The 132,139-nt window shown below is 42.4% G+C and overlaps 2 protein-coding genes across 3 annotated transcripts; both read right to left on the bottom strand.

Moving 5' to 3' along the window:
- Positions 1 to 4,020: 4,020 nt before the first annotated feature.
- Positions 4,021 to 22,631, bottom strand: slc35a3a (solute carrier family 35 member A3a). Its single transcript, XM_015971521.3, has 8 exons — positions 22,404 to 22,631; positions 22,103 to 22,298; positions 21,739 to 21,893; positions 21,528 to 21,650; positions 5,510 to 5,684; positions 4,658 to 4,776; positions 4,376 to 4,509; positions 4,021 to 4,300 (listed from the first exon to the last, which is right to left on the bottom strand). Exons 2-8 carry the CDS (start codon positions 22,290 to 22,292, stop codon positions 4,210 to 4,212), a joined length of 987 nt encoding a protein of 328 aa, XP_015827007.1. The 5' UTR covers positions 22,293 to 22,298; positions 22,404 to 22,631; the 3' UTR covers positions 4,021 to 4,209.
- Positions 22,632 to 30,839: 8,208 nt separating this feature from the next.
- notch2 (notch receptor 2) lies at positions 30,840 to 116,899 on the bottom strand. Of its 2 annotated transcripts, none has more exons than XM_015971519.3 (35): positions 116,603 to 116,899; positions 72,185 to 72,266; positions 54,438 to 54,712; positions 53,454 to 53,661; positions 52,136 to 52,269; positions 50,484 to 50,606; positions 49,628 to 49,861; positions 48,273 to 48,428; positions 48,012 to 48,197; positions 47,595 to 47,708; positions 47,373 to 47,486; positions 47,041 to 47,274; positions 45,119 to 45,229; positions 44,837 to 45,029; positions 43,203 to 43,348; positions 42,856 to 42,969; positions 42,596 to 42,715; positions 42,360 to 42,512; positions 41,945 to 42,173; positions 41,505 to 41,706; positions 40,924 to 41,077; positions 40,657 to 40,841; positions 40,420 to 40,552; positions 39,873 to 40,124; positions 39,546 to 39,658; positions 36,326 to 36,903; positions 35,872 to 36,213; positions 35,604 to 35,746; positions 35,042 to 35,243; positions 34,837 to 34,924; positions 34,608 to 34,761; positions 34,210 to 34,523; positions 33,960 to 34,107; positions 33,439 to 33,536; positions 30,840 to 32,282 (listed from the first exon to the last, which is right to left on the bottom strand). In XM_015971519.3, exons 1-35 carry the CDS (start codon positions 116,673 to 116,675, stop codon positions 30,843 to 30,845), a joined length of 7,545 nt encoding a protein of 2,514 aa, XP_015827005.3. In that variant the 5' UTR covers positions 116,676 to 116,899; the 3' UTR covers positions 30,840 to 30,842. The 2 variants fall into 2 exon arrangements, with proteins under 2 accessions (XP_015827005.3, XP_015827004.3); XM_015971518.3 differs by having other exon boundaries at positions 35,042 to 35,246.
- Positions 116,900 to 132,139: the final 15,240 nt, after the last annotated feature.

Consider the following 132,139-nt stretch of genomic DNA (forward strand, 5'->3'; position numbering starts at 1 on the left):
AGGTTTCAGCCTTCATGATGCTCTGTGGTGCATTAGGAAGTGCTGTTCAGAGGAAAAGGAAGGGTCATTTTAACTGGACGACGCGAGTGCAGGTGTTTGTGTTGACTTGTGCGTGTTTTCTTACAGGGAGCTCCGAGGTTGGCTCCACACTCGCTGCTGTGTCACACCAGACTGCCTCTCTACAACCACAGATGATCACAGCCATTCACGACTGATTGTTTTCACACATGCAAGCAACTTTTGCTTCATTCATTTTATTTCCCACACACAGTCGCTTACACAGTTCCTCTTATTTTGCCTTTTTGAGGATAGAGGTGACAGTTCATGGCCCACTGCAGCCGCTTGGTCTCATTAAATCTGACCTAAGCAGATCTGTAGGTGAAGAAGAAGCCTCAGCGGACAGTTTTACATAAAACAGCAGTATCTACACAAGAGGAGCAAGGGTAGGCGGTTCACTCAGATTACACAAAGCTCATTAGTATTTTTAGTATGAGAATGTCACAAATTGTGAGCAAAGTAAATATAAATGTATTGCGGTGATTTTGAAGAGTTTTTCATGCCAAGAAAACAAACCTGATGTTCTAAATTATTGTTTTAATTTTATATTTCACCAGCAATGTGTTTCAGCGAAGCAGGTCAGAGGATTATTCATTCGTTGTAGCTTCTGATTTTCACCTACAGCGGGGTTTCCTTTTGTGTGTTGATGTGGCACACAGCTGCTCTCAGATCAGCACTTTGATGTGCCAGTCAGGCCAGTTTAACATCTAGCTTAAATCGGAGCCATCTTTTGTTCTGATCCAATAAAAGCATTCAGCTGCAAATGTCGCTTCAGAATTTGCATCATTCGGGTTAAAATTTAGTTTTAAACTCACAGGTTGGTCCGTGTCCGGTGAGATGAAGCCTCTCGCGTCATCATCCATGCTGGTTTTTGTTCCAGGAGTTGAAAATGTGATTGGATCCTCTTAACTTGGAAGGATGCAGGATTTGCGAACAGAAATACATGTTTATCTGTTCCCTTGCAAAAGAGACGTTTCCCGTGCCGCATCGTCGAATATCTAAAAGGTTTCAGCATTTTAATGTGGTTCTGCAGCCTTTGTATGCAGAGAAACATCTGGATGCTGTAAATCTCTCAGAGATGCAGTTGATAGGATGAAATCTCACATTTATGCTGAGAATGTGCTCCACACCTTTGCTCTCAGAGTTTGGAGAGCCTTGTTTGAAGGGTCGAGCTTGCTTTTCGGGTCCCTGACCTGAAGATAAACAACCGTTGCCTTGAGATGTTAAACCAGCTACCCTTCATCTAAAACTTTTACATTTGCAGCATTTTGTTGCTTTATTTAAAAAAAAAACATACCAGGGAAACATCTTGAAATTAGGAATGAATTTCTCCAAAAACTCTGTTGATTTAGTGTTATTTTCTATTTGAATGTGGGGGTTTTGAAATGTTGTGGATTTGGTCACAGATATTTTTATGAAGGAATATTGATTCCAGCTTTAACACTTGCATCTATTTTAAGAGAACAACACGTAGAAATGCAGATATGTTAATGTAGCACAAAGAACACATCCTATGAGTATTATTGTTATTAGCCTGGCAGGACGCTAATGACGAAGCTACTTAAAACAGAATTGTCCCGCATAAAATAAATATTAACTGGTCATCTACTGCATGTTTGTTTATTACTACAGGTAACAAAATTAATTGTTTGGGTGCCTTTACTGACAAAATCTGGTTTATAAAGGCCGGAAGTTTGGCTGAAACAAAAAATGTGACTCAGGATGAAAAACCCTTTAAGGACAAACATCATCCTTTAATTTAAACGAGTAAAAATAAAAACTTAAGAGAAAAATGTTGTCAGTTCAAAGGTTGTTTTGTTTCTGAACTTCTGAGGGTTAAGATGACTGTTACATCGTTTTTATCATTACTGTTCCCATGCTGATTTTTGTTCCTGGTGCAAAACCAAACAGGCCTTCATACCTCATTTACAGCAGCAAAAACGGAACCGGCGTGTGACGAAACGCACAACGGATCAGGAAGTAAAGGGTTATCTGACAACCTCGACACAGGAGCAGCCAGTCTGACGACTTCAACTCTGACAATCAAAAATAAATTTAAAAAAGCAGCAAAGGTGACAGAAGTAAGTTATTTATTGAACGTATTGGTCAGATTATTGTGGCTTTTATATTAAAAAAAAGAAGTGGAAACTTGTTTTTCTCCTGATAAAAATAAATGAAAGTACTTGATCATGAGGTGGAGTCTAGTGTGTGTGTGTGTGTGTATACTTGTCTATACATCAAAGTGAGGACCAATGACTAGCTTTTTACCTGCAAACTGAGGACATTAGTACCAAAGTGAGGACATTTTTGCTGGTCATCACTTTTAGGTTAGGCTTAGGCACAATCCAGTCACTAAAATGAATGGTAGTCAAGGACAGTCCTCACAATGAATGCTAGATGAGAAGGTGTGTGTGTGTGTGTACTTGTCTATACATCAAAGTGAGGACCAATGACTAGCTTTTTACCTGCAAACTGAGGACATTAGTACCAAAGTGAGGACATTTTTGCTGGTCCTCACTTTTAGGTTAGGCTTAGGCACAATCCAGTCACTACAATGAATGGTAGTCAAGGACAGTCCTCACAATGAATGCTAGATGAGAAGGTGTGTGTGTGTGTGTGTGTGTGAGTGCGCGCGTGTACCTGAAGTGTCTTTAACAGTGACGGATGTGCCTGTGGACTCCAGGTGGTTCTACATTCATAACTCTACTTGACTTGAGTCCAACTCACAGATGATTTTAAAAAGTAAGAACAGCGTGTTGTTTAAACGTGAAACTCGGCCATTACGGCCCTTTTTCCTCACACCTTTGCATGGACTGTTTCCAAAGTCATTAAAACAAATGGAAAACATACCCGAGTGTACATTTATTCACCATGTGTGGTCGGTTTGGCTGTGATCAGATTATCATTTATAAGCAATATCATCAACCTCCACCTAAAATAACCCACAATCAAAATATTAACAACAGATCTGAATCTTTTCTGTTTATTGAACGTAGCTTAGTTTTAGCTCCGCTCTTAAATTTCTACCCGGTTCCTAACCAGCTCACCTTTATTTCATCAAGACACAAAACTCCAACTAAACGTCTTTTAATGTTTGTTCCTACAATAATACATTCCATTCTGAAAATTAAAGTTAATGCGTGTCATTTATGACAGAAAACAACAGAGTAGCCACACATTCATTCCTTCTAAGTTAAACATAGTTTCTCTTAGAAAAGATTCACAAGTTAAACTTCAAAATAAAAGCAAAAATTGTACCCGCTTTATACCAAAAGTAGATTTCTAAACAATTTCAACATAAAAACGTACATACACAAGCTCACCACCTGCAGGTCTGATTGTTTTGCCACAAAGTCAACAGAAAAAACAGGATGTCGCCGTCAGCCTAATTACTACAGTAGGAAGGTCAGATATTCATCTGGATTTTAAATGGTGGCTATATTTAGGTATAGATTTCCTTTAAATAAATAATAAAAATAAAAACAAAACTGGTTGTTTCTTCATCAGTTTCACCAAAGCAGATAAACATTTCTTCCCAAATTGCAGTCAGATATCGGAGTTTGTTGTTCTGACTGGAGTGGAACAATGTTTTGTCCCACCATAAATCCCAGATTTAGAAAACAGCACAAGCTCTGGTCAGAAACCACCAAAGGGTTAAGGTTTGCTCCGGATTTTGTCTCCCAGGCAGAGACACACTTCCTATTTTAAGTTGTCAAAGCTTGTGGAGTTCAAATTAGCTGTCAACTTTGGAATAAATAACAAGAGACGAGCCTAAACCCTAAAATGTGCCACCAGAGGTCAAAAACAGGAGCAATAACCACCGTGGAGTCAAAGTGCAACTGGTGTGGCAGTCAAACTGGTTCTTGTGAACAGAACCGCTCCTGCTCTTCAGGCGTGGCAGACAGAATTACCTCGGCAACAATAACGAGAGGATATCAAACACGAACGTGTTTTCTTTTCAAACTGCTTCTCCGTCTCAACCCAGGCACTTCGGTGTGGGATCCACCGCCGTGTTGTGCTTCCCCTCTGCTCCTCTTTCATCTCATCCCATTAAGTGATGGAGGCATTTCGCCTTCCTTACAGTCTCCCTGCCCTTCTTCCTTTGCATCTTAAGGCTTTGGCGTGACCCCCCGCTGCTGCTGCAGTTTTAGGCTATGCCCTGCTGGGGTTGGGCGGCTGCTTGCCTTCGTAGCCGTACAGGAAAGTGGCCACGATGACCAATATGGCACCGAGGAAAAACACGCTGTGTGCGGGAAGAAAATCTCAATAAGCTCCAGAAATTACGTTTCAGAAATAAAATAAGGGCTGTTCCTTTTACCTCGTAGGATCAAAGTCCTGCAGCCAGAAGTAGGAAATAAGAGTGGACAGGATGATGGACAGCGACGTAGCGAAGCCCTTCAGGATGTTGTCTGCATACTTGATGACCGCTGCTATGACCAGACCACCCAGCGCCTGGAGAAACAACAAACACGCAGACACAGATGGACAAAGGCATGACCTGAGGGGGCCAACAGAGAGCCTTTTGCACAGACACTGAACCTGTTCCCCTCAGAGGCTCCATGAGCTGTGACCGCACTGATGGAGGAACGCTAAGAGTTACCTGCAGGGCGACGACGGTCCAGGTTACGCCGTTGTACCCTTGAAACATCCCCGACTCCCTCACTCGCTCTCCGTTGTAGGCCAGCATCCCGAAGAGGCCGAACACCAGACCGAACAGCCCTGAACGAACACACACACACACACACACCAGAGTTCAGATGAAAGAACAATAAACCACCGTTCCTTCTTACTGTTGTCCCCGTTTTCACTTTCAGTTTTCTGAGATGTCAGGTTTTCCATTTCTGATGGTGTTTTCTACATTTCTTTCTTGTCAAAGTCACTGCCGTGTTTTTGTTTTGTTTCTCAGAGCTGTTGAAGCGTTTTAGAGAACGCATCTTCCTTCCTGTGTTTTGAGCTGTCCATTCTTGTGTTTTCTGCCGTGTTTTTCCCCTTTAGATGTTTTCTGTCCAAACTCGCCAAGTTTTGCGCTTTCGAGCCGAAAGTGCTGAGAGGTTGATAAAAACCTAAAATGTTTACATATTTGGCCTTTAAAACTGCTAAAAATACTAAATCCATGTCATTCTGCTCTGAGCTCTCTGCAGATCCTGCAGGTGAAGAAGCGCGATGCTCACGGGGGACCGAACACGTGTCTCACCCATGCCTCACACGTTCCAGGATAAAAATAAAACCTGACAGAAGCATTCATCTCAACTGAAAATATATTGGGGTAGAAAATAGTAATCCAGCTGCTTTAGGGTGAGAGAAGAAAACACACAGGCTCGTTTTTGGTAAGTGAAGAGCGTCGGCGTACGTCATTTTCTCCTGCAGCTGAAAGGAGGAACGGTATGGATAGGATCAAGCGAAACTCGGACAATAATCACCGGATGACGTCGATCTAGACACAGACACTGACCAAGCTGGATGTTCCGGACCCAGACGCTCTGTTTGCTCTCCTTCAGGATCTTCTCAAAGTAAACTCCTGCAAACCCGCTGGAGCAGCAGGCGACCAGAACCGCGGCGACCCCGACAAACTGGGAGCCTGAAGAGTGGGCCTCCTTCTCAGAGGTGGCAGCAGACTCAGAGGGCCACTGCGAGCACAAACACAAAAACAACAAGATCTTTACAACTTTCTCACACACGTGTGGGAGGTACATTTTCAAGTTGTTCGAGAAATTATTGACATTATCCCTGTGATTAAAAAAAGCGTCTGTGGTCTTTTGACAAACTCTGGATCAAATGTAGTTTTCCTCAGGGAGCTAAACAAAAGCCGAAACGATCAAGACTAGAAAAAGACCTTAAAAGAATAACCTGCGACCTGCAAAAGAGAGGATGCTGTTACAGTTTTTTTTCCGATTGCTAAAACTCAAAAAGCAAAAATGAGGCACAATTTTCACAACCTCTACTTCCGTTCCCAATCGCTCGACTCAATTTATCACTTCCTTATCATATTAGAACTCTGATTTTCCTCCTTTACACTCTGATGTCAATTTCACATGACCTTGCTGTCAAAACAGCACACAATTTTTAGGTTTACACACACTTCTCACATCAATTCTCAAAGTTTCAATCAACAACACACAAACATTCAAATCTCTAAACTTTCGGGTCTGGCGAGCAGTTTGCAATCAGGGACTGCAGCATAAAAGGAGGCTTGATGCTCTGTTTAGTTTGATGAATAATGGAGAACAGAGACAACAGACAACAGAGAAGGAGAGAGGTACGTATGGGAGGAGGAGAAAGAGGAGGAGGAAGGGGAAGGGGAGGAGGACAACAACAAGGAGACGCAAGGGAACAAAGAAGGAGAATCCAAATCTCCAATGAGATTTGTGCCACTGTATTGGACCATGTGCTCAACCATGGGTTGACCATGAGGGATGCTGGCCAGAGGGTCCAGCCAAACCTCAATCGTTTCAGTGTCGACCATGTTTCGTCTCAAAATGTGTGTGACGTCTAATGTTCGTCTATGAGAGAAGTGGGCATTGTAATAGATTCAGTGTGTTCCATTTCTCTAATTGTGTTTTCAGTTTTGCTCTTCAGTGTTCTTTCCATGCTTGGTGTTCTTTCCATGCTTGGTAGTGTTCAGCCAAAAGCTACTTGTGTTTATTCAATGAATGGTGTGTGTGTGTCATGTGAAAATGTGGCTGTGTCTACCAAATTTTGGGAACATGTTACGAGATTTGATGGCAGAGGTGTTTTGCAAAGGGATGCCAGGGTTTAGCCATTTATGCGTGATGTTTGGGGTTTTGTGTGTGCAGTTTTGAAAAACGTGTTGTAGCAAACGAAAAAAACTGTAATTAATTATTGAGGGAAAAAGATTTGTTTTTATTAATTAAATTTTTTTTTTACAAAAACACACATTTTACATCATTTAAAGAGACAATTTGCAACATTTTCATATTTTTAAATCATTTTCTTGAGCCTGAATGCGCTAAAACACAGGAGTCAAACTCAGGCCCTCGGGCCAAATTTGGCCCGCGAGATCAAACATCAAACCTATATTAAAACTGGCTGATTTTGCCGCAAAGACTACAAATCCCACAGTGCTTTGCGGCGTTAGCGCATCTGTCAAAGCACCCCCTTCTTTCTGTTTACATTCATTAGCATCCACGCTGTTTTTCGGCATCTGCAGCGTTACCTCCTGTCTTGCACAAACTGAAAACACTCCTCTTACTCAGCGCTGACTTTCCTCAGCAATTTGCCAACTTTGAAGCCCAGAAAAGGATTTCAACCACTCAGTAATCTGTTCTTGTCATGAGTCGGGGTGAGTACTCCCGTCGCACATTCCACCTTTGAGTTGTTTTTCAGGAGAGGGAGGCGCCCAGCTGCTTCTGGTTAGCAATCAACGGCACTGGCTTCTTAAGGAGTTGGAGAACACACCTCAACGCGGGATGATTACTACTACTCGGTATATTCCAGCCGTCTAGTGTTGCAGTGACTTTGTACCTCTTGTGTTTTTGGCTTATTATTCGCTGTGGATTTTTGTGTATACATCTTCTTCAGGATTTTTTTGGAACATCTCTGGAGTAGAGCCTTCTCAGGATTCAGTGACTCATCAGGAAACTCACCTTTGCCACATAACAGTCTGGACTCAGCTTCCCGTGTTCTCCATCTCTCCAGTCGCCCCACTCCTCTGCTTCCCACAAGCTCCCTCTCCTGGATTTACTCACCTTGACTCACCCAACTCTTGACCGGCCCCTCCCGATTTTTCCTCATCTCCTTCGCCCAGTAAGTCTTATCTCTGCACCTCCTCAGTTAAGACTTACTTCTCAGGACTCACCTTATTTTGCTCTCCCCCTCCTCAGACGCTGAGTACGGACTTTACTCATCCACTGGAAGCTCCAGTGCGCTTTTGGTTCCTGTCTACTAATAAATACCTTTTTTTGATCTTTATTTGTGAGTGTGTTGATTCTGCATGTCCTGGGTTAAACTCCTTCCCCAGATCATGTCAGAATCATCCCGCCAACCCGCTAACCCAGCAGACTCAACCCTCTCAGATCTTCTTCAGAGAGTGTCTCAACAGGAGCAGACATTACCACTGCTTATGGATCAGCTCAACGCTGCCCACAATCGTTACCAGCAGTTGGAGGCCCTAGTCCGGCAGATCCATGAGCGGGTTACGCAGCCGCTGCCACAGACTACAAGGTCGGAACCTCAAGCAGCCGCTCCTGTTGCTTCCGGACCGGGAGTTCCTGTCCCCACAGAGACTTCTCATTTTCGTCCAGCCATTTCTCCTCCCTCACAGACATTCAGCGGTGAGTTCGAAGAATGCCACAGCTTCCTGCTCCAGTGCCGGCTTGCGTTCGAACGCTCACCTGGAGCCTTTCCCACGGACTCAAGTAAGATTTCTTACGTTATTGGACTGCTACGTGGAAGAGCCCTACGGTGGGCGGAAGCTAAGAGCCATTGTGCTGCCTTTTTAGCAGGACCTTTTGATGAGTTTTTAGCGGACTTTACATTAACTTTTGGACAGACCGAGTCCGTTTCAGATATAGGAAAGAGACTCTGGAACCTGTCGCAGGGCCGACGATCGGTTGCAGACATGTCGGTAGAGTTCCGAACCCTGGCAGCTAGGACTTCGTGGAACGAGGAGGCGTTGATGGCTGCATTCACGGAGGCCCTCAGTGTTCGTGTACGGGATCAGCTGGCGCTGTGCCCCGAACCTCAGTCTCTCGAGGGGCTCATTCGCCTGGCCATCTCCATTGATAAACGTCACCAGGAGCTACGGCGCCCCGCCAGCAGTGCCCGTCCAGCTCCTATTCCTGACCGAAACCTGGGTGGTCTTCGCTCCTTTTCCGAGACCCCCACAGCTGATGAACCTATGCAGATGGGTCGCACTCGCCTTACCCCAGAGGAACGGGAACATCGTTTGAGGTCAGGTCTCTGTTTATATTGCGGGCAGACCGGACACTTTGCCAGAGCCTGTCCTGCTCTGGGAAAAGGGAGAGCCCATCAGTAAAGCCGGGGCTACTGGTGGGCGGAAATTCAGACTCTTTTAGCTCCCGTTGTTCAATTCCATGCACTGTGTGTTTTAATTCTGAACAATTTCAGTTAGAGGCTCTGGTGGACTCTGGTTGTGAGCAATCTATGTTGGATGTCGGTTTGGTAAAGAGGTGGAAAATACCTACCACCCGTTTGTCTTCTCCTCTCACGGTTTCGTCTCTGGATGATCGCAGTTTGTCCACCATCACTCACCAGACCATCCCACTGCAGATAAAGGTGTCAGGTAACCACACAGAACTTCTGGCATTTTTTGTATTTCCCTCTCCCCAGTCTCCAGTGGTTCTTGGCCATTCCTGGTTGAAACACCACAATCCCCAGCTGAACTGGAGAACCAGTCAGATTGAAGGATGGAGTCCTGAGTGTTCTCTAGCCTGCCTTCGCTCAGCTGCACCAACTCTCCAAAATTCCACAACCTCTCCTTCTGAGAAGATTGACCTCTCCAACGTTCCTCCGGCCTACCATGACCTCCGACAGGTATTCAGTAAGGACCGTGCTTCTTCTCTTCCCCCACACAGACCTTTTGATTGCTGCATTGAGTTGTTACCCGGAGCCCCACTTCCCTCCAGTCGACTATATCACCTTTCCAAACCTGAGAGGGAGAGCATGGAGAAATACATCCAGGAGTCTCTAGCAACCGGTCTTATCAGGCCGTCCACCTCACCATTGGGGGCAGGGTTCTTCTTTGTTCCAAAGAAGGAGGGGACTCTAAGGCCCTGTATTGATTACAGGGAATTGAACCAAATAACAGTAAAGAACAAATATCCTCTGCCTCTGTTAACCTCCACTTTTGAACCCATTCAGGACGCCACCATTTTTAGCCGCCTGGATCTCAGAAATGCGTACCACTTGGTACGAATCAGACAGGGTGATGAGTGGAAGACGGCATTTAAGACTCCGTTAGGACATTTTGAGTATCTGGTAATGCCTTTCGGCCTAACAAATGCTCCAGCTGTGTTTCAGTCTCTGGTGAACTCTGTTTTAGGAGATATGTTGAATAAGTACGTGACTGTCTACTTGGATGACATTTTGATTTTTTCAAAGACTCTGGAACAACACGTCTTGCATGTGCGTTCTGTGTTGCAACGACTCCTGGAGAATCGGCTTTATGTGAAGGCCGAGAAATGTGTTTTTCATGTCTCTACTGTTAAGTTTTTAGGATTTGTGATCGAAAGTGGAAGACTGAGGGCTGACCCTGAGAAGGTCCAGGTGGTCACAGAGTGGCCTACCCCCTCGTCACGTAAACAGCTTCAGAGATTCCTGGGTTTTGCCAATTTCTACAGAAGATTCATCAGAAATTTCAGTCAGACTGCCATACCTTTAACCAACCTCACATCCACTAACCGCCCTTTTGTTTGGTCCACAGAGGCTGAAGCAGCCTTTCAGAAGCTGAAAAAACTATTCACAAATGCTCCAGTGCTCCATCGCCCAGACCCCCAACTCCAGTTTACACTCGAGGTGGATGCCTCAGACACCGGAGTCGGCGCCGTGTTGTCACAGGTATCACCGCTCGACCATCGCCTTCACCCTTGTGCTTTTTTTTCTCGCCGTCTCACCCCAACAGAGAGCCGATATGACGTGGGTGACAGAGAGCTCTTGGCGGTGAAACTCGCCATTGAGGAGTGGAGGCACTGGCTCGAGGGAGCTGAGATTCCCTTCATCATCTGGACTGATCACAAGAATTTGGTCTACCTCAGAGAGGCCAAGAGACTAAACCCACGACAATACAGGTGGTCCCTTTTCTTCTCTCGTTTCAACTTTCAGATTTCATACCGACCCGGATCCAAGAACGTAAAACCGGATGCTCTCTCGAGACAATATGCTTCTGACCAGGAGACTGAGCTCTCCACCATCCTACCCCCGGCGTGTGTTGTGGGAGGTGTGACGTGGGAGATACGTGACCAGGTACTGGAGGCACAGAGAACTGACCCTGATCCAGGTAAGGGACCTCCAGACAGGCTCTGGGTTCCGCAGGCTGTGAGAAGCAAGGTCATTCACTGGGCTCATACTGGCAAATTTTCACTTCACCCCGGAGTAGGACGTACTATTGCACTCATCAGACGCACATTCTGGTGGCCGGCCATGTACCGAGATGTCAAGGATTATGTTTCAGGTTGCCACATCTGTGCTCAGCAGAAGGGTGATCACCGTGCACCTGCTGGACTGTTGAACCCTCTGCCGACCCCCTCTCGACCATGGTCTCATGTGGCTCTGGATTTTGTGTGTGGTTTACCGAATTCTCAGGGATTTAACACCATACTCACCATTGTGGACAGATTCTCCAAAGCATGCCATCTCATTCCTTTGAAAACTCTTCCATCTTCTACTGTTACAGCCAAACTGCTCATCAGACATGTTTTCCGGTTGCATGGTATCCCGGAGGAAATCTTGTCCGATCGTGGTCCCCAGTTCATATCCAGAGTCTGGAGGGAGTTTGCAGAGGCTCTGGGGGCCCGAGTCGCCCTTACCTCTGGACACCATCCCCAGACCAATGGTCAAGGTGAGCGTATGAACCAAGAACTCGGTGCTATGTTACGCTGTGTATGTTCTGCTCACCCGTCATCATGGAGTTCGCACCTCCCCTGGATCGAATACGCCCACAATTCTCACGTCTCTACGGCAACAGGTCAGTCACCTTTTGAATCCTCCTTGGGTTATCAACCTTCCCTGTTCCCTCCACAGTCTCCAGCCCTCACCACGGTTCCACAGTTTCTCCGGGGGGCCAAACGGGCCTGGGCCTCCACCCGGGCGGCTTTGGACAGGACGGCGGCCTCCAACAAACGGCTTGCTGATCGCAGGCGGCGGCCTGCCCCGTCCTACGCTCCTGGTCAGGAGGTTTGGCTCTCCTCCAAGGATATCCCCCTGAAGGCGTCCAGCCGCAAACTGTCGCCCAGGTTTCTGGGTCCTTTCAGGATTCTGGACATCCCCACGCCCTCTACTGTCCGGCTGGCCCTGCCTCCCTCTCTCAGGGTTCACCCTGTGTTCCACGTGTCCTTGGTGAAGCCGGTGACCACGAGCCGTCTCTGCCCTACGCCTGCTCCTCCCCCGCCTGCACGGTTCTACAAGGGGGGTCTGGTTTATTCTGTTCGCAGGATTCTGGACTCCCGACCCCGTGGCAGGGGCATCCAGTACCTCGTTGACTGGGAGGGGTACGGCCCGGAGGAGCGTTCCTGGGTTCCACGCTCCTTTATTGAAGATCCGTCCCTCATCCGGGACTTTGAGGTGGCATCTGCCAGGACGCCGGGAGGCGTCCGTTGAGGGGGGGGTACTGTCATGAGTCGGGGTGAGTACTCCCGTCGCACATTCCACCTTTGAGTTGTTTTTCAGGAGAGGGAGGCGCCCAGCTGCTTCTGGTTAGCAATCAACGGCACTGGCTTCTTAAGGAGTTGGAGAACACACCTCAACGCGGGATGATTACTACTACTCGGTATATTCCAGCCGTCTAGTGTTGCAGTGACTTTGTACCTCTTGTGTTTTTGGCTTATTATTCGCTGTGGATTTTTGTGTATACATCTTCTTCAGGATTTTTTTGGAACATCTCTGGAGTAGAGCCTTCTCAGGATTCAGTGACTCATCAGGAAACTCACCTTTGCCACATAACAGTCTGGACTCAGCTTCCCGTGTTCTCCATCTCTCCAGTCGCCCCACTCCTCTGCTTCCCACAAGCTCCCTCTCCTGGATTTACTCACCTTGACTCACCCAACTCTCGACCGGCCCCTCCCGATTTTTCCTCATCTCCTTCGCCCAGTAAGTCTTATCTCTGCACCTCCTCAGTTAAGACTTACTTCTCAGGACTCACCTTATTTTGCTCTCCCCCTCCTCAGACGCTGAGTACGGACTTTACTCATCCACTGGAAGCTCCAGTGCGCTTTTGGTTCCTGTCTACTAATAAATACCTTTTTTTGATCTTTATTTGTGAGTGTGTTGATTCTGCATGTCCTGGGTTAAACTCCTTCCCCAGATCATGTCAGTTCTTGGCCGACATAGAAAGCGCACTGACCAATTTCCCGACCAAGATGATTGAACTCCAGTTTAGCAACACGCTCAAGTCAGTATGAGTCTGTAGCTGCTGCAGCTTTTAGCTCTACTCCCCGACACACTGACCAAACTGTGTGGTTGAACTGCTCAGATGCTCTCCATGTTCAGCAGCACCAACCTATGTGAGCAACTGTTGCCTGTGATGAAGATGAACAGAACATAGGCGGTCCAGTGATGAACTCCTTCCTCAACTCACAACCCACACGGATGCAGGTGTCTGGTTTGAACAGGTGAGCATCCCGGTAAATCAGAGTGGAGCAAACTGAGCTTGAATGATTGTGGTTTTTGTGCACTTTTTCTGCTCCAAAGCATGAATGTAAATAAGTGAGTTTGTGCATTTTCATTCAAGAGAATTATTGTTTTTTTTTTTGTTGGCCAGTTTAAAAAGATTTAACCTACTTTAAAACAGAAACCAGAAATACTACAGATAGATGAATAGAATAAAAAATAGAATGGAAAATCCCTTTATTGTCCCTCAGTGGAGAAGCTTGGTGTCACAACAGCAATAACATTAATTGAAAGAAAGAAAGAAAGAAAGAAAGAAAGAAAGAAAGAATAAAGAGTAAACAACCAGAAAACAGAAACACTTAAAAGAATCAAAATATTCAAAAGAAATGCTGTATATAGGTATACAAAATTTAAAGAATAAAAATATTTTTTTAAATGAGACATGATAAGGAACAAATTGATGCGTGCTTTATTTAAAATTGAGTTGCTCGTGTGTACTTTGGTTATTCCACATTCAGTCTTACTGCAAAAATAAGTTTATTTCCAAATGAAAAGGTTCAACCATACATATCTGTAGATTAAGGAAAATGTGCACATTTGCCATCACTTTTTCAAAAAATATTGAGTTTGGCCCGCGACTTCGTCCCAGTTTTCCATTTCGACCCAGTGTGAGTTTGACACCCCTGAAAACAACCCTTCACAGAGGAAAGGTCACCCAGCCCCTATCGTCACCTGTGGCCAGAAAACGCCCTTTACAACTTCAGAGAGGCGGGCTGCTCTGTAGGAACACTGAGCTGACACACCTGGCGCTGCAGTCTGCCTCCAGCACATTTCCTGCATGTTTTAGCTCATGAGCTGATTTGTTTAATTTAGTGATGAAGCACTCCTGTAGACACTAATGAAAGCTGGAGAAACGTTTCAGCTGTTAGGGGTTAAAAAGACAAATGCACAGCGAGGGGATAAACTTTGCTTTTGGTTCTATAAGTGAACACTAGGGGGTGCTAAAAGCAAGCCAAAACTGCCCAGTTCCCATTCAATGACTGCATCCTGGACAGATTAGTCTGTAGACAGAAACGCATCATCACATGCAGCATGAGACTTCTGGCAGGTTTCATATCAAGTGTAATGATGGGAAAAAACTAAATATCTCTCTTTTTTAACTCTACAACATTTGAAGCGTGCATCCTCCACCAACGCAGCTGACCAGAAATCAAAATAATGAGTGCCAATATTCTGAGAAAAGAAATATGTAAAACAGGCAAACACTGTCAAAACAAGCAGTCTGGATGGCTGGGATCAAGCTGAAGTATCACATAAATCACTGCTGGGTGAGGCCCAAACTCTCCACTCAGGTCCTGGAATTTATTACACTGGGAGTGTGAAATTCAGACTTATGCATCTTCGTAGATATGCTGACGTTGTGAAAAAGGCTGCAGAGTGCCGTGTGCTGTGGTAAGCTGGAAAAAAGGATGTTAACGCAAAAAATAAAACCGCAGCAGTGGGTGTGCAGAGTGAGGAATGTGCTGCAGCTAAAGCATTTTCTATTTTTGATCAAATAAGGATTGTTTTTACATGAACTTTTATTTAGATTGTTTCATTTGGTGAATAAAGAGGCTAATAGCACACATTCCTGATTAAAAGGCAGAAACCTCATAAAGAGTGAAAACACGAGTCTTATTTGTGTCGGAGCTTCATCTTCTCCAAACTGAAGTTCTGTATGTGTCTTTAAACTTAAGGTGAACTTAGTAACTTAAGGTGTTGGTACTCTCTTTATTGTACTAACGTTGCCTTCACTCTAGAAGAAAATACTCAGATTTTTGTCATGTTTGAACATATCTTTTTTTCTTATTGGGCAAATGAATACAAGTCATTAAAAATAGGTTTTACCAGCTGAGGGCATGTGCTGAGCTCAAGGTGATCTTCACCTTTTGTGTTGCCATGTAGGTCTCTACTGCCTTTGTAAACACACCAAACATGAAAAAACCTGTCCAGATGCTTTCTGTCAGTGTTTGGTTTTTGGAATGATGTGCCTAAAACAAGCTGTTTCAAAAAGTCCCCGTTTGTGATGTCACACACGAGGAAATGAGCACAGAACCACCTTTCATGTGCAAGCTGCTGCTGGAGGAGAAGTGACTCTACTCAGAGCTCCTCTTGAATATTAGAGCTTCTCAGCTTATAGCAGCCAATCAGAGGATGGCAGTGTGGTCAGCAGTAGCTTGTTGTCTTAAAGTGACAGAGCCCTAAAACAGCTCGTTATTAAAAGTACTGAAATGTCAGGATTAAAACAGCTGAAATCGTTTTCTGTAAGAGGGATTTTGCACAACTTCATGAAAATGTTGTGTATTGACAATAGAAATATTATAAATTAAGATAAAAAGTCATAATATGTCTTCTTCAAGATTCCAGTATTTTAGAATTCAAAGGTGGAATATGAAACAGGAACACCAAAGTGACATCTAGTGTGTGAAGGTTGTAGTTGCTTAAATAGAACAAAGATTTCAGTTGTTGGGATACCAAGTTTGCTATCCATTCATCCATTTTTGGCCGTTTATCCGGGGTCGGGTCGTGGGCGCAGTAGCCTAAGCAGAGAGGCCCAGACTTCCCTCTCCCCAACCCAGTTGGACGTGCCCGGAAAACCTCACCAGGGAGGCATCATAATCAGATGCCCGAGCCACCTCAACTGGCTCCTCTCGATGTGGAGGAGCAGCGGGTCTACTCCGAGCCCCTCCCGAATGACCGAGCTTCTCACCCTATCTCTAAGGGACAGCCCAGCCACTCTTCGGAGAAAACTCATTTTGGCCGCTTGTATCCGTGATCTCGTTCTTTCGGTCACTACCCAAAGCTCATGATCATAGGTGAGGGTAGGAACGTAGCTTGGCCGGTAAACTGAGAGCTTTGCCTTCTGGCTAAGCTCTCTCTTCACCATGACCGATCGGTATAACGCCCACATCACTGCAGACGCAGCACCACTCCACCAATCAATCTCAAGCTCCATCTTTCCCTCACTAGTGAACAAGATCCTGAGATACTTAAACTCCTCCACTTGAGGCAGGACCTCATCCCTGACCCGGAGAAGGCATTCTACCCTTTACCAACTCAAGACCATGGTCTTGGATTTAGAGGAGCTGATTCTCATCCCAGCTGCTTCACACTCAGCTTCAAACTGCTCCAGTGAAGCTGGAAATCACATTCCGATGAAGCCAACAGGACCACATCATCTGCAAAAAGCAGAGACTCGATCCTCAGGCCACCAAAACAGATCCCCTCAACACCTTGTCTGTGCCTACAAGTCGTGTCCATAAAAGTTATGAACAGAATCGGTGACAAAGGGCAGCCTTGGCGGAGTCCAACTCTCACTGGGAACGAGCTCGACTTACTGCCGGTGATGGACCAAGCTCTGACACCGCTCACACAGGGACCTAACCGTAATGTTTTCTTTGAGTGAATCTGTTGTAGGCTTCGCCTAAACTCACTCTGGTTTCAGATCTTTTATGGTTGCTCCTCTTCTGGGCTCAGAAGCAGCTGCTTGACTAGCTGAGGCTGCCATTTTCCACAGGACCAGCCTCATTGTGCCAAGCGGACTGTTTGACAATAGGGCTGCAGCAAACGATTATTTGGATCATCGATGAATCGGAAGGGGTCTCGACTCGATTAATCGGATTAAACTGGAACATTAAAAAACTTCTAGGGAAACCTTTTTTCTCTCCTTCCTTTGCTTTAACAACAGACCATGATTAGAAAACGGTTCAGTAGCGTGCAAAACAACATGCTATCCCCTAAATATATACATAATTAAACTTTGCTCAGTAAAATTGTATGTATTTCATTAACATGTTCAGTAGTAAGCTACTGGAAATGCTGACATTTAATTTCTATTGCAAAAAATGTAATGGTGACATATTGATTATGTACACTTTGGCAATATTCCAGTTTAAATTATGTTCACAGATGGATGCGTTAGTGAATTACATGCTACAGTGGCTTGCTAAAATCCTGCTGTGGTGTTTAGCCGAGCAGACTCGAACCTGACAGCGGTTCTGCTCCATAGCGCTGCAGTCAGCCAAGAATAAACAGGATGGTGAGGACTTTTCTTCCACTTGTGGAGTTTAGATGTTCTTAGTTTCACAACCATCATGTTTTTTCGGAACCCTACTTAGATAGTGAGCCTGCTACCTGCTAGCATTAGCTCATCTGCCCGTTGTTGCACTTTTGATCCCAAACCATTTCTGCCTTTGTTGGTTTCCGTTTTGTTCCTCGTCAAAACACCGTCTTTCTCTCTCGTTCTGATCTGCCTCGGTCTGCTCTGTTGCCTCCTACACACGAGCTGCGCGCATTCACTGTTAAATAAAGGTTGTGCAACACGAAAAAAAGTTGCACAACACACCGAATCGATGACGAAATGCGTTGCCAATGCATTTTTTCATCGATTTTTATCGAATCGTTGTTGCAGCCCTATTTCACAACCTGCAATGGTGCCCTCTATTGGCTGGCAGATGGAAACATAAACCCAGCGTTGTGCTGTCAAATAAATATCTGATGTTTTTTATTAAAATATAGCTTTTAAAGGAAATGCTTTACCTTCATTCTGCATACCTCTAAATTAACTTTTAAATTAATTAAATGGTTCCATATTCAACCTTTAATTCAAGAGTGTGTAGTGATTTATAAACAACCTACACAGGTTAGACCCATTTTCCCTCCAGACCTTGTAACTCAGCAAAAACTTGAGGGCTGATAGCGATGCTCTGTCCTGCCAATGCTGGTGCAGTCTCACTCATATTTCTTTTGTACGTTCTTGCTTTGTCCCGCCATTTGGAACGATTACACCAAAAACATGCACGTCCTAGGAACCACCTTTGTTTCAATTTAAGATGCCGGGACGAAAGCATCACACCAACAAGCCTACAGCTGAAAACATCGATGTGGACCAAGACGGCACAGAACATAATGGAAAGAACACAGAGAGCACTACTCAACGAAAGGATAAGAAACGTCACAACCAAACAGAAGCAAGTGGAAAACGAACTGGAAAGAAGACACCTGGACCTAAAAAGGAATTACAAACTTGATGATAAAATGGAGGAACAAATTAAAGGACACATGATGGAAAAACAGGTAAAAGAGTTCACAAAAGTAAAAGAAAGACACATAAAGAAGTTAAACAAACTCATCAACAAGAAAAACAAAAGAAAAAAAACAAGATAACACCACACAAAGCTCATGGGTATGTAACATTTCACAATACAAACTAACAGAAGCAGAAGACAGCATATTAAAAAAGGTTTAAACTTTGCAGCAACACCAAAGAAAATACCATATGATGAATTTATCGTAGCAACAGAACTAGCATGTCAACAGATCACAGATGAGGGAAAGAAAGCAGAGCTTAGAAATAAAGTAGTTGGGATATTAAAGAACAGCAAAATTCAACACAGCAATGTTACAGAAGAAGAACAATCAGCCATGACAGCTTTATCCAAAAATAATAATAATAATAATGCATTGAACTTATATAGCGCTTTTCAAGACACCCAAAGACACTTCCACACACTCTCACATTCACACACTGCTAGTGATGGTAAGCTACTTGTAGCCACAGCCGCCCTGGGGAGGTCTGACAGAGGTGAGGCTGCCATTTGGCGCCGTCGGCCCCTCTGACCACCACTAACACAGGCAAGTTGGGTGAAGTGTCTTGCCCAAGGACACAACAGCAGGATACCCCTGGCGGGAGCTGGAATCGAACCCATGACCCTCCAATCATGAGGCAACCCGCTCTACCACCTGAGCTACTGCTGCCCCAATGAACAGATACTTTTCTACCGGCAGACAAAGGAAGAACCACAGTAGTTATGGACAAAGAAAAATATAAACAACAGATGAAACAGATGCTAGGGGACAAAAATACAAACAAAATACTTAAAGAAGACCCAACAGAAAACATTAAGAAAAACATGAAAAATTACTGAAGCCACTACAAGAAAAAGGCAACATAACAGAAAAAATGTACAAACACTGGATTCCTACGGCAAACATAACACCAAGAATATATGGAATGCCAAAAATACATAAACAAAACACCCCACTTAGACCAGTAGTATATAGCATAGGTACACCAACATACAACATGGCAAGAGATATTAGCAAAATCATCAGTCCGGTATTAGGTAACACAGATCAACACTGCAAAAATAGCATAGAACTGGCAAAAGAACTACAAAAGATTACAATAGAAGACAACGACATACTCATCTCACATGACGTCACATCCCTGTTGACAAAAACACCAACCCAAAAAACCATAGACATAGTAGCTAACAGAATCAGACAGGACAAGACTTTACACAAAAGAGCAAACCTCACAGCAGATGACATAGCACAGCTGATAGGACTGGTAGCTAACTCCACTTACTTCACATACGACAACACTATATACAAACAACTGGAAGGCTTCGCCATGGGTAACCCGTTATCAGCCACCCTGTGCGAGTTTTTCATGGAAGACCTAGAGCAAAAAGTCATAGCCACTGCCCCCCCCAAACTGCAAAATAAAACTATGGAAACGCTACGTAGACGACCTACTGGAAATCATACCAAAAGGACAAACAGAAATACTAACACAACACTTGAATAACATTGACGACACAGGCAGCATAAAGTTCACATATAAGTCAGAAACAGAAGGCGTATAGCATTTATGGACATGAAAATAACCAGGCAGACCGACGGGACCCTAAACATAAACACATACAGGAAACCAACACACACAGACCAATATCTATTATGGACATCAGAACACCCCACCATACACAAAATGTCAGTAATCAGAACATTATATCACCGAGCAAACATAATAACAGAAGAAAGAGACCGTAAACAAGAGGACAAACACATACAACACGCTTTAAAGACCTGCGGATACCCGACATGGGCAATAAACAAAGGAAAACAACAAACAACAACAGAAAGACAAGAACAACCTAAGCAAAGAACCAGAAACCCAGAAAGACAAGAACCAACACCAGTGATAACCTTACCATACATCAGAGGCATAACAGAAAAAATAAGAGCAACAATGAAAAAACACAACATAAACACACCAACAAAACCATACACAACAGTTAGAAACAGACTAGTACACCCAAAAGACAAGATACCAGCTGGACTTAAATGTGGAATCGTTTACGAAATCCCATGCTAATTCTTTAATAAAACATACATAGGAGAAACCGGACGCCAACTCAGCACACAAACAATAGAACATAGAAAGGAGTATAAGAAGGAAACAAGTCGAAGACACACAAGAGCAGCAAAACAAGAAGCAGAAAGCACAATAAAGAAGTCAGCCGTAACAGATCACTGCACAAGAGAAAACTATATAATGGACTGGGACAACACAAGGATCATAAACACCGAACAACAGAAATACAAAAGATGGATAAAGGAAGCCATAGAGATAAGGAGACGTGGATGTGGGACCATGAACAGAGACAATGGGGTTTAAACATTGGATCGAGCGTGGGACTGCATCATCGGAGAGGGGAGAGCGGGCAGCAGAGGGCGACAACAGTTGGCAATCTGTTAGATTGAAATATACTAAAACATAAACTGGACCTGATCAGACTTGACTGAACACATTAAAGAACAAATTGTGGAGCCAAAAACAAGTTTCCTTGCTCTGAGTAAATCTGGGGTTCGTTAAACCTCCTCCCTTCAAGTTTTTTATGAGTACCAACATTTATAAGAACAAAGAAAACTGACATATGTTAATATAAAATACAGATGCATGAATAGTGAACATAACCTTCATAGAACCTGTTAATATTGTTCTCTTTGACGTGCTTCTACAGAGTTTCTAACTCCGACTGGACCAGAGAAAAGCAGTCTGATGAACTTTCACCCACATGTGCTTTTTGCCAAAGAAAACAAAGTCAGAGTTCAATTTGATGATCAGGTAAGCAGGAAAATATTGTGTGTGGTTCTTTTAGAAGCCTTTTACCACTAAATATTATAGAGAACATTTTTAAAGCAAAAGGAAACATACTGCAGGTTCTGTTGAGTTTTCACCTACAGATGAATGTTTAAACTCTTGCATTTTGGAAGAACTGGTGCATGTTTGTTTAAGGTTTCTCATTTCCATAAGCCGTCGCCGTAGGAGAAACTGATCCTACCTGAACAAGGGTCACTCCGGCCATTAGGATCAACAAGGAGAGCCACTGGTAAACGCCCAGTCTGCGGCCCAGCATGGAAACCGAGAACAGAGCCGTGGTCAGGATCTTCAACTGGTAGGTCACCTTACGGATACAAAGTGGGACTACTTAAATCGTGAAACAAACATGTGATATTCAGAGTGAAGCACATCAAAGTGGATCTCAGCTGAACCTGGTAGGTGGCTGCATCCAGGTTGGAGAGAGCGACGTACAGCAGGTTGTTCTGCAGCGTGTAGATCCCCGAGGGGATGGCCAGCTTCAGCGTGTCTATGGGTTTGTGGAGGATTTCCTGTCGCAGGACGCTGTTCAGAGCTCGCATACTGTAGTCTGGACAAAGAAAACAGAATTTACTTTGAGTTTAAGTTTGAGTGGAAAACGGGCAGAAGAACAGAATCATGTAGAAAACATTTTAATAGCTTCAATCAAGCCTTTTAAGCATTATTTTCTATTTGAAGTGGCTACATGAAGTACTATGATAAACACAGTTGATTAGTTTTATAACAGTCTCATAATACTTGTCCCATCACTGCACTCACTGTGCTCCTTGAAGACGAGCAGAACACAGGCGATGATCTTCATGACTTCGGCCACCACCACGGCTGAAGACGCCAGGTAGCGCGGGCCATCGGCCTGCAGGGTTCGGGAGTACCGCATGGTGAGCACCAGGGAGGTGGTCTGGAACACCAGCACGCCCAGGGACAGGTACTTCAACCGGGATGAGGCCATGGCTCGCTGGGGAAACAAAGTAAAGACATTCAGTCCAGATTCACGAGCACTGTTTGTTTTAGGGTTTTAAAAGATGATAAAGAGGTAAAACTCTGACAGGTGAATTCTCACATTTTCTTGGATCAAGATCGCTCCGAAAAAACTTCACAGGGACGTCTCTGCTTTAGGGAAATTCCTCGGTGTAAGTTGTTCTTCTGGTCGCTTCACAGAGACCGGACAGAGAGAGACAGACGAGGACTCCTCTCAGCTGTCAAAACAGCAACCCTCAAACTCCGTCCGTCCGCTGTTTAGACCACATTATCACTTCCGGCTTCCCGCAGCAACAGTCGAGACGCTTCCATTCATTAAATTTTAACTTTCCGACGAAAGACAAAAGTAAACACATAAAAACGATCCACCTGGTTAGTATATCATAGTTGCAGCAAAGGTAAATTTCTGTAGGACTTCCGTGTTCGTTAATTTTCTTCTTCTGTTGAATAAGTGGTAGCTAAAAGTCACTGAGAGGCGCTTCCTCGCCACCTAGAGGACAGGGTGACGCGTTCAAAAACGGTGCTTTTTGAAGTGTTTTGTTCTTATAAATGAAAGAAACGGCATTTCGGTCATTTTTTCTTTGAGAACCAATACAATTCTGAGACTGCTGAAACCTGGAATAATGATTTAATATCAATAGCTTTGTCTTGATAATATGATTTGTAAATTGTGAAACGTCCGCAAAGATGAATGGCCGCCGACTTTAGCAAAACTATGAGTGAGATTTATTCTCTTTTGGGGAGAGGGAGTAAAAACCGGGTATGTAGCGAGAATGCAGAAGAACATTAGGTCTGCCACTGGTACATTTTGGCGCACACGCAGTGAATTTTCTAATTTCTTCGTGTTTCATGTGTGTGTGTGTGTGTGTGTGTGTGTGTGTGTGTGTGTGTGTGTGTGTGTACGTTATTATACTGTGAACAAGAAATTTCTCCCACTGTTAACAGTCATTCTGAAAGTGTCCCAAATTAATATCCAAAAGTTTTATATTATACATATAATAAATTTATCATAGTTGAATAATAATCTCCAAAATTATACATTCAAACAAATAACTATAAACATTGGGGGGAAAGCATATTTGTTCTATGTGGATTCATTTGTCTAGTAAAGGAAATAGAATGGCAAGAGCTAACGTCTTACAAATTTTTATGAATCACTTTCTCGACATCTCCTCCTTATCGTGGTGGAGGAGTTTGAGTGCCCTAATGATCCTAGGAGCTATGTTGTCTGGGGCACTTTGTGCCCCTGGTAGGGTCTCCCATGACAAATTGGTCTTAGGTGAAGGGTGAGAGACAAAGAACGGTTCAGAGGATCTTTCATGAATATGCAATCAAAGAGTCGGAGTACCCGGCCAGGAGGGTTACCGGGGTCCCACCCTGGAGCCATGCCTGGGGTTGGGGCCCGTGAGCGAGCACCTGGTGGCCGGGCTATCGCCCATGGGGCCCAGCCCGAACCAGATACATGGGCTCATCCAACTGTGGACCCACCACCCGCAGGAGGAACATGAAGGGTGTGGATCGGGTGGCAGACCGAGGCGGGAGCCTTGGAGGTCTGATCCCCGGACAATGAAACTGGTTTTTGGGACATGAAACGTCACCTCGCTGGTGGGGAAGGAGCAGGAGCTTGTGGCAGAGGTTGAGCGGTACCGGCTAGATTTAGTCGGACTCACCTCGACACATAGCATTGGCTCTGGAACCCAAGTCCTTGAGAGGGATTGGACACTCTCCTTTGCTGGAGTTGCTCCGGGTGAGAGGCGGAGGGCTGGGGTTGGCTTTTTGTTAGCCCCAAGACTCTCTGCCTGTGTGTTGGGGTTTACCCCGGGTGACGAGAGGGTAGCTTTCCTGTGCCTTCGGGTCGGGGAACGGGTCCTGACTGTTGTTTGAGCTTATGGGCCAAATATGAGTTCAGGGTATCCACCCTTTTTGGAGTCCCTGGGATGACTGCTAGATAGAGCTCAATCAGGGGACTCCATTGTCCTGCTGGAGGACTTCAATGCTCACGTGGGCAATAACAGCATGACCTGGAGGGGTGTGATTGGGAGGAACGGCCCACCTGATCTGAACTCGAGTGGTGTTTCGTTATTGGACTTCTGTGCAAGCCGCAGTTTGGCCATAACGAACACCATGTTCAAACATAAGGATGCCCATTGGTACACTTGGTACCAGGGCAGCCTAGGTCACAGGTCGATGATAGACTTTGTAGTCGTATCATCTGACCTGCGGCCGTATGTTTTGGACACCCGAGTGAAGAGACGAGCGGAGCTGTCAACTGATCACCATCTGGTAGTGAGTTGGACCAGATGGCAGGGGAAGATGCCGCGTAGACCTGGCAGACCCAAACGCATAGTGAGGGTCTGCTGGGAACGCCTGGCAGAAGAACCTGTCAAGACGGTCTTCAACTCCCACCTCCGGCAGAGCTTTGACCGCGTCCCCAAGAGCGGTGGGGGACATTGACTCTGAGTGGGCCTTGTTCCACTCTGCGATTGTTGTGGCGGCTGTTGCTAGCTGTGGTCCCAAGGTGGCCGGTGCCAGTCGTGGTGGCAACCCCCGTACCCGCTGGTGGACACCAGAGGTTCGGGGAGCCGTCAGGCTGAAGAAGGGGGCCTACAGGGCATGGCTGGTCTGTGGGTCTCCGGAGGCAGCAGACAGGTACCGGATGGCCAAGCGGGGTGCAGCAGTGGCAGTTGCCGAGGCAAAATCTCGGGCATGGGAGGAGTTTGGTGAGGCCACGGAGAAAGACTATCGATCGGCTCCAAAGAGGTTCTGGCAAACTGTCCGGCGCCTCAGGAGAGGAAGGCAGCAACTCGCTCACACTGTTTACAGTGGGGATGGGGAGCTGCTGACGTCAACTGGGGCTATAGTCAGACGGTGGAAGGAATACTTTGAGGAGCTCCTCAATCCCACCTACGTGCATTCCGAGGAGGAACCAGAGCCGGGAGACCTGGGGATGGACTGTCCAATCTCTGGGGCAGAAGTTGCTGAGGTAGTCAAACAACTACACAGCGGCGGAGCACCGGGGGCGGATGAGATTCGTCCTGGGTATCTCAAGGCTATGGGTGTTGTAGGGCTGTCGTGGTTGACACGTCTCTGCAACATTGCATGGTCATCGGGGGCAGTTCCTGTGGAGTGACAGACCGGGGTGGTGGTCCCCATCTTTAAGAAGGGTGACCTGAGGGTGTGTTCCAACTATAGGGGGATCACACTCCTCAGCCTCCCTGGAAAGGTCTACTCCAAGGTACTGGAGAGGAGGGTCCGATCGATAGTTGAATCTCAGATTGAGGAGGAGCAATGTGGTTTTCGTCCTGGCAGTGGAACTGTGGACCAGCTCTATACCCTTGCAAGGGTGATGGAGGGGGCATGGGAGTATGCCCAACCAATCCACAATGTGTTATGTGGATTTGGAGAAAGCTTATGACCGTGTCCCCAGGGGCACCCTGTGGGGGACGCTCCAGGAGTATGGGGTGGGTGGCTTTCTGTTAAGGGACATTCAGTCCCTTTACCAGAGGAGCGCGAGTTTGGTCCGCATAGCCGGTAGTAAGTCGGACCTGTTCCCGGTGAGGGTTGGACTCCGCCAGGGCTGCCCTTTGTCACCGGTTCTGTTCATTACCTTTATAGACAGAATTTCTAGGCGCAGCCGTGGTGTGGAGTGTGTCGAGTTTGGTGGCAGGAGAATCTCGTCTCTGCTTTTTGCGGATGATGTGGTCCTCCTAGCTTCATCCAGCTTTGACCTTCAGCTCTTGCTGGGTAGATTCGCGGCCAAGTGGGAAGTGGCTGGGATGAGGATCAGCACCTCCAAATCTGAGACCATGGTTCTAAATCGGAAAAGGGTGGCTTGCCATCTCCGGGTCGGGAGAGAGGTCCTACCTCAAGTGGAGGAGTTTAAGTATCTCGGAGTCTTGTTCACGAGTGAGGGTAGGAGGGATCGGGCGATCGACAGGCAGATTGGTTCAGCGTCTGCAGTGATGTGGACGCTGAGCCGATCTGTCGTGGTGAAGAGGGAGCTGAGCCAGAAAGCCAGGCTCTCGATTTACCGGTCGATCTACGTCACAATCCTCACCTGTGGTCATGAGCTTTGGGTAATGACCGAAAGAACAAGATCACGGATACAAGCGGCCGAAAAGAGTTTCCTCCGTAGGGTGGCCGGGCTCAGCGTTAGAGATAGGGTGAGGAGCTCGGACATTTGGGAGGGACTCTGAGTAGAACCGCTGCTCCTCCGGATCGAAATGAGTCAGCTGAGGTGGTTTGGGCATCTGGTCAGGATTTCTCCTGGACGCCTCCCTGGGGCGGTGTTTCGGGCATGTGCTGCCGGCAGGAGGCCCCCAGGTCGACCCAGGACACGCTGGAGAGGTTACTTCTCCAATCTGGTCCGGGAACCCCTTGGGGTCCTGCCGGAGGAGCTGGTGGAGGTAGCCGGGGAGAGGACAGTCTGGAGCTTCCTAGTTGGGATGCTGCCCCCGTGACCCGGACCCGGAAAAGCAGAGGAAGACGACGACGATGACGACTTTCTCGACATGTGTGAAAGTAGTTGGTAAATCGTCATTGTTCTGAGAATATTCAAATGTTTTTAGCAACTAAGGGGTTAATTTTTACAAATGACTAAACTGCTTCTTACACTATCCACTTTTTATCATAAAACATTAACAGTAGCTACCGATCTTCAGTAAACCTGGACAGACTGAATCAGCTGTTGAAATGCGCGTTGGTAGGAAAATTCAACAAGAAAGCACGGATAGTCAGAACACTGGCCCTGCACACAATCATGTTTAAGTTTAGGTGTTTCTCCCAAGGATTCTCTGCACTCGAGTATCATCCTGTGGGATGTTTCACAAAACATTGGCAAAATATAGCCTGGATTTATTTAGTACTACTGGTTTATCATCCTTTGAATTTCACAAAATTATATGTACATAGCAAAACATTTCAAACACTTTACACATAGTAAACATTCATTTAATTTTGCGCTTTAAAGGGGCATTATGGAAGTTTGACAGCCAAAACATGTATAGAAATAAATTTCTTCTTCATACATTCTCCTGCAATGTCCTGGTCCTATAGAATGAGCCCTGGCATTTTTACTGTGATTGCCTGTTTTTCTGTAAAATCACAGAAAAAGAGAACTGCTCGGGTCGAGCAGGCTGCTTCATGCGCGTTCACGCTCAGGCATAGCCCGTAGCATTTGCTATCAGTAGCTTTAGTCTGTGTCGCTGTTCCCAACGCCTAGTGACAAAGCTAGCTACATTTCTGAGGACCCTTAGCTACTTTCTGTAGAACTTTCTTCTAGAAATTTCTTGCAAATTAGCAACAAAATAGCCATTTTTGCTCCGAACCGTTCTTTGAACGTTGTTTCAACTGTCATCAAGGATAAAAATGTTACAGATACAAAAGACGTCATTGGTGTTTTAGCTCACCTAGTAAGACGTCGGACTCTCGTGTAGGAGACCCGGGTTCGATTCTGTTTGTCATCATAGTTTATTTAATTTCTTTTTTACATGAATGGTATAATTTTTACAGTAAGATGCCCAAATTTTTATTTGAGACTCGCCGAACGGCATTGAATTCACAGATAAAAAAGATGTGGGTTCAACTTTTCACTTTGTTGGCTGTGCTGAAGAGAAAGGTACAGAACCAAATTATTTAATTAATTAGCTGCACGTTCTCCTGACCTCTGTCCTCTAGGCCACACACACACACAGGACTGTCTCAGCTGTTATTCTCATTAAGGAGTGTGCACGTACAGCATGCGCGCCTCATGTACGAGCCTACTGTTGACGCTGCCGTTACACTTTTGGCCTGAGGAGGCAATCGTGAGCATAAAAATTCAAAACTCCGTAAAGTCCCTTTAATGTAATATTTTTAAAATCCTCTCTCTCTCTCTCTCTCTCTCTCTCTCTATATATATATATATATATGTGTGTGTGTGTGTGTATGTTTAATTTCACCAGTAAACATAAACATCAGGGTCAGAAGAGGGTGTATAAATGTTGGTGAGTGTATAAATTAGCTTTCTGAATCTGAGTACTTGGGATTGGTCACAACCAGTTGTTTTGGAGCTATGAAAACTTTTGGAGTCTTTTCAAAAAAATAAAGTTAATTATGTTTTCTTTTATCATGCTTTATGCTTTCTTTATATTTAAAGATTTTACCATTTATGCTGAACAGTTGCTGTATTGTTTAAGTCTCATGAGGAGACTTTAAGAATGCTGAGCCTTGGTCCTGACCTAATGTGACCCAAGGACATCTGCTCACTTGGACAACTGCTGACTCGTGCAACTGTCTATTGCACATCGTGTGATTAGACACTGATTAGAAAAACTGAATGCTCTTAAGTGTGAAACTTGTAACAATTACTAAAAACAGAGCTGTGATTTCCCCCATCCTTCAGTGTCAGCTCTCAGGCATGTACCTAGGGACCCGCCCAGCTTGTAATAAAAGGACACACTTGGATTTCAAAGGCAGAATGGTTTTGGAGGTAGAGTGGAGACTGTGCTGGTCGGACCTTATTTCCATTCTCCTCGAGCATAAAACAGAATTCTGACTTTTGTGTCTCTTTTATGTTGTTTAAGACGTCTTAGGGGTTTAAACCTGACAAAAGTGTACAGCAAGGAGCAGCTCAAGCAAGAAAGACTAATTGTAGTAGTACTTACATGTTTAAAATAAGCAGTGAGGGGTTGTACACTATTAACTGCTGCACTCTGCATAAGTGAAACCACCACTCAATAAAGAGGATGTACATCAACAAGTCTAAGAAGATTTGGCTTTTATTTTAGTAAACGCATTTGGTTGATCACTGTTTTTTAACAACTCATGTAATCGGTCTTAGCTCTACCGTATGCATACATTGAAACAACTACTTCATATTGTATGAATATAACAGGTTAACATAGGAAAGAGTGATAAACATACAAAAATACATTTATGTACAGATCATAGACACAGCGGCAGTGAAAAACAAGGTCATACATAAACATTTGCTTTGTTCTCACAGACTTGATTATTCAACAACATTTTGGTTGGAGCAGGAAGTGTGCCGTGTGTCTGACTTTTGATTAATTATCAAAGCTTTGCCAAAAACAAGCGTTCTAGGCCAACACGACACAATTTGGTCTTACAGATCTAAACAGTTTGTGATTGTGTTTAACCATGCTTAAGATCAGCTTTGAGACAAAAATTAACTGAAATAATCTTTTTGCTCTTTAAGTAAAGCTAGTGAATATTTTTGGAAGACAACAGTTTAGAGAAGAGGCAGTTGTTAAAAATACCAACATTCAAAAATCATTCAGGAAGTCCAGGAAAGTATTTACACAAAAAAATAAGACATTTAAGAACGGCAAATGAAACAAGCAGAATATGCTATAGGTGTGTGTACATTACATCTTAGAAACAAGGACGTTTTTGGATTAATCCCACTGCTTATAAAGAATAGTGGTACTGCACTTAGAGAAGCACCCTCACACTCTGGTTTGGTTTGTTCCTGTAAAAACTATCATAAACTGCAACAATGATGAGGATATAACACCTAGGTTTTTAAGAGAGAAGACAGACAACAACAAACTAAAACACACTGAAAATGTTTACAGCATGGTGGTCATTTTCTTCTTTGTCTTTCAATACCTCCTGTATAAAACAACCGCTAGCATAATACAGACAATACATGGATAATAAAAAAGAACAATTGGATAGTTTTTCTATGAGAAAAAAATTAAAGAACGTAAAGTGAATGGTATCAAAAACGTTTACCAGGGGTGTGCATAATTTTTTTTAATCATGTTCTCTATAGGCATCAGGTACTCACCCCTTAAACAAACCCCACCCCCAAGACTGAACAATACGATTACCACAAATTATGGAAGTGCATGTGTGTGTGTGTGTGTGTGTGTGCACGTGTGTGGGACGCAATGTGAGATTATGGGATCTGCAGCAGTGGTGGTAGTTCCCCTGTGGAACAAGCGGCGTACATCGGGCACAAGCTTGTTATGCGATCCATGCTGTCGCTTAAGGAAACACACGTAGATGGTAAAGCTCATACCACACACACACTTGTGCACCACTCACGTGCACACCTGTTTATTACACTGAAGAATGTGCCAAGAAAGCATGAAAGCAACGTTGGTGTTCTGCAGTCCCGTCTTGATGTGATAACAGACGGACTTGTTACCCTGATGCAGCCGAGCTTCCTCTGGCTGACACATTCTTGATGATCCCTAAATGACCACAGGACCAGGATGTGATGCACCTGGTTGGGGAGCAGCGGTTACGTGGACAGTTTGGTACCAAACAAACAGCAAAGTCGTGGCCACAGAGATCTAAGGCAGCATGAGTGTGGTTAAATGGAAACGTTTTTAGAGCTTGTAACAGCTACCTCCAAGCTTCAGCTGAGTTTTTGTTTTTTCAACGGAGAAAAAAAAAATTAAAAAAGAAGTGGCTTATTATTATCACAAGTCAATGACGGAAAGAACTGTGAAAAGAGCTGATTGTTTTCATATGAATCTTTGAGTCAGTGTGTTTCTGCTCTTTGGAAGCTTCATGCAAACACCTGCGTGTTTCCCAGCTGAGGCTGCTGAGTTGGCTGCTGCATCTGCTGGGACTGCGGCTGCATCTGTGCCTGCTCAGGAATGTGTGTGCGTTGTGATGATGGCAGTGCATGGTGGGTGTTCCCCAGTGGGGTGGGGCTGGTGGTGACATCCGACCAGTCCGAGGTGGAGTGTGGCGAAGAAGACGACCAAGGATCTGGGGATTCGGGTGAAGGTGTGAGATAGGGATGCTCACTTTGTGGCTGGGCAGAGTGGGCTGGAGTACCTTCTGAGCCAGTGGTGTAACTGTGCTGGGAAGGGGGTGTGGGGTATTTGTCCACAGGACTCTGCATTGGTGGATAAGGCTGCAGCGGCCGAGACTGGCCCTCCATCCCTCCATGACTGACGTGGCTGACCGTATGGGGGCCCTGCAGAGTGTGGGAGGGCCCATGTGCCATGCTCAACTGATCTGGCATCTGGTAAACCATATTCTGGTTGCAGTGCAGGTTCCCCGGTCCCTGCTGGGAGTGACCCAGAGCCTGGCTCTGCCCCTGGGCTTGTGTGACTTGTACCTGACCCGCCTGAGTCGGCTTCAGCATGGCCCGGCCCGCTCCAGGGGTCATCATCTGGAAAGTGACGATGGGTGGCAGCTGCTCCCTGCTCATGGTGACATTCATTGAAGTCAGCATCGAGCTCTGGCTGAGGTGCTGGGTCATGCCAGGGTGCAGCCCCCTCATCTGGGTGGGGATGCTGTACATGTGGCCATTGTAGCTACGTTTGGGTACACCCACCCAGCCCTGCTGCTGCCCTAGCATGTGGCTGACAGGGGGCAGCATCCTGCTAGTGGGGCTGCTCAGGAGAGGAGGGGAGTTTGCTGTGGTAGAGACAGCACCAGAAACATCACCTGTGTATGAGTGAGGTGATTCCAGGGAGTCAACAGGTGACATGGTGACAGAGGTCTCTGGAAGCCCTCCTGCTGCTTTTACACCATTGGCTCCCCCTCCTCCTATACCTCCTCCAGTTCCTCCACCAACTGCAGCCCCCAAAGCTGACCCTTCTCCACCAGGAGGCTTCTTTCTTCTCTTTGCCTTCATGTCTTTAGGCTCCTTAGCTCCTCCTCCAACACCTCCAACCTTTGCCCCTCCCCCGCTCCTTCTGCTCTTCTTGCCTTGAGGTCCGGGACGCATACCGATGAAGCCCGCTCCGTTTGCTCCACACATAACAGAAGAGTTTCCTCCTCCACCCATGTGGTTCGGCCCATTGTGTGGACTGTGAACCAGATTGTACTGGTCCAGAAGACGGACTATGTCATGATGCATGCGTTCTTGAGCAATGTCACGAGGAAGTCGATCCAGGTGATCAGTGATATCTCTGTTTGAGTAGTGGTCAAGAAGAACCTGAGCCCCTTCGAAGCTGCCTTCCCGCGCTGCAAGAAACAATGGCGTCTCCTCCTGAAGGAAACAGAAGACCAGCCTGTTACCACGGGCGATGCTCTACGGCAAGTTTACCTACAGGATTTCTACATGTGCTTTTATTAAGTTGACCAGCTGAGTTGTACTAAAACTATAATGAACCAGACTTACTGCTCCTACATGGCCGTAATCTTACAATAAAACTGATAAATCAGCTCAAAACTCTAGTTTGACGCGACAGGGACTAAAACAGAAGAAGAGGTTTGGGTCGTTATCTGTCTTTATGAGTGTGTGAGTGTGTGTGTGTGTGTGTGTGTGTGTGTGTGTGTGTGTGTGTGTGTGTGTGTGTGTGTGAAAAAGAACACAAGTATTGAGTTTGTACAGCAACAGTTTGTTACAGAAAAATAATCAAACTATTTGGTCTTTATTTCATTTAAAGATGTGTAACACTTGTTTAATCAATACATTTTGCAGTAGTCTCTAGTTGGAATGAATGCCTTGTGTGTCGTATTTGGAGGGAGGGGGGCTCACAGATGTGCCTGTTTCAAGAACTACAAGTCAGCTGGAGGAGCAAGTAGCTTCAGACGGCAGGTTTTGACTCATATTTCCTGATATATGAACATCCCGCCTCTGATTGGCTAACATCAACGCAGCTCTAGCACTGACTTGCAACATGGATGTTTTATCTCCACAAATAACACAAGGTTGAAGGAGTTCTGCTGTTTGGTAAAGTTGTTATGCTAACTGTTAGCTTCTACTAGCCAAGACGTTCGCTGCTGTTTCTTAGACGCTAACACAACAACAGCCTTCCCTGTCGAGAGTAAAGATGAATGAGTCCATGAATGCTAAGTGACAGTAGATCCTAGAGTTTCATCATCTATTTTCTATCAGAAACTAATGCAGGAGATGGTGTAGACCATTTTCATGTTCAAGTTGCATGAAAATCTCAAGAGTGACTGATTATAATCAGAAATATTTATTAGAAAAGTGTTTTCAGTGACCCACACCTTCAATAAAATACATTTCCCAATGCTCTACAACTTGTTTCTTTTATTTGTGTAGCTGCCTTAAGTTTTTACCTGACAAATTTTAATATTCATTATTGTATTGTGGTTGCAGGTAGTGGAAAGTGTATAATCTGCACACAGTGTAAAAACAATACTTAAAATCGTATAAATGAAACAAAATAATAGACCTTATTGTTCTGCATGTCTCGATTGGCACCGTTCTTCAGAAGAACCAGCGTAGCCTCTACGTTATTGACTGCAGCGGCCCAGTGCAGAGCGGATTTACCTGAAACGGTGAGAAAAGACAAATCTATGCTTCAGCCACAAACCTTCCCTTAAAAATAGAAAATATGTCTAACGTTACTGCCTACAAAGTCTACTTTCTCTGCCACTTCTTTTTAAGACGGAGCGACTCACTTCCAGGTAATCTCACTAAACCGAGTACGCGCTGGGATTCATCTGTCAGTCATAAACCAAAAAAGTGCTTTTCTCACCGTGATCATCCATCCGCACACTTCAATCTGCGATGTAGGAGTTTATTGGTCAAGCTTTCGGTCAGAGGCCTTCATCAGGAACATGAAGGCCTCTGACCGAAAGCTTGACCAATAAACTCCTACATCGCAGATTGAAGTGTGCGGATTCTTATTTTGTTTATTCCACTTTTTGATCCAGCACCTTTCCCAGACGAGCGGTGACTCCTTCTACTCACCGTGATCATCAACAGCATTGATGTCGGCATGGCAGTGGATAAGCTCTTCTACCATCCCCTCCACAGCCAGCCGGGCTGCCAGGATTAGTGGCGTTGTGCCGTCATTCATCCTGGCATCCAGCTCTGTTGCACGATTTCGGATCAGAATCTAGAAGGATGAGATATTAGATGAATGATATTACAAGAATACTTGTAATATAGTATTTTGTACAATATTATACCCTCTTCTGAGTATGAAACAGTCTTTTACCTGAAAGACTCCCTGTGCATCAGCTGCGACCGCTGCGTGCAACGGAGTCCTGCCCATGTTGTCGTGAGCATTGGGGTCAGCTCCAGCATCCAGAAGTCTCTTAGCAGCATCAGCGCGAGCATAGCGGGCCGCCAGGTGGAGAGCCGTTTCTCCCGTACGATCGGTCTGAGCCATCAGATTAGCACCCTGAGTGATCAGATCTGAAATCACACTCGGCCCGGGTTCATCTCCGCTCTCCTCCTCCTCTTCAGGCAGGCTGCAGTCTGGGCCTCCACCGTTACGCAGAGACGCCAGCATCAACGGGGTAAAGCCATCTGAAGGAGCGAAAATTCATCAATGCAAAATAATAAATAATATTACTAGGTATGTAAACGTTTAAATGAGTGTTTTCTCCTTACCAGGTCCCTTGACATTAACGTCCAGACAGTCGGCATCCAGGTCAGCCTGTGGAGGAGTGAGAGTGATGTCTGCAGCTTTGCGATGCTGCAGGGTCCACTCTCTTAGATCAACACCTCCATCCAGTGGGATGGACAGAAGAGGTTTGTCTTCGGTCTACAAAAAGATGGGGATAAATTTATAGTAGAGGAAATCTTTATTTGACACAAATATCTTTGATGATAAACTCACTCTTGGTTTTTTGAATGGGGTTTCATCTTCATGCCATCCCTGGCTCTGACCTCCATCAACTAAACTTCCATCCTGGCTCTTGAAATTCCTGACACGAGAACAATGCAAAAGTTCTCAGAATAAGAAATTTTCATGATATAAAAGGTGAGTTTTATTGCACTTGTTTGAATATAGTGTGATTTGTTAGCTACTGGTCTGTACTCACTTCATGTCAAAGTCATCTTGTCCAACAGGCTCTCTCCTCTTGTCATTTTTTTGGGGCAAGAAGCCATCAGGCAGCCATAAGAAAGCGTGTTTGTGCTTCTTCTTGGCTGCCAGCATCCCCACCACCAGAATAAGCAGAACGATAACCACAGCAACTCCAATCAAGTATGGGCAGATCACACAAGGCTCTTCTTTCACTCCAGCTGCTTGATTAAAACAAGACATCAGTCATCCAGATCAGGGTAATCCTAAGTACTTAACTTTTTTAGTTATTAAATACATCCCACCCCTTCCTTAATTTAAATACTCGTGAAAAGGACAAGTCAGAATATAGGCTGCTTTAATTTTTAACCCTCCCACTGTCCTAATGGTTGTGACCCCATGAGGAAAGTTGACCATTGAGCAGGGTTGATGGTTTATCCCTTGGGTCCATGTGGCAGGGGTGAGGAGTGAGCACCACCTCACCCCTGCCACGTGGACCTCAAGGGATAAACCATCAACCCTGCTCAATGGTCAACTTTCCTCACGGGGTTAAGAGTTTGAAGTGTAAAATGACTACTCACTTGCGACAGATATAAGAGGGTACGGCAGCTCAGCTTTAATGTGTTCTGCTGCTATGAAGGATGCAGCAACAGAAGTGTTGGGGAAACAATGAGATGAGGCCTTCAAACATTCTCGATTATCGATTTCCAGATGCACCTCAGAGCTAGGGTCACAAATGGGAACAGAAAACTCTACTTTAATAGATGAATTGGCCTGATACTCCCAATGTCTGACATGTGGGACCCACAAACCATGATAACAATACATGTCTTTTAGGTCTACTCTTACCCAATAACCTCTCTGTCCGCTTCCCGCTTGCTTCTGCTCCTCTGTCCTTGATATCTCTGCTCGTCCTCCACTCCATAGTAAGGGAACACCATCGGTTCCTTGTTGCTGTTCAGCATCACCTGAACATTGGTATGCAGCAGAGCTCCCAGGAAGCGCAAGAAACCATTTAGGTCTCCAAGCAGCTCCTCAGGCTGCAGTCGAACCACGATGATCAGCGTGCCACCTGCCAAGCTGCTCGGGTCATTAGGGGAACAGTCCAGGCCATCCCACCCACAAGCCTCTGTGTAGCAGCTCCGGTCACAGATGCCGTTATGAAAGTGGTCCTTGCAGTACTTGTCATACCTTACCAAACACACAGCACATAAAAATGGTGATTTTTAATTGTGTTGATTCATTGTGGTACTTTGTCAGTGCTGTTACAGTATTATACAGACTTTGTAGCAGTGTGACATACTTGCAGGGGCTGATCTGCCTATCCCGGCATTCAAAGCCGTCAAAGAGGCAGCCGGGGTTGTCACACTCCTTATCACATTGTCCATTCTCAAAGAGATCCCAGCAGGACACTGCAGTGGTGGTGCAGTTCATCCAAGGCTGTCGCCAGTTGAGAGAGCAGTCTCCTTCATCCCACTGGCATTCATGATTGTTGCACAGTGCATCACACACTTTATCCCCTGATAGGTTCGCACACTGCACATAGGGGCAGGTAGGAGTGGGTATTGCCGTAGGAGTGGGTTTTGCCGTAGTAGGGGGTTTTGCCGCGGGAATTTTAATTTCACAGTATGGGCCATAGAAGTTTTCGGGACAGCGGCAGCTGTGCTGGAATGGGTTGGATGGGTTTTTGAAACAGATTCCTCCATTTTGGCATGGCACAGAGCACCTCTGATGAGTCTCACAGCGTGGCCCGCTGAAGCCTGGCTTGCACTGGCAGTACAGGGGACCGGTGTTTGGCTTCACACAGTGCCCACCATTCTGGCATCGTAGTTCAGCACAGTTGTAGCCTTCTACCTCACTACAGCTGAATCCAGTAAAGCCCTGTAAAATATGACAACATCCTTTAGTCATTTAAAAGGTTTTGCTATTTTTACAGAGTTTGTGTGAACCTGCAGGTTTTCAAACAAACTAGTTACCAAAGAGCACATCTATTAAGTCCCACAAATCTGATTCTACTGTACCTGAGCCAAGGAGAAGCCCTCTAAAGCAAGCATGAAAATACAGAGGTAACAAGATGTTAATGGGAGAGAAAACAAGCATTTAGTGAGAAAAAAAGCTACCAGTGACAGGACAGCATTTTGCATCTTCAGCAAAACACGTTTTTTTATTCGATTGGATTTCTTTTTCTCAAACAGCATATAAAAACAACAAATCAACATGAAAAGAAAATCACAAAAAGGCTTATTAAATCTTATTTTCCATCACCTGTGGGTTCAGTGCATCCAGTTAATATTAATTATAAAATTATAAATAACAGGTCACTACAGTCTGGGCTTAGAAAGTGTTTCTAACAAACGCTTATTGGCTGCAGCTCACATTTTCCTTGTACACGGACAGGAAAAATCCTCTCATCAGCAGCAGGTGATCATTAGTGTGCCATGAGTTAACACTGGCCCGAAAAAAACAAAAAGACAGCTAAAAACACCGACCAGACCGGCCCACCGAGAATTTCCCCAGTCAGGTACTATTACGCCCGCCGTCCCCATTAGACAGGAGCTACACATCACGTTAACTCACACCAGAGCTAGGCTCCATGGCCGCTTATTAGTACGACTTCTATAAAGTTTTCTTAAATAAACACACAACTTGGATCAGTGGCTCATGTTTAAAACCATCAACTCGAACCGTGCGCCAGCGTGTCGGGGGTTTTACTCATTTTATGCTCGTACTCGTCAAAAATGCTTTATCCATACCGGCTCAACTCTAATTAGAACTACATCATTTACGGCTACATGTGTACTAACCTCACTAAAATCAAGGCATTGCAATAAATAAATTACAAAACCATGAAAATATTCATTTAGCACTGACATAACAACAATGCACAATATGAATTAAAACTCTAAATCAAATGTTTCACTTGACCCCACTAAAGTACATAAAAAATGATAAATTATGAATAAAAATTATAATCACAAACGTACTGGCTTATAATAAAAAGATCTGCTGAGGACTGTAAAATTAACTCTTTAAGCACCAAAGTTGCAATAATGTGTTTAACGAGCTACAGCAGCAAAGTTACTATTTTACACCAGAAGATAGTGGAGATGTGTAACTTCAATCTGAGCAACACTTTTGGGTTTTCTATTGACATTTTCAAAGTTTGAAAACTCATCATCATCAGTGTGTGAAAAGGTGAATGAATGTAGTGTAACGTGCTTTGGATTCCTCTGACTCAGACAGGAGTAGGGTTGTCACGGTGTGAAAATTTAACCTCACGGTTATTGTGACCAAAATTACCACGGTTTTCGGTATTATCGCGGTATTTTTTTTAAACGTGCTACATTTTCACACAATTAAATAAACCCTGTATGTCAGGAAATATTGTCCTCAGTTTGTGTCTAGATTTTGCCTAAAATGTGTTATTTTGTAATTATGTTGTTTATTTGTTTACATTTTTTCCCTTTAGTCTTTAAAATACCAATATTTGCCCATAACTTCTTATTTTATGTCTGTTTGATGTCATCATTTAAAAATATTAGATCAGATGATACTCAGTACTCTAGTAGCCTTCTAATCAGATACTTTTTTTTACCCTTACTTGAGTAATAAACCCTGTATCAGGAAAATATTGTCCTCAGTTTGTGTCCTTCCAGTGAGCTTTGCAGATTTGGGAAAATGTCATAAATTCATAATTATTCTCGGAAAGAGACCAACTCTTATCTGCCTCTGGGAGCCCCGTAATGCATAGCGTCATTCCAACATGGGGGTGTCCGCGACACGGTTCATATGCAGGTAGCGGCGCTGCGGCTGCTTTATATAGCGACTCGTTGCATTCTCCCTCAACCCAAATCCTCGGATCACGCATTTTAGCTAAAACGCTAACGTTAGCTTGCCTTGCGTTGATCGTAGACTTGTGGGTGATGGTCATGCAGATGTGTCATGAGATTTGAAGCGTTGCTCAGAGACACTTTTTCTGCACGTGCTGCAAACAGGATAGCCGTCTTCTATCAACTGTCCCTCAGCATTCTTCAAATATCCAAAAGATGCCCGTACTTCCCACTTTGTCTTCTTTGAGGGATAAAAAATGTCCTGAGCGCTGCCGTCTCCTCCTTTGGCCATTATTTCAGCTTTAGCTTCAAGAAAGTTTTGGTTGTAAACAACAAAGTGCGCATGTGACGCCGGCAACTTCATTCAGCAGGTGATACGGTGGCTGGTAAGGGTCACCGCGCCTACACCGCAGCCACGGTAATCCACCGAGATAATATATATTTTTTTAAAACAAGACGGTTATTATTATTGTCAACTTTTTTACCGGGGTTTACCGCTACACCGGTTACCGTGACAACCCTAGACAGGAACTATGCAAGTGCAGGTCTTTGATCCTTTTAAATTTTGTTTGGTTCAAGGTAAAAGGTGCCTTGTTTAAATAAAAAAATACTGTTTCCTGCAGTGTTTATTTTGTCCAAAATAAAAAATGCTATTTGATGCTTAAAAACAGCTGACAAAAAGAGAGAACTCACAGGAGGACAGAAACAGGTGTAGCCATGCATTGAGCTGGAGTTCATAGAGCAGACTCCTCCATTACGACACGGCTTCGACACACACAGGTCCACCATGGATTCACAGTGACGACCTAACATAACAAGGGGAAACAGAAACATACCAGAGATTAAATTGTATACGAAAACACAAATGGCCAGTTTAAATTCAGAAAAAATTCAAATAAAATAAAAACAATATACTGAAACGTTTTAGAAAAGACGGCTAGCATTCCACTTCTATTTCTTAGAAATATCAAAACCTCTTCCTTGTGAATTTGGCACCTTTGAGCTGATAAATATGCGTACCTGTGAATCCGAGGCGACAGTGGCACCGATAATTATTGTCCAGCTCAATGCAGTCGAGGCTGCCGAGAGAACTGCAGGGACCAGACAGACATTCGTTCAGATCTCCCTCACAGTGTTCTCCAACGAATCCTGCAGGACAGGAGCACGTGTAACCGCCCACGCCATCGATACACTGCCCTCCGTTACGACAACGTGGCTCAGAAGAACCGGCGCTGGGGGCACAGTCATCATCATTCATCTCACACTGGACTCCTACAAGAAGGTGAACACGTAAAGTTCATTAGATATATATCACAGGAGGTGAGGGACTTTGTTCAATAGAGCAGTTGATGCACTCTTCATCTTCAGCTGCGTTAACAAGAATGTTAGATATCATGTGTTAAATTTTTATCACATAAAACAAAACCTTGAAGCAGCAAACCCAAATTAAGGAGGACGTTAGTGTTCCACTGTAACATCTAACTTGTCTTTCTTGGCCAAAGAAGAAACAAGAAAAAATAAAACAAAAACTCTACATCAGGTTTCAGACTCAGTGATGCAGACTTACCATGTGTTCCAGGTGGGCAGATGCAGGTGAAGTGGTTGATGAGGTTGATGCATGTTCCTCTGTTGAGGCACGGCCTAGAGTGGCATTCATCCACATCGTACTCACAGTTCACCCCTTGGAAACCAGGTTTACACTGAAGCAAGTAAACAAAATCGAGTTTTTATCTAAAAATAAAACACCTAAATATTCACTCATGACCCTACTTTCAGAAACACAGAAACGAGGGAATAAACTTACTATACACTCATATGTGCCCTGATAATCCTTGCAGGTTGCTCCATTACGACATGGGTTGGACTGGCACTCGTCCACCATCTCTTCACAGTAGCTGCCAGTGTAACCTGGCTGGCACTCACACTTATGTGAATTCCCTACGCTCACGCATCGCCCTGCATTCTTACACACATTTTTCACTTCCAAGCCTGAATTGAAACAAGGCATGTCAAATTTAAGAAGGAAAACAGACTTTTGCAGTCAAAGCACTCAAATCAAACATTCTCTCACCGCTTCTGGCAGCAAAGTCCTCACAGGACATGTTAGGGACATCACAGTAAAGGCCTGCCCATCCTATCTGGCAATGGCAGGTCCAGGATGTAGCTATCTGAGAGCAGGAACCATCATTTTTACACTTTATTTGGCTGCACAGGTCCACGTAGTTCTGCAAACAAAGATATTATGTGTTGGGTTAAAACATTATGCAGATGTTTTGCAAATGTAGGCATTTTTTATCTTTCATTAACAAACAAGCTCACACTGCTGGACCTGCTACAAAAGATTTGCCAATTGTCCAGCCAGATTAATATAAAAGCAAAAATGTAACATGACTCTAAAAAAAAGAATTTCTGTAAGTGAATGTATCCCCAAATCTAATAAAGTGACCAGTCAACAACCATTAATATAGCACTCCATTCATTCTCAACCCCCTTCTAGTGTTACATGGTTGTATTTAAATAATGTGTGCAGAATAATCATTTGTCACGCCAGTCATCAAAGTCGAAACCCAGCACTACCAGATGATCAAATAACTGTCACACCTAAGAACCTATTAAAGAAGCTACCAATTAACAGTAACAAGAATTGTTTACCTGACAGTTCTGCCCATTGAACCCAACAGGACAGGAGCAGCGGTAAGTACCCAGGCCGTCTGTGCAGGTGCCTCCATTCTTACAGGGCTGAGAGTCACATTCGTTATGCTCGTACTCACAAAAATGACCATAAAAACCATCACGGCAACGACAGAAGAAGGTGTTAATGCCATCAATGCAAGTCCCGTTATTGAGACATGACCTGGAAAGAAACAAGACAAGAAAGAAGTGAGTTTTTTTGCTAAAAATTATTCATTCAACTTTAGAAGCTCACTTTGAACGCATGATTCCCCGCAACTCACACATTATAAAAAAAACTTTTGTCATTAAAATCCTGCTCTCTCCATCACACAGTCATGTCTGTTGCAGGAATAATCATTATGCGGGACAAAATAAATGGTGTAGGACAACACAGGTCATGTGCTGACTCAGCGGCTCACCTCTCAGTACATTCCCGGATGTTGTTCTCACACTGGATCCCATTGAATCCTGGTCGGCACCTACAAACAAAGCTGTTGACGTAGTCATGGCAGGTGCCCCCATTCCTGCAGGGCTGGCTGGCGCACTCATCCACCTCGATCCCACAGCGCTCTCCTTCAAAACCCGCCCGACAGTCGCAGGAGAAATTGGCTACGTTGTCCACACATAAGCCTCCATTCAGGCATGGATCTAAGGAGGGCAGATAAAGAGAAAAAATTGCTTCATGTCATATTCTATGTTTTTATTTTTGTTTACCCATGCACTTGTGAAAATTAATTTTCTTTCCATCTTGTGCATTAATATGTAGAACAAGGTGGAAGTAACAATAACGTACGAAAAAAAGAAAATCAGATAACCAACTAGGATAAAACTCACTTGGTGAGCAGTCGTCTATGTCCGTCTGACAGTTGTGTCCACTGTATCCAAGCTGACATTTACATATGTAGCTTCCTTGAGTGTTCTTGCAGTGACCGCCATTTTTGCAAGGAGTCCTCACGCATTCATTTACATCCTCGTTGCAGCGTGCACCTTTGTGAACGAATATTTCTGTTAGTAAAGAATAAATCAATCTGAACTACAAAAAACATCAAGTACACCTCCCACACACATACCCTGCCATCCAGGTGGGCATTTGCAGGTGTAAGAGGTGTAATCTGGAGATGGAAGACAAACTCCTCCTCTCTCGCATGGATGAGAAGCACAGGGATCTTGTTCTACCTCGCAGTGTTTACCTATTTTGACATTTTATTTTACATCATTAATAAAATTGTACAATGTATAAACAACTCTTTAATGCACTGACAAGCTGGTGTTGTGATAAAGCCTGTCACGAGCTGCTATGATGCAGTGGTGATGACGTAATCTCACCAACCTGTAAATGGTGAACTACACTGGCATGTGTAGCTATTGATCCCGTCTTTACAAACACCGTGGTTCTGACAGGGTCCAGATGCACATTCATCAATGTTCTTTTCACAGTTGACACCTTTTGAGAGAGAGATGATGAGTTGTGACATACAAATCTATTGTTAAGGGGAGTGTTTTCTGTCTCCAGATGATTAACAACCACTTCAAAAACAAAATATAAGACTCACCTAAAATCTCATTAGCAAATGACTGAACTGTCTACTGGAAGCATGGATACTCCGTTCATACACGACACTGAACCGTAACACGCTTGTTTAAAGTAAGCTCCTGAGATTATAGTGCAGGTTTTACCTCTGAACCCTGGTTTGCACTGACAGGTGTAGCCGTTGTATCGGTCCAGACAGCCGCCACCATTTAGGCACGGATTTGGCTGGCACTCGTCTTTTTCTTGGTCACAGTGAGGTCCCACCCAACCAGCATCACACACGCATTGGTACCTTCATAGAAATAGCGTCAGAAGACAATCAAATTTTTATTATTAAAGGTGGGTTCTGCACATAAACAATTATTTTGATTAAGTATGTGAAAGATGTAACTGAATCTACAGTTTAATACTCAAAAACACAAAATTTGTAAATTAATGCATGTTTAAAGTAGGGATGCACAGAAACTGATACCAGCATCGGTACTGGCCTGACACTGTGCAAGTTTCTTTGCACTTGTACTCTTAAAAACTCCTTTGATACTACACAACCACAACTGATCACATGGGTCTGCCGCGGTGGACGTTACAGAAATTCTGTACGGACAGCAACAGTCGTAAATGAGATATATATTTGCCAGTTTAGCCCGGCTTTTACTAACTCAAGCCCAGTTCACTTGTCAGAAGATGTACCACACCTCGGTGGGGCTCATAGGGAGCAGTATTTACAGTTTAGTGTTAGCTAGCTTATGAACGTTAACTTATCTTCAAATCTGATCAAGTTGCTGACTTGGCTAGAATTGCCCCGGTGGATTTATAACATTATGTGATAAACGGCGTTCATTTAACACTGGACCTGATTTAAAAAGCCTAAAAAGTGCCGGTGTTGTGTCACTGGCTGGGTCACCGGGTTCAGCTGCTACTCACACCAGGGTAGAGGGGAGACAGATATTTTATTACATTGAAGCTCATCGTGCTCAGTAATAACAGTTTACACAAATTAATCTTACCTGGTAAAAGTGTTTGCTGCAAATTCACAAATACTTTGAGGGCTGCTAGTTCGTTTGATTGACAGCTGCTGTCCGCCCTTGTCTGTTAGTGCAACCAACTGCAACTACAATCTTTGGCTAAACTAACAACATAAAAGCGATATAAAGATACAGACCAGCTTGTTTTTTTGACCAGCTTAATGGATGTAAACACTTCTTTTCAGGTCCATCATAACAAAAGAGGCGTTCCCATGAGTAGCGTGACATAACGTACAGAGGGTCAAATGGGAAACTATCCCAGCCGAGTAAACTGCATAAATCCAAGCCACATAAAATACAAGAACCAGATTAAGGCTGGGCCATTGTGGGCTTGAGGACATTTTAAAATGAACTGGTAAAGACCCAGATGGACTTTGTTTATGTGGGTGTGCTGAAACTGTGATGAATGTGCTTCAGTCGTGTGTAAGACATTCCTCTGAGAGCGATTCTGCTAGCTCTATAAAAGCTCTATAAGAGGGAAGTTCGATAAAAACATAATATACTAAAAAAGTGAGCATTTTTTCCACAAGTTTCCTATGAAAATTAAACAATTTCTATTTATTTGCAAGGATTTTAATGACATTTATAAGTATTGGCACATACTTAAAAGAAAGTATCTGAAAAGTACGTATATCTGTTATGGGTGAATCCCTATACCCGAATGACCCTTTCATAGTAAGGTGGCCTTTGTCAGTCCAATTGTACTAAATACGAACAAACAGAACATATTACACATCTTAGAGAAGTTAGTTTACCCATGTTGTTGTTCAATACATTTTCCACGCACACAAGGCTGAGAAACACAGTGATCGATCCCAGATAGGCAAAATGGGCCGTGGGTGCTGGGTGGGCACAGACAATGGAACCCATTCACCTTGTCGACGCAGGTCCCTCCACTCATGCACGGGTTGGAGGAACACTCGTTGATCTCAACATCACATCTGTCTCCTGTTAAAAGTGATTTGAAAGATAATGAGTATCAGAATCATTTGGTTTCATTATTGCTGATTGTACTGAAGAATTGTGCAAAAACATACCTGTATATCCAGGGGTACACACACATTTGTATTCATTGATGCCATCTTGGCATTCTCCGTACTCACAGGGGTTGCTGGCACAGTCATTCTCATTAACCTCACAGTTCACACCTGAAGAGAGTAAATATACGGTCAGAGAGGAACAAACGTAGGGTTATCTTGTTACGTTTGCAGAATTTTGAAAAGAACAACAAAAATAAACTTGATTTTGATCCTCTGAAACAAAGAGTTGCATTACAGACAGAACCTGTAATCGACTGAAAATGTAACTAATTACCACCAGGGGGAGTGGCAGTCCAGGTAAAAAGTAGGCAGCAAGAAGTTACAAATTGGAACAAAACTTGGGGGAGACCTTCAACTCCACACAGGAATGCCACGTCAGTGATCAACATAGGGACTATTATTAAAGATGAATTGTGCGAGAGGACAGAACGACCTAACTTGAGGCTTAAAAAATAAGAACATTACAGACTCCAGAACCAGGCCAGATGATGGTACAAAACACACTGAACTGAGAAGAAGAAGAAGAACAAGAAAATATCATTTCTATAACGCCTCTCAAGATAAAAATCACGAGGCGCTTCACAAAAACAAAAACAAAAAATATAAAAATTGTAAAAATATAAAAAAGCATTTCGAAAATGTTTAAAAATATATTTAAAATGAGCAAGAATAAGCAATTGCGATTTAAAAGAAAAAATGTTAAGAAAGAGAGAGAGTGAACAGGAAAGAGGGAAATCCCTGAGGAAGGTGGAATAGGTGGGGAGAGCAGAATAAAGAGAGAGTGGTGAAGAAGGTCATACAAAAGCCAGCCTGAACAAGTGAGTCTTCAGCTGCTTTTTGAAGGAGTCCACTGGGTCCACTGATCTCAGGCTCAGGGGGAGAGAGGTCCAGAGTCTGGGGGCCACAGCAGCAGATGATCTGTCACCTTTGGTCTTTAGCCTGGTGCTGCACAACCAGTAGGCTTTGGTCACTGGACCTCAGGGACTTGCTGGGGGTGTAGGGACTAAGAAGATCACCAATGTAAGATGGTGCTTGTCCGTGTAAGGCCCTATAGACCAGAACCAGGATCTTGAAATGAACCCTGAAGTTGACTGGCAGCCAGTGAAGCTGGAGCAGAAGTGGAGTGATGTGGGTGTGTTTGGAGGACTTGGTCAGAAGCCGAGCACAGGCATTCTGAACCACCTGTAGACGGTTCAGGGAGGTTCTGCTCAGACACGTGAAAAGAGAGTTGCAGTAGTCTAAGCTTGAGGAGATGAAGGTGTGGATAACTGTCTCAAGTTCAGAGCGAGACAGAATGGGACTGAGCTCAATAATAATAACGGAGCTCAATAATCCCACCCGAATCATGGGGAGGCACCACTCACACCACAGGCTTGTAACTACTACACACATATAGAGAACTCTAGACCTTCAAATACCTTAAAAATTCCACGGGAAGCTCTAAAAATCCTATTTATTTGTATTTTTGCAAGATACAGAAAAGAGCAGACACCGGTTGCGGTTAACTGGTTAATTTTTAGAGATGCTGTGATTTTTCTTTTTTTTCCACAGTGAATCTATAAACCACACTCATACTTAAGATAAAGTAAAGGGAAAAAGCAAATAGGAGCCACAACCAAAGCAGTCCTGTATCAGTTTTGCGTCAGGAAAATCAGAGACTGCTTTATCTGTTCTGGTGATTTCTTTTATTTGTTCAACAGTGACCATGACACTGTCACCTGAGTTATTGACGTTTCAAGGTTTCACCTTATATACTATCATAAGTTCATTATTTTACAAAACAAACAAAAAAAAGATGAAGAAATTAATCACTGGTGCCACAATTAATGAAGGACTAATGTTCTTTAAAGGATTAGTAAGGATCATTATTTCATAAGCAAAAGCTTTATGGTAACTTTTTTAACGCATGGAGCACTTACCCGATGTTCCTGGTTGACAGTTGCACTGGTAAGCATTAACCCGATCAACACAGCGACCTCTGTTCTGACAGGGATTGCTGAGGCACTCTTGAACCGGAAGATTACAGATGGAGCCAGTGTATCCAGGGCTGCACTCACAGGAGAAGGTGGCAATGCCATCCTTACACACGCCATGATGGCATGGCGGGGGATTGCAGTCATTGATGTTCTCCTCACAAAGCAGACCAGTAAAACCTAGTGGAGGAGGAGGAGGAACTTGTCGTTAAAGTAAAGTAAAGTAAAGTACAAGTTGTGTTTTACATCAAACTAAACATGATGTGATCTCCCTTCACCTTCAGCGCATTCGCAGTCATATCCGTTGGGTCGGTCGATACACTTGGCTCCATTTAAGCAGGGTGTGCTGGAACATTCATCTATGTCTATTTGGCACATTTCACCGCTGAAACCTGAGGATATTCCACAGAGCAACATGCTGAATACAGTAATCTACCAATCAGACCCATTTAAAAAGATGTCTCATACCAATTATTTAAAATCAGTTGAGATGTATTTACCTGCTGGGCACTCGCAAACAAACCGGCTGACTTGATCAACACAATTACCCTGATTCAGACAGGGGGAGCTCATACACTCGTTCACTTCTATCTCACAGTGAGTTCCTTCAAATCCTATAAGAACATGGAGAGAGAAACACGGTCAAGTCTGTGTGTATTCAACTCTCAATGAACTAAACAAAAGACTATTGTATAAACCTGCTTCAGGCACCAAACACATGATATAAGCTTTCAACACTCATAATATTTCTGATAAGATTGAAGAATTGTTATTAAAATAAATCAGAGGATAGTCTAATTTTGGCAGATTCATGTCGCCTGAAGGATTCTTAAGTAAAAATAAAAGTGGTTGTGTCTGGAAAAGAAACGCACGCACACACACTCACACAAAAAGACCATTTTTAGATGTGTTCTTACCAGGCATGCAAATACAGGTGTACTCTCCAATGCGATCCAGACATGTGCCATCGTTCTGACAGGGGTTTGAACCACATTCAAAGACATCTTGTTCACATCGAGGCCCAGTGTAACCCCTGACACAGTTACATGTGAAAGACCCGTCGGTGTTCACACAGGTACCGCTGTGCTCGCAGGGGTTAGACCCTGAGTATAAAGACGGGAAAAGATTAATAAAAAAAGAGGAGCAGCAGATCAATAATATTTAGGACTGTAGCTCACCCATGTTGCACTCATTTCTGTCAATGTTGCAAGTGCTGCCTATGTATCCAGGTGGACAGTTACAGTTGAACATCCCAGTGACGGGGTTGGTGTCACAATGTGAGCCCTCTCTACAGGGGTTACTGATACAGGCGTCATCCCTGTGACACAGCAAACCTGAGAAAACGCCGCAGTAAATAAATCAGTAGAAGGTTTCAGCGAATAAAATAATTATGAATAAGCAATCACAACAAAACGAATGCTATCGATTTAACTCCTGCTTGAGCTCTCTCAGAGAACATCTAGAGCAAGATGACGCATACAAACTTAATGCAAATTTGCAAGGATTATCTTTCAGGTGAGGTCTGATCCAAATCTAAACCTAATCAAATGTTTGAAAACACTAATTAATGTGTTCTTACTCCATATATCTATATCAGGCAAGCATGTTTAAGAAAAAAAAAACATTTGAAAAAGATCAGTTTTCAGGTGATCTAGTAGAGCAAACACATTTTTGTTTCACTTCTGTTACAAAACTTAAAGCCATACTACGCAACTTTTTCATATTTTTAAATCATTTTCTTGAGCCAGCATGTGCTGAAATGACCCTTTACAGCAGGGGTACTCAATTCTGCGCCAGGAGGGCTGGTATCCAGCACGTTTTAGTGGTTCCTCTGCTTCAACACACTTGATTCAGTGGCTGAATATAGAGGTCGGCCGATATCATTTTTAAAACAGATATCTACAAAATAAAAAAAATATATATATATATATATTTATATCAGGCACCTGTGTGGCCAACTGCCACCACTACTAGACTGAAGAAAGGACCCCAATACAGTTTTTTTTTAAATGTTTTGAGTTTGTCTTATATTTGAAGTTCAATAATTATTAAGAGTTTGATTGACTTATGGAGTTTATATTGCACAAAGTGAGTGTTCAGTTGTCTTTCACAATCAATGTGCTGCTAAAACACGTGTGTGTGTGTGTGTGTGTGTGTGTGTGTGTGTGTGTGTGTGTGTGTGTGTGTGTATATATATATATATCAGCCTAATAATCAGCTTTAGATATCGGCCATCTGTAACTAAATTCTTTTAAAAAAAATCGGTATCTGCATCAGCCTTAAAAGAAACCATATTGGTTGGCCTCTAGTTGAATGACCTGCGTAGCAGCTCATCAGGCTCTGCAGAAGCCTGTTAATTACCTACCAACTGAAATCAGGAGTGTTGAAACAGAGTTAAAAACTACCAAGTGTGCCTTTAAAGTAGTTAAACTTCAAAGAACATTTTTTTTTCTTTTCATTTGGTTCTAGTTATTCTTGACCTGCAGTTAGTCTCAAACCTTTTGAGTGTTTTTGGTTTCTCGTTAGACCCCACCTGTTTTTCCGGGGGGACAGTGGCAAATAAATGATGCCACGCGATCGATGCAAGTAGAGCCTGCGCTGCACGCGGCAGTGGCACAGTCATCGATGTTTTGAGAGCAGTCAGGTCCACTCCAACCATTAACACACACACAGACATAGCTGCCAACCAGGTTGCTACATGTGCCGCCATTCTGGCAAGTATTTGGCTGCAGCCGGCACTCGTCCACATCCTCTGTGCAGTGCTGACCTGTGGAAAAGAAACAAAAAAAAATGAAGATGAAGAGTTAACGCTCCAAGTACTAAGTAACATCAGTTTAGGTAACCAAAGTACAGGTAAAAAATTAATAATAAAACCGATCCCACTTTCAAACAGATTTCTCTTAGCAATAACTGAAAATGGGAAATTCAAGTATTCATATTTTAGTACCTGCCCAGTTTTAAAAATGTGTTTTTTTCATCACATTAGGTTAATTTGCACTAGTTGAACTGGTGTGTATAAACAGAATTCAATAAAGCTAATTCGTGTGTGTTTGCTTGGTAAACACAAGCAGAGACACGCCTCGTGTGGCGGATGAACTTCAAAGGCTTGGAGGAAAAGAATAAAAATCACAAGAGTATCAGAACATTACACACAGTAGAACCACACACGAGATAAATGTGTCTATTTACACAATATTTAGTATAACCAGAAATCTAAAATAAAATAAATATGTGAAATTCCTCAGTTTTTATTTATTTTTTCAAATGCAGTAGTAACATGTTGTAAATTACCTCCATTCAAAGATTAACACTGGATAATTTATAAACTGTATCAGGGTTAAATAAGTGTAAAAAAGATGATTATAAAATCACACAAAAACACCACTAACCGGTCCACTCTGGAGGACACTGACAGTTGTAGGTATTGACCCCATCAATACAGGTTCCCCCATTGGCACAATGATGATTAGGACAGTCATCAATGTTGTTCTCGCAGTTTGTTCCATTAAAACCTGGTGTAAACAAAACAGATAACTTTCATTATGCTCTGTCCTAGGGCTGCTCAATTAATCGAATTTTAATCACGATTATGATCTGAGTTTTGAACGATTATAAAAAAACAAAACAAGCCGATTATTTGCTCCTCTCACTTGCGCTGCCCTGAGTTGCAAATGAAGCGCTCCTCCACAGTGTTGCCAACTTGGCGACTTTGACGCTATTTCTAACAGCTTCTCAGACCCTCTTCTTGATTTTTTAAATCTTAAAAGTACCTAGTGAACACCTCAGAAACATCTCTGGTAACCCTTAGCTACTTTCTGGTTAACTGTTGTTGACATTTCCTGCAGGTTAGCTAAACACTCTGCCTGCGCTCCGGACCGTTCTTCACAACATTAGGAAAGGGAATGATGTAGTGATGTGTCAGTCGCTTAAGACAGCTCTCAGAGCTGGCTCCCTGTTGGACTAACCAGAGTGAGTGACACACACCGTACCTGCGGACTCCTGAGCCACTAAAAACGGCTAAATGTGCACGTGCAGCGTGCTAAACTACGGAAACACACGTGCAGCGTGCTAAACTACGGAAACACACGTGCAGCTTGCCCCGATTGCTGTAAGCCCGGGTTGGGGGGTGGGGGGTGCAGCTGTGGTTGGGACAATTATTACATTAACTGATGGACTTGTAAATAAATAGTTTATAGATAAGGTAGAAATAAGTTCCTCACAGTGATAAATAATAACTAATCTCTCTGAGGACACGGCGCTAGTGCATGCTCCTACAGCACCTTGGCACGACTAAATAAATGTTATGCAACATTTTGTGAACATCAATTTATTTCCATTCATTTGTTATAAATGCCACTGTATAATTCTTGCTGTCAGTATTTGCAAGATATTGGTATTTGGGTCTGTACTGGTTAGACTTAAATGAGTTAAACCAAGGTCTATAGCCTTTGGGTCATAGATTATGAGCTATAAGTGTATTGGTCTTTTTATACTGGTAATCAGGAGTTATTTTAGTGATCATTTTGTTTCTTATTTATTTTTGTCCTGATTGTGCCCTGAGCAATTTTATGACTGAATAAAAACAAATAAAATCAACATAAATAGAAAAATCGTCCTAAATAATCGAGATCTCAATTTCAGTCATAATAATCGTGATTATTATTTTTTGCCATAATCGAGCAGCCCTACTCTGTCCTAATTGTATCATTTCTGATAATCCAACTAGAGAAGATGAATAATGATGAAGTACAGCAGGATGTCCAGGTGTAATATACAGTTTGTATTTTTTTGTGTCCACATGTAGCAAACGACAACACTGCCAGCAGCTTTAAACTGTTTGTACTTGAAACAACATATTGCAACATTTCTAAACTTCAGAAACTACTTTCACGTTAGCATAAATACCAGCAACAGTATTACTATCTTTGTTATTTTGTTTTTGTTCCTCCACCTGTGTCTACGTCTATCTGTTATTTTACTGCAGATGTTTTGTGGGGTGTAAAAACTACAGCAGGGTACTTGTTGAATTTCATCATCCTACCTTGAAGGCAGTGGCACGAGTAGGTGGTTTCAGAGGTCTGGTGGCAGGTGCCTCCGTTTAGACATGGAGAAGGTGAGCAAGGGATGTATGAGCTTTCACACTGTAAGCCAGTAAACCCGGGTTTACAGATACACCTGCAGAAGTAGCAGAGATCATTTCATTAAATGTTTTAGAAACTATGTATTTAAAGGAGTCACCAGTTACTACCATGGATATCTACATTATATTATAGTCTTTTAGGCCATAACAATTATTTGAATTGGAAAAATAAATTATAAAGTGCTTTTCTGACCCTTTCTTGTAAAGGACATGTTTTCTCGCGAGAGCACACGTGATATTTCGGCTGTGCCGTGTGCGTCATTTGGAATCGTAGGATGTCCAAGGAATATCCTTTTCTCTCTTGCTCTGATTGGCTAGAAGGGCTCTATTACAATTGATTATTTGATTTAGCAGCAAAACGGTGTCTTCCCTTGCTAAGTGCACTGATCTCCTGCCACCACCACCAACAGTAAGCTGTTTTGTAAAGAAACTGTAAACTTAACAATATAATAATCAGCGGCGTGAAAGACTGAAACTTCCTTGGACGTACTCCAATTCCAAATGATGCATCCCGTCACGGTTGAACTATAGTTCCAAAATGAAAGTTGAACCAACGTCTTTCGGCGCGTCTCATTTGGACATTTAAAAATAAAAATTTGGGCGTCTTATTACTGTAAAAAAAATCATTATTATAAAATAAAAACTCCAAACAACAATCTGGTATCTCTGGATTGAACCCAGGTCCTCTGCGTGTAAGTCAGGTGTCTTACTAGTTGAGCTATACCTTTGACACATTTTAAACTAAAAATATTTTTATCAACAAAAATGGTGTTAAGTCCCAGCAAACATTTCAATGCTTAATGACAGCTGAAATTATGTTAGTCTAATAAAAGTTTGATATTTTAAAATACAAACTATTACTACTACATTTTCATTGACAACTAGTTCCAAAATAAAAGCTGAAATAACGTCTTTTCTGGAAGCGGAGCAGTGCGGGCTATATCGGCGTTGCTCTGCGCTGTCCATATATGGTACTGTACATCCTGCCTTTGTGACGACAGCAAGGCCAAAATTCAAGATCTCGTTTTGGAGTGCGCATGCTCGTGGGCTGGTTGGGAAAGCCAAGAGTTAAAAAATGATCCAATGTTAATCAAGTCAGGTCATTCTTCATTAGGAAGCCACTATATACACACTTTATTCAAGTGGAAAAGTGAAACTTTCAGGTGATGACTCCTTTAAAGTTGCAGCATTGTTCACATTTGCTCACTGTTAAACTCACCTGTAGAAGCCTGGGGTGTTGACACATACACCTTCATTCTGGCATGGAGAGGGTGTGTCTGCACATTCATCTGTGTCATTAAGGCAGCGGGGACCTTTGTAGCCAGGAGGACAGGAACAGGTGTAGCTGCCACCAGGCTGTGAACTACACCTTCCTCCGTTGGCACAAGGACTGGAGAGACAACTGTCCTCGTGCTCACAGCGTTGACCTGGAAATACACAGGACAAAGAATGAAACAAAAAGCTTCAGCAGTTCCAAGTAGATTTCAAAAAAGAGAATCTGTGAATGAAAAGGACTTTGATGCTTGCAGAGAACTAGCATGCAACATGAAAAATAATTTCCATATTATGTTACTGGGTTTGTCCTTTATTATTTTTTTTTATATTATGCTCTACACTGCTGCAGGAGTATGGCAGGCCACTGTTGCATGTATTCACAAACGTGTCCAATCTAACTTGGATTATTGCTAACCCGTACATAATAGATACGTCACCATTGCATATTTGGCAGTAGAAATTAAATGTTATTAGCATTTCCAGTAGCTTACTACTGAATGTGTTAATGAAATACATAAAGTTTGACTGATCACAGTTAAGTTATGGATATATTTAGGTGATAGCATGTTGTCTGCATGCTACTATTTTCTAATCATGTTTTGTTGTTAAAGGAAGGAAAGAAAAATGTTTCCATAGCAGTTTGTAAATGTTCCCGTTTAATCTGATTAATCCAGTTCAGACCCCATCCGATTCAACGATGATCTAAAAATCGTTTGTTGCAGTCCTATTACTCGTGATGAAAATACTAACAGAAGAGATATAAGAACATTTGTTAAGGGTTGCATGTTGTAGAGATGAAATAGCTAATAGGAATTCAGTGCAAGCAATCAGAGAAAGACCTTGTGAATAAAAGTGTGCATTTGAGAAGAGTCAAATACATCAGGCATTTCAAATGATAATTCTAAATCAATATTGAACACCATCTCACCTGTCCATCCTTTGGTGCACTCACACCTGTACTTATCAAGGGACAGCAAGGTGCAGACACCTCTGTTGGCACAGGGGTTGTTTGGGTAGCACGTGGAGTTCTGAGGAGTTTGGCAATGTTGTCCAGTGTAGCCGAGAGGACAGGTGCAGGTGGCACTACCAGGTACAGGGACACCAGCTGACATGGACACAGAGCAGTTCCCCCCATTTAGGCAGTAGCCAGGCTGACATGGGTCCTTATGTTGGCAGTATTCTCCTAGAAAGCCTGCAGCGCATCTAAAAACGGAAACATTCAATAAAATCTGTGATCAAACAGCCAAAACAACAAAAGATCTAAAGCCTTCTAACCAGTCCTTAATACAAACAATACAACAGAAAAATGTCCTGAACATGTTGACAATTGCAAATGAGAGCTTTAAAGGGTTGCAAACAGGTGGATGTAATGCACCACATCTGAAAACCAGGGACTGAGCTGAGAGTAGCATTGGCAAAAAGACCCTGTGCTAGACAGACACACACACACGCACGCACGCACGCACGCACGCACGCGCGCGCACACACACACACACACACACACACACACACACACACACACACACACACACACACACACACACACACATCAAAGAAACAGATGAGCTGTAGCTATAAAATGGCCTAAAGAGCAGTATGTGGGGAACCACATCCCTGAAGGAGCATTAACAAAACGTGTGGTTGTGCTTAAAGAGAAAGTTGTGGCTCAGTTGCTTTAAATTAAAATGTTTATTGGGTTTTTGTTCTCTTACTCAGTATCTCAAGACAGAAGTTGTCATTAGTACTAGATTTAACTCATGGCACGCACACACATGCACACACACACACGCACGCGCACACGCACACGCACACACACACACACACACACACACACACACACACACTGAGCTACATAAAGTACATTGATAGGATTTCTATGTTTAAACATGCGGGTATGACCGGACAAGCAGAAAACCCAGAAACAAAAAATGCACTAGAATGTTCTGAACCCAGAGCTGCTGTCCCTATGAAACATCCTTGAATGAAAAACAGGACCATGGCTCTATGAATGGGTTAAAGTGGGGTCAGTAGTCACAAGCAGAAGTTCAAATGCAGAAGGGCATGAAGTAACGTGAAGTTGTTGACTGGTGCCAGTCAGAAGAAAATGATTAAGTATACCCCAGACCAAAATAGCAGAAGAAAGTTATCATTATTATGGATGATTTTACAGAAATCCATATTCATTTATTACCACAAATTACGTGCAAGTATTTTTGTATGTTTACTAGGGTTGTCACGGTATGAAAATTTAACCACACGGTTATTGTGACCAAAATTATTGCGGTTTTCGGTATTATCGCGGTATTTTTTAAACGGTGTTGCATATGTTCAGAAAGCATTGATAGTCCTGTTCTACACAAACTGAAATAGTTTAACAGTGTTTATTAAACCTAAAACAACACAAAGCCTTAGCAAAAGTGCAACTTTTCACAAGTAAAGGAACAAATAGCTTATTTTTCTGGAACATGTTACAGTAGTCAGTGCAGGTTTAAATTATACAAATCCAAACATTCAAAACATAAACAATATGTAAACAAATCAAAGAAACACCACTTGTTTTCTCATATACTTGTTTTCTTCATTATCAAAATGAAAATCTAAAACTCCAGTCCACACTTGACTTGAGCACTGTACAAGTCAACCTTAAAAAATATGTATTTAAAATAAATATCCACTTTAAACAAATTACTAAAATAACTACTACACTATGTAATCAAATCCAAATGTTCAAGTATAAATGGCATTGAATAAGTAAACAAATCAATGACAAGGAACTAATTGTGTATTTCTCTTCATCATCAACAAATAAGATGCTTCATCCAGCAACAGGGTGTCCGTGACACGGTTTAAATGCTGGCAGAGGACGCTGCGGCTGCAGTATATAGTGACTCGTTGCATTCTCCCTCAACCAAAAGTCCTCACGTCATGCATTTCAGCTAAAATGCTAATGTTAACTTACCTTGCACTGGCTGTAGAGACGTGGGTGATGGTCACGCAGATGTGCCATTAGATTCGAAGTGTTACCTTTTGCAGACACTTGTTTCCTGCACGTTCTGCAAACGGGATAGCAGTCTTCTATTAACTGTCCCTCAGCATTTTTCAGAAATTCAAAATATCCCCATACTTCCGATTTAGTCTTCTTTGAGGGCTGATGGATGTCCTGGGCGCTGTCGTCTCCTCCTTCGGCCATTATTTCAGCTTCAAAGTTTTGGTGCCGTTGCAAACTAAACAGTGCGTGTGCGCGCCGCGGGAACTTCAGCTGAAGCGACGGTGGCTGGTAAGGGTCACCGCGCCAAAACCGCGGCCACGGTAAACCCACCGAGATTATTTAGTTTTTTTAAAACTGGACGGTTATTTTTATTGTCAACTTTTTTACCGGGGTTTACCGCTATACCGGTTACCGTGACAACCCTAATGTTTACTCTCTCAGTTCATTCTCATCCCCTTTTGCTTTCTTTTTTGTTTGTAAGTGATTGAGACGCATGCTGGACAGTGGACAGAAATGTATTCTATTGCTCAATGCTGTCCAGCAGTGATCTTATCAGGGACAAGGTTCTCTTTGTGACTTTCTATTCCTCTTATTTTTGTGGGTCCTTCCTGCTTACACTCATCACTTCTCCATGTGAGACAGTATTTGGTAAGAACTGGTATTTAGTTTCAGAATTAAAACACTTTTAGAAAAGTAATTTTCAAAGTATGGATTGTGTCTTTGATTTGTTATCGTTGTGTGTGTTTGTAGCACATGGCAGACATGCTGTCTGGGGACTGTGGGTGACAGAGCGACCTGTTGCCTTTTACGAAGGCCTCTAAAACTCCCTCCCAAGAGGGGCTCCAGTAACACAATACAGGACAGAGATACACCACAAAGCAACCAGTGCTCACACGTACACAGACACCTTTTTGTTCCCATTAGATGATGAGAAAATTGGAGTGGTGCAGGAGCACCAATGATTCGATCTGCAACACGTTAAAACAATATTTTTAACTACATGTATGCTGCAACATTTAAAAGAAACTGAGACGATGGGAATTCTCACACTTACTTGTATTTATAACAGGCCTCCCCACCCCAAAGCAGCTTGAACGTATTAGGCTGTAAGTGCATGGGAACGCAGAGGAGGCATGAATCATGTCAAACCAGCTCTAACAGATCGATCATATCCAAGAAACGTCTGCCTAAGTAGTGTGTGTGAGAGTCACAGAACGGCTTCACAAAAACAAGTAAACATCTGATGGCTGAACCCCACTCTAATGGAACTGGTTCACACACAGAATAAACAGGCTGCTGAGATAAGGACCAGAATTAACACAAAAAGGGAATGATTATGGTTTAAGTTTGTTCAGACTGAGTGAGCAAATTTCAGATTTTCATAACTGATCTGAACTTAATAAAACATTACCAACTTTTAAAGGTGGGTGATAAACCAAATATTTAGTCATGTGATACGGCGACAAAAACAGATACTGGGTTACCGGAGAAGCTCAACCGAACTCTGAACCCCACAAGCCAGAAATCACTACCGGAGGTGCAGACATGTTTTGGACCGTTTGACTCAGAAGGCCCGCGACCTGATTTGAGCACCGGGGACGATTCTGTTCATCTTCAGAACCAAAATCGATTTTGTTTACGTTTGTTAAGTACTTAATTTCTGTGCTCCTCCGGGAGCTCTCAGCTAAAATAGGTCTTAGCTCCATCATACTGTCCCAATATAATTCAGTAATAGTGCGGTTCTAGATGGATCTACAGATATAGGTTATTAGATCAGACCAAACTTAAATAAGCCAAATATACCCAGCAAACAGACCAGCACGGAGGAGAGACTGCTACCACCAAAACAGCTCTCCTAATGTCTGAAAGAAGCTCCTTTATGAAGGGAGAAACGCTCCCGGTGATTTTCTACATCTGCGGTAGAGACGAAGCAGCGCATCTGACCCCGGAAGTTGTTGTCCGTTGCCGGAAGATGAAGGCGGGCAAAACAGGAAAGGAATCTAGTAGCGGACGGACATTGTTCCGGGTCTTCGGTATTTGGCGGAGATGTTAGTGAAGGTGGAGAAGAGGGCGAACTAGAGGAGGAAAAACTTGCAGGTTCCTCCTCTATTTACAAACTACTGGGGATGCAAGTGGACGTGGTGTGTCGACTACCAGATCTTAAGTCAACGAATTTTTAGAATCGAGCCGTCGACGTCATCGACGCTTCGTTACAGCTCTGCCTTTGAACACCAATTTGTTTACCCTTGAATAAAATAAAACAATTAACTTAAAAAATTCCCTCAATGTTGACATGAGGCAGACAGACATCCTACTGAGGCAGAAGTGATCATTATCAAAGACACCCACTTTAGATTAGACATGGACACCATTCATCTTCTCTATTAGCATTTCAGCGATTAGTCCCTAGATGACCCCAAGACAAATGCCTATACAAAAACACACAAAAAACACACAGACAGACACCCCTCCTCAATCTGACTCCCCACTGTAAACACAAACACAGCTTGGTCAGGATATCACAACATGATGACCATCCTGGGAACGAGGACTGCTCTTTTTTCTCTCAGGCAGCCCCCCACCTTAAAGTAATGACATGGCCTTCTGCTCTGTGACATATATCACATTAGCAAGCTGTCACACAAAGAACACCGTGTCCACGTTATTGCAAGGTTTACATTTCACCAGGAACTTTTCAAACACTTCAAAGTCATGAAATGCTTACTGAACAGAAGTTATTTTGATGCAATGTTTGGCCTGATTTGAAAGACTTTTTGTCAATTTATGTGCAATCTATCATTTTTGCTAGTGTTGTTGTTTGAAACCAAAGCAGAGCTTTTTAATTTATATAACACATGTTGTCGGACTCTCCTTGAACCTGACACCATCTGTCAAAAATTACTTGCTTCTCAAAAAATGTTCTGAATATTTAAAAGTGCTGACATGAAAGGTGCACAGTAAGTGCTGTTAAATTCAATCGCTGCTGTCTAACCAGTGTTGACAGAACCAAATGCAGTGGCATCAGGAAGTGATACCCTGTCCTTCAGGTTTCAGTGCCAGATAGAGAGCTCATTATTGGCCCCTGGCTGTATCACCAGAGCCCGAGGCAAACAGACAAGGCTGTGCATGATTCACATTATCGTCAGGGAGTGGTGTCTCACTGAGGAAGCTCTAACCAAATACACAGTCTCACTAATCTGTGGCTAAAAACAACACAAGCACCCGTATCACTCTTCCGACAAATTTCCACACACACACACAACACAACAAAGGAAATAATCTCAACATGAATTAATACTCAGAAACCTATGTCAAACAACTAGCTCTCCTTTAGGAAGAACGAAAAGAAGGCTTTTGCTGCCAAACTCATCTATAGTTCCTTTGTTTTGCTCCATGAGGACTTTTTTCCCTCTCCATTTCTCCCTCTTAGTTAACTATGTGCTGTTTCCTGCAGCCCCTTTTCTTCCTTCTCTTTCCCACTCCTCCACCTCTCATTTTTATCCCCACTTTTGAGGTGTCAGGTTTCCACAGCTGGTTCCCATTAGCGCCCCCAACTCATGCACATCCCTCCCTCACGCTCTGTACTCTTTCCCTTTCTTCTTCCACCTCATCTACCTCATGCTGACCTCTGCCTATCCAGGCTTGGCGTGGGAGGGAAGGTTTAGAAAGCAATAAGGAGTGGGTTGACTCCAACTCATCTATTGTCTCTAATCTTCTTTATTTTGAATTCTTTCAGCCCAATGTGTTCTCTATTTTTATAAATTTTTTTGTTTAAATTTTCTCCTCCAACAACTCAATGAGTAATACTGCCTATCTTCTTTTCTAGTTTCAGCTAGGCTTAATAACTCCTTCACCCTTTACCCCTGCAGCCATAGCACTAGAGAAAGAGGTGAGAGTATAAACCGGCTCACTTTTCAATCCCTGGATCACTCCCAGATTTGGAAAGAGCATAGGTGGCCTATTCACTGCACCGCTGAATGTGTGCATGCAGAAATGTCAAGTTTGTGAAGAACACTTAAAAAATGCACTGCATGATATCATTAAAACAACTATGGAATAATGCTCCTAGGTCAAGTAGAAAAACTGCTACTATAGTTTACTTGCACAGTAAGGTACGCACCATAACTGCTGTATGGATTACACTAACAAAGAATCTTTGGGCAAGCTACTGAACCCCAAAAGTTGTCCCCCGGGCACCTCAGGGATAGGTCAAATGCAGAGAAGATCTTCCCCAAGTGGATCAATGTACACTGCCGATGAAAAAATAAGTCACCACCAAAAATCAGGTCACATACTCTATAATTTTTTTTGGACCGCCTTTAGCTTTGATTATGACACACATTCGCTGTGGCGTTGTTTTGATAAGATTCTGCAAAGTCACACGATTTATTTACATCTAGTGTTGCATTAATGTTTCACCAAGATCTGCATTGATGATGGTAGAGTCTGACCGCTGCACAAAGCCTTCTCCAGCACATCCCAAGGATTCTCAATAGGGTTAAGGTCTGGACTCTGTGGTGGCCAATCCATGTGTGAAAATGATGTCCAGTGTTGCCCTGGGAATTTTTCCAGCTGTAGCCGGGGGGGGGGGGGGGGGGGGGGGGTTATGACACGTCTCACCTTTATGTTAATATTGTTTTATTTGATGCACTCCACTTTGAACTGCACCAATCCAGCAACTGCTGCATTTTAATAACTAGAATTAAAGGTGAATACACCAATATTTGCACGAGATTACTTTGTTTTAAACTCTCAGTGACACACTTTGCAGGGGGGATTTGGCATTTAACTTTTCTTGGTATCTGGAAAAACATCTCCTTCTGCCCCCCCTTTATTTGACTTTCTGCCCCCTTTATTTTGATCCAAGATCATTACTGGGCTGGCCCTATTAAAAACGTTCTACACCCCTGCTTAGTAGAATTAATGAAGTATTTTTAAGTCAGTATAAAAATGACTGAAACACAAATATACATATTTGGCATTATTGACCAATATCTTTGATTTAATTTATTTATAAAGAACATCAAGATGCATTACAGTGAACATTATAATAAAGTAAATTTTTCTAGTGCAGAGAGGAGACAACCCATAGAAGCACTGATTTGATCTCATTTCAGAGAAAATAGAACTGGTCAGATGCACCTAATAAATAAAATTACTAACATAAACTCAGGAATCTGTTTCTTTGCTTCATTGTTCTGGTGCTGAAATATCACTAATGTGAACCAAAGGAGATACACAGATGAATGCACCTCATTATTTGGAAATTAGTGGGTGTGGTTTACATCAATACATTATTTTAAATCTGAAATTGATATGGATTGATCAGAAGTTGCTATGTGTATTGTTTATTTGAAAACTATTTACAGAGCAGCCTCAGAGTTGAGATAAAATATTTTTGATCACAATAGTAAAGGAACTATTACAGAACAAGTTTTTCAGTAAAATCAGAACATTAATGTTTAAGTGCATGAATTAATACATCTGAACTCATGCAGTAGGAACTAGGAAATATGAAATACTAGAACCATTTTATTTTAATTTGATTAAACTGATTTTTTCCTAATGTTGTTGGCATTTTTCCCACACCCAGTTAAACAAAACAATGTTGATTGAGGTGTGTGTGTGAGAGAGAGAGAGGGAGAGAGTTAAAATAATAATAATAAAAACAAAAACCCGACCGGAGCGGAGGCAGTGACCGACGCATGCACGAGCCGTTTTCAGCTCTGTCTTGTCAAATGCACCACGTACGTTACGAAAAAAGTAACTTTAAATATTCAACTGAAAAAGAGGCGAACTGAAGAAAACCTAGGGAGTTCTGAAGAAACATGAGAGACAGTGAAGCAAGCACAGAGAGATCTGTTACTGTGTGTGTGTGTGTGCGTGCGTGTGTGTGTGTGTGTGTGTGCCGGACAGACTGAGCTCCCGGCTGCAGTTTTGTGTGTAGGGAGGGGCGGGCGCTCTATGTGACTGGCCAATCACAGAGCACGAAGACAGTCAGTTACCCAATGAGGATTTTCCTTCAGCACGATTACAGATATTTACGAGTTTTACTCGTTTCATGCTCGTATTTATCAAAAATGCTTTATCCGTACCGGATACTCGTCTGAAATGAGTATCCGGCTCATCCCTAGCTGTAACCACATTGTCCTGCCTCCTCCTCCTCCTCCTTGCTGCCTGCCGGCTTTGATCACAAGCAACAACAGAGTAATTCCCGCTGCTTCTTTGGGAAACGGCGCAAAAAAAAAGTCAACCAATAAAACTTGGGATCTTGTAGGCGTGGCGCTGGGATTTCAGCCATGGCGTGCCGCCACGGCTACGCCTATGTAAGGGAAACACTGGATATCTCATGCTCCCTGAACCACTCTTTTACAATCTGAGCCTGATGGATCCTGGCATTGTCATCTTGGAATATGCCTGTGGCATCAGGGAAGATGGAATAACTTGGTTATTCAGTATATTTAGGAAGTCAGCTGACCTCATTCTTGGAGCACATCCTGTTGCTGAACCTAGACCTGACCAACTGCAGCAACCCCAGATCATAACACAGCCCCCACAGGCTTGTACAGTAGGCACTAGGCACGATGGGTGCATCACTTCATCTGCCTCTCTTCTTACCCTGATGCACCATCACTGTGGAACAGGGTCCATCTGGTCCATGTGTCTTTCCACATGGTTGTTTAAGAAATGAGAAGCAACTCATTGCACCAGCTGAGGTTAAATAACTTATCACCAGCTGAAAGATGATCGCACATGCAGTAATTATCCAATAGGAGGCTCCAACCTATTATCTTTGTTAAACCCAGGAGGCGACTTTTATTTTGGCTGGGCAGTGTATGTTTAAATTATTATTCTTACATCACTGACTTCTGCTTGGATAAATAGCCCTGGTACACTGTACAATACAAATATTATATTCATGTGATATAGAATAGGACTAATAATACCATTTCCCATTATCTTTAGGGTATATTCTTGCCACTACATTTTTCTCTTATTTAAAGAAAAAAAGAGAGAGAAATAACATCAGTCCTTATTAGGTTGTGAACTTTATGTATAAGAATGACGTCAAAGTTACACTGAGTAAATGAGGAAAGAGAAAGAAGTGAAAAGGCTGCAATAAAGTGGAAGTAACACCCCCCCCCCCACCCACCCCAAAAAAATGAAAACAAGACATACCGGAAAGGGAAGAACGCAAGAGAGTCAGACTGAAACCATCAATGTAGTCTGAAAAAAAGGAGTGCAGAGCAGGGTGGAGTCCACAATAGCATCAAGTGGTAAAATCATAGGCTGTGTTTAGAAAGACATTCAAAAAGACACATATGTGCTACCACAGTACACAGGACAAGGCCCATTCAGCTTTAAAATGCTCTTTCTGCCTGTTTCTGTATGTTGCTCTGTCATTATCCTGTTGCTGTGGTTGTTTAAAATGAAATATCCAACAATGGGCCTGTCGGCCAATAAAGGTATCAAGATCAAATATCTAGAGCCGAACCATGCACACCACTAACTAATTTTGAAAATAACATTCCAAAAAACAATAGTGTATTCTCTTATTGTTTGGTAATTTAAATCACTCCTCAAAATACAGTACTACAGTCAATATGGTACTTTTGATTTCTGTATTTCAAGCCTGCTTAGGAACATAATACAAAAAATAATGTGGTTTAGGGAGGGTATTTTGTTAAGTATGTCTGGTGTATTCCCTGCAATAGCTAATGGGCAGAGCTTTCTCCATCTGGAGCATTATGGACAATCAAGCTAATCGATGTTCAGAATAGAGTAGTGATATTAGCAAGAGGTTAAAAATTTCAAGTACAACTGTTCGATCAGATTGTTTGTTGCAACATGGACTAGGGTTGTCACGGTATGAAAATTTAACCTCACGGTTATTGTGACCAAAATTATCACGGTTTTCGGTATTATCGCGGTATTTTTTAAACGGTGTTGCATATGTTCAGAAAGCATTGATAGTCCTGTTCTACACAAACTGAAATAGTTCTGAAAAGGTTTAACAGTGTTTATTAAACCTAAAATAACACAAAGCCTTAGCAAAAGTGCAACTTTTCACAAGGAACAAATAGCTTATTTTTCTGGAACTTGTTACAGTAGTCAGTGCAGGTTTAAATTATACAAATCCAAACATTCAAAACATAAACAATATGTAAACAAATCAAAGAAACACCACTTGTTTTCTCATATACTTGTTTTCTTCATTATCAAAATGAAAATCTAAAACTCCAGTCCACACTTGACTTGAGCACTGTACAAGTCAACCTTAAAAAATATGTATTTAAAATAAATAGCCACTTTAAACAAATTACTAAAATAACTACTACACTATGTAATCAAATCCAAATGTTCAAGTATAAATGGCATTGAATAAGTAAACAAATCCATGACAAGGAACTAATTGTATATTTCTCTTCATCATCAACAAATAAGATGCTTCATCCAGCAACAGGGTGTCCGTGACACGGTTTAAATGCTGGCAGAGGACGCTGCGGCTGCAGTATATAGTGACTCGTTGCGTTCTCTCTCAACCAAAAGTCCTCACGTCATGCATTTCAGCTAAAATGCTAATGTTAACTTACCTTGCACTGGCTGTGGAGACGTGGGTGATCGTCACGCAGATGTGCCATGAGATTTGAAGTGTTGCTGCCTTCTGCAGACACTTGTTTCCTGCACGTTCTGCAAACGGGATAGCCGTCTTCTATTAACTGTCCCTCAGCGTTTTTCAGAAATCCCAAATATGCCCATACTTCCGATTTAGTCTTCTTTGAGGGCTGATGGATGTCCTGGGCGCTGCCGTCTCCTCCTTCGGCCATTATTTCAGCTTCAAAGTTTTGGTGCCGTTGCAAATTAAAAAGTGCGTGTGCGCGGCTGCGCGCAGCGGGAACTTCAGCTGAAGCGACGGTGGCTGGTAAGGGTCATCGCGCCGAAACCGCGGCCACGGTAAACCCACCGAGATAATATAGTTTTTTAAAAACTGGACGGTTATTTTTATTGTCAACTTTTTTACCGGGGTTTACCGCTATACCGGTTACCGTGACAACCCTAACATGGACAGTGATCAAGGTAAATACCGGTCTGACACAAAAGTGATGAGATGTAAATAAAAATAAAAGAAACACCAAGTTGACATTACCAACATTTCTATAAAAGTGGGCTGTTTTAAGCCCCATCCATGTAAGATTTAAGTTTCCCACATCTCTGTAAAGACCTAGACAGAATGGGGAGTTCAAGTTGATCCATCACAGTTATGCCACTGAGCAAGCAAAGGAGGTAGACACAGAGCTGAGTTACAGAGTAGGTGTGAGGTGGGGTGCAGCGTGTGCAGCTCTCCGTCACTCTTCTGTCACATGTTGTCCAATCTGTTTATCATTTCCTACCGAATGCATAGAGGTTCTTCACTACATCCATTTTCCAGAAAACATTAGCTTTTCCTTTTAACGCAAAAAAATTTAACCAAAGTCACAGAAATGTTTTAAATGTTTTAAAAACACTGAAAAACAATTCATTAAAGATTATTTCTGATTATAATTGTTCACTCTGTGTTTAATGCAGGCTGAACATGAAGTAGTCTCCTACACTTGTCTACTGCATTAGCTTATGATAGAAAATAGATGATGAAACACTAGGCCTAACAGATCTACATCACACTGTCACTTATCCATGGACTCACCCATTTTGACTCACAACTGGGAAGGCTGTTGTTGGTTTAGCGTCCAGGAAACAGCAGAGAATGTCTTTGCTAGTAGAAGCTAACCATTAGCATTAGCAACTCCGTCACATAGCAAAACTCCCTCAGGCTTGTGTTATTTATGGTGATAAAACTTCAACTTTTCTAAGCAAATTAAGACAGTGGTAGAGTTGTGTTACTGCTAGCCAAACCGAGACAAGATGTCCAAATATCAGGAACCAAGACACAAATTCCTGCTATCTGAAACTCTCCTCTGATGTGGCAATTTTCTAGTTCCTGGAACTAGTGCACTAAAGATTTTGTACCCAGAGTACGACTTATAAGACATTTGATCCTACTAGAAGCCGCTGCAAATGTTCGATTCATCCAAAGGATTTTGAATGAAGGCAACTGGACTTCTTTGGTTTCTTGAGGATGTTTCACCTCTCATCTGAGGAGCTTTGTCAATCCTGATTAGAATATTGGAGAGGAAGTGTTCCACACCTTTAAAAAATACAAGAACACTGGACTGGTCAAATCTTTCATCACAATTCGTGTGTGAATGAATTTATGACAATTTTTTTTTCTTTTGACCTCCCAGTGCGATATTCATGTGCGACAGCGAACCAGTCACCCTACGGTATGAGTGTTTACCATCTGGTTGCTACATTCCCCAATAGAATGAAAGTCTCCTTTCAGAGGAATACAAATGTCCTTAATGTTTCCAATCAATGAAGCTGTGCAACGATAAGTAACAAAACATGAGACTATGCTTAGAACTAATAATGTCTCACATACAACATGAATCAAGTATTCTAATACTGAATTAATATGCAAACTTAAAGCCAAAATTCATGTGCCAGCATGTGAGTCTGCTCTAGGCTTAAGGTGCCCCTGACTTCCAGATACAATGACACAGAAGAGTAAAAAAAAAAAAAAAAAAAAAGCACACACAAAGAAACGCTTATCATTGTGGTTTTAGACACAACCACATCTGCATTACTGTTGGCTGGGCTGTGGGAAGGAGATAAATCTTAGTTTAAGACTTGGAAATCGCTGTTTAGGATTACAATCTATTTCAGTTATGCTGACTTCAGTTAAGATGATCTACTCAGTTGAGTTCTAATCTTTGTGATTGTGTGTGCCAATGAAACTGTCTAGCTCAACTGGTAAACTCTTATGCCCATTTGAAATATAAAGATGTTTGAGTCGGAGTTGCAAATGTTAAAATGTACAAAAGTCATCTGTTATAGAGCAGTAAACCTAAATAAAAAAATCCTTAACAAAAGTTCCAACAGCCAAGCACTAATGAAAACTAAAGTAAAGGAAAACACATTGCATAGTTGAGATGAAGAAATAGTATTGTGAGGCCAGGTGAGCAGCGGCCAGAGGCATTTAAATCCCTAAAGCAGAAGGAGGGACCAACACATGGATGGATGAGTGACAGTTTGATGAAGGAGATGTAGCAAGAGGGAAATTACACTCCTCTCTCCCCAAGTCACCCTTCCCCCCTCGTTGCTGCTCTCTCATCATTAGTAAGGAGTTGTGCTCGGAGGCATTCCTCCTCAAATTACCCGAAAAGAAACATCCTCTTTTGTTTTGCCCCTCTCTCTTCCTCTGTCTGCCCTGTAGGTTATTTCTTCCTGGCAGATCAAACAGGCTGCATGTCTACACAACATAGTAACCCTTTGCCATCATTCTGAAGCTAAAAGGGACAAAACAGCTCCAAACAAACACAAGGGAGGAAATTGAAAGAAGGCTCAAGTAATCAATTTGAACCAAAGATCAGCAGAAGACAAAAAGATGGTGCAAAGCCTAATGTATACTTCTCCGTCTGCAGGGGTACGGAGACACGCAACGCCATTGTGCGCTACTGCAAGGGCTCTACAAGAGGCCCACAGACAAAAGTCAAAAGTGGCACAGACCACCAGCTTGTGATCAGTCAGGACGCTGCTTCCTTTAACGTTGTCAACAGCACCGTCATTACCTTTCAATAAATGAAAAGAGAGCCAAAGATATTTAGTGGCAGACATGGAACAAATTAAAGAACGTCTCACGTTTACACACCCGTGACAATGATACACAGCAAGCATTTTATTTGTGGACAGAAATTACATAAAAAGTGGGTTCAGAGGTGCCGACCTCATGAAGAGGTAAATGGTAATTGGCCTGTGCTGGCCGGTGCTGTTGACCGGTCTTGTGCCTTCTTAGGGTTCTACAACTCCCCTAGGTGCTTAACAACACAGTGAGTCATCCACCAGTTCACACACTGGCAGGGATGAGCTAGAGTGTAGCTACAGCTGACCTGGGGCACACTGACAGACGCGAGGTCTGCCGAACACTGGCGCCACCGGTCCCTCTGATCACCACCAGCAGGCAAGGCAGGTTAAGTGTCTTGCCCAAGGACACAACAACAGCATCCTCTGGTCAACGCCAGGATCAAACCTGCAACCTTCAGATTACTGGACAACCCGCTCTGCCTTCTGGGCTACTGCTGTCCTCATTCTCATCCCAAGGTGGATGAAAATGAGGGACAAATACATTTGTGTTAAAAAGTCTCTTAAATACATAAACAGAATATAAGCACAATAGTAAATACACTTTCATGGACCAGATACATAGCTGTAATGGTACCACAGAAAAGCGCTAAGCCCTCTGTTGTCCTAGCGAGGAATTGCTTTGCAACACTCCCCAGGTGACGGAGAAGTCCCAAGTGAAAACATCTCCCTCCACACTCGAGTTGAGGAAGAAGTATAAATCAACCTTAAATAGCTCCATACTCTTATTGACTGACAAGTAAAAAACATTTACTGAACAGCAATTCAAACTCCATATGACTATTGGTAAGCTTTTGTGGCCCACAGAACAAGGTCAAAGGTTCAGGATAGTTTGCACTGAACTCAATCAGCTGTGATGTAAGTTACAAAAACCTACCATGCAAGCTGACATTCACATATCTTCAGCAATATTTAAAACAACTCACAATTCTCACACATAAATTCAATGGTTTGTTGAGTCAGGCAGCTTTTTTTGCACCCTGCCCTGTAAAGCAGTCAACTAATTTATCCTGTGAACAGTTTCTCTGGAGAATTCCTTGCATACAAAACAATATACCTGAACTTGTTCCACAAGAGGATTTTTCCTTTTGTGTTGCTACATGCATTCTGCAACTGAAACCAACGAAGAGTCCATGCCAGATGCATACATTGTCATACACAGATAGCAAGTTCTAAAACCTAGAAATGCAACAGTAGAAAAAAATAAATAAATAAATAAAAACGTTGAGTCAATCAATCAAGTTTATTTATATTACGTTTTACACGCCTGCTAAGGTGATCCAAAGCTAACTTCAAGTGTTAACTCCGTCGACATATATAATGGACAAGTAATGTCCATAAGCTCGAATCATAAGTTTTGATTTAAATTGGGAGGTTCCCACTACCGCCATTTGAACGTGTCACACGTCTTGTCATGCCTAGACAATCCAAAAATGGGAAAAGAGGTGGAGATGTCAATGTTCTGACTCTGGGAGCATCGGCTTGACTACCAGCTCCGTTTTGCGCTCCGGGCCAGAGACGGGAGTGTCGACTCGGAGCCGGGAGCCAAGTACACTCTCCCGGAGCCGGCACCATTGACAGCGGCGGACTCGTGGAGCTTTGACTGCGGTGGAACAGCAAAGCTTGATAACCTCCACTATCCTTGGTCAGATATGTAGCTCTAGTTTTGTTACCCAGCAGCCACACCAATATATTATATTTCAACCCATCTTAGATCAAGCGGTGTTATGGCAAACGCATAGAATTTTCCCCATTAAACCAACAAATCATTAGCGAGGAAAATGTGGTTGAGTGACTCAAAAGATCAATGGAGCTCATCACCACCAGTGTGTGAATGTGTGTGTGAATGGGTAAATGACTGGTTAGCTGCAAAGCACCTTTGGGGGTTGTAAAACATTAGAAGGCGCTATATAATAGACATTTACCATTTTTTCCATTTTCACCCTCTGGCATCCCCACAAGCTCAGTGGCCTAGTGGTACGAGTGTCCGCCCTGAGACTGTGAGATCATGGTTCATACCAAAGACTGAGAAAAAAATGGAACCCAATACATCCCTGCTTGACACTCAGCATTAAGGGGTTGGATAGAGGGAGTTAAACCTCCAAATGGTTCCCGAGTGCGGCGTGTCTGCAGCTCACCGCTCCTCCAGGGGATGGGTCAAAAGCGGGGAAAAATTTTTGCACACACACATCAGTGTGTGTGACAACTAATGGGACTTTAACTCAGCTTTTAAGTGTAGTTACAGAGTTCCATACATCATTACTGTGGCTTCAAATAATTTCTCAGTGTTAGTGTTCATGTTAATTCAGATTAAAAAAGCACAAAATATTAATAATGCTGCACATTTTCCCAATTCAAACAGTTCTATTTTTTTTTTTTACAATTTAATAGTTTTGTACACTTCTGAAATTTACTATTAAATATTATTAACCTATTTAATGGTAAAATTACCCAATCCAACCCCAAGCATGATAACTGGTTGTTGTCCAATGGCCACAATGATATTAATATACTCTGAAGAGATTATTCAATTTTCTGCACAAAGTACATTTTGACCAGTAACTCAGTGCAAATGAATTGGATATACTGAGTAGCGACAAGCGTGTACACATACAGTAAACATGTAGTATTGTGTAAGTGTTCATGAAAAACTGACTACTTAATCAGTTTTACAGTGAGCCTGATTAATGTCAGCTGACTTGTTACACTGAGGAACTTTTCTCTGTATGTCCTCAGGGTAACTAGTCTTCTAGGTGTGTGTGTGTGTGTGTGTGTGTGTGTGTGTGTGTGTGTGTGTGTGTGTGTGTGTGTGTGTGTGATGTAAAACTGTTACATGAAATATATCCTACGACTGTCATCAGTAGATTCTAAAAACTGCCCAGGAGGATGTGGTGAAGGCTTTCAATAACAGCAAGTTTGAGTATTAGTTTCAGATACAACACTGGCTTAAATACTACTTCGTTCTAACACTGTACCTCTCTTCTTAATTTTTGGGTAGTCTATATTGATAACAATAAAAGCTTACTTACAACAAAAAGATTGTTTCTCACAAAAACATTCTCACAGACATGCACTGCAAACTGACAGCAAGCAACTTTGCACCTGCAGTTAAATATTTACTTGACCTTCAATTAGCTAGAGAAAATGTAAAATACTGATTAAGAATGGAAGGTTTTCTTTTCACTTTTACAGTGGCAGCCAAGTGCTGAAATTCCAAAAACTCTGGGAACAGACACATTGCAGAATTCTCATCACATGATGAAACATGATCAGGTTCATGAACCAGCTACGGTGCATTTTTGCTGGGAATTTGGCTAGGGAGTGGCAATGCAATTAAAAGGATAGCTCAGACGTAATTATAAAGTAGGCTAAACTGTCAGAAGGAGGAAGCCACAGCATACTCCTTTACGTTATGGCCAATTTCTTTAAAAAAAAGAGAGAGAGAAATACAAGTTATTTTAAGCTATTTGCTGACAAAAACTTAGCATTTCAAAGAGGACTAATGTTTATACTAAAATTTGTTAACAATGAGAGAATGCACAGTTCATTTTCTTAAAGTGAAACATGCTCCTTCACTGTTATATTTTCACTAGCAACAAATTTGTGGGCAGTAAAATATGTTTGCAAGGCCTCAAGTTAATATTCTACGCCAAAAAATTACCAACAAACCTCTAAAATATTGTTGGGAAAAAATCTTAACGATAGAAATATGTGTGTTGGCTTTGCCTCTAATACTCATGTTCTTTGTAAAACAAAGCAGCCTTTTATTCTCTCTTTTGTGACCAAGCAAACTTCATGATCCTGTGATGAGGCTGAAGCTGATATAAAAAACATTTTTCTGCTCTGGCTTTAATTCCAGCTACCAATTATGTTCCTGTACCTCTGTATTAATACGTGTGTGCTACTTAAACTTGTGTTAGGACATGTGTCAACTAAGCAGATCTTACCTGCAGTATTCTGTTCCGTTGGTAAAGGTTAAACATGTAGCGTTGTTCACACAAGGTGCCTTATCATTCACACACTGGAGAGCTGCAAGAGACAAGAGTCAAATTATGTAACCATAACAGCTTTCATAATAGCTTAATGTTAAAACATCCTCTGAATGTTGACAATGTTTGTAATTATCATCATTACACAAAACAAACCTGTTGCTAAAAAAGGAGTTGAGTCATTCATTCACTGATTATTTCATCAATGTATGTGCACACTTGTCCAACAGATTGAAGCATTTAGGAATGGGCAATATGGCCTAAAACTTATATCACAATATATTCTGAGTAGGGGTGTAACGGTATGCTAAAAACATATTTGGTTCAGTGTTTTGAAGGGCACGGTTCAATTTATTTTCGGTATATTATTATTATAATTAATTAATTAATTAATATCTGAAGCGGCTCCTATAGTGCGCAGTACCAGGTGTCATCACAGGCTGCTGATCTAGCATGATGTCTTTAATTATTTCACAGGTTATTTGCACAGCTATGAGCATCACGCTCATATAGAAAAGTGTTGTGTTTGACTGTTGATGCTCCGTGTTTTTATTTCTGCAGCAAGTCTTAAAAACTCACGTCACACCACCCAGAGTGTCTTCTTTAAAACTCGTATTAAATAACGAACTTCCTCCGTGCCGTATTTTTCGTTGTAGGATGAGAACTTTACATCAATTGTCCCAGGGGAAAAGTTCAGCAGGCGTGTTTATTTATATTTTTGCAAATAAAAATTATTTAACGGAAAAAATTAACCGAAACAGTACACGAGTGGACTGAACCAAACAGGCCAAACCGAAACAGTCAAATAATATTCATTTCTGCTTTCCTGATTTATTTATGAATTTTTCATGTTATTTGGCTAATAGAAGTTAAGTGTTGCTTCAGTGCTGAATAACTGCAGATACTGTAAAACTATTCTTTGCTGCGTTTTTTGTCAATGATATTAAAATAAGGTTGGAGGTTTATCTAATTTCTTTCCCTTTTGTTGAGCTGCGATTAGATCAGCTCATCCACAGGTCTGACCCACTGAGGTGCTCGCCAACGGCATGGACAGAGACGGGGAGAGAGAGGAACTGCTTTTAGATTAGAACTTTTCAATGAACGGGACAAACAGAACTACGGAGGGAAAATTGTTCAAACTAAATCAAACTAAAGGATGTCCAAAAGGTTTGGAAGCCTGTGTGTTGATCATGTGTTAAAAAATCGAAAGGCATTTTAGGGAATTAGTGTCAACGAGCTGTCAAGGCAGATAAGACTTTACTGTCGCAAATTATATTTTACTGAGGAGGTTTTTCTGTTCAACATCCGACTCCCTAAATAGAGCTGGGCGGGACACTGAAAATGTACCGTTACCAAATGAATGACTCTTACCAAGGTAATTTTGCCCATATCAGTATGTCCTGTATCTAAAATGAAAATACTTGAGTAGGTGGCAACCACTGAAGGGAAAAGCTAAATCAAAAAGATGTTTATTTTTGAGGTGGTGCATCAGTTTAGTAGAGTTGAATGCAACTGTCTTTTAAATCATGCAAAATGCCCAATATGCAGACATTACAAGTAGCTACTGCACTGTCTTCATTATACAATGGGGCGACGGTGACACAGGAGTTAAGTGCTCGCTCCCGTAATTGGAAGGTTGCAGGTTCGAGCCCTGCTCAGTCTGTCACAGTCGTGTCTTTGGGCAAGACACTTAACCCACCTTGCCTGCTGGTGGTGGTTGGAGGGACCGGTGGCGCCAGTGCTCGGCAGCCTTGCCTCTGTCAGTGTGCCACAGGGCAGCTGTGGCTACATCATAGCTCATCACCACCAACGTGTGAATGTGTGTGTGAATGGGTGAATGACTGATTGTGTTGTAAAGCACCTTGGGGGTTCCAGGACTCTACAAGGTGCTATATAAAATACAGGCCATTTACCATTTACGTCCAAAGTGAAGACATTTTCACTCTCCTGTGGTGACACGTTAGCATATTTAACAGCTACATGTTATGATGTCTGAATCCCTGGATCGGAGCATAGTCTTAAACTTCTGATAGCGCCTGGCTAGGTTATCTTGTGGACGTCGGCCAGCCGGATGGCAATGCAGAAGAAATTGGGTCTTGACAAAGACAACAAAGCCCAACTATTTCTCCACAAATGAGACACTCAATGCCAGACACATCACCCATTGTGCCTTCAAGCCACCACAGACACATGGCTCATAAGTTCCTCACATGCACCACGCTTGGACAACATGCCAAGAAGGAGAAGAGTCCTTACTTTTTTAAGTTTATATGATAATATAGTAAAATAGAAAGTGTCCAAAGTTAGATGAGACTGATTCATTAGGCTATTAATGATCAACTACAAGCAGTGGTTGGATAGCAGTCACAGAGATTTTCTTGATTGCCTCACATATTAAGTTATTATTACAGTCATCACTTTTCTGCTGAACAGAGCTCTTTTTACAAAACCTGGGAGTAAGTCAGCTGAGTTTTAAGAAATGCCAACAATGTCTTCACAAAGCAGTCATTGCATTACAGGAAGTATGCTCAGCAGTAGTGTTACTTCCTGCACCTAGATTAATCTCAAAATTCTCCTAGTCAAGAACTACTTCTGAATGACATTTAAAGAGCATGAGTAATTCTTTATACAGCTTTGCTGTGTTAAAATGTGTTGCATTTTACTATCAAGTGCCAACTTTCACAGGATCTATCTATGACCAGAGTAAAGGCCCAAACCAACAATTTATAGTGAGGCTGACAAACATTAGACATGGAGACACCATACATAAACCACTATAAAATTCATAATCCTAACTGGCATTCACACTCATTATCCTCTGTGTGTACACCAGCACATGCACCTCTTATAATATTCACTGTACTGCTGACTCCTGCAGCAGTACAAAAAAATAAAACACAAAAAGCATCTCTATTTTGGGACTCTTGACCCCAAAAGAGACAGACACTTGCTAATAAATGCAACACACACAACTTGTGAAAATACAAAAACATCAAAGAAATTCCAGATATAATTATCTGCTAAAAAGGATGCAACATCTTTTAAATGTATTGCTATAAACTAGGGCTGCAACAACGAATCGATAAATTCGATGAAAATCGATTACTAAAAGCGTTGGCAACGAATTGCGTCATCGATTTGTTGTGTTGCGCAACTCTTCCAAAAGCGCCCCCCCTTCCCGCCCGCCGTTGCGCGCAGACCAGAGTAGGGCTGCAACAACGAATCGATAAATTCGATGAAAATCGATTACTAAAAGCGTTGGCAACGAATTGCGTCATCGATTCGTTGTGTTGCGCAACTCTTCCAAAAGCCCCCTCCCCTCCCGCCCGCCGTTGCGCGCAGACCGGTGGAGAGCCGGCAGGTGTTTGCAAGAGGAACATGGCAGAAGCAGCGAGACCCCAAAAAAGTAAAAACTTCTAAAGTTTGGGAGCATTTTCAGTTAAATCAGGCGAAGACATGCAACGTTTGTAGGTCAGACTTAGCATGGCACGGGGATACTACGGTGATGATGCAGCGTCTTAAACGCAAGCATGTCAGAATCATCAGCGAGGAAGGAGAGAGCTCGGTGTCCGGGTAAGTTAAAAACTTTTCAAAAGTGATTCACCCAAGCCCCTGATTATTACACAGGCTAGACATGCCCTAAGCTCGTAAAAAAAGTCTATAAAATTGTAAGCACGACGCTATTAGATAGGCGGGGGGGGGGGGGGGGGGGGGGGGACTCGCGCCGCTGCGAACCGGTTCCGCCGTCACATTCCCGCAGAAACTGGTTGATCACACCGGGGCCAGACTACTAACATGTGGCTTTACAACCACAATGTCCTCAGAAGCGAAAACGCTTTTAAAAGGGAGGGAGGAGTCCTAACTGTTGCTGCAGGCGTGTTGTGTGAGAGTGCAGTTATATACTGGTTCATATATGTTTGGGTTCAGTTGCTTTCATGTGGCCTAATGTGAGTCTATTTGGGATCATTGGAATGATCAGCAGCATTTCTTGATGTGACTTTATGGCAGTTGCCCAAGGAGGATGGCATTCATTTTCTTGTTTTATTTGGTATTTTTTCAGTCATTTTTGGAAATAGTGATTAATTTTGATTAATTCACAGCCTATGTTTAATTACATTTAAAAGTTAGTTGTTTGACATCCCCAATTATAATAAATGTCTACAGATGAGATCAAACAAAACAGATGAGAATTGCCCTTAAAGAGCAAGTCACCCCCAAATAAACTTTTTTTTGCTGATGAACTAAATAAACGAGTGTCTAATCGTGCTGCAGACGCGTGTCGTCAATAATTTGGCACTTCAGTGCATCTTAGTTAAAATTTAAATATTCTGCCTAAAACTGGCAGTGTTGTGCCGTTGTCAGGTAAAAACTCTGCACTGTATTTTAATTTAAATCTGCCACTGCTATTGGCTATGATGTAAACTGGTACATTATGATGTCACAATGCTGTCATGAGCCTGAGTGTGTGTGTATTTGTTAGCGGCTCCGCCCTCTCGGTCTGCCAGGCAACAGCATGTGTTGCATTTTTCAAACATGAAGTGGGAGTGGAGTTAGACTCTGGTAGGGGTTGACTTGCTCTTTAAGCTGTTTAACTTGGACCAAGCATTTTAGGTCACAGATAGGTGTAGCTTAGGATCTCTATCTATACACCTTATAAGACAATTTAGGTGATGGCATGTTGTTTTTCTGCTATTGAACTGTTTTCTAATAATGTTGTGTTTAACAAAGTGAAGGAAGGAGAAAAATAACGTTTCCCTAGCAGTTTTTAAAAATGTCCCCATGTAATCCGATTAATCGATTAATCGTGTCGAGACCCCATCCGATTAATCGATTATCCAAATAATCGTTTGTTGCAGCCCTAGACCAGAGCAAGTCAGATCAGCGCGAGGGATTGCCGGCAGATCAGCGCGAGGGAGAGCCGCAGATCAGCGCGAGGGAGAGCCGGCAGACTTGCGCTGCTGCGAACCGGTTCCGCATTGTTGCACAGCGATCCAGGCAGCTGCTTCCAGCGCACGGTCCATTCTCAAAGTGGCACAACCAAAAAACTATAATTAGCACACGATCGTTCATGTCCGCACATGTTCTCTATTTTCTGTCTTATTTGTGCCTGAAGCTCGCTACTGCGGAGCTCATCACCTGTGCTGTGGTGATGTCACCTCACGCAGCATCGAAAACGCGCTCTGCGCTTTTCAGTCAGGAGATCCCTTTGATCTGCTCAAAAGTAACTGATGAGGTGAAAAGGTAAGAATCCAGGCAACAGATTTTCTGGAGAATTAAAAGGAGATGCAGGAAGATGCGAGACAGACAGGACAGGAAAATAGTTCAATAAAAACAAGAAAACAAAACAAAGTGTTGAAAAGTAAAATGTAGGTAGATTTATCACCACTACACGTTTTTACCAGTAAAAAACAATAAGTTATACACATGTCATATTTATACATCTGATACAATTCAGATCACCTTCAAAACTCAGTCACACACCCAGGGCCGTTTCAAGACATTTTGGGGGCCAAGGCAAAATGCCCCCCCCCCCCCCCCCCCCCCCCAATAACTGGGCTCCCCAGAAGCCTCTGTGTAATTCATACCCTCTCCAGTAGTGTTAGTTATATGGTGTTTATAAAAGCCCCTCAGACATTACTGACATGTTCTAATATTATCAGATGAAAAACTAAATTATCAGACATGCTGTCTCATCTGCTTCTTTTCTAAACTTGCAAAAAGTAACAAAACCATTTGAAAGCCACTATTTGTGGATTCTCTGAAAGTTTCCATGGAGTTTGTGACAACTTATTTTTTCATTGATCCTATCGTCTAATCTCACAGCTGAAACAAGCATCCTTAATAATCGTGCACAGGAAGCTTACCGATGCTGTAGTAAAACAAAAGGTATAAAAATTTATTATTAATAAAACCTTGTTGCAGCACTAAAGCAGAAAAATTAGATTTTGCATTAAATATGCAAAATATTTACATATGAATTGTTTTAGAGCCCTTTAATTGGCAGAATCTGATATTAATTTAGTTCTTACAAAAAATGGGTCCCAACATGGTTTGTGTGGCGTTGCCATAGTGTGACGTCATAGGCACAGATCCCCTGTCCTCTTGTTTGGAAATGGAAATATGGTCACCCTACATTAAACAAACTGTCCACCCGGGCTTTTGCGCTGCACAGAGACGCTTCGCTGCCTATGACTGAACGTCAGTTGAGAGTCAGTCTCATGCAGACTGACCAATGAAGAGAGGGCCTCAAGTTAAGACCCTCTCCTTATTGGTCAGTCCACACGAGGTGGGTCAAAGGTTACTCTGGGCGGGTTACGTGTTGTCAGGCATTCAAGTATTGAGTATATTTACTGCATATTACAGTAAAATATTCTGTATGTGACCACATTATGGTGATCCTCGGGTCGTGATGATGGAGCCCTTGAATATTGTTGCCCAGGGTACAACAAAGTGTTAATCTGGCCCTGGTTCCGCCGTCACATTCCCGCAGAAACTGGTTGATCACACCGGGGCCAGACTACTAGCATGTGGTTTTACAACCACAATGTCCTCAGAAGCAAAAACGCTTTTAAAAGGGAGGGAGGAGTCCTAACTGCTGCTGCAGGCGTGTTGTGTGAGAGTGCAGTTATATACTGGTTAATATATTTTTGGGTTCAGTTGCTTTCATGTGGCCTAATGTGAGTCTATTTGGGATCATTGGAATGATCAGCAGCATTTCTTGATGTGACTTTATGGCAGTTGCCCAGGGCATCATCGCAAGGAGGATGGCATTCATTTACTTTTGTTTTATTTGGTATTTTTTCAGTCATTTTTGGAAATAGTGATCAATTTTGATTAATTCACAGCCTATGTTTAATTACATTTAAAATAAATGTCAACAGATGAGATCAAACAAAACAGATGAGAATTGCCCTTAACTTGGACCAAGCATTTTAGGTCACAGATAGATGTAGCTTAGGGTCTCTGTCTATACACCTTATAAGACAATTTAGGTGATGGCATGTTGTTTTTCTGCTATTGAACTGTTTTCTAATAATGTTGTGTTAAATAAAGTGAAGGAAGGAGAGAAATAACGTTTCCCTAGCAGTTTTTAAAAATTTCCCCATGTAATCCGATTAATCGATTAATCGTGTCGAGACCCCATCCGATTAATCGATTATCCAAATAATCGTTTGTTGCAGCCCTACTATAAACAGTAAACACCTGAACATATTTAAAAATTCACCTGATTATAATGGGTGGGATAAATGAGTACCTCAAACAAACCATTACTATTGGTTACATACTGCTAATCAAATTAATGTGTTAAGAAGTATTAGCATTTGTCTAAACAGCCACAAACTGAGGGATTATTGTCAATTTGCTAGTTGGGAGCATTCAAATATATAATGGAATGCAAAAAGAAAATTCAGCAATTTTTTTAGAAATGCAACTGTAGCTGCCTGTCAAATTTGGTGACCATTTATAAGCTTTAGAACAATGATTTCCAGGGGAAGAATACTAAATGATAAATGACCCCCACTTGTATAGCGCCTCTCAGAGTAAGGACTCCAAAGTGCTTTACACTACAGTGTATCATTCATCCATTCACACACACATTCACACACTGGTGATGATGAGCTACGATGTAGCCACAGCTGCCCTGGGGTGTGCTGAAAGAGGCGAGGCTGCCGAGCCCAGGCGCCACCGATCCCTCCGACCACCACCAACAGGCAAGGTGGGTTAAGTGTCTTGCCCAAGGACACAACAGCAGAACTCTATCCGGAGCCGGGATCAAACCTGCAACTTTCTGATTACTGGAATACCGCAGGGCTACAACAGATCATCATTGATTCATGATTTGCACGGATCTCTCTCTACAGTTCAGCATGCACATGGTCTGTGGATCAGTCAGGTGTATATATATATATGTGTGTATGCATATATATATATATATATATATATATATATATATATATATATATATATATATATATATATATATATATATATACATACAGTTGTGGTCAGAAGTTTACATACACTTGTAAAAAATATAATATAATGGCTCTACTGAGTGTCCCGTTATTTCTAAAACTCTGATTTTTCTCTGATAGAGTGATTGGAACAGATACTTCTTTGTCACAAAAAACATTCATGAAGTTTGGTTCTTTAATGTCTTTATTATGGGTTAACAGAGAAAAGTGATCACATTTGCTGGGTCACAAATATACATACAGCAGTGCTAATATTTGGTTACATGTCCCTTAGCTATTTTCACTTCAATTAGGCGCTTTTGGTAGCCATCCACTCTGGCAAGCTTCTGGTTGAATCTTTGACCACTCCTCTTGACAGAATTGGTGAAATTCAGTTAAATTTGATGGCTTTCTGACATGGACTTGTTTCTTCAGCACTGTCCACATGTTTTCAATGGGGTTTAAGTCAGGACTTTGGGAAGGCCATTCTAAAACCCTTATTCTAGCCTGATTTAGCCATTCCTTTACCACTTTTGATGTGTGTTTGGGGTCATTGTCCTGTTGGAACACCCAACTGCGCCCAAGACCCAACCTTCGTGCTGATGATTTGAGGTTAGGTTGAAGAATGTGAAGGTAATCCTCCTTCTTCATTATCCCATTTACTCTCTGTAAAGCACCAGTTCCATTGGCAGCAAAACAGCCCCACAGCATAATATTCCCACCACCATGCTTGACTGTAGGCATGGTGTTCTTGGGGTTAAAGGCCTCACCTTTTCTCCTCCAAACATATTGCTGGGCATTGTGGCCAAAAAGCTCGATTTTTGTTTCGTCTGACCACAGAACTTTCCTCCAGAAGGTCTTATCTTTGTCCATGTGATCAGCAGCAAACTTCAGTCGAGCCTTAAGGTGCCGCTTTTGGAGCAAGGGCTTCCTTCTTGCACGGCAGCCTCTCAGTCCATGGAGATGCAAAACACGTTTGACTGTGGACAATGACACCTGTGTTCCAGCAGCTTCTAATTCTTGGCAGATCTGCTTTTTGGTGATTCTTGGTTCACTCTTTACCCTCCTGACCAATTTTCTCTCAGCAGCAGGTGATAGCTTGCGTTTTCTTCCTGATCTTGGCAGTGATGAAACAGTGCCATGCACCTAATACTTACAAACAATTGTTTGCAATGTTGCTCTTGGGACCTGCAGCTGCTTTGAAATGGCCCCAAGTGACTTTCCTGACTTGTTCAAGTCAATAATTCGCTTTTTCAGATCCATGCTGAGCTCCTTTGACTTTCCCATTGTAGCGTTTGTGGGCGTTTGTATCCAATGAGCCCTATTTACCTAGCCTAAGAGAAGTCACCAGCTGTAGTCACTCATAATCACTCACAAGAAGTTAAGAGGCCATGCTATGAAGCTCAGTTCACTGACACGTTTCTAAGTCACCAAAATTGCTAGTTCATGTTGCTGTATGTATATTTGTGACCCAGCAAATGTGATCACTTTTCTCTGTTAACCCATAATAAAGACATTAAAGAGCCAAACTTCATGAATGTTTTTTGTGACAAAGAAGTATCTGTTCCAATCACTCTATCAGAGAAAAATCAGAGTTTTAGAAATAACGGGACACTCAGTAGAGCCATCATATTATATTTTTTACAAGTGTATGTAAACTTCTGACCACAACTGTATATATATTAGTGTTGTCAAACAAATTGATACCTAGATATAAATCGATACTAAAAGTGGTATCTAAATTAGATATTCCATCCCTGTGGTATCGATATTATGGACTATTATACACAGCCTTCTTCAAGTACACCGACACGCACGACAGCCAGATGCCGTAAAGCAACCTCCGCCTCCCAGACAAACAGAAGAAGACGCCGCATGGCTACATTGCAATTTCCCACGCGAGTTGTCTCCGATCCAAGTTTTGTCTGCCAAATAAATAAACAAAAACAGCAAATTTGGGAGGCGCTTCACAGCCCAACTTAATTAGCATACCAAGTCCGACACGTAGTTGTATATTCACGCTTATGTGCTTAAAGGAAACTCCCGTTTATTGCAACCCGGACTTAATTTCTAGCATGCAGTACGTTTGTTTTGTTACAGCTGTTGCTGTTAACCTCAGAAAACAGACACTGCAGAGGACAATCAGTGCATTGCCTCCTCCTCCTACCTGCACAGCTGCACTCACTTGGGCTGATCACCTCCTGAGCAGCATAAAAGGAGAGCTGCCAGGAGGAAGGGAGAGACTGGATCTGTGCCAGTTCTCTCATGTGCTCCATTTATTGGTGTTTTAATGGCTTTTAAATGGGTTTTAGTTCTTTAAGCTTAGAGAAGCTTAAGAGCTTTTAGAGGTTTTTAACAGACGAGGGACCAGAGTGCTGGTTACCTCTTGGCTCCCAAACTTGTGTTTAAGTCAGTTAGAGCTGAAACGATTCCTCGAGTACCTCGAATAATTCGAGTACAAAAAATCCTCGAGTCAAATTCTCTGCCTCGAGGATTCGTTTAATTCATATTTAATTAATTCATGGCTTTGCAATCGCCCGGGGTCATGTTTCACCCGGACCGAAATAAGTGACGCACATGCCCACTGGACTGAATGCACACGCGAGTATCGAATATAACTTAACTTTCTCTTAAGCCATGGCGGACAACTTGAACCCCGGTGGAGTGCGAAAAAGACATAAAATGTCAAAGTTGTGGAACCATTTTTCACGTTGGTGGAAAACGTAGTCCAGTATAAATACTGTAAAATGGATTTAGCCTAGCACAACACCACATCATCCATGCTGCAGCACCTGTAAATGTCACTTCTGCAAGCGGACTCGGAGCCTCTACAAGATAATGCATTTTAGCCTGTTTTTCTATATATTCTGCGGACTCTGCGACTTTTTCGTTTGTAGCACTCAGTTTCAGCTCACACCTTACATCTGGTAGCAACACGTCGGACTTAAAATGTGCTAAAAATAGCAGTTTTTACACAACACGTCGGACTTTTTATTGTGTTATTGATGTCTGTTGTCCCTCGGGGTTTCTGCAGGAGGACACGGGTATTTATGAGTGGCGGAGGAAAACGAAAGAAAGTAAATACATGTTTTGTGATCAGTATAATTTGACAAAACCACAGCAAACATGCTTTTGGCAATCCTTGTTAGTGTGAGAAAAAAAGTGTGGAAATTAAAACGGACGTGTGTTAATAGGGAAACAGCCGGCGAGCTGTTTGCGCCGTGAGCGGTTCTGGTTCTGTTTGGGCCGCAGCCGCTCGCAGCGTTATCCTCCTAGTTTTTGTCTGGCTTGCAGGCTAGCAGATTCTCGCACGAGGGGAAAATCGGCTCAGGTTTACTTATTTTTTGCACAGGCATTTGTTTACTGTGAAGTAAAGTTGAAGTGCTGAAGTTATGCAAACTAATTTTGAATAAAACTTGAATAACTGGCAATTGCTTGCTCATTTTAAGAGGTCTTTCATAATTATAACATGCTATTTGATATCAAATCAAATCACTTTTATTGTCACGTCACATGTGCAGGTACACTGGTACAGTACATGCGAGTAAATTCTTGTGTGCGAGCTTCACAGCAACAGAGTTGTGCAAAAATACAGTAATGTAAAAACAAGTAAAATATAAAAATGGCTAATCTAAGTATACAAATGAATAAAGTAAACAATAAGATAAGAGATATAAAATGTACAGAGGTTGGTATGTGCAAAACAGTGGCATTAATGTACAGTATGGAGCGTGTAATGTTGGAACTTGGTGGAGCTCGCGACGAGGCAGCCATACTCGGCGCCATCTTGGCTCATCAATATATGATATAAAGGTTTACAAACACAAAAGGGTAATTTATTAGAGTACTCGATTAATCGAAAAAAAGATTCGATAGAGTACTCGATTACAAAAATATTCGATAGCTGCAGCCCTAAAGTCAGTAGTTACTCACGCTGACAACTTTGGTGCTACTTGGATTCCCCGGGGTATTTAGATCCATCGGCGAACCGCCGTCAGCGTATATCCTTATAACGGGTGCGGACGGGCACCCATGGTGCAGCCTCGAAATAAGACATTAGTTGGACCAAAACATCTTCATGTCGAAAGGTTTTGTTAGGAATCATTAATGATTCTCCCTGTTCGTTTGGAGCGGGTCTGGGATTTCTAGGCGTAAACAGACTAGCCGTGGCTAATTAACCGGCGCTTTTAATGACATCACTGCCGTGCGCCAGTCTGTTTTTATTAAGATTACCAGTAGATGTACCTTTGTCCTACTGTGGAGGAATTTGTTTTCTCCCTTTATTGACCAACAGAGTTGTTCAAAAGTACAGAACAAAACATATGGCATAACATCTTATGACAAAAATGCACCTTAAACAGAGTTTAAGCAGCAAAACATCACTCTGCAAATAGTGTATATATAGTGAGACAATTCATGATTTAAAGTGTTAACTTTCGCCAGTTTTTGTATGCACGTTTTAAAAATGCTGATACTTGAAAGGTTTAAGCACTTAATACACTTAATTCTTAACATTTCATTTTTGCAATATAAATTGAGGAATGTTATTTTTTTAATAAACTTGTTCAATAAATTGGTGTTTTTAAATAGTATCGAATAGAGTATCGAGTTTTTTTCAAGTATCGAATCGAGTTTGAAATTTTAGTATCGTGACAACCCTAATATATATATATATATATATATATATATATATATATATATATATATATATATATATATATATATATATATATATACACACACACACACCGTAAATCCTCTAATACAGGCCGGTATTCAATTAAAGGCCGGGTCTCCAATTTTGGCCGGTGTCGGAGTCAGCGGAGGTAAATAATGGCTGGTCTCTTATTGTGGCCGGGTGGAATGTGGTAACAAGCAAGTATGAGCGTCCCAGCGGCAGGGTTATAGTCCCCAAATCAACCAGCAGGAGGTAGTAGAGGTTCACGCAGACCTTTACTAGGCTTTTTCTTCAACACTTTGTAACGCTACAGACACGATCCTCTATCACGCTTCTACCACACAGAGTCACGGTGTCAGTTAACCATGCTAATTCAACCCGCTCCACAGAACACACATCACCTTCCCTGTGGCTTACATAACACTCACACAACACGCAAATCAGCACATAGGAACTAGCAGAACGATAGGAAACACATATAACACAATACCCAGAATGCACCTGGCTTACAACCCCAGCCAGGTCATTACACTATCAAGTTCAAAGAGAACGTGCTGATTATGCTGCAGAACACTCTGGAGAGCAGCAGTAGGGGGTGTATGAACTAGTCAACTTCACTATAGTGACTTTTTATGCCTGTCGTCGACTAGTCGCTGTCACGTGATAATGACCGGCAAGATGCAGCCCTCGGAAAAGACAGCAGCCTGCTGTCAGCAGGTGACAAGCTCCTGCGCTCGGGGGGTGGGGCAACTCGCTGTGCCAGACCGTAGGTACTGACACGCGATCTTTCATGTCGGTTCATTTCCTTTAATGTTTTCTGTCTTTTATTTGCGCCTGATGTGTATCGCTGCTGTGGAGCGGGGCACATCAACTTGTCCTCCGACGCACAGATCACTGATGCGGCCGGCAAGCAGGGAGCGCTCCGCTGTTTTCGCGGTCGGTATATCTGCCTCCTGAGCACAGCCACAGTAACAATCAGGTGCCGCCACCTCAAAAACTAATTTAACACGCGATCGTTTATGTCAGTTCATTTCCTTTAATGTTTTCTGTCTTTTATTTGCGCCTGATGCGTTTCGCTGCATGCTGTGGAGCGGGGCGCTGCGCGCATCACCTTGTCCTCCAACGCACTGATCACTGATACGGCCGACAAACAGCAAGCGCTCCGCTGTTTTTGCGGTCGGTAGATCTTTTAGAACTGCAGTTCAAAGGTAACTCATGAGGTGAATATATATGAACCCAGGTAGCAATTTCTCTTTAGGATTGGGAGGAGATGCAGGAAGATAATAAACAGACAGGACAGAAAAATAGTCAAATAAAAACAAGTTAGTTTTTGTACCTGCTGGTTGCAACAAACAGACACCATTGAAGGTAATCAGAAGTGAGGAACAGAAAATGAAATAATTATTTTAATGTTTAGAGCAGCAGGAACTCCGAGAGGCTGCAGGCGCATCAGTGAGTTTGCGGATGCTGCGCAGGGGGAGGGGGGAGAGGGCTGAAGCAGGAACTACCGTTGTTAAAAGAAATGTGTTTAACTTTGAAAATGTGGGCGCAATTTTAATTGTCAAAAACTCCAGCGAACTATTAGTTCATTTTGCTCAAATAGAAATAGAGGCCTGCCTCTAATACTGGCCCTCCTTCCAATAAAGGCCTGGAGCTTGCTGAGCTTGAGTCAAATACAGGCCCGGGCTTGTATTAGAGGATTTACGGTATATATATATATATATATATATATATATATATATATATATATATATATATATATATATATATATATATTAGGGCTGCGGCTATCGAATATTTTTGTAATCGAGTACTCTATCGAATCTTTTTTTCGATTAATCAAGTACTCTAATAAATTACCCTTTTGTGTTTGTAAAACATTATATCATATATTGATGAGCCAAGATGGCGTCGAGTATGGCTGACTCGTCGCGAGCTCCACCAAGTTCCAACATTACACGCTCCATACTGTACATTAATGCCACTGTTTTGCACATACCAACCTCTGTACATTTTATATCTCTTATCTTATTGTTTACTTTATTCATTTGTATACTTAGATTAGCCATTTTTATATTTTACTTGTTTTTACATTACTGTATTTTTGCACAACTCTGTTGCTGTGAAGCTCGCACACAAGAATTTCACTCGCATGTACTGTACCAGTGTACCTGCACATGTGACGTGACAATAAAAGTGATTTGATATCAAATAGCATGTTATAATTATGAAAGACCTCTTAAAATGAGCAAGCAATTGCCAGTTATTCTTCAAGTTTTATTCAAAATTAGTTTGCATAACTTCAGCACTTCAACTTTACTTCACAGTAAACAAATGCCTGTGCAAAAAATAAGTAAACAACCTGAGCCGATTTTCCCCTCGTGTGAGAATCTGCTAGCCTGCAAGCCAGACAAAAACTAGGAGGATAACGCTGCGAGCGGCTGCGGCCCAAACAGAACCAGAACCGCTCACGGCGCAAACAGCTCGCCGGCTGTTTCCCTATTAACACACGTCCATTTTAATTTCTACACTTTTTTTTCTCACACTAACAAGGATTGCCAAAAGCATGTTTGCTGTGGTTTTGTCAAATTATACTGATCACAAAACATTTATTTACTTTCTTTCGTTTTCCTCCGCCACTCATAAATACCCGTGTCCTCCTGCAGAAACCCCGAGGGACAACAGACATCAATAACACAATAGAAAGTCCGACATGTTGTGTAAAAACTGCTATTTTTAGCACATTTTAAGTCCGACGTGTTGCTACCAGATGTACGGTGTGAGCTGAAACTGAGTGCTACAAACGAAAAAGTCGCACAGTGTCCGCAGAATATATAGAAATACAGGCTAAAAAGCATTATCTTGTAGAGGCTCTGAGTCCGCTTGCAGAAGTGACATATAGGTGCTGCAGCACGGAGGATGTGGTATTGTGGTAGGCTAAATCCACTTTACAGTATTTATACTGGACTACGTTTTCCGTCTTACGACGTGAAAGATGGTCCCACAACTTTGACTTTTTCTGTCTTTTTTGCACTCCACCCGGGTCCACGTTGTTAAGAGAAAGTTAAGTTATATTCGCTACTCGCGTGTGCATTCAGTCCAGTGGGCATGTGCGTCACTTATTTCGGTCCGGGTGAAACATGACCCCGGGCGATTGCAAAGCCATGAATTAATTAAATATGAATTAAACGAATCCTCGAGGCAGAGAATTTGACTCGAGGATTTTTTGTACTCGAATTATTCGAGGTACTCGAGGAATCGTTTCAGCTCTAATATATATATATATATATATATATATATATATATATATATATATATATATATATATATATATATATATATATGTGTGTGTGTGTGTGTGTGTATATGTATATACATATGTGTGTATATATGTATATATATATACATGTATATATATACATGTATACACATATACATATATATGTGTGTATACATATATACACATCTATATATATATATATATATATATATATACATATATACACATCTATATATATACATAAATATAAACATCTATATATACATATATATATATACACATATATATATATATATATATATACATATATATATATACATATATATATATACACATATATATATATATACACATATATATATATATAATATATATATATATATATATATATATATATATATATATATATATATATATATATACACTAGGGATGCACCGATCAGGTTTTTTGCTGCCGATCACCGATACCGATATCATAGAATGCTGATCACCGATACCGATCACCGATACCGATCACGTTCATTGGCCAGAAATTTTCTACAACATTATAATGAGTGCTACAAACTACATAATCTGGGAATAAAGGAAATGTAACCTAATCTAAAATGGTCTGTATGACCCCCAAATTCCACTACCTCCGCTCTGCTCCGGTCCGCCCCCGCCTTCCGCAGCCACTCGCTTCCGAACTCAATTTTTACTGGTACCCGCTCTACAACGGCTCCGCTCCGGTGCGGAGACCTGAGGGGGGCAAACAAGCATGCGCGGGATTTTCGAGATCTTGCGATACAGTCCGAGCAGTAAACGCGGAAGTTAGATCCAAACACCCGTTGTGTGGGAGAAACATCGGCATGAGCTGTTTAATCTGCCCATCATTTGTGTTGAGAGATCAGCAGTGTTTGGATCAACAAAGTGTGACTACTTTGATAGTAGAAACTGTATTTATGGCTTATTTTTGTGCATTTAAACTTCAGCCGCCATTGATAGTTGTTAAAAGTTGTTAAACCTGTAAATATGAAACAAAAAACGCCTTTTGTTTATCGATTTATTGTGAAAAACGGAAATTGTGCTCGCTCCTTTTCCTGTTGGGCCGTTGTGATTTCTGTCCATTTACTGCGGAGGTGCTCCGGCGTCCGGCGAAAATAGGATCGATTCTATTTTTGCCGGACGCCGGAACAGAGGGCGGCGCACGGCGCCGCACTGCCGGAGCACGGCCGCAGTAGTGGAATTGCTCTGATTGACTACAACGGGACCGATTTTGCTCCGGCGTTCGTGTCGGAGCGGAGCGCAGCGGAGCGGAGGTAGTGGAATTTGGGGGTTAGGGTTGTCACGGTGTGAAAATTTAACCTCACGGTTATTGTGACCAAAATTACCACGGTTTTCGGTATTATCGCGGGTTTTTTTTTAAACATGCTACATTTTCACACAATTAAATAAACCCTGTATATCAGGAAAATATTGTCCTCAGTTTGTGTCTAAATTTTGCCTAAAATGTGTTATTTTGTAATTAAGTTGTTTATTTGTTTACATTTTCCCCTTCAGTCTTTAAAATACCAATATTTGCCCATAACTTCTTATTTTATGTCTGTTTGATGTCATCATTTTAAAAATATTAGATCAGATGATACTCAGTACTCAAGTAGCCTTCTAATCAGATACTTTTTTACCCTTACTTGAGTAATAAAGCCAATATCAGGAAATTATTGTCCTCGGTTTGTGTCCTTCCAGTGAGCTTTGCAGATGTGGGAAAATGTCATCAGGCAGTAATCGTTGTTAAATTCAAAATTATTCTCGGAGAGAGACCAACTCTTATCTGCCCCTGGGAGCCCCGTAATGCATAGTGTCATTTCAACATGGGGTGTCCGCGACACGGTTTATATGCAGGTAGCGGCGCTGCGGCTGCTTTATATAGCGACTCGTTGCATTCTCCCTCAACCCAAATCCTCGGATCACGCATTTTAGCTAAAATGCTAACGTTAGCTTGCCTTGCGTTGACTGTAGAGTTGTGGGTGATGGTCACGCAGATGTGTCATGAGATTTGAAGCGTTGCTGCCTTTCACAGACACTTTTTCTGCTCGTGCTGCAAACAGGATAGCCGTCCGTCTTCTATAAACTCCCTCGGCATTCTTCAAATATCTAAAAGATGCCTGTACTTCTAGGGCTGCAACAACGAATCGATAAATTCGATGAAAATCGATTACTAAAAGCGTTGGCAACGAATTGCGTCATCGATTCGTTGTGTCGCACAACTCTTCCAAAAGCCCCCCCCCCCCCCCCCTTCCTGCCCGCCGTTGCGCGCAGACCAGAGCAAGTCAGATCAGCGCGAGGGAGAGCCGCAGATCAGCGTGAGGGAGAGCCGGTACCGGCAGATCAGCGCGAGTGAGAGCCGGCAGATCAGCGCGAGGGAGAGCCGCAGATCAGCGCGAGGGAGAGCCGCAGATCAGCGTGAGGGAGAGCCGGTACCGGCAGATCAGCGCGAGGGAGAGCCGGCAGACTTGCGCTGCTGCGAACCGGTTCCGCATTGTCGCGCAGCGATCCAGGCAGCTGCTTCCAGCACACGGTCCATTCTCAAAGTGGCGCAACCAAAAAACTATAATTAGCACACGATCGTTCATGTCCGCACATGTTCTCTATTTTCTGTCTTATTTGTGCCTGAAGCTCGCTACTGTGGAGCTCATCACCTGTGCTGTGGTGATGTCACCTCACGCAGCATCGAAAACGCGCTCTGCGCTTTTCAGTCAGGAGATCCCTTTGATCTGCTCAAAAGTAACTGATGAGGTGAAAAGGTAAGAATCCAGGCAACAGATTTTCTGGAGAATTAAGAGGAGATGCAGGAAGATGAGAGACAGACAGGACAGGAAAATAGTTAAATAAAAACAAGAAAACAAAACAAAGTGTTGAAAAGTCAAATGTAGGTAGATTTATCACCACTACACGTTTTTACCAGTAAAAAACAATAAGTTATACACATGTCATATTTATACATCTGATACAATTCAGATCACCTTCAAAACTCAGTCACACACCCAGGGCCGTTTCAAGACATTTTGGGGGCCAAGGCAAAATGCCCCCCCCCCCCCCCCCCCCCATAACTGGGCTCCCCAGAAGCCTCTGTGTAATTCATGCCCTCTCCAGTAGTGTTAGTTATATGGTGTTTATAAAAGCCCCTCAGACATTACTGACATGTTCTAATATTATCAGATGAAAAACTAAATTATCAGACACGCTGTCTCATCTGCTGCTTTTCTAAACCTGCTAAAAGTAACAAAACCATTTGAAAGCCACTATTTGTGGATTCTCTGAAAGTTTCCATGGAGTGTGTGACAACTTATTTTTTCATTGATCCTATCGTCTAATCTCACAGCTGAAACAAGCATCCTTAATAATCTGTGCACAGGAAGCTTACCGATGCTGTAGTAAAACAAAAGGTATAATAATTTATTATTAATAAAACCTTGTTGCAGCACTAAAGCAGAAAAATTAGATTTTGCATTAAATATGCAAAATATTTACATATGAATTGTTTTAGAGCCCTTTAATTGGCAGAATCTGATATTAATTTAGTTCTTACAAAAAATGGGTCCCAACATGGTTTGTGTGGCGTTGCCATAGTGTGACGTCATAGGCACAGATCCCCTGTCCTCTTGTTTGGAAATGGAAATATGGTCACCCTACATTAAACAAACTGTCCACCCGGGCTTTTGCGCTGCACAGAGACGCTTCGCTGCCTATGACTGAACGTCAGTTGAGAGTCAGTCTCATGCAGACTGACCAATGAAGAGAGGGCCTCAAGTTAAGACCCTCTCCTCATTGGTCAGTCCACACGAGGTGGGTCAAAGGTTACTCTGGGCGGGTTACGTGTTGTCAGGCATTCAAGTATTGAGTATATTTACTGCATATCACAGTAAAATATTCTGTATGTGACCACATTATGGTGATCCTTGGGTCGTGATGATGGAGCCCTTGAATATTGTTGCCCAGGGTACAACAAAGTGTTAATCTGGCCCTGGTTCCGCCGTCACATTCCCGCAGAAACTGGTTGATCACACCGGGGCCAGACTACTAGCATGTGGTTTTACAACCACAATGTCCTCGGAAGCAAAAACGCTTTTAAAAGGGAGGGAGGAGTCCTAACTGTTGCTGCAGGCGTGTTGTGTGAGAGTGCAGTTATATACTGGTTAATATATTTTTGGGTTCAGTTGCTTTCATGTGGCCTAATGTGAGTCTAATGGGCCATTCCCATCTGTACCGGGTCGGCCCGGGCCGGGTAGCGTAGGTTGTTTACATATCTGGGTGGCCTGGAATTTTCCCGGGCCAACCAAGGCTCATTCTCGGCCCTCTTCCCGAGGGGTACTGCTTCAGGCCGACCAGGGCCAACACGCCCACTGCTGACAGCAAATTCACACCTTCCATTAGAGCAAGCGTCTGATTGGTGGGTAGAATCAGCCCATTCACACCTTCCATTAGAGCAAGCCTCTGATTGGTGGGTAGAATCAGCCCACATGGGCTTAAGGCAAGGATGTGTGGAATCAACCGGGCCAGGCTGGGGCCGACTGGGGCTACCCGGCCCGGGCCGACCCGGTACAGGTGGGAATGGGGCTTATTTGGGATCATTGGAATGATCAGCAGCATTTCTTGATGTGACTTTATGGCAGTTGCCCAGGGCATCATCGCAAGGAGGATGGCATTCATTTACTTTTGTTTTATTTGGTATTTTTTCAGTCAGTTTTGGAAATAGTGATCAATTTTGATTAATTCACAGCCTATGTTTAATTACATTTAAAATAAATGTTAACAGATGAGATCAAACAAAACAGATGAGAATTGCCCTTAAGCTGTTTAACTTGGACCAAGCATTTTAGGTCACAGATAGATGTAGCTTAGGGTCTCTGTCTATACACCTTATAAGACAATTTAGGTGATGGCATGTTGTTTTTCTGCTATTGAACTGTTTTCTAATAATGTTGTGTTAAATAAAGTGAAGGAAGGAGAGAAATAACGTTTCCCTAGCAGTTTTTAAAAATTTCCCCATGTAATCCGATTAATCGATTAATCGTGTCGAGACCCCATCCGATTAATCGATTATCCAAATAATCGTTTGTTGCAGCCCTATGTACTTCCGACTTTGTCTTCTTTGAGGGATAATAAATGTCCTCCTGAGCGCTGCCGTCTCCTCCTTTGACCATTATTTCAGCTTTAGCTTCAAGAAAGTTTTGTTGTAAACAAAGCGTGCATGTGCCGCCGGCAACTTCAGCCGATGATACGGTGGCTGGTAAGGGTCACCGCGCCTACACCGCAGCCACGGTAAACCCACCAAGATAATATAGTTTTTTTAAAAACAAGACGGTTATTATTGTCAACTTTTTTTCTTTTTTTCTTTTTACCGGGGTTTAGCGCTACACTGGTTACCGTGACAACCCTACCTGATCGGTTTGCTCTGATCTATTTGGAAAATTCCGATCAAAACCGATAGGGGCGCTATCGGCCGATTACGATCAAATGCCGATCCATCGGTGCATCCCTAATATACACGCACATCTATATATATATATACACACACATCTATATATATATATATATACACACACACATCTATATATATATATATATATATACATAGATATATGTTTATGTGCTTAGCAGACGCTTTTACCCAAAGCGACTTACAATTTTTTTTTTTTAACCTATAGGGCATGTTGTGATCTGTGGGGGAAACCGGAGTACCCGGAGGAAACCCACGCATGCATGGGGAGAACACGCAACTCCACGCAGAAAGGCCACATCTATATATACATATATACACATCTATATATATTTATACACACACATATATATATATATATATATATATATATATATATATATATATATATATATATATATATATATATATATATATATATATACACACACACATCTATATATATTAGGGCTGGGGGTAAACGATTATTTTTAAAACGATTATTCTGACGATTATTTTATCGAATAGTCGACTATTCTAATGGCTATTTATACAATTAATCTAATGATTATTTTTCTATTGCACAGGTAATAAAAACCAAAAAATCTCTAATAAATTCCTCCAAAAAATTGATTGTTACTGTAAGAGAATAAACACTACAGGCCTTCCATTTTGTATAACACTGCTTTTATTGTGTTGGTTGGTTATGTTCTGGTGACTTGTAGAACTTGGGAGTGCAGGCTGCTGCCTGAGAGGTGGTAGAAGATGGAGTGTCTCCATACTGCTTTGTTTTGGTCACTTATGTGCGTGAGGCGAGTGGTGTTACGACTCTTCCTGGGGAGTTTGGCTCGTGTGCAAAAAGGAAGGGACAATAATGTGGGATTTAAAAGTTAAAATGATGATCAGGTTTATTTACAACTACAAAAAAAAAATCTTTCCATCCACAGGTTGGGAGTAATAAAACTAATTCTGCCTGTGGGGAATTAAAACAAAAGTACAAATAAGTAGGGGTGTCCCGCTGGGCAAAGATTACAGGGTTTTGGACCAAAATAAGAATCTCCAAAGTTCCAAACTCTAAACTGGGTGGTTAAACCAAACTCAAGGTGATATTTTAAACTAAACCGAAAACCCACAACACTCTAAATGTAATAAAAGGGAGATCTGCACCACAAAAAAGATCAACTCTAAACCAAAACGTAACAGCTTATCCAAACGCAAGAAGCTGTTAGCGAAAATGCTAACAGTAGCTTTACCAACGTTAAGTTCAAGTTACCAAGTTTAAATAAACCAAAAACACTCAGCAGCAAACAGACCAGCATGGAGGAGAGACTGCTACCACCAAACCAGCTCTCCTAATGTCTGAAAGAAGCTCCTTTATGATGGGAGAAACGCTCCCGGTGATTTTCTGCATCTGCGATAGAGACGGAGCAGCGCATCTGACCCCGGAAGTTGTTGTTCGTTGCCGGGAGACAAAGGCGGGCAAAACACGAAAGGAACCTAGTAGTGGACGGACGTTGTTCCGGGTCTTTGGTATTTGGCGGAGATGTTAGTGAAGGCGGAGAAGAGGGCGAACTAGAGGAAAAACAGGCAGATTCCACCTCTATTTACAAACTCCTGGGGATGCAACAAGTGGGCGCGGTGCGTCGACTACCGGATCTGACGTTGACGGATTTTTAGAATCGAGCCGTCGACGTCATCTAGGCTTCGCTACAGCCCTAATATATATATATATATATATATACACATATATATACACATGTATACACATATATATACATACATATATGTACACATGTATACACATATATATACATACATATATATACACACGTATACACATATATATACATACATATATATACACACGTATACACATATATATACATACATATATATACACACGTATATACATATATACATACATATATATACACACGTATATATATATATATATACACGTATATATATATATACACACATGTATATATATATATACACACATGTATATATATATATATATATATATATATATATATATATATATATATATATATATATATATATATATATATATGAGGGATGTTCCGATCACATTTTTTGGCTCCCGATCCGATTCCGAGTCATTTGATTTTGAGTATCTGCCGATACCGAGTCCCGATCCGATACTTCAGCAATACAATAAAATAGCAAGAAAAAAGGGAGACTGCCTCCAAATTGACCTGTTATTATTATTATTATTATTATTATTATTATTATTATTGTTATTTATATGACGGCATCCAACATGATACCATAAAAAGTTTTTCTTTGTTTTTCAGCATAGCTTCCAGTGTCGGCTGGCTCCATGTTTTGATCTGCGTTGTCGTGGTGAACTCGGAATATTGAGCTGGATGTTTGCTCTTGAGATGGCGGATCAGGTTCGTGGTGTTAAAAGCAGCTCTGTCTTTTCCACCACGTGAAACACTCAGTTTGCACACGTTGCAAGTGGCTGTTGGACAGCATTCGGTCTCCAGTTTAAAATGATTCCAAACCGCTGACATTTTTTGCCCTCCTGGAGCGAGATGGGCATTAACCTGCTAGCTAACTGCAACCTGAATTCCGCGGTCCACTTTAAAACATGTGACGTTAAGGCTGATGTATGGTGTTGTCATGTTGTTATTGAGGAAGTGAAACTTGGTACAAAATTAAGCCATTGTTATTCAATTTGAAGCTCAAGATTGATTAAAAATGTCATGCTTGTTGTTTTATAAGGTTAAATCCGATCTTTAACATCCGATTCCGATCTTTTAAAAGTCACATGATCGGGCCCGATTTCCGATCACGTGATCGGATCGGAGCATCCCTAATATATATATATATATATATATATATATATACACACACAGAATGTGTATATCGATAGATCGATCGATCGATCGATCGATGATAGATAGATCGATGATAGATAGATAGATAGATAGATAGATAGATAGATAGATAGATAGATAGATAGATAGATAGATAGATAGATAGATAGATAGATAGATAGATAGATAGATAGATAGATAGATAGATAGATAGATAGATAGATAGATAGATAGATAGATAGATAGATAGATAGATAGATAAACCACAAGGAGTATGAAGCAGAGCTGTTGGGCAAGATCAGCATCCACAGTGTTAAAAGTGAGGAAATTTAAACTGAAAATGAGACCAAACAAACCTCCAACCCATGTTGCAGATGACCAGTTGTTTGAACTTGTTTTGCAACTACCAGACTTGGGCACATTACAGTAATTGAGCACAGCATTGAGTACTTCAGATAATTTTGGACTCAAAGGCAGGTCACTTGCCAGACAGCTGATGACTGAAACTGTGACAAGCAATTAGATTATAAATCCAAAGAATAGCCACAAATATACAAAAAAATGGTTGAAAAAGAAAAGAATCAGTGTTGCAATGACCCTGTTGAAGTACCAACCTCAACCACATTTAAATGCCATGGTGGCACCATGAGAGCTGTGCATGAAATATCCCCCACAAACCACAATGAACTAAATCAATGACTGACTGACTGAGCAGTGAGACTTCTCGCTACAGGCAGAATACAAAAAACTCAATTAATCCCCTGTAAAACTAAACTGTTAAGTTTACTAACACTGACTTTGCTTTTTGGCCTAATTTTAAGTAAAATTCACAAGACTCAAGATTGTTCTATTGTCATTGCACGAGTATCCAACAAAATTGACTGTGTTCACATCAGGTGTTCCTTTAAGATTTTATTAAACTATTTTTAAACAAACACTTACATGTACTCATCTGTTAACCTTAAAATTAAGAGTGTACTTAATTTTACAATGACTGCTTATAGTTTGATATGGGAAATAATTTCATAGTTAACTTTGTTGTCACAGTGCAGATGGAAGAAAACAATTGAAGCACAAACCAGAAAAAATACTTTGCATCTTCCAATTGCTTCCCACACAACTGCCAGATGTAATAATCCTAACACATTTTGGATAACCTTCCTAACACTGTGCATAAACACACAATAAAAACACACACAGACATTCCATTAAGTGTTGTAAAGGTTACCAACTCTCATACCAAAAATTTGAAAAATCTTTTCAACCCTAATCCTAAATCAGCCAGAAAGTAAAACAAACTGCTGTTCACACACATTCAGATGCTTAACTAGTGCATTGTTATTCGGAGAACTCACATTATGACTTTTCTGCTCGACTGGCTGTTCTCACACTTTGCTATCAATTCACCACAGATAGCAACATTTTCCAGGAATGAGGCACTTGATAAGACCTGATTGACAAAGTCAACAATGAAACTATGACCAGATGGTGCAGGCAAAGAAGTACAGACTTTACCTAGCTCATTGATTACTGTTAGGTGGACTCTTTCTAATCAGACATGGTTCTTCCCCTTACTTTCACCTAATCTTCTAGTTCTGGAATGCATTGTGTGTGGACATCATGTGGAGAATGAGCTCATAAGACAAACAGAACAAGCACAAAAGCACAAGTTTAAAAAAAATTCTAATTGCTAAAACCGGGGAAAATGTGTGCAAAACCTGCTGAAAAAAGCAGTATCTAGAAAAGAACAAAAATGTTAAATTAATTATTTCTGACTTTCAAAATCTTGAAGGTGGTAGTCCACAATAAAAACTACAGGGTGGTCTGCTCAGCACAGGGTTTCCCTTACGTAGGCGTAGCCGTGGCGGGCCGCCACGGCTGAAATCCCACCGCCACGCCTACAAGATCCCAAGTTTTTATTTTTATTTTTGCATTGTTTCTCGAAGAAGCAGCGGGAACTACTATGTTGTCGCTTGTGATCACAGCCGGCGGGCAGCAAAGAGGAGCAGGCAGGGCAAGGTGAAGTTACAGCATAAGTTACTGAGTTTAAAATTAGAAAGGTAGCAGTGGATATAATGCTTTTTGGTATACATGTTTCAATAGCGATAAGATAAACGAGTGTTGACGATCTTGACAGGGTTTCCTCCAGTGCTTATTAGGCCAGGTTCTCCTCCCCCCACCAGGCTAAGCATCACTTATTCGTGTAAAATTTATTTTTTCATGTCTGACTTGAACCGCATCTAATACTGTATTACGGCATGAGCGCAACAGCGACAACTTAAGATCGATGTGTGAGCAGCCTGAGAGGTCAGGTGTTTTCATCTGAACCCTTAAAACCTCCAGCAGGCTACGCTGCACTATTGGCGTGTTAGCGCGCGGCGCTAATAATTTAGCGACGTGACATGTCTCGGAGAAAGCGTAAAAACACGTTGGACGCTTCTTCTGAAGCGGGAAAATAACACCTCTTCTTAAGCAGAGCAGGACGTCGCCTCGGCTCGTTCACCGCCGAGCCGGACTGAGCTCGATAACATTGACCCAGCACAGCCACTGCAGAGGCAGAGATTGTTTCTATTGATACACGGAATTTACAGATTCATTTAAACTTTTCATAGGGGATGACCGCAGGAGGGAGCAGTAAAATACAGGGGTTCCCCAGCAAAAACAAGAAACTTTACGAGTCTGATGAAACCCGCTGGTTTTCCATCAGGCAGTCACGGGGCAGCTCCAGCGACCCAGTGACCGAGCTCAGTCCGGTACCGACACCGGCTTGGCAGAGGGTGGACGAGCCGAGACGGCGTCGTGCTCTGCTTAAGAAGCGGTGTTATTTTCCTGCTTCAGAAGAAGCGTCCAAAGTGTTTTTACGCTTTCTCCGAGACATGTCACGTCACTGAGTTGTTAGCGCCGCGGGCTAAGGAAACCCTGCGTTCCTCTTCGGAACGAAAACCTCGATGTCGCTCAGCCGCGGCGAAGCCATGTTTGTTCACACACAGGTGAAAACAAGCGGGGCACTAATATATTACTATGACATTACTATGACTCACTCTGATTGGTTAAGGGTCAAACAAAGGCCCAGCCCTAGGGCGATATGATGATTTTAGACCGTTTTACGATCTACACAGCTGACGGTCTGTCATTTTTGAGAGACCGTTTTATCACGATTCACAGCTCTGCTGTTGAATTTCTGCCTCTGAATGAAAATGGAACTAACCCCAGGCGAATGACACGCCTTTGTTTGACCCTTAACCAATCAGAGTGAGTCATAGTAATATATTAGTGCCCCGCTTGTTTTCATTTGTGTGTGAACAAACATGGCTTCGCCGCGGCTGAGCGACAACGAGGTTTTCGTTCCGAAGAGGAACGCAGGGTTTCCTTAGCCCGCGGCGCTAACAACTCAGTGACGTGACATGTCTCGGAGAAAGCGTAAAAACACGTTGGACGCTTCTTCTGAAGCAGGAAAATAACACCGCTTCTTAAGCAGAGCACGACGCCGCCTCGGCTCGTCCACCCTCTGCCGAGCCGGTGTCGGTACCGGACTGAGTTCGGTCACTGGGTCGTTGGAGCTGACCCGTGACTGCCTGATGGAAAACCAGCGGGTTTCATCAGACTCGTAGTTTCTTGTTTTTGTTGGGGACCACCTGTATTTTACCGCTCCCTCCTGCAGTCTTCCCCTATTAAAATTTAAAATGATTCTGTAAACTCCGTGTATCGATAGAAACAATCTCTGCCTCTGCCAGCTGCAGTAAATGTAGTTTCCAAATAATAAATAAGAGGTGCATTTATCTGTGTATCTCCTTTGATCCGCATTAGTGCTATTTTCAGCACCAGAACAGTGAAGCAAAGAAAGAATCCTGAGTTTGTTAGTAATTTTATTTATTAGGTGCATCTAACCTGTTCTATTTTTCTCTGAAATGAGATCAAATCAGTGCTTCTATGGGTTGTCTCCACTCTGCACTGGAAATGTTTACTTTATTTAGAGACTTGTTGCAGAAAATATTCAGAATGCGCTGTTTTTTGCTACCACAAGCGATCTCTGGTCCAGCCGCACATCAGAGCCGTATTTGAGCTTAACTATCCACTACATGAGCAATTGGGAGCTACATAGTATTTTGAACAAGTTAATGTTTGCACAATACGTTTGCAATTGACATGTTTGCACTTTAAATAGGTTTACGATTTTAATTTATGTTAAGTTACTTGAAAAACGAGAAAAACTGATTTTTGTATTTGTTTCTCTCAGGGCTTTTATCATCTCTGGTGTGAGTTTAAAATATAAGTGTGTTAGCACTGTGCTGATTATCCCTAATATGAATAAATGTTTATTTATTTAATGTTTCTCTTCTTTAATACGCAATTGAAGTTATGCTATTCATGGATAAAAAATCATGATAAAATCGAAATCGTGATAAAATATTGGAAAAATCGTGATATTCTATTTTTGCCATATCGCCCAGCCCTACCCAGCCCTACAACAGCACCGCTATTGGTCCCTCAAAAAGTAAAGAGAGCCAAAGATATCTAGCAGAATAAAGAACATCTTGTGGAAACAGTCCAAAAATATGAAAGTTTATTCACTTGTGACTGAAGGAGTACAAAGATAAGCAGCAAGCATTTTTTGTGAACAGAACTCATGGGAAACGTGAGTTTTGAGGTGGCGATCACATGTAGAGGTGGAGGAGAAAAAGGGACAAATTTGTTCACGTTAAAAAGCCTCTGAAATACATAAACACAACAGAAAATAAGAAATATGTTATTGTAGACTGGATACATGACAGTAATGGTGGCAGGATATCCCAGAAAAGCACTACGCCCTCTGTTGTCCTGGCGGGGAACTCCCCATCTGACGGAGAAGTCTGAAGGGAAAACGTCTCTGTCAATGTGTGTGCGTGTGACTCCACTCTCGAGCTGGCAGAAAAGCATAAATCGGCCTTAAGGGTCGACATGTTAAAGCTGGTTCAATGTTTATTTTCCTTATTATGAAGTCACAATAATGGAACTTTTTAAATGGCTTGTAGGAGCATATGATTCGAGACGCCAACATCTGACAGAAATTGCATCAATGGTTTTTATTTCTGTTACGAAGAAGAAACAACAAAGAAAGTTTTTTTCTACAGCGTCTTTCATGATAAATATCACAAGGCGTTTCACAAGCACAATAAAAAAACATTTTTTCAATTAATCAAATTAAAATAAAAAAAATACACAAATACAAACGAAAAAGAGAGGGAAATGAAAATATACAGGAATGATAGAAATACCATCAGGAAAAGAAGCCAACAAGCAAGCGTGGATCAGCTGGAGTTCACAGAAAAGCCAGCCTTAAATAGGAGACAGAGAAAGTGAAACGGAAGGGGGTTGAGTTGATAAGGGAAGTAATTACAAAACTGTCAACAAAGCCTGCACACGAATGGGTGTCAATGACTCCTGGCACATATCCATACAGGAGAGGCCAGGAAGTTGTTCATGCTGAGTGAGGAAGTAACCCCACTTCCTGGAATTGCTGCACAAGTTTCTATATCCAATAGGATAAATAGTTGTCATGGTAACTTGCAGTAAAAATCCCTAAGCTCAGCATGAAAGGAGAGACAAACCTCAAACTAAACACTACTGCCCTGAGGGGAGCTCTGCTGGCCCACACAAACAGCAGAGGTACCAACAAGACAAACCCCACACAAGGCTTTACTTTGCAGGTCTGCTTTGGTTTCAGGGCGGTGTCTTACTGTAAGAAACAGAAAAATGCCAGAAATAACACCAAAATCATGTGATAACCTGGGATGTCTCAAGTTGATCTTGTAAATTTCATTAGAAGAGACAAAAAAGGTCTGTTTCCACAAGGTTTAGGACAGAAATGTACAGGTGCTGGCCAGTAAATTAGAATATCATCAAAAGGTTGAAAATATTTCAGTAATTCCATTCAAAACGTGAAACTTGTACATTATATTCATGCAATGCACACAGACCAATGTATTTCCAATGTTCATTACATTTAAATTTGATATTCATAAGTGACAACTAATGAAAACTCCAAATTTGGTATCTCAAAAAATTAGAATATTCTGAAAAGGCTGAATATAGAAGACACCTGCTGCCACTCTAATCAGCTGATTTACTCAAAACACCTGCAAAGGCCTTTAAAAGGTCCCTCAGTCTTGTTTTGAAGGCACCACAATCATGGGGAAGACTTCTGACTTAACAGCTGTCCAAAAGACAATCATTGACACCTTGCACAAGGAGGGCAAGACACAAAAGGTGATTGCTAAAGAAGCTGGCTGTTCGCAGAGCTCTGTGTCCAAGCACATTAACAGACAGGCGAAGGGACGGAAAAAATGTGGTAGAAAAAAGTGTACAAGCTCTAGGGATAACCGCACCCTGCAGAGAATTGTGACGACAAACCCATTCAAAAATGTGGGGGAGATCCACAAAGAGTGGACTGCAGCTGGAGTCAGCGCTTCAAGAACCACCACGCGGAGACTCATGAAAGACATGGGATTCAGGTGTCGCATTCCGTGTGTCAAGCCACTCTTGAACATGAAACAGCGCAAGAAGCGTCTCGCCTGGGCCAAGGACAAAAAGGACTGGACTGATGCTGAGTGGTCCAAAGTTATGTTTTCTGATGAAAGCAAGTTCTGCATTTCCTTTGGAAATCAAGGACCCAGAGTCTGGAGGAAGAGCGGAGAAGCACAGAATCCACGTTGCATGAGGTCCAGTGTAAAGTTTCCACCGTCAGTGATGGTGTGGGGTGCCATGTCATCTGCTGGTGTTGGCCCACTCTGTTTCCTGAGGTCCAGGGTCAATGCAGCCGTCTACCAGGAAGTTTTAGAGCACTTCATGCTTCCTGCTGCTGACCAACTTTATGGGGATGCAGACTTCACCTTTCAACAGGACTTGGCACCTGCACACAGTGCCAAAACCACCAGCACCTGGTTCAAGGACCATGGTATCCCTGTCCTTGATTGGCCAGCAAACTCGCCTGACCTTAACCCCATAGAAAATCTATGGGGTATTGTGAAGCGGAGGATGCAATACGCTAGACCCAACAATGCAGAGGAGCTGAAGACGACTATCAGAGCAACCTGGGCTCTCATAACACCTGAGCAGTGCCACAGACTGATCGAGTCCATGCCACGCCGCATTACTGCAGTTATTGAGGCAAAAGGAGCCCCGACTAAGTATTGAGTGCTATACATGCACATTCTTTTCATGTTCATTCTTTTCAGTTGGCCAACATTAGAGAAACAAACATTTTTTCATTGGCCTTTAGAATATTCTAATTTTCTGAGATACCAGATTTGATGTTTTCATTGGTTGTCACCTATAAATATCAAAATTAAACGTAATAAACATCGGAAATACATTGGTCTGTGTGCATTGCATGAATATAATGTACAAGTTTCACGTTTTGAATGGAATTACTGAAATATTTTCAACCTTTTGATGATATTCTAATTTACTGGCCAGCACCTGTATGTTATATGTGACTCATTAAACCTTATGTGCATTTAATGTGAAGAAAATCCCTGCTTGGCACTGAATCAGTGACAGCAGACTCTGAATATACTCAACAGAAAGAAATCAAATTAGGTCAGGAGTTTCCAGTGTTTTTTAATTCAATTATAAAGACAATTTCTAAAAATGCTGTAAAAACATACAACATATTAAAAAGATTTTCAGATAGTATGCAGTCAGTAGTTTCTCTGCTGAACACCCAACCAACTTGCGAGTGAAAATTATTGGATGAGTTGGTAGTCTAAGCTGAGCATGTAGTTGGGCTGAGATGGTTTTGAAACTGGGTGGCTTTATGAAATTCTGTAAGAGTGTGAGAAAAAAAACTAAACAAGGTGAGTTGTCCAAAATAACACAAATGCAGGGAGTTTCCCAACCTTTTTTGATATTCAAAGTTCTTCCCTCTAACAGAACCTCTTATTTTATATGTACAGCTAGTGTTTCAATCATGAACCTAAAACAAGTACCACTATTACCGTTACTTCAGTGTTATGACAAGCAAGACCTATATTTCTTACATGTTTAGGTAAATGTATTTATCATATTTCAGTGCACATTTTGTTGATCTAAGATAACAAGCTGCGACTAATTTTATCAAAATGGTATTTATTAATATCTATGTATTTAAATGTATTGAATTTTGGATCAATTGCTAATCAGTAGGGCTGTAGCGAAGCCTCGACGAAGTCGACGGCTCGATTCTAAAAATTTGTCGACGTCAGATCCGGAAGTCGACGCACCGCGCCCACTTGTTGCATCCCCAGGAGTTTGTAAATAGAGGAGAAATTTGGCTGTTTTTCCTCTAGTTCGCCCTCTTCTCCGCCTTCACTAACATCTCCGCCAAATACCGAAGACCCGGAACAATGTCCGTCCACTACTAGATTATTTTCCTGTGTTGCCCGCCTTCGTCTCCCGGCAACGGACAACAACTTCCGGGTCAGATGCGCTGCTCCGTCTCTACCGCAGATGTAGAACATCACCGGGAGCGTTTCTCCCTTCATAAAGGAGCTTCTTTCAGACATGAGGAGAGCTGTTTTGGTGGTAGCAGTCTCTCCTCCGTGCTGGTCTGTTTGCTGCTGGGTGATTTTGGTTTATTTAAACTTGGTAACTTGAACTTAACGTTGGTAAAGCTACTGTTAGCATCTTCGCTAACAGCTTCTTGCGTTGGGATAAGCTGTTACGTACGTTTTGGTTTAGAGTTCATCTTTTTTGTGGTGTAGATCTCCCTTTTATTACATTTAGAGTGTTGTGGGTTTTCGGTTTAGTGTAAAATATCACCTGAGTTTGGTTTAACCCGTAAGACCACTCGCCTCACGCACATAAGTGACCAAAACAAAGCAGCATGGAGACACTCCATCTTCTACCACCTCTCAGGCAGCAGCCTGCACTCCCAAGTTCTACACGTCACCAGAACATAACCAACCAACACAATAAACGCAGTGTTATACAAAATGGAAGGCCTGTAGTGTTTATTCTCTTACAGTAAGAATTTATCAATTTTTTTGAGGAATTTATTAGAGATTTTTTGGTTTTTATCAACTGTGCAATAGAAAAATAATCATTAGATTAATTGTCTAAATAGTCATTAGAATAGTCGACTATTCGATAAAATAATCGTCAGAATAATCGTTTTAAAAATAATCGTTTACCCCCAGCCCTACTAATCAGAAAACAATAATTCAATGGTTTTGTTAAATATGAAATTCCTGAGAGATAAATTTCCAGATGCATTATTCATAATAATTAAATATAGACTCGTCTATAATTTTTCCTTAGACAACTTTCTGTAATTTATTTCCATCCTTCTCTTATGTTTATGTTTATGTATTTAGTAGGGATGCACCGATGGATCGGCATTTGATCGTAATCGGCCGAGAGCGCCCCTATCGGTTTTGATCGGAATTTTCAAAATAGATCAAAGCAGACCGATCAGGTAGGGTTGTCACGGTAACCAGTGTAGCGGTAAACCCAGGTAAAAAAAAAAAAAAAAAAAAAGTTGACAATAATAATAACCGTCTTGTTTTTTAAAAAAACTATATTATCTTGGTGGGTTTACCGTGGCTGCGGTGTAGGCGCGGTGACCCTTACCAGCCACCGTATCATCTGCTGAAGTTGCAAGACCGGCGGCACATGCACGCTTTGCTGTTTACAACAAAACTTTCTTGAAGCTAAAGCTGAAATAATGGCCAAAGGAGGAGACGGCAGCGCTCAGGAGGACATTTTTTATCCCTCAAAGAAGACAAAGTCGGAATTACGGGCATCTTTTAGATATTTGAAGAATGCCGAGGGAGTTTATAGAAGACGGCTATCCTGTTTGCAGCACGTGCAGAAAAAGTGTCTGTGAAAGGCAGCAACGCTTCAAATCTCATGACACATCTACGTGAACATCACCCACAACTCTACAGTCAACGCAAGGCAAGCTAACGTTAGCGTTTTAGCTAAAATGCGTGATCCGAGGATTTGGGTTGAGGTAGAATGCAACAAGTCACTATATAAAGCAGCCGCAGCGCCGCTACCTGCATATAAACCGTGTCGCGGACACCCCCATGTTGAAATGACGCTATGCATTACGGGGCTCCCAGGGGCAGATAAGAGTTGGTCTCTCTCCGAGAATAATTATGAATTTAACAATGATTACTGCCTGATGACATTTTCCCACATCTGCAAAGCTCACTGGAACACAAACCGAGGACAATATTTTCCTGATAAGGGGTTTAGTACTCAAGTAAGGTTATAAAAGTATCTGATTAGAAGGCTACTTGAGTACTGAGTATCATCTGATCTAATATTTTTAAAATGATGACATCAAACAGACATAAAATAAGAAGTTATGGGCAAATATTGGTATTTTAAAGACTAAAGGGGAAAAATGTAAACAAATAAACAACATAATTACAAAATAACACATTTTAGGCAAAATTTAGACACAAACCGAGGACAATAATTTCCTGATATAGGGTTTATTACTCAAGTAAGGGTAAAAAAGTATCTGATTAGAAGGCTACTTGAGTACTGAATATCATCTGATCTAATATTTTTAAAATGATGACATCAAACAGACATAAAATAAGAAGTTATGGGCAAATATTGGTATTTTAAAGACTAAAGGGGAAAAATATAAACAAATAAACAACATAATTACAAAATAAAACATTTTAGGCTAAATTTAGACACTAACTGAGGACAATATTTCCTGACATACAGGGTTTATTTAATTGTGTGAAAATGTAGCACGTTTAAAAAAATACCGCGATAATACCAAAAACCGTGGTAATTTTGGTCACAATAACCGTGAGGTTAAATTTTCACACCGTGACAACCCTAATACAGACCATTTTAGATTAGGTTGCATTTCCTTTATTCCCAGATTATGTAGTTTGTAGCACTCATAATGTTGTAGAAAATTTCTGGCCAATCCACGTGATCGGTATCGGTGATCGGTATCGGTGATCAGCATTCTTTGATATCGGTATCGGTGATCGGCAACAAAAAACCTGATCGGTGCATCCCTAGTATTTAGCAGACTCTTTTGTCCAAAGCGACTTACAAGTGATAATCGGCATGTTGCCCTTGAGGCTAACAACAACAAACAATTTCCAGTCAGTCGTAGGTGGCAGTGAGGCAGCATGATGAATCGTGGAGAGGAGGGAACAAGGAGTGGACAGTAGAGAGGGGGACGGGTGCTAGTTAAGATGCTCTCTGAAGAGCAGGGTCTTCAGGAGTTTCTTGAAAGTCGAAAAGGAAGCCCCTGTTCTTGTAGTGCTTGGAAGGTCATTCCACATTTGTGGAACGATGCATGAGAAGAGTCTGGACTGTCCTGAGCGTGGTGTAGGCACTGCTAGCCGACGATCCTGTGATGACCGGAGCGGCCGGGCCGAGACGTAAGCCTTTGCAAGAGGATTCAGGTAGATGGGAGCCGTACCATCTCGGACTTTGTATGCTAGTGTTAGCAATTTGAATTTGATGCGTGCTGCTAGTGGTAGCCAGTGGAACTCAATGAACAGAGGGGTGACATGTGCTCCTTTTGGCTGATTGAAGACCAGACACGCCGCTGCGTTCTGGACCATTTGAAGAGGTCTCACAGTACAGCCTGGAAGACCAGTAGAAGGGCATTGCTGTAATCAAGGCGGGAGATTACAGTAGATTGCACCAGGAGCTGGGCGGCATGTTGTGTTAGGTATGGTCGGATTTTTCTTATGTTATACAGCGCAAAGCGGCATGAACGAGCAACAGAGGCAACATGATCTTTAAAGGTCAGGTGTTCATCAATCACAACACCCAGATTTCGAACTGCCTTTGAAGGAGCCAGAGATTGGAAGTCATTTTGGATTGAGATATTGTGCTGTATGGATGGTTTTGCTGGGATGACAAGTAGTTCAGTTTTAGAGAGGTTGAGTTGGAGATGGTGGGATTTCATCCATTTTGATATGTCAGAGACAGTTTGATATTCGTACAGAGACAGTGTGGTCGTCCGGTGGAAATGACAGATTCTCTTGCCTGATGTGTGCTGCCTGGATCTTTATTCTCAGGATAATGAAAATTGTTAGTTAAAAATGTGGAACACAGTAACTCTTTGTTAATTTGCAAACAGTTCACACACAATGCTCTGTAATCCCCTGACCTTCACAGTACAAACACAACCTACTACAGTAACGATGAAGTTCATTCTGTGCATGGAATTAGGACACATTCTCATGAGCAAACTGAATGGAAATTACTGCTGCTACAAAATTATGACACACAGTAATGTGTCTAAAAACAATGGAAATTCTCTAATGATGACTCGACTTATTTTATTGGGATTTTTAGAATTTCACAATTGACCCTTTGCACGTGATGTAACTCTGCACATGTAAGCTTCTGAGATTATTACAATCATTGTCACGTGACTAAAGAAATATACATTACCCCCTTCACCCTCTGAAACAGATAAACAACTGGAAATAAGATGGAAAAAATATTGTTTGTTAAAATCGGCCCAGTTGTATTTATCGGACCGATACTGATATGTTAATAAATGAATAACATTGGCCAATACCGATATTGAGCATCCCTAGTAATTTCTTGCTGCGCGGTTGGATGCACTAACAGGCATTGTGGTAAACTCAACTTGTCTTGTTTTAATAACTTATGAAGACATAAGATGGGAATGAACCGCAGCAGTCAAACAAATGAACTAGCAGCCCTTACATTTTTTTCACATTAGCAACAAACAAAAATGGAGGACAGGGACTGACTTGAAATTATAAATGTGATGGGTAATATTACTTATTTAATATTGATAACCTTATATTTCACTATGGCGGACATGTGTTACCATCCGATTCCAGTTCATATTTTATTTTTCAACTACAAGAGCCCCCCAGAACCTCCTCTGCTCCCTGATTATACACACAACCAGACTCAATGACAGCTCAGAAGAGGCTGAGGCTGCACTCTCAGACATTTCCAAGTGAAACTAAGTCCAAACAGAACAACTTCTTGAATGAAAATGACATTTATCAAATCCATTTTTTTTCTTCTGACAGGAACCTCTCCTCTGTCCTGACCGCGTTTATAACATCTGCAACTTGTTGGGGGTTTATTTGCGCTTCGGCAGCCAGTGTTTCGATCTCGCTGTCAATAAAGTTTTTCTTATTTTTTCAGAAAAAAAAATACAGGGAATTCCCTCACATGCTGAGGACGTAGCATGACCAAATATGGGTAATTGAGGGCGTTTCTTTATGTAAATAGCAGTGAACGGACACGAGCACCTGGGTACGCACAGGTGGGATTTATCATCGGACGGTTGCGGAGGAAAGTGCGTACGAGAGGCCACCGCACATTTCATAAATCAGTCTTTTGACTGTTCGTACACACATTCTAAATTTCGGTAGTGGGGGGGGAATATAGGATAGGTTCTACGAACGTTTGATAAACGAGGGCCCTGGTATGCTGTAGTTAAACCAAACTGTTTTTCTATGAGGAGGTGTTCTTAATTATTTCTCGATGTCATGAAGAAACGAGTCTAATGAAACAAAAACAACTAGCATTTCTTCAATTGTTTCATTCACATAGCAGCAGGCATCTTAAGATGTTTTCACGTTTTACACTTCACGTTCCCAATGCAAACATTTGTGCAGATCTTAAATTAATACACCAAAGCAGCAACAATCAAACCAATGCTAACGGCAGCAGTGGGTGCAGAAAACAAACCATATCAGAGATCTGAAAGGGATGTGTGGTGTTGCAGAGAATAAAGCTGTTATTAATAAAACAATCACAGGAAAATGGTTTGATCTGTAGGTCATAAAATAATGCAGTGTTGTGGGCTGGTCACTGAAAATCTTTGTCTTCCAGAGCAGAGGATGAAGCATGGTGTAGATAAATCACATTTCACACCACGCTGCAGCTTGCAAGTGAACCATGGGTGGTACAATTGCTGTCCTTTGTCAATTTGTCATCACAGTCCAATACATGCACACATGCAAACAAATAAACACACATTTGTTTTCACTGAGCAAAAATATGCAGCCATCCACATGCCCACACAAGCAGGATATCACCAAGTCGTGTGGCAACACAATGGCTGCTTAACTTTCTCAAGAATGACAACATTGTATACTTGCTCAGGAGTCAAACCTTAGCGTTACTCTGACATTCACATGCTCTGATAACAAATGTGGTTTATGAGAAATTACTTTCTATTGGAAAAATTATACCAACAATTACCCTATACATTTTCATAGTAGAAAAAAAATCTCCTAGGTAAACTGTTTTTTCTGACCTGTTGCGAAGATGGCTAGAGACTGAAATAGAAAATATTCACAAACTTTGTGCTCCTTAGAAACTGGAAAGATGACCTATTATAGCCTCCTGTCTATCATGTTTTTCCCTCACATTTATCCTCTAAAATAGGGGGGGGGGGGGGGGTTGCACACGTTCCGCTGCTGTTTCTCACCAGTATCAGCTAATGGAGGGCTCTAGTTTTTTTGCGCCGTTTGTGTCTGCGGACACGGTAGGGTCTGGGAGGGGGGCGGGGCATGACGCTTATCCTAGCAGGTGGGAAAGCAAAGCCTGGCGGGCCGCCCAGCTTATAAAGCGCTGGGGGAAACCCTGCATATTTGTATGTATATATATATACATATATATATACATATATATATATATATATATATATATATATATATATATATATATATATATACATATACATACACACACACACACACACTAGGGCTGTAGCGAAGTCTCGATGACGTCGACGGCTCGATTCGAAAAATTTGTCGACGTCAGATCCGGAAGTCGACGCACCGCGCCCACTTGTTGCATCCCCAGGAGTTTGTAAATAGAGGTGGAATCTGCCTGTTTTTCCTCTAGTTCGCCCTCTTCTCCGCCTTCACTAACATCTCCACCAAATAACGAAGACCCGGAACAACGTCCGTCCACTACTAGATTCCTTTCCTGTTTTGCCCGCCTTCATCTCCCGGCAACAGACAACAACTTCCGAGGTCAGATGCACTGCTCCGTCTCTATCGCAGATGTAGAAAATCACCGGGAGCGTTTCTCCCTTCATAAAGGAGCTTCTTTCAGACATTAGGAGAGCTGTTTTGGTGGTAGCAGTCTCTCCTCCATGCTGGTTTGTTTGCTGCTGGGCATTTTTGTTTATTTAAACTTGGTAACTTGAATTTAACGTAGGTAAAGCTACTGTTAGCATTTTTGCTAACAGCTTCTTGTGTTTGGATAAGCTGTTACGTTTTGGTTTAGAGCTCATCTTTTTTGTGGTGTAGATCTCCCTTTTATTACATTTGAGCCCTTTTCAGACAGACATTCTGGAACATTTGCGGACAATTCAATCCGGTTTTTAACCGGAACTGTGTTTTCAGACACACTACTTTTGTACCGGAACTTGTCCTTTCGGCTGCGTTCAGACAGCAGGGAAAAGTTCCAGATGTCTGACGGCGGCGGCGGGGGGGGGGGGGGAATTTGGACTTATGTTAAGAAGAAGAAGAAGAAAATATCATTTCTATAGCGCCTCTCAAGATAAAAATTACGAGGCACTTAAGCATAATTCTGCGCACACGAAGATGCATAAAGGGCTCGACACACGGGAGGCAACATCGCCTCTCCTCCATTCATTTTCAATGAGACATGCGCGACAAAGCGATAATCGCAGGTCTCCCTCCTACTAAGCGAAACGCAAAAAACGTGCGTGTGAAAGTTTGCACTCGTGCACGTGTCGTGCACGTGCAACCCAGCGATGCGATCCCAGAAAGTTGAAACATTTTCAACTTTTCATCGCTGTCGCTCGGGCGAGGACCAATCAACGGAGGTTTCATTCACTGACCAATGAGCGGGCAGGATGCTCCGCACTTCTCCGAGCAAACATGAAGGATAAGTTGATTATTATTATGTTTATATAGTAAAATCAGAAGTAAGATTTCACATAACTCTAGCAGCACCTTGTGAAACATCATATCTACCGCTTTATTAACTCTGAACCGCTTAAATAACCTTAATTCCCTCCAACCTGACACAGCCAAACAAAACAACGGAAGTTTCGATTTCGCCATGGAACAGAACGCATAGATGGCTTTGCCGCTAGCCGCTGCCGCGGATCGCCTCCCGTGTGTCAGGTAATAAAAGCGACAGCGACAAATTTCGCTGATCGCGGTCGTTTGTTGCCTCCCGTGTGTCGAGCCCATAAGAGACCTGGATGATGAAGCTCAATGGTGAAAGGAATCACTGAAGCGGTGTGAAGCGCTCCGTCGCACGTCTAGGCGGTACCGTAGGAGGCGAGCTGCCGTGGTTCGCCGCATGCTACAGGAGCGAGCTATCTGGGTGCGCACAGCGTCCCCCGGTCCCCTCCTCCCCCCCCTCCCCCTTGTCCGGAACTTTACCTCACCAGTCTGAAGCAGCCACCCTGTCCGTAACAAGTCCGGACCTGTTACTAGGGGCTTCGTCCGGATAAATTCCGGAACACGTTATCTGGATGTTTGTATTCAGACAGAAAGGTCTTACAGACCGAGTCCAGAACATTTCCGTTTTTCATGGCCTGTCTGAAGGGGGCTTTAGAGTGTTGTGGGTTTTCGGTTTAGTTTAAAATATCACCTTGAGTTTGGTTTAACCACCCAGTTAACCCCCAGACTCTGGAACTCTCTCCCCCTGTGCCTGAGATCAGTGGACTCAGTGGTCTCCTTCAAAAAGCAGCTGAAGCCTCACTTGTTCAAGCTGGCTTTTGTATGACCTTCTTCACCACTCTCTCTTTATTCTGCTCTCCCCACCTATTCCACCTTCCTCAGGATCCACTGATTTCCCTCTTTCCTATTCACTCTCTCTCTTTCTTAACATTTTTTCTTTTAAATCGCAATTGCTTATTCTTGCTCATTTTAAATATATTTTTAAACATTTTCGAAATGCTTTTTTATATTTTTACAATTTTTATATTTTTTTGTTTTTGTGAAGCGTCTCGTGATTTTTATCTTGAGAGGTGCTACAGAAATGATATTTTCTTCTTCTTCAGTTTAGAATTTGGACCTTTGGAGATCCTTATTTTGGTCCAGAGCCCAGTAATCTTTGCCCAGTGGGACATCCCTACTTTTGTTTTAATTCCCCACAGGCAGAATTAGTTTTATTATTCCCAACCTGTGGATGGAAAGATTTATGTTTTTTTGTAGTTGTAAATAAACCTGATCATCATTTTAACTTTTAAATCCCGTGTTATTGTCCCTTCCTTTTTGCACACGAGCCAAACTCTCCAGGAAGGGTTGCAACACCACTCGCCTCAAGCACATAAGTGACCAAAACAAAGCAGCACGGCGACACTCCGTCTCCAACCACCTCTCAGGCAGCAGCCTGCACTCAAGTTCTACATGTCACCAGAACATAACCAACCACAACACAATAAAAGCAGTGTTATACAAAATGGAAGGCCTGTAGTGTTTATTCTCTTACAGTAACAATTTATCATTTTTTTGAGGAATTTATTAGAGATTTTTTGGTTTTTATTAACTGTGCAATAGAAAAATAATCGTTAGATTAATTATCTAAATAGTCATTAGAATAGTCGACTATTCGATAAAATAATCTTCAGAATAATCATTTTAAAAATAATCGTTTACCCCCAGCCCTAACACACACACACACACACACACACACACACACACACACACACACACAGTTGTATTAGGGATGAAAATCTGTAAAGATCTGTTTTTCTTGCAGAGAAAAGTGAACAGAAATTAGTGAGCATATTTAGATAATCATTGAAGTACCTAAACATGTTTTTTTATACATTAACTGTAAGCATGGTTGTAAATGACACAATACACAACTGAGTGGTCAGTGCAAAAACAGTACATAAAATACTTATTAGGTAAAATGAATAAATACATAGAAGCAAAGAAAAATCATGGTGCTTCAAGCGTGTTGAGTGTGTATTTAAGAGAGAAAGAGGGAGGGAAACAACTGAGGAAGGAGGAATGTCAAACACCATCAGCATTCCTATGTTTCTCCTTGCATTGCCTGCAGCAGCTTAACACTTTGTTTGCATCTTTTGTGTAACTTCACTGTTCATAAGTAAGCTATGGCCCATGAGAACATCTACTTAAAAAAGCAGCATTACAAGTGTAAAATTTGAGGTAAAAGGTGAAGAAAAAATAATAAAAATATATAAAAATAAAACATTACAATAATTTAGCTATTTTGGCCAGAATTTCATATATACTAAAATGGGAATAGGATACCATAATTTTCAGAGCAACTACTGAAATAAACATAAGCAACACAAGCTATCACACTAAACTCTGAAAATATGTACATGAACTGAAGACCTAGATTTATGTAAAAATGTTAAGAACGCCATAAACGAACTTGGAGTTGCACACAGTACAAAATCTACCAGTACTTGGTTTAAGGGCCATGCTATCCCTGTTCTTGATTGGCCAGCAAACTCCCCTGACTTTAACCCCAGAGATGTGGTTCTGTGAAGAGGACGATGTAATACACCAGACCCAATAATGCAGAAGAGCTGAAGGCCACCATCAAGAGCAACATGGTCTCTCATAACACCTGAGCAGCACCACAGACTGATCAACTCCATGCCACGCCACATTGCTGCAGTAATCCTGTCCAAAGAAGCCTCAGCTAAATACTAAGTGCTGTACATGCTTCAGCTGGCCAACATTTGTAAAATTCCTTTTTTTTTTTGCATTGGTCTTAATTGATATTCTAATTTTTTGAGACCCTGCATTTGGGATTTTCATTAGTTGTCAATTATAATCATCAAAATTAAAAGAAAACATGAACTATATCAGTCCCTGTGTAATGAATTAATCTAATATACAAGTTACACTTATTGAATGGAATTACTAAAATAAATCAACTTTGTCATGATATTCCAATTTATGATCAGCACACGTACATATTAAAAAAATCTAACCATGTCTTCAGGTATTTAACATAAATATATATAAATTGTATTGATGTATAGAACCTTCATCAGGAGTATGAGCTCTTACAAAGAAAAACAAGAAATGTAAACCACTGAGTAAACCACTACATGTAGCCTATGTGAAATGACTTTGATTTGAAGTTTTTGGTTTCCATAAGGGCTTTAATCAGATTAGCTGGTAAGAAATGTGGACACTAGAGACCCAAAATACAACTATTGTTCAGGCAGACTTGCATTAACCATAACTAATGCATCTGGATAATATAATTCCTTTTTTTACTACATAAATAAAAAGCAGGTTAATTCCCTGACCACTGTGAGCAAACTCTGTGTCTACATATAGGACCTGCTTAATGACCTCTGATAGTGGACAGCAATTTCCCTTAATTACTTACAGGTGCGCTCACTGGGGCAACAATAATTCCCTTTATATGGTAAAGACACACAGATTAAAGCTGTATAGAAAACGCACACAACCCTACGTGATTAGTATAATCTCCAAATAATCCGGAACTAATGAATTCTACCCAGTTTGTACATCATCATTCATATTGTAGACAGGGAATTAAATCACCTCAAAATCTGGCTGTAATGTTACTTTTTAATGAGAAAAATAAATAAATAAACAAATACTCCTAAAACATTGTCTGAATTAAAGTGATGATTAATTATTAAGATTTAAATCCAAAATAATATTCTTCTATCGCTGACATCTCTTTAAATTCACCGTAGCAGCATTATCAAGGTTAAGTGTCCATTTTGAATGTTAGCTCTTGCTGATCCGACATCTGGCCAGCTGTGACATAGCTCTATAGTAGGTCATTGAACCATAACATGTTGAATTTGACAGAAAATGAGATGTAGCACCCATGTGAGACGATTTGAGACCGCTATACGTGTTTAAACTTTAAAAGTTGTCGGGTGTTTCGATAGGTTTAAGGAAGAAAAGTCAAGGTCTTGGTAATGTTACGTACCATTTAAAAGGAACCACGTAGCATATTACTCAAAATTAGGCCGAAATTAGACTTCCTCGTAGAGTGAGTTTAAGATACCTGAAAGGAGACTTTTACGAAGGATACGACTTAGCTTTTGAGGTCAGACACGAGTGATGGGCGGGCGGTGAGAGAGAGATGCTGTCTGCCGCGGATCCTCAGACGCAAAAACGTGATCGTAAAGAGCCCTGACTTTTTAGAAAAACAAAAACAAACTCCGTTTGATGAAGACTTACCGTGAGACAGCTGGATGAAGCAGAAGACCAGGACTAGAGACCTGCCCAGGGATAAACCGGGTATCTGCTCCATACTTTCAGTAAAATCCACATAGAGTTAGCCAGCCCAAAAGCGAGCAGCCTCTCTCAGGTCGGTGACTTCTCAAAAAAAAAAACAGTCTCGTTGGAAGCGGCTCGCGCTGGGTCTAAACGGTTAAAAACTAGCTTTAGCTCCGGGTTACAAACATGTCACCGTTCCTTTACACGTGGTCTACAAGACGCTGCCCCAAAAATGGACTTAAGAAAACACCCTTAAAGTTCAGCTCATCTGAATCCACACGGCGCTGAAAAGTCTCGCACCTCTCTTCGCTGCCCAGGCACTGGAGTCAGAGTGAGTGAGCGAGAGAAAACGCATATCCTTCCGCTGAAGTCAGTCTGGATCTATTCACAGGATAAAAAGTTGTCAAAACTAGTTAAAATAAAATATTGTGTCGAAATGAAGTAATTGTTTTACAGTTTAAAAAATAGTGTGTTCTATTATGTGTTTTCATCACGAGTAGATAGAAAAAGTGTACAAAATAAAGTTGTCGTTTTCGCGGTGTCGTCGTGGCGGAGGAATTTTTTTTCTCATTTTTCTACATAAGGCACAGTCTGGTATGACTCAAAATGAACCCGTTCACTTTTTTCTCTCTTACCGTGAGCTGCGCGTTTTTTCCCGGTATGTCTTTTAACTCCCACACGTTTTTAAGTCATTATTTATGTTTTTGCATAAATTAATACCTGCTTTCCTTTTCAGCAAGCAGCCGTTTCCAGGTAATCAGGATGAAACAATAAAAAAACCCATATGTCCTGTGAATAGATTAAAGTTGATGTGTGTTGGTTTGGTGCTGATTTAATGTTTATTTTCCAGGTTACTCAGGTGAAATCTGAAGCCAAATTGTTAAATTGTGAAATAAATGACTAATAAAAAAACTTTCAAAGCTGTTTTACTAATATACAAATGCTATTTTAAAATTTATAATTATAAACCCTTATTAACAACATATATGACAAAAAATCCATAACATTTTCAATGTTTCTCTCATTTTAACAATTAATTAAACAAAAAAAATTATTTAAAGATAATTCATAGAATGTTTAAAGGAACAGTATTCCTTGTTTCCCACTTGATTAGGAATTTGTCTGTTGTTGCTACTTTTTCTAAATCACAGGTGGCTGTTCATCTTTTAAAGAAAGTTACAAAAGACAGATAACATTCCTACCCTCCCACTCTAACACAAACACCCTCACTCACTGACCAATTTGGACAGGTCTGAGAAATCCCAGACTAATGATCCCATATCACCACAAATAATCCAGGTGTAAATCATAGGCTCAACCCCAGTGATTTGTTTGTCTTTACACCCCATTAGAAAAACACTGCAGAGCCTCCTTGTGCAGTGTGTGGCCCTTTGTCCCCTATTCAACCGTGCTGAAAGGCCTGGGACCAGAGGAGAGCAAATTGATCTCCCCAGGGGGTCCATGCTGACAATGCATTTGTTGCTGTGGCCGGTGTCAGACTCTTGCGCTTCGTGTGGTGGGTTGTCAGGTGCAGGCAAAACAGAAAATACCACCAGGCCTGTTCTTGTCAAACCGTGCCTCGTCTGTACTTTTCACTCTGAGAGCAGAACTTTTTATTCCTGTTTTGTTCATTTTTGGCTTCATTCAGATGCTCAACAGTAACGTGACATGAATCTGAATCGGTCTGTCTGCAGTGCTGTTTTCTTAGTGATGTCACTCCAGATGTGGGCTTCTGTAGTTTGGGAGACACGGGATGAGTGAGGGTGTGGCGCAGCCGCATAAGTAGAAAATACTGATTAGATTCTCTTTGCCGGCGCTCTGATGAAAGACCTCTGAGAGAGAAAAATAACATTCAAAAGCAACAAGTTGGGAAAGCTCCATCTCACGGATGAAGTAGATCCATTTCAGACACTTTTTCAGCTTGTTTATCATAAACCCAAAGTTCAGATTTAGAACTCCGATTAGAAATCTCTTCAATTTTAACTGGCAGCAAATAAGTAAAGATAATGACAAAGTTTTTATGTGAAAAGTTTAAAAGCTGCTCTGACATATTTGTATTTTGCTTCCAGTAAATTCTTAGGGGTATGAATTGGCAAGAATTTGGTGATACAATATGTATCACGATACAGGGAAGCCCGTACAATATATATATTGCAATTTAACTCATTTGCTGATCGAAAAGCCCCTGGTTGCCAGTGTTTTTGATCATTTTTATTGTTTTTTTGAAGGGTCACAGTGTCACAACTGTCACACCCGGTCATGTCTCCCCGTTTAGTTCAGCCTTGTGTCTCGTTGATTACTCCCACCTGCCTCTCGTTTCCCAATCACCTTAGCTCCCAACCCTCCTGTATTTAAACCCTGTCTGTTCTATGTACTGTGTCGGATCATTGTTTCATTGTCCAGCGTGCTTCAGTATTAAAACCCTTTGAATGTGCTCACCTGTCTGCCTGTTTTCCTGCTCCGCGTTGGATCCTCATCTCAGCTCCGTTCCTCTCAGCAGCGCGCTGACAGAATGATCCGACCCAAACCCGTTGTGAGATCCAGCGAGGAGATTCTCCCGTGGGAGCACCTGCTTCAGTGGCTCACTCCGAGCCACCACCCAGCTTCTCCACCGCCTTCCCCTGTTTCAGTTCTGCCTCGCAGAAAACGCCGTCCTCGGCCATCAGCCGCAGCAATCCTCGCTGCTCTCCCGGAACCGGACGAGGGGTCGGACCGGGAGCCGCTTCCGGATCGCTCCAGCTTCGTGGGCACCCGCCTGGCTGTGTGCTCCCCGGGAGTTGGCCCACGGCGTGGGGAGGCATGCCGGGCTCCACCGCAGCGGCTGGTCCCTGGACGGAGCCGCGAGCTCGCTGCAGTTCTGGCTCAGTGCGCCAACTTGGACACGCCCCCAGTCAGACCAGCAGTCCCGTCTCCGGTCCAACCAGCGCCTTCGTCATCTGCAGGCGGAGGAACCACGCCCACAGCCCAGCTGATGGAGCTCCAGGCGGAGCTTGACCGGATCCGCCAGCTCGTCAGCCTCCAGGAGAGTCACCTGGACACTCTATCCTCCCCGAACCGCCAGGAGAGGAGTGAGCCCGTCCACCCAGCGGAGCTCGCTGGTCTCCGGGCTGAACTGGCCCAGCTCCATCGAACCCTCAACCTCCAGGAGCTCCAGCTGGACGGGCTGTCCCCCCTGCTCTCACGGCTTCCAGCCCTACCAGTTCCACCACTTCCAGTCCAGCCTGTCCAGGCAGCCCCTCCTGCAGCTGCCTCGCCTCCACTCCAGAGGGCCCAGAAGCAGAAGGGACGGGCTCAGAAGCAGAAGGGATGGGCCCAGAAGCAGACGGTTCCGGTTCTGGCCCCGAAGCGGACGGGTCGGCCCCAGCAGTCGGCGGTCCAGCAGTCGGCGGTCCAGCAGTCGGCGGTCCAGAAGTCGACGCCCCCGGACCAGAAGTCGACGCCCCCGGACCAGAAGTCGACGCCCCCGGACCAGAAGTCGATGCCCCCGGACCAGAAGTCGACGCCCCCGGACCAGAAGTCGACGCCCCCGGACCAGAAGTCGACGCCCCCGGACCAGAAGTCGACGGTCCAGAAGTCGACGGTCCAGAAGTCGACGGTCCAGGGCTCTGTGGCCGACGCCCCTGCCAGTCCTGTGGCCGACGCCCCTGCCAGTCCTGTGGCCGACGCCAGTCCTGTGGCCGACGCCAGTCCTGTGGCCGACGCCTCTTCCTCGTGTTCTGAAGTCGACGCCTCTTCCTCGTGTTCTGAAGTCGACGCCTCTGATGACGTCGCCTGTCCAGAAGTCGACGCCTCTGATGACGTCGCCTGTCCAGAAGTCGACGCCTCTGATGACGTCGCCTGTCCAGAAGTCGACGCCCCTGATGACGACGTGTCCGAAGTCGTCGCCCCTGATGACGACGTGTCCGAAGTCGTCGCCCCTGATGACGACGTGTCCGAAGTCGTCGCCCCTGATGACGACGTGTCCGAAGTCGTCGCCCCTGATGACGACGTGTCCGAAGTCGTCGCCCCTGATGACGACGTGTCTGAAGTCGTCGCCTCCTCCTCTGATGACGTCGCCTCCTCCTCTGATGACGTCCCGTCTGATGACGTCGCCGCCACGTCCGATGACGTCCCGTCTGATGACGTCCCGTCTGATGACGTCGCCTCCTCCTCTGATGACGTCCCGTCTGATGACGTCGCCGCCTCCTCTGATGACGTCCCCGAAGTCGGCTCATCCGATGACATCGCCGCTGCCTCGTCTGGGGATGCTCTTTGCACTCAAGAGGCCGACGCTCCATCCAGCCCGGCGTCTCCACGGTCTCCGGTTCCGATGGTGGTTTTGAGGGCAACGCCGGCCCAGCCTGCAGTGACTTTGTCGCCGGTCCAGCCTGCAGTGACTTTGTCGCCGGTCCAGCCTGCAGTGACTTTGTCGCCGGCCCAACCTGCAGAGCTCCTCTTCTGCCGCAGGCGCCGGCCTCCAAGGGCCCGTCGCCTCCTCATCTGCCGCAGGCGCCGGCCTCGAAGGGCCCGTCGCCTCCTCATCTGCCGCAGGCGTCGGCCTCGAAGGGCCCGTCGCCTCCTCATCTGCCGCAGGCGCCGGCCTCCAAGGGCCCGTCGTCTCCTCCTCTGCCTCAGACGCCGGCCTTCCAGTGCTCGTCGTCTCCTCCTCTGCCTCAGACGCCGGCCTTCCAGTGCTCGTCGTCTCCTCCTCTGCCTCAGACGCCGGCCCCCAGAGCTCGTCGTCTCCTCCTCTGCCTCAGACGCCGGCCTCCAAGAGCCTGTCGTCTCCTCCTCTGCCTCAGACGCCGGCCTCCAAGAGCCTGTCGTCGCCTCCTCCTCTGCCCCTCTGCTGGTCCCTCTGTTCCTCTGGGCCCTTCCTCCTGGTTCCCCTCCTCCCACCCTGCTCCTCGTTCCTGTGGGCGTCTGGGATCCGCCCCTTGAGGGGGGGTACTGTCACAACTGTCACACCCGGTCATGTCTCCCCGTTTAGTTCAGCCTTGTGTCTCGTTGATTACTCCCACCTGCCTCTCGTTTCCCAATCACCTTAGCTCCCAACCCTCCTGTATTTAAACCCTGTCTGTTCTATGTACTGTGTCGGATCATTGTTTCATTGTCCAGCGTGCTTCAGTATTAAAACCCTTTGAATGTGCTCACCTGTCTGCCTGTTTTCCTGCTCCGCGTTGGATCCTCATCTCAGCTCCGTTCCTCTCAGCAGCGCGCTGACACACAGATTATTGTGCTCTATGAGCATGTACTGTAAACACCAAAACTACCAAAAGAAAGAGGAGACTCACTTCTTACATCAGGAAGAATTAGCATGTATGTAGCTTTTTCTGATTTTCACAAGCCGTTGTCGAAGTGTGAGCTGCAGAAGCTTTGTTCAGTTAGCGCCTCGCTTGAGGCATAGCAGCCTCCCAAAACAACATGCTAACACATGGACTGTCTGATTCATGATCATGTTACGTGTTACACACGTGGATGAAAATCAACTTTAGTTTACTTTTAATGTGCACGAGCTCTTTCTTTTGATAAATTCCAGTCTTATTTTCGTAAAAAGCATTCAACAGAAACAGCTTTGCTTAAAGTTTCCAGTGACATCATGATGGCTGCAGACAACGGGGAGTTCACAGTGTTAGTATTGTTAGATCTTTCTGTAGCTTTTGACACTGTTGATCACAGCACTTTAATTAACAGACTTGGTGACTCGGTGGGAATCTCTGGAACTGTTCTAGACTGGTTTAGATCGTACCTTTTAAACAGAAGTTACAGTGTCTGTATAAACCAAATCCTGTCAGATTCTACTGATCTGTTCTGTGGGGTACCCCAAGGCTCTGTTTTGGGTCCATTGTTGTTTCTGCTTTACATACACCCTCTTGGACAGATTCTTTTCATACTGTCTCTTATCACCTATATGCAGATGATATTCAGCTGTACTGCTCCTTTAAGGATTCTGAGTTCTATAAACTGTCTGAATTACCAGAGTGTCTATCAGCTATCACCAGCTGGCTAGAAGATAACTTCCTTCAGTTAAACTCTGAAAAGACTGAATGTCTGATCATTGCCCCTGAGAGCATGGTTCCCATGATTAGTCTAAAACTTGGTCATTTATCCTCTGCTGTCAAGACAATCTTAAGGGATTTGGGTGTTGTTTTTGACCAATCAATGTCTCTTGAAGGTCACTCCAAAACGTTGGTCCAAAACTGTTTTTATCTTTTAAGAAATATCTCCAAACTGCGAAGGTTGGTGTCAAAAGATGAACTTGAAATGGTTATCCATGCCTTTATCTCCTCCCGTCTAGATTACTGTAACACACTTTTCACATGTTTTAACAAAAAAGCCCTTGACCACCTTCAGTTGGTCCAGAACTCTGCAGCGAGGTTCCTAACTGGAGCAAACAGAAGAGCACACATCACTCCTATTCTAATGTCTCTGCACTGGTTACCCGTTAACTTTAGAGTTCTTTTTAGAATCCTGATTATAGCTTTCAATGCTCTACATGGTCAAGCTCCTCCCTATATTACTGAACTGTTAAAGCCTTATGCTCCAACCCGAGCCCTCAGATCCACACACTAGAACCTTCTAGAAGTTCCAAAGACCAGATACAAAAGTCGAGGTGATCGCTCCTTCCAGACTGTTGCACCCCGACTCTGGAATGATCTTCCTTTATCCTTACGCAGCATTGACAGTCTGGACACTTTTAAAAAACAGCTAAAGACCCTTTTATTTAAAGCTGCTTTTAACTAAACCTTTCATTTTCTTATTTTTAACTCAAATTTTTAATCTTTCATCTGTCTATGAAAATTTATATTTTTATGACTTTATTTTTTCTGATGTTAATCTATTTCTGTTTGAGATCATTATGATTTTGTTTTATTTTGTTTTGATCTATGTGAAGCACTTTGTGATTCTATGTCTGTGATAAGTGCTATATAAATAAAATTTACTTAATTACTTACTACTCTTTCCCACACCCACCCCTTTAAAAAGGTAATGGCAGTGAGCGGTTGGATTTGAAATGACGACTGTAGTTGTCAATGGCAGTGAATGAGTTAAATGTGTTGAACACTTGTTTAATCAATATGCTTGTAGTCTCAAGTTGAAATGAATGCCTTGTAAGTCGTACTGGCGGGGAGGGCAGAAGTGCTTGCTTTAGCACGGACTATTCAGATGGAGGAGAGTTTCAGATGACAAAATTTGGAGTCTTATTTCCTGTTAGGTAGACGTCTAGCCTCGGATTGGATAACAGAAATGCAACTCTACCACTGACTCAGTTTGCTTTCCAAAGTTGATGTTTTATCTCCACAAATGACACAAACCTGGAGGAGTTTTGCTGTGTGGTGGATAGGGATGGGTACCGAATTCTGTACTTTTTAAGGTACCGACCGAATTCCACAGTACCAACGGAGCACCGATTCACTTCATTTGAAATGGTGCCTCGTTTCGGTACCCGTCCTTCACAACGAGAATTTGCCTAGACAGCTGCGTATGCGCAAGAGCGTTATGTCATCGGTCGCTGCGAGCGAGTTGTAAACAGAGCAGCACGGTAGAAAGAACGAAAGCTAAAGCTTGGGTCCACTTCACTAAATGTGATGGGTAACTGGGTGATGATGAAACCAGCAACAACGATCTAAGTGAGACATCCTCATCTTAATCTGCTCCGGTAGGTAAATAAAATGTTCAAGATAAGGTTAGCTTGATTTGTTAGCTTCCGTTTTACTAACGGTGCGTTCGCTTTCTCCTCGGAACTCCGAAAATCCGACTAGAAGAACATGAACGCGCTCTAAAGTTTGGCTTCACTTTACTAAATGCGACGGGTGATTGGGTAAAGATGAAACCAGTGACAACGATCTCAAAGTGAGGCATCATCGTTTAAATCTGCTCCAGCAGTTAAATAAACTGTTTAAGATAACGTTAGCTTGATATGTTAGCTTCCTATGCCACCATTGTTATCATCTAATGGTGCGTTCACTTTCTCCTCGGAAATTCTAACTTCCCAGTAGGAAAAATCAATTGAAAAATGACACAGCCTAAGATGGGTGAGTCCATGAATTTTATGTAGATCTGTCAGGCTTTTCAAATCCACCATTTAATTTTTTTATCAAAAGCTAATGCAGGAGATAGGTGTAGGAGACTATTTTCATGCCCAGCCTGCATGAAAAAGTAAGAGTTACCAGTTATAATCACAAACATGTTTATTATGTGGAGAACAAATTTAATGCACTAGTGTGACAACTAGTGGGACTTTAACTTTAATAATTTGAAGATGTTTTTTCAGTGTTCCACACCTTTAAAAGTCTGATGATATTTACATTTCTTCACACTGAATCATTGGAAAACTCTGGCCAGATGCTTCCAAGACACGTCCAGTGTTGTCGTAAAATCTCGTTGTTTCGTCTGAATGAAGGCTGTAAAAACCGCTGCCACCTAGCAGTCGGAGTTCGAATTGCACAACATAAAAGAAATACAGTAAATGTTTGCAAATTCTGCATAAAAAATCAATATATTGCTTTTAAATATTGATTCAGCGTAATAACACAAAAATATTGTGATAGTTCAGTTTATTGATGTCCACATCCCTAGAGTTTTATAGGCTTTTGAAGCTGTCTCAAGCTGCAGATTTCTGCTGCTTGTCCACTCATTTTCTTGAGCTTTAACCAACCCTAACAAGCAGTGTGGATTTAAAAATATATTACGTAAAATCTTTTACAATCATACTACATTTTATTAATTTGACTTCAACTTCATTGTTTTACATTCACACCTTACCCGTGTGCTTGTGGTCATGTTTAGTTTGATGGTACAGCATTTTGCTAAGGCTTTATTAGGCAATTTATTAATAAAGGTTATGTCTTCAGCTAACATCTCTTTGGGAGCCATCATGTTATGTCTCTCAAACATTATCTCAAGTGTTTACTTGTGGTATTTGTTGTTAATTCAGTGAAGACACTGAAACAGATTACATTTTTGCAACACTTTGTGGATGACAAAGTGGTTAAAGAGGAAATCTAGATTTTTGTTTTTTGCTAAGCTGCTTCATGTGTCAAAATACATTTTGCGACACATAACACATTGTGACCGTAAAGTGGTCAAAGTAACTACAAAACAAGCAGGAAAAACAAAACTGGTCTGGTACAAACATTAAAGACCTTCAAAAAGCCCAAAAAGCTGCTGTCTAAAGCCCAATTTAAAGGTTCATAAGAAACGCTGGGTTCTCGAAAACAAAAATAAAGAAATAAAGGATATTTCAAGTCTTTTTCACAATATAAAAGACATGGTAGGGAACAAAACCACATGACCTCAACTTTAGCTCATTGTGGATCAGCTCCCACGAGTACTAGTTCTTTGTGTAGCAGGTAGACCACAGAGCAGTAATAAAACTTGGCCTGGATCAGAGCCATCGGCAGCTGCCATGCTGGTGAGAGAGAGAGAGCATCGATGTTGGGGCTCTTCACACTGATATGGAGCTCATCAGTCAGGGGGACTCCAGCTGTCAGACTGCAGATTTATGCTGCAGAGCATGGCGTTCACAGGGCAGATAGTAATGACTGATTACACTGGGGAGGGTTCGGGTGCACGTGTTCTTGTGCTCTCCCCGTAACCATAAACACGCCATGTTCTCACACTGACAGCCATGGGAAACCAGATCGGTTACCTGTTATTCAGGAAGAATGCGTGCCTTTACGTTCGACAGAGGAGCCAGTGTAAAGTGTGCATTTGATGCAACAGGGAATGATACACTGTTCGTGACACAGCAATGGCAACTTATTTGCATCAGCAGTTACGCAGAAATCTGGTTGTTTTCACGTTTTTCACAAACACTTTATTCTCTTTTTAGATGAGTAAACTTCATGCACACTTTTGTGCAGCAGACCAAAAGGAGATCAGTATAATTTAATTTGAGAGCATTGTATATGTGTTGATGGACATTTGTAAACCACGTGAAGGTTTTTTAAATTTCTTTGCATTCATCAAAACTTCTGCACTAGCTGTGGCAGATGTTTTTGCTTTTTAGCATCATGTTTTCTAAGCATAGACAGGAAGCTTAAAAAGTCTATTTTAGGGTATTTTTTCACTTTCTTCCCCCCTTCAGTAATAAGAGATGTGAACCCTACTGAATAAAGCCTACTAGCTGTGCAGCGCACCAGGCTAAAGACCAACGGTGACAGATCATTTGCTGCTGTGGCCCCCAGACTCTGGAACTCTCTCCCCCTGAGCCTGAGATCAGTGGACTCAGTGGTCTCCTTTAAAACGCAGCTGAAGACTCACTTGTTCAAGCTGGTTTTGGTTTGACCTTCATCACCCTCTCCTTGTTCTGCTCTCCCTATTCAACCTTCCTCAGGATCCATTGATTTCCCTCCTTCCTTTTCACTCTCTCTCTTTCTTTCTTTACACTTTTTAATCACAATTGTCTATTTTTTGCTCATTTAAAATATATTGTAATCATTTTCTAAATTCTTTTATATTTTACTTTTTTTGTTTTTGTGAAGCACCTCGTGATTTTTATGTTGAGAGGCGCTATAGAAAAGATATTTTCTTCTTCTTCTTCTAAAGAACTCGCATGCTCAGCAGAGGCATGAATTAAATTAAATTAAAGAAGCTAAATCAGGAGGTGTGTTTTTACTCTCTGGCTGCTGCCATGATTGATGCAGGGTCAGATCTCCACTGCGTAAGCATCAGCAGCTACTAAGTCAAGTCAATACGATTAGAAGCCACATGGTATCTCATTTACAGAGAGATATAAATCAGATACAGGGGTTTCCAAGTATTTAATCAGTGAATTGTTTTCCTGTGTGAACTTGAAGTTAAATGGACCAAGTGTCAACACCAGGGGACAATGATGCTCACAGATCAGCGCTGTGTGGGTGTAATCATTGACTTGGTTACACATAATCTACAAAGAAAGTAAACATACAAGTTTCTTTGTATTTTCAAAAATACACATAAAGGTTGAACCACAAATAAAAGTGGTAGTCTCCCAATGTGACCGTTTATTTGGATGAATTATAACTAATGCTAAAATAATAAAACCGAATTAAAAAAAAGGTTCAAACTGATTTTGATAAAGATCGCAAAGTGTTTCATCCATAGGATTACAGTCTTTTTATAAATTGCCTTTTTGATTGAACTATCCTAAAATATAAAGCTAAACTGGGCTGCGCAGTGGTTAGCACTGTTGTCTTGCAGCAAGAACGTCTTGTCCTTCTGCACGGAGTTTGCATGTTCTCCCCGTGCACGCATGAGTTCTCTCCGGGTTCTCCAGCTTCCTCCCACAGTCCAAAACCATGACTGTCAGGTTGACTGGTCTCTAAATCGTACTTTGGTGTGTGTGTGTGCTTGGTTGTTTGTCTTGTGTGTCTCTGTGTTGCCCTGCGATGGACTGGCAACCTGTCCAGGGTGTACCCGCCTGCTGCCCGGAGACTGCTGGAGACAGGCACCAACCCCCGCGACCCTGCATGGATGAGTGGGAAAGAAAATGGATGGATAAACCTAAACTAAGGCTGTAGTATTTATTTGTTTTCTGAGGGGCGGATGAATTATTTCAGTAAAGTTATGTGACAACATTAAAAACATCAGATTGTAAAGTTAAAAAACAAAACATTTTTGTAAAAATTATAGCTTTTATTCATTTATTTATTTATAAAAAAACATGAATCACAGCGTGTGTGTGTGTGTGTGTGTGTGTGTGTGTGTGTGTGTGTGTGTGTGTGTGTGTGTGTGCGTGCGTGCGTGTGTGTGTGTGTGTGTGTGTGTGTGTGTGTGTGTGTGTCAGAGAGAGAGAGAGAGAGAGAGAGAGAGAGAGAGAGAGCATGATGTGAGCATGTGTGATGTGGACTCTTCATTTAAAGGGCTCACTGGAGGGAAGAGCAGAGGGGATGGAACAGGTGATGAAGGAAAGATGTGAGAGGGAGGTGTGTGTGTGTGTGTGTGTGTGTGTGTGTGTGTGTGTGTGTGTGTGTGTGTGTGTGTGTGTGTGTGTGTGTGTGTGTGTACATAGTCTGTAAACTGACCTGCAGCAGGGCCAGGTAGACAGGAATGTGCTGCTGTGTGAGGATGGGATACTCCCTCAAGCGCCCCGGCATGCCCACCATCACCCCACACTTAGCTATTTATACTGCACTGTGGGAAAACATCGGCTCCGGCAGGTGTCATCTGGGTCCTGCAAGGTTTGTATTCCCCACCCACGCACATAGATGTGACACCACCCTGCTTCCCATCTCTCTTCAGCATGTAGCCCAACTGCACACTAACAGTATCCCTCCTGACTTCTCTGCATGTCCCTGTGTCACCTTAAAACAGTGTCCACATGGCTAACATTTTTACAGGCAGAGCAACCGTTTATGTTGAGCTAAAGCCACGAGATCTTTAGCATGCAACAAATGTTTTTTTAAAATCTCCTAAAACCTATAACTCAGAGTGGAAGTCACAGAACTGTGTTTGATCGCTACAGGACTGGGCTTTGGGTCAGTTCATCTGACTGCTGCATTCTTGCGCAACTCTAACCACAAAATATGTAAAAAGATAATTAAAATGACAAAAATCAGTCTGAGCTAAAGATAATCCTCGTTTTAAAGCTCATTATAGCTAATTTGTGACATTTAGATTTTTGGAAGTTCGCCGCAAACATTAACACTCAGATGTTGCAGGCCAGTGCCCAAACATGCAATGTGTTAAGGCTGCTCCAACATGCCTGAGAACCCCTAAGGACCAATGCATACAACTGTGTCAAGTTGATCTAAAACAGTTTAAATGGTCAAATGCAGCAGCAGACTCAGCAGTTTGGAGGCCCTCTGCAGATGTTGTCTGTAGAGCTCCAATGACAGACAGCTTTGTTCTGAAGGTGCAGGAGGCGTACAGCGGACTTGGTGCAGATGAGGCTCCCGTGGTCACAACCATGGCTGTCTCTGGTGATGTTCCTCTGGTTGAGTCCACGTTTGGTTCGGTGCAGGAGGGAAGCGGGCTATCTTACCAACTACCAGTGAGGACGGCCCCCAGGACGCGTCCACACAAAGACAACCCTTCTCTCCCACAACTGTCACTCTCTCGTTACAGACTGAGACCCTCTGCATGCACATTTGTGTTTACTGAACATCATTATTTCACATCCCTCACAACGTCATTGGGGAAATCATACAAAGCTGAGAACAGAACACAATGGCAGAGTTTCTGTGTGGAGGGGCACCAACTAATGAGATGCCACATCACTTCTACAAAATTTAGATTAGTGTGTCACTCCAGGGCAGAAGGTTCTGCTGAGAACCTTGTGAAACGACTTGTGGGAACAAGTAGTCAGACTGATGACGTACGTTGGGGTCTTGCTTTGGAGCCTACAGCCATCAAGGAGTACTGCAAGGTAAGAGAGGTAAACCACTACCCATGTGGGGTCCTGATCCACCCTGAGGCACCATGGATGGGTTCAACACCAGGTGGGATTATGTATGATCCAGAGGGGCAGCCTGAGTGTGGCCTGTTGGAAATAAAATGCCACGCTAAGTCATAATATTGAGATGATAAGTCATAATAATGAGATAGTATCTCATAATTATGAGATAATTATTACTTTTTTTTATTTGAGTGGCGGGAATGGGCTTCCATAGATACGATGTGATCTAACATCAAAAACTAAAACTTGACTCAAAACGTAAATGTGTTTAGATAAAAACACACACACACACACACACACACACACACACAAACAACAGTTTTTTGTGGCAGAAATAACTAGGTAATTTCTCATTTCCTTCCTACCAAGTGTCGAACATTTGTCCACACAATGCTGGCGTGCATTTTTGTGTGTTAAACTCACACGCTGATAGCCAGTGAGAGTGTAAAGTGAGCGTGCTGGACACGTCTCCCAGGCTTAATTGTGTCATAAATTCACAAGCTGCTAAAAGACAAACATGGCTGGAATTCACACTTGACCCTTCACTTTCCCCCAGCTCAGAGAAAGTGTATGTGTGTGTGTGTGTGTGTGTGTGTGTGTGTGTGTGTGTGTGAGAGAGAGAGAGAGAGAGAGAGAGAGAGAGAGAGAAACTGCCACTAATAAAGCGCCGTTATCACAAGAATCAATAAATATACAGATAAAAATCTACATCAAAAGAGAAGGTTCAGATATTTACCTTTGTGTGTGTGTGTGTGTGTGTGTGTGTGTGTGTGTGTGTGTGTGTACATGTGTGTACAGGTTCGAGCCTTGCTCAGTCTGTCGCTGTCGTTGTGTGCTTGGGTAATCTACTTAAACCACCTTGCCTGCTGGTGGTGGTGGTCGGAGGGACCGGTGGCGCCTGTGCTCGGCAGACTCGCCCCTGTCAGTGTGCCCCAGTGCAGCTGTGGCTTCAACGTAGCTCATCACCACCAGGGTGGGAATGGGTGAATGACTAATTGTGTTGTAAACCACCTTTGGGGGTTCCAGGATTCTAGAAGGTGCTATATCAAATACAGGCCATTTACCATGTGTATGTACGTGTGTGCTTGGGCATGTGCGTGCGTGTGTTTGTTTATGTGTGCTTGTGCATGCGTATGTGTGTGTTGCATCACACTGAGCTCTGAGGTAATAAAGCTGCATTCAGTAATGCGTAGGTATGTTTTTGACCAGATTCTGACTTACTGCTGTTCAGGACATCCCCACCAAGACAACGTCCAATCTTATATCACTCTTTTCTCACTTTATTTCCTGCCTTTTTTTTAATAAACACACATTTTATACACTTTAATGACCTTTACAGTGTTTGCTAAGTTATATAAATCAGAGGTATCCAAACTATTCTGGAGAAGGGTCAAAGTTAATAGTTCTTGTGGGTCACAAAAATATAAGTTTTTTTAATTTAACAAAAGGAAAAATATTTTATAATTATTTTTTTTAAATCTTTATTTTACAGGGACATTGCTGTCCAGCATAGTACAAGATGTAACTGATGCGACACATTCAGAGTTTATAGTTGGCGCTAATTTACAACTCCTGTCCATTTACAATGACTCATTTTTACTCGATTTTACTCATTTTTACTCTTCAAAATAGGCCCAAAATAAGCATGTAAGTCGAAACCTGAACATAAAAATTCCGGAACTGCGCTGCTCTGGGTGGCTGCATGTAGGAGTAGCTCTGTTGACTATATGCAAGTTTTGCCTTTTCTTGGGCATTTTTTCTTCTAGTTTCTCAAGAAAAACTGTATTTTTTGGACACTTTACTTCTCTGTTTCTGGTGCTGTGAAGCTTGGAGGATTTTTACTGCTATTTTTTATAGCTTTTTTCACTTTTTGAGCATTTGTTATGATGCGTAACCATGGCAACAAGCTGGTTTACAATCGGGAGCAGCTGATTAACATTGGAAAGGCTGAAATAATACCTCAACTGAAGCCACAAATCCTAAATGAGCTAAAACGCAAGATGCGTGGATGCAGAGCGGGAGCAAGACGGAGACGGAGAAAGAGGAAATTCAAACCATCTCTTCCATCGATCATAATGGGCAATGTGAGATCACTAGCCAACAAGATGGAGGAACTCCAAGCCCTTTCAAGGACTCAG

Source organism: Nothobranchius furzeri, chromosome 8, assembly GCF_043380555.1.
Source record: "Nothobranchius furzeri strain GRZ-AD chromosome 8, NfurGRZ-RIMD1, whole genome shotgun sequence".
Lineage (NCBI taxonomy): Eukaryota > Metazoa > Chordata > Actinopteri > Cyprinodontiformes > Nothobranchiidae > Nothobranchius > Nothobranchius furzeri.

Bases quoted from the DNA above. Each gene is read 5' to 3' on its own strand.
- slc35a3a (XM_015971521.3), bottom strand. From the start codon at position 22,292: ATGGCCTCATCCCGGTTGAAGTACCTGTCCCTGGGCGTGCTGGTGTTC. The intron at 21,651-21,738 runs GTTCAGCTGAGA...TGTATCCGTAAG, and splicing joins TGGATGCAGCCACCTACCAG to GTGACCTACCAGTTGAAGAT. The intron at 5,685-21,527 runs GTAGGATCAGTT...TTGTGCTCGCAG, and splicing joins CCGGAGTGACCCTTGTTCAG to TGGCCCTCTGAGTCTGCTGC.
- notch2 (XM_015971518.3), bottom strand. From the start codon at position 116,675: ATGGAGCAGATACCCGGTTTATCCCTGGGCAGGTCTCTAGTCCTGGTC. The intron at 48,198-48,272 runs GTGAGCTACAGT...CTTTATACTCAG, and splicing joins CAGAAATGAGTGCAACATGG to GGTCTAACCCCTGCGAGCAC. The intron at 43,349-44,836 runs GTAAACTAACTT...ATTTCTATGAAG, and splicing joins TGTATTGAACAACAACATGG to GTACCAATGCGTGTGTGATG.